Genomic DNA, 144,179 nt, shown 5'->3' with positions numbered 1-144,179 from the left:
CACAAGAACTCAGGTGAGATCAGTTGACACTGGAAGGTCTTGACCTTTTATGGGTTTTCAGTGGAGCTCGTTTGTTCCTGTTCAGTCCTGCTGTTCCTGGATGGGGTGATGCTCCTCCGGGGGAGCTCAGGTCCCCAGGCTCCCTCTTCCACTTGGCTCATCCATCTTCATGTGCCTCCCAAGGTGGCCCTGGGAAAGGTCTCCAATTCCTGAGTCATTTCAGGAGTGCGCCTCTGTGCAGAGAGTAGGCCCTTCTTTGGGCTAAATTTGCCAACTTTTATTTCTTCAAATCTCCTTCTCCAGATTCAGGCTCAGAGCCCCTTCCCAGGCTCTGTCACGTATGACTGGTCCCCAGGACTGCTTCCAAGACTCTCTGGCCGTGTTCTCTTCTGGGTCAGAAAGCCGCCTCTGAGAATCAGGGCAGGGTTCACGGCCCAGTTCTTCCTCGATGAAACGTGACTACCAGCTTCTGTAGTCTCGAACGTGCACTGGGTGTTTCCTGGTGTCAATGACTCGTCCCACTGCTGACAGGAAAAGAAGCCCAGGAAAGGATGTGGTCGGCCCAGCTGGAGAGGAGGTTGCCCAGAAATGCCAGATGCTCCTCTTCCAGGGCCTTCCAGCAGCCAGACCACAGACTCCAGCCAGAGTCCGAGGGGGCCTGGAGCTGCAGCTGCTCGAAGGGGCCTGCAGGGCCCAAGGCCTGTTCCTCACATTGTCATGGGGAACCACCAGCCCATGGCTGGAGTTACTGATGATTTTGCAGACTGGCAAGTTGGACAGGCTGGAAATCTGAATCAGAGTTGAGTTTACAGTCTTGAGTCTGAAATCTATAGAGCAAGCTGGCAGGATTGTAACCTGAACAAGATTTCTAGGTTACAGTCTTTGAACTTCTTTTTCCTATTTTTCATGTGTAATTTTACTTCTGTGTATTGGAGAGGAGGCAGATTTTCTAAAAAAGATCAAGAATACACTCTATCACAAAAAAGTACAGGTAGAGGAAGCTGGGAGAAAAGACCCTCCTTTTCAGGGATTGGCAGAGGCTTACAATGCAGAGGGGCCACCTACAGAGGGACTCAGAAAGATCAAAGGGAGAGATCAGTGCTCTCCTACCGACCCAATGCTGAAAATGTCAGTGAGGGCAGGCCCCAGGGCCTGCACACAGAGTCTCTAGAATGCAGAGCTCTGCCTCCAGAAGCCAGAGAGAATGACTTCCATTTTCAATCTTGAGGGTTCCTGCATGCTGAAGAATAAAGCCGTCTTAAGTTTAATTAGGTCCCATTTGTTTATTTTTGCTTTTATTTCCAATATTCTGGGAGGTGGGTCATAGAGGATCCTGCTGTGATGTATGTATAGAACAGTCTTTTGGACTCTGTGGGAGAGGGAGAGGGTGGGATGATTTGGGAGAATGGCATTGAAATATGTATAATATCATATATGAAACGAGTCGCCAGTCCAGGTTCGATGCACGATACTGGTTGCTTGGGGCTGGTGCACTGGGATGACCCAGAGGGATGGTATGGGGAGGGAGGAGGGAGGAGGGTTCAGGATGGGGAACACATGTATGCCTGTGGCGGATTCATTTCGATATATGGCAGAACCAATACAATATTGTAAAGTTTTTTTTAAAAAAAAGAATAAAGCTGTCTCCCCTGACACGGGGAGCGGCCACTCCGGAGGCAGGCCTGGTTTCAACTCCTTGAACCTGATCACAGGGGCTTCCCAGCCCAGTGGAGCTATGACGCAGGAGCTGTTGACCTGCGTGGCCCCAAGATTCTGCTTCAAGCAGATTTCCTGCGATGAGTTGGGTCAAGGAAAGTTTTTCACTGATGCTTGATTTATTTTTAATTTATTTTATACGACCACGTTGCCTTCTTCCTTCTTTGGGTGTGCCCATAACAAAATACTCCACTCACTGGCCTGAATGATGCTCAGGGCCCAACATGAGAATGTCCTCAAGTTTTTTGTGCAGCCCTGGCTCATCTGTTAAGGAGGTTTTGTTATTTCAGCAACCTTCAAACAGGTAATAAATAAATTTCCACTGGGTTGGCACTTCCTCTCATTTCCTGAAGGAGGGGCAGATTGTTCAAAGAGCTCCCCAGGGATACTCCAGGCCCTCTTATAATGACTGAATGACCACTGCGTCATTGCCTTACGGCACTGTCACGTAGAAAACCCAGGGAAGGCCACTTATAATATCAGCGTCAGAGCTGGGAGTGTCTGTATTGGAATTGCTCTGAAGATAAAGAAACCACCAAATCAAGTTACTACAGAAAATGGTCAAAGAGGCTTAAAACCTGTTCAAATGCTCTTTTGGAAGACATGCCTTGCACAGTGTCATCTGCAGAAGATTAGACCTGGTTACCTCTGAAGAGCATGAGGGTGACGTGATGTCCAGCACAAAGTGCAGAGTCCCGCCTGACACAGGCCGGCAGCTCTTCATCAGCTCTTCATCAAATAAGTCTTGCCAAGATAAGGGAGATTTCTGAAAGCTGATTGCCTCTCTTTGGTGATATGCATTACAATTAGATTCAAGTGCGTATGAAAAACAAATGAGCAAAGATCTAAAAGCTGTCCTGCTGCCCACTCAAAATGATTAAGTGATTATGCAAAGGAAGATTCCTCAGAAGTGTGGAATGTGCAAGACTCAATTGCTTCCAGGCCTGAAAGAAGACAGTCACTTAAATTGATATTGCTTTCAATAACCATGCGCTGCTCATTTTGTAAAAGAACCCCAAATCGTCGGTCCCAGTACTTCACTAAACTTTCCTAACACCCTAATTCCAGTTATTTAATCATATAATTAAAAAGTGATCGCAATAGCACAAGAAAACAATTAAGTATAAAAAATCTTGAGAATTCAGTGGGTCCATCTAAACAGTAGCATTATTGGAATTATTAATATGAATTTATAAAACACTTATTTTCATAAGTAAAGAGAGGAACAGCAAAAGAAAGGGCTGGGGGGAAAAAGTTTTCTTCCTATTCCTTTCCTGTTCAAAATTTGAGCTGATTTAGATATTAAAGATTGACCGTTTGGTAAATGCCATATTTCCCCTCTTTTCACTCCAAACCAATTGCTATTTTACTCCTTTTCCATTACCAAATCATTCAAGAATATTCTAGATTTTCTAGAAAATATAGATAAATTAGAAAATGAAAAATCCTGAAGTTTCAACTCAATACCATCACACTGTAAATTTATCATGAAAATACACTCTAGTTCAATTGTTTTAAATTCTACTTATATTCACTACATGTAGCAGTGGCATAGCCTTAGCTATTAAGTGTATCTGATATGAGATTATTAGTGATAATTTACATATATAATTTATTCTGGATGCAGGCTTGAGAGTTAGACTCCCTGGGTCAAACTATTGGTTTTGTCAATCACAGCTGTGTAAGCTTTGGCGAATTATTTTTCCATCTGATGAAATGTGAGTAGTAGTACACATACTTCATGAGGCTGTTGTAATCATTATGTGACTTAAAAACTGAAAGCACTTAGAATAGTGCGCTGGGCTTCCCTGGTAGCTCAGTTGGTGAAGAACCCACCTACAATGTAGGGACCCCAGTTTGATTCCTGGGTCAGGAAGATCTGCTGGAAAGGGATAGGCTACCCACTCCAGTATTCTTGGGCTTCCCTGATGGCTCAGCTGGTAAAGAATCTGCCTGCAATATGGGATACCTGAGTTCAATCGCTGGGCTGGGAAGCTCCCCTGGGGAAGGAAATGGCTACCCACTCCAGTATTCTGGCCTGGAGAATTCCATGGATTGTATAGTCCATGGGGTGGCAAAGAGTCAGACACGACTGAGTGACTTTCACTGTCAGAATAGTGCACATTTATTCAATACATTTAACCATATTGATAGTGATGATAATAGTAATGTGCAAGAAGATAAATAACTTGGTTAAATAACTCAGTGTGTATAGAAAGTTGAATAGGATCTAATTCTTGCCTTCAGTGAGTATACAGTGAATAGGACAAGCAGATAAATGACAAGAATGTAAAGATATGAAATTAGGAAATTCCAAAGAGCTTGATATTACATGAGATTTAAGGAATCATTCATTCAGCTTGGCATTCATGTATTCATTTCAATTTGATAAAGTATTATAATACAGTTTTTAAACGAATATATGCTAGTTAATTGCAATGAAATTTAATACTTAAAATTAATTAGTGAGCCAGCATATTCCTCAGATGATGATGTTTAATATAGATAACTGTTAGCTTTTTAAGGATGAGGTTTTATAATCTGCTCCCATCAATTTATCGTCTTTGCTTTCATGATAATTTAGTTTTATGCCCAATTTTATATAAATCAAAGTGCTTCTCTTCCTTACAGTCCTTTTCAATATATCCATCAACTGATGACATTTGTTGAAAGTTTCCTATATATTTACCATTATACTTGCTCCTCAAAAGAAGTAGATATATTTTTATGTATAACAAGATGAATGAGTTATATATGTAATAAAAACAATTTCTAATTGCAAAAAAATTAACAAAGCCATTGGTGAAAATGTCCTCAATGTGTAACAGTGAAAAAGCTAAAACCCTAATTATAGTTTTAAAAGCCTTTCAAATCAATAGCAAAAAATATGCACAGTGGAAAAGGGAGTAGAACATGAGAAGACGGTTACAATTTTAGAAAAAGTCAAGTATATGAGACATGTTTAATTTGATTAGCAAAAAAAATTCCAGTGTAACCAAAATTTAAATGCATCCTTCAGTTGTTATATTTGCAAATATTTATAATACATGCTGTTGGTGAAAGTGCAAGGAAAGGGGACTCCTGGCTGATGGAAGCATAAATTAACACAGCCCATTAGAAGACCATATTTCTTAGCAATTTTCTTGTAAAATAAATATCAATGTATACAAATATCTATCTACAAGAAGATTCTCTAGGCAATCTTAATAAAGAAAGTAGGTTTATTTAGTAAATGATGTACTTTAGAAATAGGTGAAATGAATATTTATTGGTACAGACGGGTGCTCACAGTGTTCAGCATCTCACTTTGAGGACCAGTCCCCAGGTGTTTCAGTAATGTTTTTGGCCATTCATGGCTCACATCTGGGTTCCTCCAGGAATTGACTCCCTGAGGTCCACACCCTTCTGGGGGGCTGACTCATTAATGCAGGTGTACAAAGACACAGCTCCCTGTTTCAATTCTGAGTCACTCTGCTGGGGAATCCCAACTGGAGCTCTTCATGAGATTGTCTGGGACCTTTTACAAGACTGCATTATATTTTCGCTTCTCCTCTGGTCTATGTTGTTTCCTTCATTTCCTTACAGGTATTGTTCTTAGTAGCCCAATACACTTCCTGCAGACAAATCTCCATCTCAAAATCTGTTATCCAGGAACCCAGCCTAAGACAGATGGTGCCAGAAGGGGACTGGAGAGGAAACCAGTGGTGTGTTGGTTACTGTTAGAGCACTTGGTCTCTGGGAAGAAATATATCTTGATTTATGGCTCTTGCCAATTTCCTTGGTATAAATTCGTCCATCTTGGGAGATCTTACCAAATGCAGAGTTGGGAAAAGGTGTGTACAGTTGCTTCTTGTGCTGTAGTGTGGCTAGCTTAGCCCTCTAGTAGAAAGTCTCTCACATGCAATTTGGAACTTGATTACTCACCACTAACTGGTTGCAGGCAATGTGTCCTCCATCCAGTTAGTAGGTGGAGGGGTAATTGCCTGTTGCACCTCTGCAGTTGTTAAGACTTCATTCCTGGTGAACTGTGATGGAATGTGGATAGAAAGCAATGCTGTAGTACACAGAGTAGTCCCATACCACAGGGATTTGGAAGAGTGGGACAAGTCGTGATATAAGAACAGTGGCATCGGATGAGTACCATGATGAACTAGGGAAAGAAAATAAAAAATGAAAGGGTATGAATCACCAATTGAAACAGAAGTTTGATAATCAGAGAGGCTCTTTGGCTGCAAATAAAGAGACCTTCACCTCCTGCATCCACAGGGCAGTAAAAACAAGACAGTTGTAAGCCCAAGGATTTAATTATGTTATGGCTATTTCTTGGTGACTTTTGGGTCTCTCATGCCAGAGAGAAACAAAAAGGAGAGAAGGAGTCACCATCCAGGCTTTGGCAGCTGACTCTGTTTATTAGGTGGAGTTAGGGCTGCTGTTAAACTAGGTGGGCTGAAAGACTATCTCTGAAACCTCATCTATGAGGGCATCTTTGATAGTCATTCCCTTGCTCACTCTTGTTTATGAATGGAAACGTGCTGCAGCCACAACCTGAGAAAAGAACTTGATCTAAGTCCTGAGTTAGGAAAACATACCAAATTTTCTGGGATCAGAAAAAGAGCTCTCAGGTTTCCTCTGGACTCAGCCACTGCGGCTGGAAATGAGTGGATGAACTGGTTGTTGCGATGTAGGGTGCACAGGTGGGGTTCGACATAAAGTTGCATCATCATTAACTGAACCTCCAGGGTCATGTGTGGAATCAAGGTAACTTAACATAGACCATGATGGCTTCTCCATCTTGTCATGATTGACTTTTTTTGCTGAGTAGCTTTCTATTGTTGGGGCTTTTCTGTGAGTTGTAGAATATTTAGCAGCATCTCTAACCACTTGTTTCTAGGAGCACTCACTCGCTTGTGATAACTGATGATGTCTCTACATATTGTCGGGTGTTCTTTGGGGGACAAAATCACCTCCATTTGAGAACCACTTATGTAGATTTATGTAAGAAGTCAGGAGAGCACAGTGGATGAAAGAGTGAACTTTATTTGAACATGTCAGGAATGGCTCCAGACAGTAGGTAATGGTTGATACTATTAAGAACTCTACACAGTCAACATTTTGGGGGGAGAATCCACAGTGAACTGCTATTAAAAGAAACTCAGCAATGCCATTTATTAAGCTAATCAAGTTATTAGGGACAGTTTCTAAGTGAGTTAGTATATACTGAGGACCTGTATGTTTGCTTAGATTGGTAGGATGTCAACATCAGCCAAAGACCCATCATGTCTTCCTCTTTGTGTCTTGATTAAATTACTCATTTTTTGACCCTGAAATGTCAGTCTGCTGCAAAAAAGGGCACAAATAAATTAATATAAAGATGTCATAAGAGTGGAATTTTTCTCACAATTGGATTTGTGACCGCAAACAGATGGTGCGAAAAGCATGAGAACACCCCTGTTCATAGTTGAAACCAAAGCACATTGAGTCCTTTTCAGACTTATTTCGAAAAATAAGTTCATATTTTTAGAAAACACTTGAGCTCTTTGAATATCATCCCTTCCCCTCACCAGTCCCTAGTTTCCTCTTTTGTATGCATTTTTATTTACACTGTGTTACATACCAAAAAATTAATGCTAAATTCAAGATTATGTTTCTATATAGTCAAAATCACAATAATTAGAAACAACCACATGATTGATTGTACAATTATTTTTCTTTCAGAACCTTAGACTCTAGTAAATATAACACAAAAAGATACTTTGAGATAGATTATGACTTTTCAGACTTACACTAAATACCAGAGCCTCTACAATGAAGTGCTGACCTTCAGAACATTTGTATTCTTGTGGCCATTTCTCATTGAGTTTTCTGCATCTATTGCTTTTATGATGTGGTAACTGCCTAAGTGAAAAATAACACGGATTAAAATGATTTTCTCCTCTGGGATTCAAGTTGTTCTTTATGAACCTCAGTGCTCTGCTTAGCATCTTTATTCCCTGAAGGTAGTTTTCTAGATGACTTTCACCTTGATGACTGAGTTGATGAAGTCAGATGATAATGATATTCACAAGCTGAACAAACTGTGGGAAAAGTCACTTAGTTCCGGTCAATGATACAAAGGCATTTCTCATGTTATATGGGTTTCCTCTTTCCCATCAAAAAGATAAGAGAGAATTATCATTTTGGAGTATTCTGCCAACAATGTTCTGTTCTTCAAGTAAATGTTAGGTAATTGGAAATACACTGACATATGAGATTACTATATATGTTAGTATGCCTTTAATCATAAGAATACTCTTTAATAGTATTTTCTATACATAGGTTTCCAATAGTAAGTCCTCATGAAGAGTCACCAATAGTAGTTTAAATTTGGGGCTAATGGTGTTTCATAAATGTGAAATTTTCCACTCATGCCTTTGAGAGAGCACCATTAAAAAATCATACCAAAAGACTTTGCTTCTAGGAAGAAGGAGTAAGAAAACTTTTCCCTATTTTCCCCTCTAAGGACAACTAAAAAGCACAACTATTACATACAAAACAAACTCTAAAAGTAAAGAGAAGAAGAGGACTAGCTAGGAACCTTGGGACCCAAGGATTAAAACAGGGATGCAGCACCCCCACCCCCACCCACCCACTGGCTTTCTTTCAGTCTCATAAATCCTGGACTTGGAGATGAAGAAGTAGGTACAAAGATCCAGACCCACCAACAGGTGCAGACAAAAAGAGCCCCAGTGAAAGCCTACTCTCTCTAGTCAAAGGACAGGAGGAAGGCAGCTTAGCAAGAAAACTTTTAGGCAATGACCACTGTACTCCAGCCGAAAACCACAGAGGCAATGGTGGCCCCAGTACCACTCATGCCAGTAAAGGGGAGTGGGTAGGGCAGACCTCCACTCTCATTGGACTGTAATGAGTGAGCCCACCCACCTGCCAAGGTGATGTCAGAGAAGGTCAGGTTAGGAGCTAGAACTTTCATCTCTGCCAGGCAGATGTGACGCACCCCTTCCCCTCTCAGTGTAGATGAAGAAATTTGAGGATCCAGGAATTCCAGTCCCGTCAGTCAGTAATGAGGCATTCTCCCACTTTCTGCTGAGGTGAAGTCAGTGGATTTTCAGCCCAGCCCGGGGCAATGAGACCAATTTCCTGGTGTCAGTGGAGGTCAAAGGGGGAGCAGTAAAGAGGATTTCCTGCTTCCTTGGTGGCTCAGTAGTAAAGAATCCATCTGCAATGCAGTAGATGCAGGAGAAGTGGGTTTGATTCCTGGGTTTGGAAGATCCCCTACAAGCATGGCAACCCACTTCAGTATTCTTGCCTGGAGAATCCCATGGATAGGGGAGCTTGGTGGGCTACAGTCCACGGGGTCACAAAGAGTCAGACATAACTGAAGCCACTAAGCACGCATGCACAAAGAGGAATTCCTATCCTCCCCCATCCAGAGTGGTATCAGTGGAGACCCAAAGGGAAGATACACCCGCCACCTATGTGGACCCTCACCCCTCCCATCTCCCTGTCGCCCCTGTCACCATCAAAAGCCAAGAAGATTTCTACCCCACCTGGCTACAAGTCACAAGGCAGAAATCCTCACTTCCCCAAAACAGCTAACAGAGGTTTAAATAAGATCCAGAGACTCATAACTTAATACAAATTGTTCAGGTTTTAATAAAAAATCACATATCATACCAAGATCTAGGAAAACTATGATTTGAATTAAAAAACAATAGATTCTACCACCACGACAGCAGATGTATTAGAATACTCTGACATATTTTAACCCAGCCACAATAAAAATGCCTCACTAAACTATAAACATATTCAAAATAAATGAAAAAGAAAGCCTTGCCATGAATACAAAGTATCAACAAATAGAAGATATAAAGAACCAAATATAAATTTTGGAACTGAATAATATTAAAAGTGGAATAAAAAGGCCAGTATATAGGATTGAGAGCAGAGTAGAGAATACAGACGAAAAATCAGTGAACTGGAAAATAGAACAAGAGAAATTAGCCAATCTGAAAATCAGAGAGAAAATAGATGTGACAAAAAAATGAATACCACTTAAACGATTCTTGAGACTATCTCAAAATGTCTTACACTGGTGTCATAGAAGTCTTGGGGAGACAGGAAAAAGAAGGGTGGGGCTGAAAAGAACTTGAACAGATAATAGCTTAAAACATTTAATACAGCAAAGCATGCAAATAATAAGTTGGACTACACTGCCCATACTATAATATGTAGTTATAACATATAACTATAACATACTATAACTATGTAGTTATAGTAATCAAAACCATGCTGTATCACTGGGACAGAATAGCAATTCCAGAAACAGATCCAAACAAATAAGCCCAAGAGACTTCTGATGAAGTTATAATGCAAGAGCAAGTCAATAGAGCAAGGTTAGACTTCCCAACAAATGGTGCTAGAGCCAATGGAGGGGGAGAAAGAAAAAGAAGCCTCTGTCCAAACCTCACACAGTGTACAAAATTAACTCAGAATGAAACAAAGGACTTGAGTGTAACAGATAAAACTGTATAACTTTTAGAAAAAAAACAGAGAAAGTCTTTGAAATCTAGACTAAGCAAAGAAATCTTAGATTTGATACTCAAAGCATAGTCTCAATGGTCACACCACATAACCACATATACATATGCCATAGTTACACATAAATGAACTCCAAGAGTATCTCTATTTTTTCCTCCAAAAAAAAAAAAAAAAAAAAAAAAGGTAAAAGAAAAAAAAAATTAAGTAAAAGCCACTCCATTCTGAAGGAGATCAGCCCTGGCATTTCTTTGGAAGGAATGATGCTAAAGCTGAAACTCCAGTACTTTGGCCATCTCATGTGAAGAATTGACTCATTGGAAAAGACTCTGCTGCTGGAAGGGATTGGGGGCAGGAGGAGAAGGGGACGACAGAGGATGAGATGGCTGGATGGCATCACTGACTCGATGGACTTGAGTCTGAGTGAACTCCGGGAGTTGGTGATGGACAGGGAGGCCTGGTGTGCTGCAATTCATGGGGTTGCAAAGAGTCGGACACGACTGAGTGACTGAACTGAACTGAACTTGAAAAGCCACTCATGATGAAACAGAAAAAATGGCTTCTCACTTGTTTGGCCACATTTGCTGGGTTTAACAAAACACATTTCCTCCTGATTCATTAGCGTGCTTCCAAAGTTTATTTGAAGCCTTTTCTTTTAAGGGCACCATGTATAAAACTTAATGTTGTGGCTTCTCAAGCTGTTATAGAACATCTTAACACGTTATGATATATTATTTGCTCAAGATTCAAGACAAGATTTTCTCATGATGTTGACAAAAGTAGCAATTTCAAAAAGTCTTTTAGTATTCAACAATTTAAATGTAACCACAGAGAAAATGGTTATTTTACATGTGTGTTTCTATGGAGCTCTCTTATTAATCAGTAATTAGCTATATTAAATATATTATAGAAGAAAATATTTAATATTTAATTTCTTAAATAAGCCCTCCACCACCACTACCTCTATCTCTCTCCTTTTCACCATATAAGTCATTCCAGTAACAGTGAGATGGGAAGGAAAGGAAAAGAGATGAGTTGAGTGGTATTTTTTTTAGACAAAAGTACATCATTAAATTAATTTTCCATTGTTCTCACCACTGACATTTTTCATCCCTCTTTATGAAAATGAATTGTACAAGTGTATCCCATATATTGACAAAATTTCTGGGAAGTTGGGAATGTGAAGTTTTTGCCATCTATTTTGCCCAAGTTGAATCAAATATTCCTTTATGCTCTACAAAAAACAGCGTAAGTCTGTGTAAAACTACTTATTATCCTTACTTAGTGTATTTTTTCTTGATGCTTTGTAAATAATATGACGAAAGGATATATTTTAAGGATATATTTTAAGGCTCTAACAAAAATGTCTAAAGTTTGCCCTCACAATTTTGTCTAGCAAAAATATTATTGTAGTGTTTCTTTAATTACTTGATTCCTCATCCTTAAAGTTGACTTTGAGGTGAAGGAACACACTTTTTTTTTTTTAATATTCATGCACTTAACAAACCTATACTCTTTTCAAGCCCTATTTTCTTAAACTTATGGAGTTATGTATATACATAATGTGTACAAAAGATTCCCAAAGCATTACTCTTCAGCCCACTGAAACACTGAGTTCAAATTCTTGAGCCTTCATGGAATGTACATGTTCTGTTCGTAGAGAAATCCACTTTAAAAAATTGAAATAGTATTAGGGAAAGGATTACAACTTGCAAAATATCTCAAAAACTATATTTTGATCTTAGACTTGTTAAATTTTTACTTAAAAGAAGACAGCTTTATGAACTGCTGCCTTGGCACATAAGAAGAACAAGTTTATTTAGCATATCTTACTTTTAACCAACTCCCTGAGGCCACACAGCATCCTGAAAAGAAAACAGAGAAGGCTCAGGGAAGTTCTTTTAGCCTCTCCCACTTGCCTGAGAATGGCAGGTGTTAAGTAGACCTTTGTGTTTCAGTTTCTTTATCGTGTAGACCTGATAACGTGTGCTTTGCTCATCTGCAGATATGAAATATGTCAGTGCTTGTATAGTTGGTACTGTTCTGAGCACTTTACATGTGTGGTAGAATGAAATTTGAAAGATTTAGCTGAAGCTCCAATACTTTGGTCACCTGATATTGAAGAGTCGACTCATTGGAAAAGACCCTGATAATGGGAAAGATTGAAGGCAAAGGAGAAGGGGGCACAGAGGATGAGAAAATTAGATAGCATCACTGAGACTCAATGGACATGAATTTAAGCAAACTCTAGGAGATAACGGAGGGCAGAGGAGAATGGCATGCTGTAGTCCATGGGGTTGCAAAGAGGTAGACACAACTTAGTGACTAAACAGCAACAAAATGTGTTTTTCAGTTCTGGCATGTCTAGTATCTCCACCCTTCCTCCACCTCCTTCTCAAATTCAGGGAGCAGTGGGGAAATGGTGATTTATCTCACTGCCCTTGGGTAGAAATTCTTATAGTAGTGATACAAGCAATCTGATTAACTTTTCTGTCTTTTTTTCTTTTAAATAGACTTTGGAACCTCAAGGCAGAGTACGTGTCCTTGAGAAAAGGCTTTTTTTTTTTTTTTTTAGTTTTAATCTGTATTAATTTGGGCTTCCCAATGCAGGAGAACCAGGTTCAATCCCTAGGTTGGGAAGATCTCCTGGAGAAGGAAATGGCAACCCACTCCAGTATTCTTGCCTGAAGGACCCCATGGACATAGAAGCCTGGTGGGCTACAGTCCATGGGGTCGCAGAGTCGGACATGACTGAGCAACTTCACTTCTCAGTCTGTATCCATTGAATAGCAAGAGCCAAGATTCCCTATCTAGACAACAGCAAAGAATATGCAATAAGAGCTGGGGATTTTCCCCCAAAATATGATTTTTTGATCATATTTAAGATTCCATGTGCTGGAAAAAGGAAGAAAAATTGGAGAGAGAAGAGGAGCCCAGGACTTTCTCCAGAGTAGCCTTTGGTGGTTTAGCCTTAGGTTGAGAAACTGAGCTTTGAATAAAAATTTTAATTAAAAAAAATAAATCTATGCAGAATTAATTAAAGTGAAGAATTCTGAGTAAAACTAAAGTGAATATATCAATGTCTTAGTGAGCTTAATGTTAAACTAACTAGAATAGATTAAAGATAAGAATAGATTTTCCTGATTTGTTAAGAACCATTTCATAACTTCCATAGTGAGAAAACTGTATAAACATTTAACTCAGTCTCAGAATTAAAATGTATTATTATACCATAACATTGGGAATAATTTCATTATCTTATATTTTGTTGTTTAGTTGCTAAGTCATGTCCAACTTTTTTGCAACCCTATGGATTGTAGCCTGCCAGGCTCCTCTGTCCATGGGATTCTCCAGGCTCCCATGTTCATGTATTTCTGAGTGTTTTAGAATGCAGTTATAGTCTTGTTATAATCTGGTTTGATGTGAAAATAGTTTTTGAGAAGTTGTGGTGTTGCTAGGAAAGATAGTGACGTCCCTCGGTCGTGTCCGACTCTTTGTGACCCCATGGACTGTAGCCTACCAGGCTCCTTAGTCCATGGGATTTTCCAGGCAAGAATACTGGACTGGGCTGCCCTTAAAGATAAGCTATCACTAAGGTAAGCAAGAATCCCCAAACAGGAATGTGTAACGGTGGGAAAAGTGAAGGACACTGAGGAGAGTTGAGGTCCAGTTCAAACTTATCAAAATCTGGAAAGTAGTGGAAAAATGCTCTGGGGATTTTTGTGGAGCACTCCGAATGCTAAAGAAATGATTCTGCTTCTGATCTGGTAGGCAACATTGTAAATGCTTAGCAGGTAATATATTAAGAGTAGGGTTTTAGGAATATCAGTCCTAAAACATGGTATGAAATACAGTGAAAAATGTGGGAGAGGAGACTGGATCAAATGATGCTAAGTTATTTGTTCTTTTCTTATAAGGAGAAAAGATATTTAATTATGTGCAAAAACTAATTTGAGAGTCAGATCAGTTTTACAGAGGGTTTTGTTGTGTTCAGTTGCTTTGTCGTTTCTGACTATTTGTGACCCCATGGACTGCAGCACACCAGGCTTCCATGTCCTTCACCATCTCCCAGAGTTTGCTCAAACTCATGTCCTTTGAGTCAGTGATGCCATCCAACCATCTTATCTGCTGAAGTCTCCTTCTCCTCCTGCCTTCACTCTTTCCCAGCATCAGGGTCTTTACTGATGAGTCAGCTATTTGCATCAGGTGGCCAAAGTATTGGAGCTTCAGGATCAGTCCTTCCAATGAATATTCAGGACTGATTTCCTTTAGATTGACTGGTTTGACTCCTTGCAGTCCAAGGGACTCTTAAGGGTCTTCTACAACACCACAGCTCAAAAGCATCAATTCTTCAGTGTTCAGCCTTCTTTATAGTCCAAATCTTACATCCATACATGACTACTGGAAAAACCATAGTTTTAACTATATGGACCTTTGTTGGCAAAGTAATGTCTCTGCTTTTTAATATGCTGTCTAGCTCTGTCATAGCTTTCCTTCCAAAGAGCATGCACATTTTCATTTTGTGGCTGCAGTCACCATCTGCAGTGATTTTGGAGCCCAAGAAAATAAAGTCTCTCACTGTTTCCACTGTTTCCCCATCTATTTGCCATGAAGTGATAGAACTGGATGCCATCATCTTCTTTTTTTGAATGTTGAGTTTTAAGTCAGCTTTTTCACTCTCCTCTTTTACCTTCATCAAGAGGCTCTTTAGTTCCTCATCTCTTTCTGCCATAAGGGTGGTGTCATCTGCATATCTGAGGTTATTGATATTTCTCCCAGCAATCTTGATTCTGGCTTGTGGTTCAGCCATCCTGGCACTTCACATGATGTACTCTGCATAGAAGTTAAACAAGCAGGGTGACAATATATAGCCTTGATGTACTCCTTTTCCTATTTGGAACCAGTCTGTTGTTCCATGTCCAATTAACTGTTGCTTCTTGACCTGCATATAGGTTTCTCAGGAGGCAGGTAAGGTGGTCTGGTATTCCCATCTCTTTAAGAATTTTCCACAGTTTGTTCTGATTCACATAGCCAAAGGCTTTAGTGTAGTCAATGAAGCAGAAGTAAGGAGGGTAAGGAAGACAAATAATATAACATGTAACATCTAATTATACTATATTCTTCCTGAATTAGAGACTTGCCTGTTTCTCTGTATGCACGTGTGTGCTCAGTCATGTCTGACTCTTTGAGACCCCATAGACTGTAGCCTGCCAGCCTTCTCTGTTCACGGAATCATCCCAACAAGAATACTGGAGTGGGTTGCTTCCAGGGTACCTGCCTGACCCAGGGATCGGACCCCTGTCTCTGTGGCTCCTGCACGGGCAGGCGGGTTCTTTACCACTGAGCCACCTGGGAAACCCATGCCTGTTTTTCTGTAGACCCTAGGAAGACCACCTTACTTACATAGGAGTTAGTTTCTACACTCTCAGTTTTCCTTAATAAAGGCTTTGTCAGGTAGAACTAGTTATAAAAAACTAGTAAAACTTCCGTCTTAACTTCTTAATTGACAAAGCATTTGTGACAGTTACTTTGGATTACTAGTGACTTGGAAATTGAAATACAGCTGTCAGACCAGCAGGTCTTATGTAGCTTGAGTTCTTTTACTGGAAATAAACTGGCCAATGAAAAGGAATGAGCAAAGAATCAAAGAGAATTTAGACAAAACATCTAAATAGGAAAATAATTTGCATTTATCTCTTAAAAGCTGATTTTAAATTTTATCTTAACATGTGTGAATCCTCAATCATTTATTTATTCATAATCATAACTCTAATTTTTTAATTCACCTATGTTTCCAAAAGTTAGAAAATTTCCAAAAATTAAAAAAAAACTTTAATTGGGAAATCAAATTTTAGTTTTCCTCAGTAATCTACTTCCAAATCCTTTCAGCTTCTTTTTTTTTTTTCCTTTCCAAACTCCAATGACAGAAACTAGCTCTGTGCTTCCAAATTTCTGGAATAGTTGCAGATGAGTCGCTATAAATGCCAAATTTCTGGTCTGGTCTAGTATGATAATTTTGGTGGTAGTTTTTCATAGCTGGTGTTTTTGAATCCATTTACAGGAGAAATGTAGCTTTTTTTTTCTTGGAGAAAATTGCACTTAAGCAAGGCATGTTTTTCTAAGCTTTTTTTTTTTTTTCAGTATCTGTGGAAAAAAACCCCAAAAAACCCAAATCTAGAAACATCTGTTTTCCTTCAAATCTCTGTGACTTTCCATATCCATTCCTTAGTTATTACCAACAACTGAGTGTAAAGTGGGTGATTTCTCTAGGATGCTCTGTACAGAAAAACAGGAAAAAATAAACAGGAAGATAATATTTCTGAACCCATAAGATATGCACTTTGGATTGGCAAGCAGCTCTCAGTTCTTAAACCAAATTGTGATCTAGGTTAACTTGCTATTTGAATTTGTTTGGTTCCTATCTCATTTCAACAAAATCTCCATGCATTTTAGGGTAGAAAATTTTGGAAGAGGTGAGACTGACCCTGAAGGTAGCATTATGGCTCATGGATTTGTGTATGCCTTGGGGCTTGCTCTACAATAGGAGATGACTCTTCTGAAATTTTTCAGATCCTGCCATCAACTTATTTAGTAATCCTGGAGAAGCTACTTAAATCATTCTCTTAATTTCATCAACAAAATGCGAGTAATTAGACTTATGTACATCATTGAAATTTTCTGAACTACGAAAAATACAGGAATTAGTAACTTACTTGGTGGCTCAGATGGTAAAGACTCTGCCTGCCAAGCAGGAGACCTGGGTTTTATCCCTAGGTCAGGAAGATACCTGGTGAAGGAATGGCTACCCACTCCAGTATTCTTGCCTGAAGAATCCCATGGACAGAGGAGCCTGGTGGGCTCCACTCCATGGGATTGCAAAAAGTCAGACACAACTGAGCAAAACACTTTGTGATTAAAACCAGAGTCTACTTTCCAAAAAATAAGATTGTTCTATAAGTATAGTCATAGCTCACGTGTAGTTTTATAGAAGAAGGGCAGACAGAGCTTGGGGATTTCTTTTGAGTGCTTGTTAGGGAAAAAGCATAGGATGAGATCCATTTTACACTTATCAGCTCACTTAATTCTCACACAAACCCTATGGAATATGTAGTATTTCCTCCTTTCCCCCCCAAATGGAGTGTGATAAATGGATACATCTGCCACTGCAGAGTTGGTCAGAGACAGGAGTGGAACTCAAAGTATGCTTTGACTCTGAAACTCAGAGCCTGTTGACAGGTCACAGTGCCTAAGAGCTGATATTGATCGTCGTACAGGGAGGGCTGAAAGTCAGTTTGAGACCTCTTCCTTTTTTCAGCAATGTGGTTCCACTGATGTTAGGATGACTAATCAGTTCACCTGGAGATAGGGAGATGGTGAAGGTGGCTGAATAGTCACATAAGCTTTCTAAACCTTCTTCAACTGGTTGTAAAAGAGAAAGTCACAGTGATTCTAAATGTGAAAGGGATGCTGTGTGAGGGGAGTTCACCACCCCTGAGAGGAGAGTCCTCTAGAAGGAAGCAAATGCTGCTAGCAACATGAACAGGCTAAGAAGCAGATTCTTCCCCAGAAGCCCCGATGGAGTCCAGCCCAGCCAGCCTTGGGCATCCAACCTGTGGGACCCTGGGCAGGGGACTCAGCCCCTCTGGACTTCTGGCCTTTGGAGTGTAAGTTAATAAGTGGATGTTGTTTGAAGCTGCTTGCATTCTGGTAATTTGTCTTTAAGTAACAGAGACCCAGTGTGCATTTGGTGACATGCTAGTGTTCCTCTCAATACAATTCCTTATTATGAACCTGGCTGCCTCCTTGGATAATTGCATCCATTTGTTATTATTCCTTAGGATAAGGAGGCTTGCTCACCTGGAAATCTTGTTCCCCTTAATTTGAGCAGGTACACGTGTGTCAAATCAGAATAATACACTGATTCTGTCACCTTTTAAAATGCTGTTTATAAAGAGGATATAGTTTGGTCTAAGACCTTGTATTTCTTATGCACAAAGAGTGCACCAAGTTTGCAGCAAGAGATGCGAAGACCTAGCCAGTAGTAGCACACTGTCTGCAAAGGGCATCCATGTGTTTGTGAAGGAAACATATTATCACAGGAAAAGCATCTTGTGTGCTGTTAGGAATTTAAAATGCTGTGAGTCCACTGGAATATCTGGCAACTTTGCTATGGAGTCTTGTTTTCATTAAAATGGTTTGGGCTGAACCTTTCTTTGATAGTTTAAGATTCCTTTCCATTCTCCCCTCTCCCCGCCTCCAACCCCCTCTCTTAAAAATCACTGGTATTTTGGCAAATCAGGCAGACTTAAAAACAAACTTGCTTAACATTTTGCCAAGCATCTCTCTAATAATGACACAGAAACATTGGAGGGCATGCTTCCTCCATGCCGCTGTTGTGCATGTGTTTGGTTTTCGCATGTTAATCATGAACTGTGTATATTGCATGGAGCACTAATGGCCTCATTTATCCATTTCCAGGGCTTTTATATGTCACGAAAGCCCACTTGCTGATGTTGTTGAGGCATGTAAACAAACTCAGTTGTAGTATTAATATTTGTTTACCTCTCCAGCATTTCTTTAGTCACTTCTTCCTTGATTTTGTCCTCTTTGATCTATTCTTGTTTTGGTTACTGTGTAATAAAATATATGTATTTATTACTGTAAAACTACAATACTTGTATTAAGGTCACTGATTCTACCGGTCAGGAATTCAGATGGCGCAGAGCAGGGATGGCTTGTGACTGCCACATAACGTCTGGGGCCTCCGCTGAGGGAGTTTCAAATATCTGAGGGCCAGAGTCATCTGGAGGGTTCCTCACTCAGATGTCTGGTGTCTGGCCTGGGGTGACTCAAAGGCTGGACTCAGCTGGGACTCTTGATGAGGGGCATCCACCCGCTCCCCCTCCATGTGGGGTGGGAGACACACGGCACAGTGGGGAGGTTCTGGAGGAGGACACCGTGGAGGCAGAATCCAGAGAATGAGTCTCGAATGACCTGGACCACAAGAGAAGCCGGATGAATGAGCCAGCCTTAAGGTCAGGTGGCCTCACCTGTGCTGTACTTGATGGACTGAAACCAGCACAGGCCCATCTAGACCGAAGGAAGAAGAACAGATTGCACTTCTGTTTTCTTTTTCTTTATTGACTTGGCTTAGTTATGGCACGTGGACTCTCTTGTTGTGGCATGGGAACTCTTAGTTGTGGCGTGTGGTGTCTAGGACCCCAACAAGGGATGGAACCTGGGTGCCCTGCGTTGGGAGTTTGGAGTCTTAGCCACTGGACCATGAGGGATGTACTTAGACTGCATTTCTTGATGGGAGTGTCACAAAGCACATTTCAGAAACACATTCTGTGTGGGATACATTTGGTGCCCAATAGAATATGCTAAATTCACCATCGGGCTACAAGAGTTCAAATCTCACAGTCTGCAAAATACAGTCACTCTCTTCTGAGACTCCAAAGCCTCACTCTATTTTGGCTTCTAGCTCGGGCTCAAGCTCCAGATTCTTGTCGTCTAAATCAGGTGACATGTAGATAAGACACCTTGGATGCAATTCCTCAAGTGTGGTTTCTCTCAATCTGATCTGAGAGCGAAAGAGTCAGGTTATCTGACTCCAGAGAGCAAACATGTGATGGTCAAACAGATTTAGGATAACACTAATAGGCTGTCCTATTCAAAAACAGAATCTCCTGTCCCTAGCAATTCTGAAATCCAGCAGGGCCATGTTACTGGTTCCTTGATGAAGGCTCAGACCCACAACCTAAGAGATGCTCTCTGTGGCTTTTGGATTCCTCCTGGGCCCTTCATTCCTCTCCCAGGACATTCTTCTTTTTCATAAGCAGTAGCCCACATTTATAGCTGAGCAGATGTTTGTTTATTTTGCTTTCATCCTGTATTTTGTCTGTAGAAGCTTGGGGAGTCAAAGACTCTTCATTTTGTGCTATCTCTGTTGCTTTCAGTTTCAGTGAACACATTTCCTTAAAACCCTGTGGGTTTGCTATATGTCAACTTACGAACCTAACCCTTTAGAGGAAAATCTATATCCACACATCTCTTCTAAATAAGCCTATTTCTGCACTGGGCCACTTGTGCAACTTCTGTGGAATCCTTAAGACTTAAAAAAAAATCCTACTTTTCCCCTTAACGGAGGCAGACCCTGAAGAGCGTTAGGAAGCTGCCCATCTGAATGTGTCCGCAGATTATGAACGTAAATCTTTTTGAGACCTTCATGAAGACTTCCCAGTCATACATAAAATTTAATCTTGACAACTTGACTCTGTGACAGTGTTTTTCTGTTAGCACTCTGTGTTTGATATTTGAACCGAAGATCCTTTCTTATTTAAGGTTTTTCTGTTGTGAACTGCTTTCCTACGGTCTCTACAGTTGCTCTTGAAAACCGAATATAGTTAGTTTTTCAGGTCATCACTCTGCTGTCACCTTCTACCACAAGCTGCGAGAGAAGCCACAGGCACCAGCTCCTCTTCCAAAGCCTCGTTACCCGGCTCGCTGAGTTCATCAGTGTGTTCCTGATTTCCCCCAGGACTGTTTCCTTTCCTCTAGCTTCCAACAGCAATCTCCCCAGGCCTTCATGGATTGTCTGAGGGCCACCTGCATTCCGATGACTGGGCTAACAAAATACCACAAGCTGAGTATTTAAAACAACAGAGGTCCATTCTTTCACGGTTCTGGAGAACCAATCTAAAACTGGGTTTTACTGGCAAAACCAAGGTGTCAGTGGGGCTCAGTTCCCTCTGAAATCTCTTGTGGAGAATCTTCTCTTTGCCTCTCTCTCTTCTGTGGCCCTGCCTGCCTCACTCGCATCTCTGCTCGGGTTGCACATGGCCTCCTCTCTCTGTATCCAGCCTTCCTCCTTCTCCCTCTAATAGGACACTGTGACAGGCCTGGATAAGCTGTAAATGACTGGTCACAAGATCTTTCATCTTTTCTTCTGCAAGATTACACAAGGTTATATTGACAGGTGTCTCCTCAGGAATGGGGATGTGGGTGTCTCTTGGTGCTCATTTTTTAGTTTACCGCAGGCTTTTCAGAGTTCTTGGAGAAGGAAATGGCAATCCACTCCAGTACTCTTGCCTGGAAAATCCCATGGACGGAGGAGCCTGGCGGGCTGCAGCCCATGGGGTTGCAAAGAGTCGGACAGGACAGAGAGACTTCACTTTCACTTTAGGGTTGGTTTTTGACAGTGTTTCATTTCATGACATCCAGTTCTATTTAAATTACTATTATTGCCTAAACGCAGCACCTAAGACTTTGCACCCCCCCCCCCAAAAAAAATTCCCAGTAGACGCCTAATTTCTACTCGGTGGTATCGGGGGCCCCTGCTGGGGCTGGACCGAAGGACCGCCGTTTGGAATCAGGCATGTGTCCGCCGCTGGGCTGGGCGCAGTGAAGGCGGGCTCAGCGGGAAAGCGGACGGATCACACGTGCGAGGCTTCCCCGTGTCGCTCAGGTTTCCCGCAGCGTGAGAGCCCTGGGGTGCTGTTCAGCTCACTGTGCTTCACTGATTCAACACAGTCACAGCCCAACCAGGCAGAAGCGGGTGGGACCCTCAACGGGGGCGATCGCACAGCACGGTATGGAGCACGCGGGGGAAGAGAGATTCCCGCGGCCGTCTGTGAAAAATGCACACAGGACAAAATAAGAAATAGCAAGTACTGAATACACAGGTTATGTTATTAACTCAATTTTAAACTTATCTACTCCATGGCTAAGAGGACGCACATCCACATCCACAGACACACACACACAGTATGTGAAACCTTGAATCACTGTCTCATCAATTCCTTATGAAACAAAGATCTGAGGAACAGCTTGGTGCTGCCAGGTAGAAATGTGTGAGGGCTGAGCATTCATAAGAGGGTGACTTGAAAAGCCACTGAGGAACAAAAAGGAAATATTTTAAAAATACCTGAGTCAGAAGTATTTTTTATTTTTTTGTCTCAATAATTCTCTGGAAGCTAGACTGTTTGGGAGGCAGAAACAACTCCCCAAGATGCCTGGAAGAATTCCTTCCACTTCGTTTATTCCTCAGGGTTAACTCTTTAATGACTTTGATGAGTAGAATTATTTCAACCTGGTGTTTTTCAATTGCAACTTTTAGAGAGGGTTTGGATAGCGTCCTCTGTCTTTATTTCCCCTGTGAGTAGTTGCTGGCCGAGAGAAGAGGGGCTTCTTCCGTCACTTGGCATATTGTTTCTCTTTGCAAATAGGAAGGAATACTCTTGTCATGGAAGCAAACTAGAACAAGGCTTCCAACCACTCTAAAAATAGAGTGAAAATTATGATACTGTGAAAACTATTATATTAATGGAATTGAAGAAAAAAGTGCAGAGGGGGAAATATTGGGAAGAGCCATTTTCAGAATTTCCAAATGCAAGGCTTTACACTTTCTGAAGACTTAGATTAAATTTTTCATTTCATAGGAAGCTGGCCTCAAGCTTTGGCACTTGTCACATCTCTATTTCATCTGGCATCGCTCTCCCTGTGGGTCACTTGTTTGTTTCACCTGTGTGCTTTCTTCATGCAGCCAGACTCTCTTAGCATCTTGGTTTGTTTCCTTCCATTGACATGTCTGAGTATCCTGATAGCCCTAGTTCTGCTGGGTGGTATGTGACTCTCAAAATGCTATTCGTGTACTTTGCGGCCAAAATGCCATGGAGCTGAAACGGAACATTGTTTTTCATGATTTATAACAACATGGGAGGAAGATTAGATATCTCACATAATTATTTTGGATTTGGCAGGTTCTTGAACTGGGTTTTAAATGATTAGAAGAAAAAAAAGCCCCCTTTGAGCAAAATACTGTTTTGTCATCTTGATTTTAGAGTGTTCTTGCACTCAAAGCAGTGAAATGTGTGAATATGTAAAAAGGAATACATATTTCTGAGCTTTAAGAAATTGCCTCATTTTTTTTTTTTTTTTTCATTTCTATGGCACATTATTGGTAGGTAGGAAGTTGTCTGTTTCTGTAAAAACACCTGGAGGAATTCTACCTTCCCTGGACTCAAGGAAGATTCAGCTTTTCTTTTTTTCAGTTTGGGTCAGATCAGTAATACAGGACTCGGGCAGACTGCCCCACAGGCCTCCATAGAGCCCAGAAATCCAGGCTATTCTCAACACACTCTGTTTTTCAGTATTTGTCTCCAAAGTAGGATGCTACTCTCCAATTTCATGAGTAGTTAAGTGAGAACCCCACCTCTCTACCATTTCTCTCTGCCAGAACCTCCAGAGAGCCAAAGCCTTAATTCCATTCTATTTCATGTAGATCACTGTTTTCAGTTCAGTAGAGGCAAAGAACTTTGAGTTGGAAACAGAGAAGAGTGATTTTAGATCATCAATTTTGCAGCTAGATGTTAGAGAAAAAAAAAATATCTGACCCTTCAATCTTGGAAAAAGAAAGTTATAAAATATGCAAAATATTGCTCAGCAAAAGGCACTAACCTATTGGTATCACAGCATCTCCACATAAAGGATAGCAGTCTAATTCCTGCTGAAAGCAATTCTGAATTAAAGAGATTAAAACTGGAATTTTGTTGGCTTTTCAAAGCCTAACATGTAAGGGGCAAGTCAATTATTTCATGTAAATTCCATGATATGGAAAATACTCAATCCGGAGACCTTTTCATCTCAATAAAGTTTTTAATAGCTTTTTAAAAAATGAGGCACCTGTTACATCCTAGGCATTACACTAGGTATTTTACAAAATTAAAAAAATAATTTCTCCCAATTCCTAACATTTAGGTTATAATTGTTCCCATTTCAAGATTTCCCAATTAAACAATTCAGTGCATAAAACTGCAAGAGAGGAAAACCACCTTTGAAGCTTGAATTCTTTGATTGGAAGATCAAGTGCAAAAATATTTCAAGACCCAGAAGAAAGAAAATATTAAAAAGTTGAAAATCAGGATAGAAAGGATAAGGACTTGAAAGGATAAACTTATGGAGCCAAACATGTGACTAATAGGAACTGTAAAGAAGAAAATGTAAAATGGTGAAAATACAATAAGTAACAATATTGTGTTAAATTATCTATAATTCCTAAACTAACTTGTCACTCCAGTGATAAAAGATGCTACACATCAATGCAAGATATTCACACCTCCCAAATAAGAATGGTATCCACTCTCTTTTTCCAGTAGTTGAACTTTCTTATATTCTTTTCTGTGGCTTGAGCTGATATTCAGTTGTGAGAATTTCATTTCTAGCTAAATCAGAATCTGTTACATGCAATAGCTCTATCAAGCAATGTACTGGAAATGTGAAACATTTCAATGAAATCCATCCTTTAGTCAAACAGCTGAGATTTTCATTTTAGATATTATCTCAAAAGTTAACTTATTGAGTTTTCTTGGCTATGGAGAAAACATTACAGAGAATATGCAGTTACATGGACATGTCCGGTTTAATATAAATATAAATAGACCTTTGTGGCAACAAAGCTCATGAGACCATGGGGGCCGAAAGTTATTCTAGAAAAGCAGGCTTGGTCAGACTGCACACAGGAAAGAACAAAGTCAGCCAGGAAAATGTGAGGATTGACAGTCCGGAAATATCCTTGCCGGGCCTGACAGGACACAAGATGGAAAAGGTGCTGTCTGAAATACTGAAATGGCATTTCATCTGCAATAAACTTACAGACAGAATGAATAATCACATTCCTTTGGTGTAAAGGAAAAATTGGCAAAATGTACTAAATATTTTTTAATTGAATAGATAAAATTAACCTTTGGATATTTCAGTTTACAGGACAAACACAAAAATAAAATAATGATTAGAGATTTATTAAAAATTGTATCTGAAATCAAGCTTGTCTTTGAAATCAAGTTTAAGACTACTTTAAGCAATGGCGCCCCAGCAAATGGACGCACTCTGAGGTGGCTGCTTCTGAAGTTTTCTCAGAAGGTGAAAATGAAAAAAGAGGAAGACAGGCGGGCAAGAGAGAAAATCAAAATTTGAGATGATTTGTGCTAAGTTTCTTCCTTTCAAATATGGCCATTGTTTATAACATTATGTGAAGAAAAACACATGTCAGTCTACCATGTATAAGGTTTTACATTTACTCTGTTACTTACAACTTATTTGACCTCTGTTTGGAAAAGGTATATTCATTGTTACTGGAAAAACCATTTCCTGGTTCAGAGAGGTCAGAGGTTACATTCCTGTTCCTTTATTATTTTTTATCCTGGGTAGCATTAGCTTTTAACAGCCATCACTCAGCTTTTAAGCAGGCACTTTATTTTGAAGTCTCCTAGGTTTGATAAGCTTAGAGCTGCCACTTAGGAGTTGAGGTGAGAGAGTAGGGGTGCATGACATAAAAGACTTGGGAACTAGAGGTTTCAGAGAAAGTAAACATGTTAATCCAGGGCATGCTCCGGGCACTAGCAAGTCACCAGAAAGATGTAAAATGAGAAAATACGGAAAGACCACTAGCACTTTCAAATTTAAAATGTTACTTTTATGTTCTCTGCTAACAGGTGCTTGACTTGATGTTTTTGTTTGTATTTCCTTAGGGGCAATCTTTTTGAAGACTGAAAGAGTAATTATTTGAAGCTTCACAGTCCATAGTTCGAAATCTTTTAATCACACAAGTGTCTATTTTAGTTATAAAGGGAATGGCTTTTCTCAAGTTTATGGAATTATATGATCTAAACTTGGTCATCTCCTTATGGTGAATTACTCCATGAAATGAATGAATAAGTTTATTCAGTGTTTCCAATTAAAAACCATAATATAGGGAAAAATTGTTATGAATTATTAAACAAAAAACTGAATGCTTTGGAAAGGCTCATCCAAGGAGAGTCAGTAAAAAAACAATGTGTCCATTTAGGTCTGGGAATGCCAACAAAGTCAATGTTTAGGGCAAATGTAACAGAAGAAATTTTTTTTTCAGATTGCTTTGCAATTGACTTTCTCAATTCCTTTTAATGAAATAAAAACTGCCAAACATACAAAGCATTTAAGGATTTGTATATAAAACTGATATCCAACTCCAAAGACAAGCTCTTGTTTTTACACCAAAAGCCTAGTGAATCCATGTACATGCATATAAAAAAATGAAATTATATTTAAGGCATGATTATATTATACTTAATTATCCTCATTTTAATTTTGTAGGTTAGCCAACCACCAACTGTGAGTTATGATTAACTGTGGTCAAATCCTTCCTTCCAATAGATTTCAACCTTGAGGCACAAATTACACCACAGGCAGAATCTAAAAAACTTCCTATTTAATGTCTTTAATTTGTATAATAAAAATTAAGCACCTCATGAATTCCATACCTATTGCTAAAGTTAATGCCAGGGAGGGTGTATAATTTGACAAAAAAGTCTCCATTGAGATTCTGTTAACATTTTCATCCAGTGAAGTGAAATTTGCTCAGTCGTGTCTGATTCTTTGTGACCCCATAGGGTCAGTGCTTGAATTCTCCATGGAGTGGGTAGCCTTTCCCTTCTACAGGGGATCTTCTCAATGCAGGGATTGAACCCAGGTCTCCTGAATTGCAGAAGGATTGTTTACCAGCTGAGCCACCAGGGAAGCCCAATTCATCCAGAGGGTGCCATTTTTCTCACTCTAATTCTCCTCCCACCCAAATTGTTTTTTGCTTTAGCATAAAGATTTTATATATTTATCTAAAGATCGATAACCCAAAATGCCATTAGAGAGGAAGAAGTAATCTTACACATTTCTTAGGAGAAAATGTGTTCACAAGGATTCCTTGACTATTACCTGATTGGTGATGACAAGTGCTGATACTGGTCCTGCAACCATCTCTGAGTGTCCCTCCCATTCAGAAGTTGTAAGGCCATCTCCAAATTCAAGTGTGCTCATCCTCAGCATGACAAGAAGACAGATTGTAAGATGTGACTTTCTCCAATAATCGTGTTCCGTAAACATGGTCTGAAGAGGCAGCGGGACTTGGGGTTTAAATGTCACCTGTCCTCTCAGAGTCCATCACTCTTCTCAACTTTGTAATCAAGTTCCTATGAAGACCACTAATGAACGACACATGATAGGCAGTGTCTGGGAAGAAGTTACCCCAACTAGAGGGTTGAATAGTTAGATTTTTTTAAAAAGCTGGTGATGGGCCCAGTCTTTCACCTTCTGAGATAACACAGGCAGGTGGACCTAAATAAAACAGAAAGTCATGCTGTAATTCCTCCATAGAGTGACAGTTGGTTTGAGAGGTTGCCAAGGCACCAGGTAACTCTCCTCTTCCATCTTGATGCTAATTTTGAAGTGACTAGGCCAATATTCTCCCCTTGCTCCACCTTCATACATCCTTCTGAGATTATAATTTCCAGGAAATGCCAGTCAGGGAGGTTGTGGGATGACTGATAGTATGTCTTAGGAGACAGAATCCCTGTGGTTTTCAGGAGCTAAGAAAATTAGGCAAAAGAAGAGAAAGAAGGAACATTGTTGTACCTGCTTCTGCTGCTGCTGCTAAGTCGCTTTAGTCGTGTCTGACTCTGTGCGACCCCAGAGATGGCAGCCCACCAGGCTCCCCTGTCCCTGGGATTCTCCAGGCAAGAACACTGGAGTGGGTTGCCATTTCCTTCTCCAATGCATGAAAGTGAAAAGTGAAAGGGAAGTCGCTCAGTCCTGTCCGACTCTTAGTGACCCCATGGACTGCAGCCTGCCAGGCTCCTCCGTCTGTGGGATTTTCCAGTCAGGAGTACTGGAGTGGGGTGCCACTGCCTTCTCCAATTGTTGTACCTAACAGAGATTAAAAATGTTTCAGGCTAAAATTTCACAGCACTGATGAAAGAATCAAAAATAAGTGGGTAAAAAAGTAGACAGCCTTGGAAGCAACCAACAGTACATAAGAAAATAATACAAGGACTTACCCGGCAATCCAGTGGTTAGGACACTGTGCTTCCAATGCAGGCGGTTGGGTTCCATCCCTGGTCGGGGAACTAGGATCCCACATGCTGCATGCCGCCCCCCCCCCCCCCCCGCCAAAAAAAAAACATAATTGATACATAGAATAAGAACACATACACACACACTCATTCATTCCACCTGAGGAAATAATTATTCAAAAATATTGGTACATGGCAAGACATACTTAAAATGATGAAAGAAAATAACCTACAGCCCAGATTATTGTACCCAGCAAGGATCTCATTCAACTATGAAGGAGAAATCAAAAGCTTTTCAGACAAGCAAAAGCTGAGAGAATTCTGCACCACCAAACCAGCTCTCCAAAAAATACTAAAGGATATTCTCTAGACAGGATACACAAAAACGGTGTATAAATTCGAACCCAAAACAATAAAGTAAATGGCAACGGGATCATACTTATCAGTAATTACCTTAAACGTAAATGTTTTGAATGCCCCAACCAAAAGACAAAGACTGGCTGAATGGATACAAAAACAAGACCCCTACATATGTTGTCTACAAGGGACCCACCTCAAAACAGGGGACACATACAGACTGAAAGTGAAGGGCTGGAAAAAGATTTTCCATGCAAATAGGGACCAAAAGAAAGCAGGAGTAGCAATACTCATATCAGATAAAATAGACTTTAAAACAAAGGCTGTGAAAAGAGACAAAGAAGGTCACTACATAATGATCAAAGGATTAATCCAAGAAGAAGATATAACAATTATAAATATATATGCACCCAACACGGGAGCACCGCAGTATGTAAGACAAATGCTAACAAGTATGAAAGGAGAAATTAACAATAACACAATAATAGTGGGAGACTTTAATACCCCACTCACACCTATGGATAGATCAACTAAACAGAAAATTAACAAGGAAACACAAGCTTTAAACGATACAATAAACCAGTTAGACCTAATTGATATCTATAGGACATTTCATCCCAAAACAATGAATTTCACCTTTTTCTCAAGCGCACATGGAACCTTCTCCAGGATAGATCACATCCTGGGCCATAAAGCTAGCCTTGGTAAATTCAAAAAAATAGAAATCATTCCAAGCATCTTTTCTGACCACAATGCAGTAAGATTAGATCTCAATTATAGGAGAAAAACTATTAAAAATCCCATCAAATAGAGGCTGAACAACACGCTGCTGAATAACCAACAAATCACAGAAGAAATCAAAAAAGAAATCAAAATATGCATAGAAACGAATGAAAATGAAAACACAACAACCCAAAACCTGTGGGACACGGTAAAAGCAGTCCTAAGGGGAAAGTTCATAGCAATAAAGGCACACCTCAAGAAACAAGAAAAAAGTCAAATAAATAACCTAACTTTACACCTAAAGCAACTAGAAAAGGAAGAAATGAAGAACCCCAGGGTTAGTAGAAGGAAAGAAATCTTAAAACTTAGAGCAGAAATAAATGCAAAGGAAACAAAAGAGATCATAGCAAAAATCAACAAAACCAAAAGCTGGTTTTTTGAAAGGATAAATAAAATTGACAAACCATTAGCCAGACTCATCAAGAAACAAAGGGAGAAAAATCAAATCAATAAAATTAGAAATGAAAATGGAGAGATTACAACAGACAACACAGAAATACAAAGGATCATAAGAGACTACTATCAACAATTATATGCTGATAAAATGGACAACGTGGAAGAAATGGACAAATTCTTAGAAAAGTACAATTTTCCAAAACTGGACCAGGAAGAAATAGAAAATCTTAACAGACCCATCACAAGCACGGAAATTGAAACTGTAATCAAAAATCTTCCAGCAAACAAAAGCCCAGGTCCAGACGGCTTCACAGCTGAATTCTACCAAAAAGTTAGAGAAGAGCTAACACCTATCCTGCTCAAACTCTTCCAGAAAATTGCAGAGGATGGTAAACTTCCAAACTCATTCTATGAGGCCACCATCACCCTAATACCAAAACCTGACAAAGATCTCACAAAAAAAAGAAAACTACAGGCCAATATCACTGATGAACATAGATGCAAAAATCCTTAACAAAATTCTAGCAATCAGAATCCAACAACACATTAAAAAGATCATACACCATGACCAAGTGGGCTTTATCCCAGGGATGCAAGGATTCTTCAATATCCGCAAATCAATCAATGTAATACACCACATTAACAAATTGAAAAATAAAAACCATATGATTATCTCAATAGATGCAGAGAAAGCCTTTGACAAAATTCAACATCCATTTATGATAAAAACTCTCCAGAAAGCAGGAATAGAAGGAACATACCTCAACATAATAAAAGCTATATATGACAAACCCACAGCAAACATTATCCTCAATGGTGAAAAATTGAAAGCATTTCCTCTAAAGTCAGGAACAAGACAAGGGTGCCCACTTTCACCATTGCTATTCAACATAGTTTTGGAAGTTTTGGCCACAGCAATCAGAGCAGAAAAAGAAATAAAAGGAATCCAAATTGGAAAAGAAGAAGTAAAGCTCTCACTATTTGCAGATGACATGATCCTCTACATAGAAAACCCTAAAGACTCCACCAGAAAATTACTAGAACTAATCAATGACTATAGTAAAGTTGCAGGATATAAAGTCAACACACAGAAATCCCTTGCATTCCTATACACTAATAATGAGAAAACAGAAAGAGAAATTAAGGAAACAATTCCATTCACCATTGCAACGGAAAGAATAAAATACTTAGGAATATATCTACCTAAAGAAACTAAAGACCTATATATAGAAAACTATAAAACACTGGTGAAAGAAATCAAAGAGGACACTAACAGATGGAGAAATAGACCATGTTCATGGATTGGAAGAATCAATATAGTGAAAATGAGTATACTACCCAAAGCAATCTATAGATTCAATGCAATCCCTATCAAGCTACCAGCAGTATTCTTCACAGAGCTAGAACAAATAACTTCACAATTTGTATGGAAATACAAAAAACCTCGACTAGCCAAAGCGATCTTGAGAAAGAAGAATGGAACTGGAGGAATCAACCTACCTGAATTCAGGCTCTACTACAAAGCCACAGTTATCAAGACAGTATGGTACTGGCACAAAGACAGAAATATAGATAATGGAACAAAATAGAATGCCCAGAGATAAATCCATGCACATATGGACACCTTATCTTTGACCAAGGAGGCAAGAATATACAATGGATTAAAGACAATCTCTTTAACAAGTGGTGCTGGGGAATCTGGTCAACCACTTGTAAAAGAATGAAACTAGAACACTTTCTAACACCATACACAAAAATAAACTCAAAATGGATTAAAGATCTAAAGGTAAGACCAGAAACTATAAAACTCCTAGAGGAGAACATAGGCAAAACACTCTCTGACATACATCACAGCAGGATCCTCTATGACCCACCTCCCAGAATATTGGAAATAAAAGCAAAAATAAACAAATGGGACCTAATTAACCTTAAAAGCTTCTGCACATCAAAGGAAACTATTAGCAAGGTGAAAAGACAGCCTTCAGAATGGGAGAAGATAATAGCAAATGAAGGAACTGATAAACAACTAATCTCGAGAATATACAAGCAACTCCTACAGCTCAACTCCAGAAAAATAAATGACCCAATCAAAAAATGGGCCAAATAACTAAATAGACATTTCTCCAAAGAAGACATACAGATGGCTAACAAACACATGAAAAGATGCTCAACATCACTCATTATCAGAGAAATGCAAATCAAAACCACTATGAGGTACCATTTCACGCCAGTCAGAATGGCTGCGATCCAAAAGTCTACACGTAATAAATGCTGGAGAGGGTGTGGAGAAAAGGGAACCCTCTTACACTGTTGGTGGGAATGCAAACTAGTACAGCCACTATGGAGAACAGTGTGGAGATTCCTTAAAAAACTGGAAATAGAACTGCCTTATGATCCAGCAATCCCACTGCTGGGCATACACACTGAGGAAACCAGAAGGGAAAGATACACGTGTACCCCAATGCTCATTGCAGCACTGTTTATAATAGCCAGGACATGGAAGCAACCTAGATGTCCATCAGCAGATGAATGGATAAGAAGGCAGTAGTACATATACACAATGGAGTATTACTCAGCCATTAAAAAGAATACATTTGACTCAGTTCTAATGAGGTGGATGAAACTGGAGCCTATTATACAGAGTGAAGTAAGCCAGAAAGAAAAACACCAATACAGTATACTAACGCATATATATGGAATTTAGAAAGATGGTAACAATAACCCTGTGTACGAGACAGCAAAAGAGACACTGATGTATAGAACAGTCTTATGGACTCTGTGGGAGAGGGAGAGGGTGGGAAGATTTGGGAGAATGGCATTGAAACATGTAAAATATCATGTATGAAACAAGTTGCCAGTCCAGGTTCGATGTGCGATACTGGATGCTTGGGGCTGGTGCACTGGGATGACCCAGAGGGATGGTATGGGGAGGGAGGAGGGAGGAGGGTTCAGGATGGGGAACACATGTATACCTGTGGCGGATTCATTTTGATATTTGGCAAAACTAATACAATTATGTAAAGTTTAAAAATAAAATAAAATTAAAAAAATATATACATCTCATACTTTCAAAAAAACAAAAACAAAAACAAAAACAAAAATATCAGTACAGCAATTGACTAAAAGAAAAAAAAAAAGAAAAAAGAAAAAAAAAAAAAGCCAAACAGTAAAATAAGTTTTTGATGACTTAAAAAGTTAAATTTTGCAAATTCTACCATTAAGGAACCATTTAGTTTTTTATAGGACATTCTTTTTTCTAACATGAAATAATTAACATTTTATGTCACATATTCTCTGGCAAATTTATTTGTAAGTTGTTTTTCTCCTTTGAATGGTTTTATTTCCTTATACAGATATTCTAGAACTCTAGGGATTTTATATCTTAGGAACAAAGGAGGTTCAATGAAATTATCATTGGGATTACAATTCAAAGAAGCATCTGATTGCTTGACCAGAGCAGTCAAATGCCTTCCTTGTAAAACCATGGAAGGAAAAGAGACTTGAAGTTAGACTTACCTGTAGCAAGTTTCCCCTCTCTGAGAAGTAATGACCTAGTTCATGTCCCAGGTTCATTGTTGTAGATGTTCCTTAGTGATACCATTTTCTCCATCATCTTCATAATCCTGAAAAATCTTCTGACTACTGTAAAGGGAAGGAGGCTTAACATAAATGAAATGAAAAGAGCAGATAGAAAAAATGGTTTGACTCCATAATATTTTTGGACAGAGAGACAACATAAACTCCATGACCAGTCCAACAGCAAACAAGGAGAGATATACGTGAACAAGTAGAAACATCAAAATTTAAATAACTCTTTAAAAGTTCATACAATTTGATAAGTAGAGGAACCTGATAAAAATTGATGAAGACTGAAGAGGATTGTCACAGAGAAATTATTTGTTAACATAGGAAAGTATATCCCACCTCACCATTACCCAGCCACCTTCAAACTGAAATATTATCTGCAAGTTTTTGTGGTTGTCTAATCAAAAATTTTTAGATGAGTGTTTTATTTCAAGTCCAGCTTAGTTCCCTGATGTGTGCAGACTAGAACAGTTTTATATGGCTACAGTAAAATAAAAGTATCATCCAAAAGTTGAATCTTATTGATAACATTTAGGTTTTCTGAAGATTTGCAGTATTGAATACATGGAGGATGATCTATATTTTTATTAATATTATAGTAGGAGAAGGCAATGGCACCCCACTACAGTACTCTTGCCTGGAAAATCCCATGGACAGAAGGGCCTGGTAGGCTGCAGTCCCTGGAGTCTCTAGGAGTCAGACACGACTGAGCGACTTCACTTTATTTTTTCACTTTCATACATTGGAGAAGGAAATGGCAACCCACTCCAGTGTTCTTGCCTGGAGAATCCCAGGGATGGGGGAGCCTGGTGGGCTGCCGTCTATGGGGTCGCACAGAGTCGGACATGACTGAAGCGATGCAACAGCAGCAGCAGCAGAGTCCTATTTTACCTTTTATCACCAGAAAAGGAAATGGCAACCCACTCCAGTATTCTTGCCTGGAGAATCCCATGGACAGAGCTGCCTGGAGGGCCATGGTCCATGGGGTCGCAGAGAGTCAGACAGGACTGAAGTGACTGAGCACATTTTTACCTTTTAATTTGTCTATTAGTATTTTTTTTTTTAATCTTAACTTTTTTTTTTATTATTTTTTTTACTTTACAATATTGTATTGGTTTTGCCATACATCAACATGCATCCGCCACGGGTGTACACGTATTACCCATCCTGAACCCCCCTCCCACCTCCCTCCCCATACCATCCCTCTGGTAAAATTATATATCACACACTCTTTTTGGTCTGGTGATTTTTATAGTTTTATTTTAAAATTATTACCTCCCTTCCTCCAAACTCTCATAATTCTACACTTTAACCTTTCACCCTTTTCAGCAAACTATGCTTTCAACAACCTTGTTTGAGATTTCTGTTGTTCATCTTTTAGAAGAGGTACTTGGGATTTCCATAGATCTCTATAAATTTATTTTCTTTTAAGGAAGGAAAAAGTAAAAAAAAAATTCCAATCTGCTAGAAATGGATGAGAACTCCCAATATAGTTGTTTCTGAGTTATGGTATTTTTTTCTCCAACAACTGTTTAATAGCTACATTCAATCTTATAAGCAAGTTATATATTAAGGACACAGTTTTGCCTCCTTTGTTCAGTTTAAAGGACAGGAATATTATGCATTTCTCAGTGACATTTTCCAGAGCATGTTCCCTTTAACAATGCAGTAAGAATTCTCTAGTTAATGTTTGAGAAGTGCTGATTTAAACTGAGTTTCTAAGGTTTATGACTAAGGTTGTTGTTGTTCAGTCACCATGTCATGTCTAACTATTGTGGGAGAAGGCAATGGCACCCCACTCCCGTACTCTTGCCTGGAAAATCCCCTGGATGGAGGAGCCTGGTAGGCTGCAGTCCATGAGGTTGCTAAGAGTCAGACACGACTGAGTGACTTCACTTTATTTTTTCACTTTCATGCATTGGAGAAAGAAATGGCAACCCACTCCAATGTTCTTGCCTGGAGAATCCCAGGGACAGAGGAGCCTGGTAGGAGGCCGTCTATGGGGTCACACAGAGTTGGACACGACTGAAGCGACTTAGCAGCAGCAGCAGCAGCAACTGTTTGTGACCCCCTGAACTGCAGCACTCCAGGTTCCTCTGCCCCCCACTATCGCCCAGAGTTTGCTCAGTTTCATGACCGTTGAATTGATGATGCCATCCAACCACCTCATCCTCTGCTTCCCCCTTCTCCTTTCGCCTTCAATCTGTCCCAGCATCAGGGTCTTTTACAGTGAGTCAACTCTTTGCATCAGGTAGCCAAAGAATTGGAGCTTAAGCTTTAGCCCTTCAGAGTTGATTTCCTTTAGGATTGGCTGGTTTGATCTCTTTGTAGTCCAAGGGACTCTCAAGAGCCTTCTCCAGCACTACAATTTGAAAGCATCTGATTCTTTGGTGCTCAGCCTTCTTTATGGTCCAATTCTCATATCTGTACATGACTAACAAGGAAACCATAGCTTTGACTATATGGACCTTTGTTGGCAAAGTGATGTCTCTGCTTTTTAACATGCTGTCTAGGTTTGTCATAGCTTTTCTTCCAAGGAGCAGACAACTTTTAATTTCATGTCTGCAGTCATGGTCTGCAGTGACTTTGGAGCCCAAGAAAATAAAATCTCTGTAACTGCTTTCACTTTTCCCCTTCTATTTGCTATGAAGTGATATGACTGGATGTCATGATCTTAGCTTTTTAATGTTGAGTTTCAAGCCAGTTTTTTCATTCTCCTTCCACGAAAGTGCATTTTATTAAAAATGAAGGAAATTCCTGTCTCAATGATACAGAAAATGCTTAATCAAGTAGACATTTGAGTATAAAATGTATTTCCAATGTAATGTCATTAATATTCAGATGACTTTGAATTATTTCTTCTCATTTGTTTCCTTTTTCTTTCTATCTGTATGTTTTACAAAAACTCCCACATTTTTAAATTAAAAATGACCATTTCTCAGAACATTTATCTTGATCTCTCAAAGCTAGCCTCCAGTAAACTCTTTCACCTATTAAAGAGTGAAGGGTTGGAATTGATATATTTAAAGTACAAAGTTTAATAACCTAATTTGACAAAACGTATGACTGAATTCCGTATTACAACATTCTTTTGTCACAGTTACAAGTCGTGATAAATTCAGATCCCCAAAGTTTATGCTTGGCTGAATCCTGACATTCTCTCAAGTGTTTACTGTTTCAGAACTTTGCTGCGATTTTAAAATAAGGTTGAAGTCTTGGATATTTTAATACTGGTTAAAAAGAGACTTTGACATTGAAAACTACCGAAGACTATATAAATTACTTATTGAGGGCTTACTGTGCTATTCTAAACATAAACATAGCTGATGATTTTGCCATCAGCTGGAACCAAGGAATGAAGGCATTTCCCCTTGAAATCATGATCATCAGTTTGTGTCTTGTTTGGAAACACCTTTTCTGGATTTGTCACCGTTACCTCCAGATTTCATCTGACAAATTAAGAATGCATGATGATTCCTGAAAGCAGCACACAGTTGTTCAGAACAAACCCATTACAGTACAAGGTATCTTGATGTTATCAACTCCAGAGGCAGGTCAATTTAAGACCCAAGTTGGGAGCAAAATCCAGCTGATTTCATTTTTTTTACTTACACCTCAGTTAGGTAGGCTATTTTTCACAAACTCTCTCAGGTTGAGTTTTAGGTGTAGCTTGAGGGTTCTTGAATTAGTTATTTTCTCTGCCGATCTCCTTTGCTCTCACACCAGCTCCCAACACCATTAAGGCACTCTATCTGCCTTGAAATAAATTTCTTTGGTGTCAAAATGTTTGATTCACATCCAACTTTTTCTTGCCAATTAAAATTTGCAAGAGAGGCTGCTATGGACTGCACTGTGTCCCCTCCAAATTCCTATGTCAAAATCCTAAGCCCCAATGTGATTACATCAGAAAATAGGGCTGTTAGGGAGGAAATCGGGGTTAAATGAGATCCTAAGGCTGGAGTGCTGATCTGCTTGGTTTGGTGTCCTTATATGAAGAGACCAGGGAGTTCATTCCTTTCACAGGTGCCCGGAGGAAAGACCACATAGGAATACAGTGACGACTCATGTGGCAGTGAGGAGCTAGGGAGAGAGATTGCACCAGAACCAACTCTGCTGGCCCCTTGATCTCGGACTTCTAGCCTCCAGAATGGTGAGAAATAACTTTCTGTCATTTAAGCCACCCAGCCTGTGGTATTCTGTTATGGCAGCTGACCAGATTAAGAGAGGGCAAAGTGTAAAAAATGAGCTGAGTTCATACCAACCTTCTGACAAAAATTGAGCATGTCAGATGAGGGATGCTCCATATTTTTGTTTACAGATTCAAAGTCATTGGTACAACAACTCTTCATAAGGTAAGAGAGAATCAAGCATGTGGACCTGGGCAAAGAATAATGCCTCACAGCTGAAGGTGTGTGCGTGGAGGGGGGCATTGATTATAAATCCAACCCGGGGATGCTCCAGCCTACCTTTGGTCAAAGGCTGTCCAATAGGTGTAATTATTTTAAAAGCCTGAATGAAAGCCTACCCAGTTTTTCTCATAAATTCTCTCTTGTAAGCTTTATTCAAGCTGGGGCACTTTGCATGGAGGTTGCGAACCCTTTTCCTCTCCTGATAAGAGCACAGTGACCTTGCTTGGTGTCAGCAATCTGTTGGTTGAAGAGGGTTTTCAGAGCTACAGGGTTTTGACCAAAACTTTGGCCACAGCTGCTCCTCTGGAAGGTGATGTCTTTTGCAGAGAGCAAGAAGTTGTTAAAGTAATTCAATAAGGTAAATGTCATATTTCAGAGCAGTAATTTGAAGAAAGAATTTGCAAGGACTTTTATAAAAATTAAAATTCCCAAATGTCTTGACATAAAACAGATAGAAGCAGAGCTGCTCTGTGCAGTGGGGCCTGGGGGTCTGGTGTCCAGCCTACAAAGTCGTAGTTGTGGAGCACACACTGATTGCCACCATAGAAGTGAGAAAACTGGTACACTAATGGTCATTTGCCCTGTGCTTTCACATGGACTCAAGAGAACTCTGCAACCTCCAGGACCTCCTCAGCTCCTTGAAGCTCTGGGTACCCCCAGCACAGGTGATGTGGGTCCTTACCACGCGGTACGGATGAAGTAAAATTCTCTTTCCCGCCAGCCCTGTCACTGCCTACTCTCATGAGCCAGGGGTCACAGAGCTTGTCATTTCCTCACACAGCACACACCTGTCATGTAACTTGTTATGAAACAATCGCGATGGAATTCTCAGGTGATAGGACATTACGTGCAAAACCATCTGCTTTAAATCCAGAGATGAAGAGATTCTGTTTCTTCACTGTCTTCTTGAAAGCAAATTCGTCACGATATGATCGCTGGTGAATGATGTGACTTTCAGCATCCATGCCCATAAACAGAGATGGAAGTTATTTCCAGCCAAATGTATTTTTTTTTTAAATTAAAAAACTTCAGGGAAGCCCCATTCCTCTGATTAGTGACCTCATTAAGAGTAACTATTAATCTTTAATAAAATCACAACAAAATTCTCATGTGATTGTTTGAAATGTTTCATGTCAGAAATTGTAAATGAAAATCTGTCTTTTATACTATAATTCTAATTCTTAAATTACAACTACTTTAGACAACTTAAAGCGCCACATTTCCTGATTTCTTCATATCAAAGGGGATCACACATGGAGACTCTGGAAATTTTCTTTCAACTTTTGGAAAAGTAAATATCTCAAACAAAACAAAACAAAACAAAACCCAAAACAAAACCAAGCAACTTTCACAAGAAAGCAAAAATTGAGATTTCCTGTGCACTGCTTCCAAACCTCAGTCAGAGGCACACATACTGTATTTCATCCAGGCAAGGCTGTTGAAGCGAAACTGACTTCTGACAGTGTTTCCATCTGGGATTCTGATGATAGGATTTGATTAGGAACTGGGCCTGTAGTGTCAGGATCTGGCATCTACATGTTCGTAAGTCCAGAAGTCAAAACATTTGGTGCTGCCCATGGACTGTCTACAGAGGCAACTGTCAATGTTTTGAATTGATAGAAATGGTTGTCTCACTAATCACAGGTGTGGTGCTTCCCTGAAGTTCTTAAAAGTTGTTCTTTTTACCTCCCCTCTGAAGATAGCTTAGTACAGTGTCTGTAACCCTAGAGTTGGACATAATGCACAATTTCATTCAACTTAACTACTTTCACAGATTAAGAAACTGAGACTCAGATTTTGGTGATTTGCTCAAGGACAAAGCAGAAAATCAGGATTAAAAACCTGGCTCACAATTCCCAGTCCAGTCCTCTTTGTGTTATACTATGACATTTTTTTTTTTTTTTTTAAGCAATGGGTTGTTGGCTATAGAATGAAGAAAAAAGGGCATGTGAAACTTTTTTTTTTGTTTCAAACAATCAAACTCCACTTATTAGTACATGTCTATAAGTTAACAGATAGCTATTCTCTGCCTACAAAATAGCCAATATCTTAAAAATTCAAACACAAACAGATAAAGCAGTACTTACTTTATAACATATGTGCCATGGACTTCCCTAAGCAGTTCTCTGGGTGGACTCTATGCTTCTTTAGGATACAAACATTGCATTTATTCACAACTTTCTACAGTTCATCTAAAAAATCAGACACATCAACACACTCTTCTACTGCAGTGAAGGGAAATACTATTTTTATGTTATACTCTGTTCTAAAGGTAAAATTGCTAAAAACCATCCTTTGAAAAGCCTGCTATTGGGAGCTGAGACCTTGGGGGATGGCATAGAATTGTAGATGAAGTGGAGTCAAGGGAGCTTGGTTCAGTGCTTTGCCCCAGCATTTCCTGGGAAGGCGAATATAGAAATTTGATTACTTAAGGAGATGTGTCAACCTTAACAAAATACCAAAACAAGTGCAGCGATAGGACCTCTCTCACCTGTTGAATCTGCTTCTTCTCTCTCCTTCACCGAGTAAAATTCCTGCTGAGCAGGGTGGCCCTGGAGGAAGCCTGGACTGTGTGGTCAGTGAGTGATTTCTCCCTTCTCTGAAAGAAGTGCACACAGGGCTCACCACTAATGCTCACTTCTGCTTTGAGCAGTGCGGAAGTGGAGGGCAGAGTTGATTTTTAGAAATCCTAATAATGGAATCTGTTTCCCCCAAGAAGTTAGCAAATGTCAAAAGGTCAAAACCTCCTTCTAAAAAAAAAAAATATGTGGAAGCTAAATCTTATAACTGCTCACCAAAATACTTTGTTCCTTGAGTCTTTTAAACAGAGCATATACAGTGTTACAGAGAAGCTGACAGCACCCCACCCCAGTACTCTTGCCTGGAAAACCCCACGGACGGAGGAGCCTGGTGGGCTGCAGTCCACGGGGTCATGAAGAGTCAGACACGACTGAGCGACTTCACTTTCACTTTTCACTTTCACGCATTGGAGAAGGACATGGCAACCCACTCCAGTGTTCTTGCCTGGGAGAATCCCAGGGACGGGGGAGCCTGGTGGGCTGCCGTCTATGGGGTCGCATAGACTCGGACATGACTGAAGCGACTTAGCAGCAGCAGCAGCAGCAGCAGCATACAGTGTAGGTTTCTAGACATGAAGTTCTGTTTATAAACTTTCCAAGATTTGGATATAGTATTTGTTGCTTTAAGCTTCCAGTGTTCACTCATCTTTATTCTTAAGAGTTGACTGATTGGTAGTTGGAGACTCTTGTAGAATTTATGAACATCTTCACTGTATATTTTAGCTTCTTACTGAATCCTGTTTGCTAATATTAATATTTTAAATGACTGTTTAGCTTGATCTCTAGTCCACTTAACCATCACCACAAAATCTCAATTATTACAATGTAATGAAGTGAGATTTTTATGGTCTACATAAAATTGTTTGCAAGAATCTCTGGCTAAGTATTGTTTTGTTGATGTTGTTTTTGCTTTTCATCAAAATTATTACATCTCCAGGGACAAATTAAATGTTATTTTTTCTGGCATGCCTTATGCTTTATATTTTGGTCTAGTGATTTTTTTTTTTTTGACATACTCATATATTCTGAGGAACTAATTGTCAACACATAGTTTAGATTTTTTTAAACTGATAACTTGTAAGGGTCATTGTATCAGATTCTAAGATTCTCTCCATGGCTTCAAGGGATTCATTGGAAACTTAGGTTTTTTGTTTTTTTAATTAGCTAAATAAATTAACATATTTAAATATATCAGGACTAAAAATGATGAATACCACATCAACATAACAGATTATATCATGTTTGTTTGCTTATATTCTTGGCTGAAATGTGATGAAAAATTATTGAAACTGAATCTCGGCTGAATTGTATAGACAGTGACCATCTTATGCACCAAGGAGTGTGACTCCCTTTCAGGTGGAAGATGTTATTTATTGTGATTCCACATTTCCTTTTGGTAATGACCCCTGAATTTGTTCTCTTGGGGAAGTTTTGATAAAACTATAACTGTTGTCAAATTTACTTATATTTTACTTCTGTTTTACTATTATTATTAGTTTGGTTGCTGTTCTCAACTTTGAAAATTACCTACATCTTAGCTGCTTCATAGACGTACAGAGCACGTATTTTCTGTCTACAGGCTTCAGATCCATCTTTACTTAAAAAATATAAAGATGATCCATAAGTATATCATAAGAGAATTTCACAAGACTGCCTTTTCTTCCCAATAGATAAAAAAAAGACTTGACTTTATGAACGAGATGTTAGAGTTGTCCAGAATATGTACATGTAATTCAATAAATTTTGGATATAATAGTGTTTTAAAAGTCAGTATTGAAAATAGTGTTTCAATATATTTAGGACATCATTTTAATAAAGTATTATAAAAAATAAATTATTTTGTAGCAAAACATATAGATACTAATGTTTTTATTGTATTGAGTAGTCACCTATACCTTTTCATTGTATTATATTTGCAAGTTTTAAAAGACTTATTTTTATGTTTACATAACTCTATAGATTCTTTTTTCTCCTTTCAGGACTACTTATTTTTATGTATTTGCTAGTAGTTATGTGGTTTTTTATTTTTGCTAGGAACCATGTCATACAAGCAAATAATCAATTCTCTATCAACAAGCAAACCACTTATGTGGTTGTATTTATGTAGGCAAATATTTGTTCTCAGAAAAAAATATCTTAGTATGTTGCCTTTAAAAAAAATGAAATAAGTACTGTGTGTGACTGTTGCTTTTTAACATATGAGCATTTAAATGTCACTTCCAACTTATATGTGTTGGGTAGAAGCACTTCAGCTTATAAAAAGTATTTAGTCACAAGAAATTGAATATTTGGAAAAGATTATTTTTGAGTAAAATATTTTAAAGCCATTTTAATATTAATACGTACTGATAGCTATTATACCAGGTTAAGTCTGAATGCTCCTGGGGCACTGAATACCTTTCAGTGATATAACCATGCTAAGCAGACTATCTAATAAGATATGTTTTCTGTTGATTCATTTGGCTATAAATTCAAAAGTACCATGTGCTAGAAACATTTATACTCATTAAATATATTGAGATTAAAAATAAAATGTAATAGCAACTGCTATCCATCTTAAACTTTCTTTTACAGGAGCATACTTTTTCTCAGCAATCATAATCTGATACCCAGAGACAAAAAAAAACGAGGACAGGGGGAGATGACTTTTCACAATATCAGGTTTTGCTGATAGCATAAGATGGTAACAGATTCAACTTACCAGCTTATAATACAGTTTTCATTTTATTTTAAACATATTTTGCATGATATAAAAATATTGATCACAGTGAGCTTTACCAGTTGTTATTGCTATAAAAATGAATGCAGAAACAATATTTTTAGTGGAAATAAATTATATAGTCATTATTCTTTTTAAAAAACAATCACAAGAGAAAAACCTCAGCTGTTTGGTCATTGGCAGAAAACCAGTCTTTTAAAGAGGTCTTTTGCAGATGAGCTCCAGTCCATTTCTGTAACATTCTCCACGTGGTTCAGGAAACTGACTTTTGTCTTTGTTACCCGGTCCACAAAGTCTCTGTGTTCATAGTTCTAACATGGCAGCATGGTTTCCCATGAAAGAACAATGACGAACTAGAAAAGATACAATCTTAGTTCACATGTGGTCTTTTCCAATATGAAGGGACACAGCGACATACTTCTTCACTAAATGAAAGTCCCTGTTCACAATGCTTGACTCGATTTGTACATGGTCGTCTGTAACAACTAGAGGAACAAAGAAGGACAGACTTCTGTTAAAGACCAAGAGATGAATATGTTATGCTACAAACGCACTTTCGTGTTTTTCTAAGTTTCAGACTGGAACAAAGTTACTCATTTTATCATAAAACGGTTGTCCAGTTTATAAATTGCTAAAGTTTGTACCTGGAATTTCCAAATTTAAGAGGGATGGAAAAAGCCTAAAAAAAAAAAGTCTTGCTTGCAGAAATAACAAATGGAAGAATGGGGTGTTGTTAGCACTCATTCTTTTGAAGTGTCTGTGCTTTGTAGTTGAAAGTAACATAAAACAGAAATTTTGAAAGTGAATATTTACGGTCTGCCGATTTAGCATGATCACATAAGCATGGCATAATTCTCAAGAATCTGGGACTTGATTGGAACCCAGACTTCAGGGAGATTAAACCCAGCCATTCTGGCAGGGCTGTGGTCCACAGGAGGGCCCCACCCTTACTCTTAACTTGGGCTGGCAGCTGGCTGCTGCACAAGGGTGGCCAGCCTCCCTCGTCCACCTGGATGCCATGCAAAAGCAGTGCGGGCCGGGGGAAGGGGCGGGGAGGGACAGTATTCACTCCCCCACCCTCAATGTCCAGTTTCTAGCGGTGGTGACAGGACAGATGGCTCAGCAGTCAAGAACACCCACAGCCCTGTTGCTCCAGGGAACGGAGCATCTTTGAAGGACTTTCTGAGGGATGAGTATACATAATGTACCATGGAGAAAAATGCAGGGGCACCTGGAAATCAGAAATGTATCACAGAAAAACTACAATGAGGGTTTTGAAATATCATTTCTTTTGCTCCTGAAAGCATATCTAGTTAAAATTTTATTTATTTACTTTTATTTCTAAATACAAATGCATTAGTATAGGGATACTGGTAATCCTTTACTAAAAAGATATGATTTTCAGTAATCAATGAAAGTTGCTGACTAAGGTAATGAATCACAGAATAGGTAGGCTGCCCACTACACTTTTGGAATAAATATGATAAGAAAGTGAGGAGTATGTATTTTTTCAAAATATCAAACTATCTTTTTTTTGTTTCATTATATGCATAAAATCCGGAATTACATGCTTAGAAAAATGAACATAGAAAGAAATTCAGTAAATAGAAAGCCATTAAGAAACAATGTATTCTGTGAGGAGAAATACAATGATAGGGACGTTTTTTCTAAGTTAATATAAGAACTGTGTAGAAAAATATAGTAACTGGTTAGTTTTATGTAAACAAAAATTTCAGGCTTTTCACTGTAAACTGGGTTCACTTGGATTCAATGTGCAAAATGGTTTAATGATCTTTAAAAAGATTTAGTATCTATATTTTTCTATAGTTTTGGTATATCCTTTTGGTAATTAGACTAGGATATGCAAGTAAAATTGGAATATCATTGCTAAAAAATACTCTAAAGAGGAAACAAGGATTCCTATAAGGTTTTCTGAAATAGTAATGGAAGAAGAGACACCTAGGTTCATGGAAGTCTCCTCATGCAGTAGCTAACATGTTAGTGTGGCTGGATCATCAGAAAGATAAACTGAAACGGTAACAAAAGCTCTTGAGAATCAAAAGAAGGACACTGTTTACTGAAGACAAAAGTAACAATTAACATTCATATAAACACTATATTGTAAATAATGGAAGGTAAGTGTTAAGTCCTGTGGGGGTTTTCACCGTCTGTAAAAAGTTGGTGGAAGAAGAGAACCCAGTGATGGTGACGGAGAACAGGTGGAGAGAAGACTAAAAGGACCATCAGGAAAGCACAGCGTTCTCTCGGCCCAAACAGAAAGCCCAAAGAGAAACTGCAGTAAGACCGCGCAGATGGCAGCCTACCAGGCTCTCCTGCCCCTGGGATTCTCCAGGCAAGAACACTGGAGTGGGTTGCCATTTCCTTCTCCAATGCATGAAAGTGAAAAAGTGAAAGTGAAGTCGCTCAGTTGTGTCCGACTCCTAGCGACCCCATGGACTGCAGCCTACCAGGCTCCTCCATCCATGGGATTTTCCAGGCAAGGGTACTGGAGTGGGGTGCCATTGCCTCCTAGAGCTGGCTTATTCTTGGATCAGAGGAAGAAGGTCAGGGATGAACATTGAAAGGGGCTGAGTCCAGGAGACTCTTTTTTTTTTTTCTGTGATGAAGGAAGCCAAATCAGGGTTAAGGAATGCCTTGAGTAACCTTTAACAATGTGTTAATATATTTCTCTAATTCTCATTAAATACTTAGCTTCACTATTTTCATTTCTAGATACAATTCCACAGTAAATGGTATTATCCTGCCCTTTGTGAACTTTGCACATTTTCTGCACTTAGAACAGCTGTCCAAAATTACATGTGACTGCACTGTCATTTTTGGTGGGGGCAGGTGTGTGCTGCCTGGGTGTATGTTGAAGATGCTCCAGAAATGACTGTCCTATGCATCTGTCATCTAACTCCTGTTGCGAGCTGCTCTCTTAGCCTCTGGGACAAGGACTTAGTGCAGTCTGAGCTTGGATCTTGTTTTGGTTTCCAGGGATCTCATCTTGCTTTTTCAGGAGCAAACAGTCTCCCCCAAATTCAGCATTGTTTACAAAATATCATAATTCATCTTACATAACTTAAATGGCCCCATTCTAACAAACCAGTATTTTGGCTGAGAAAATTGCTTTGAATTGAGAAAACTATCTCCAATATAAGATAAATTAATACTCTTTATGAAGGTTTCTTACCTGCATGTTTGATGCTGAAACTTCTTTCCTTTTAAGAAGCATTTCTGTGGATTTTCTGTACATTCACAGGCACATTTTCCAGGGTTTAAGGGCTGATTTCTTGGGCAGGTTTTTTTACATATGCACTGGCATGTGTTTTCATCAAATTCTCTGTTGGCCCCACATGAGTTGGGGAAAAGTTTGTTTTTACAGACACACTGGCATGAGTCTCTGTCTAGTTCTTTGTGGGGTCCACAGCTGGAAGCCCGAAGCCCCCCTTTGCAGACGCATTGACAGGTCTCTTCATCCAGCTCCTTGTTGGGCCCACAGATGTCATGGAATCCGTCTGCAGAGTCTAGACAAACACAATCAGGACAGCTTTACTATCCCTTACTCGGTTCTGGGTGTGGAGTGAAACAATGAAGAGCACTTAGAAGTGTCTTCCTTTCCACAGGTAGCTTCCTTTACAGAGAAGTTCAAAACAATACCAGAAGCAGAAGGTGAAGCAGAAAGTGTCCTATTTTGTAGTGACTTATTTCAAAGCTTGAGGATGAATATTGTACATGTGATTTTAATATTAGGTATTTGTTAATCAACAGAGAGACCCTTGGCATTTAGTCTTAAAGCATCATTTGGCTTACCATCTCCAGCACTGGGGGAAAAAATAAAATCCTGCTGAGCCAGGCATCTGCAGACGTGGTTATTCCAAATGTAATCTGCAGGGCAAGTCTTGTTTGCAGCCTGGCACCTGTGGAGAGAAAGGTTAACAATAAGTGGTACATGGAAGGGATCATCTCTTTTCTTACCTGTGTATTACAGAATCAGTGATGCTTATGAAAAAGCATTAAGATGATATAAGAATACATAAAATAAAATGCAAACATTCCCTCTCAAACTACTCCCACCCACAGGTGCTGTCCAATCCTAATGGTTTTATATAATTTCAGATTCTTTTTTTTAAGGCAAATACATTTGTATGATCACATACAGTTTTAGTTGATGAGAAAATGGGATAAAGCCTTTCAGACCATTCTGAAATTTCCTTTTTCCATCAAACAATCTATTATGGACATCTTTATATGTCACTTCATAAAATTTGCTCCATTATCTTTATTAGTCCACAAGTGGGTATACTATTACTTATTAATCTCCTGTTGGTAGCCATTGGGGTTTCTTCCAGATTTTGGGTTTCTAAACAATTCTACAGGAAACGTCCTTATACATGCACTTTACTGACTTATTTCTGAAGCACAGATGCCCATAACTGTAAAGGGTCCATTAACACAGAGTTCCCACTCCACACTCCCCAGAAAGGAATCAAAGATCATGGTTTTTACTGTTACCTGTAAACAGGTATTCCCTTTTTGAATATCATCCATGCAGTTTCATCCTCAACTTTGTCATCCCCCACACAGTCCCCAAGTCACACGCTTTCTTATATTTCTTAAAATATCTTTCAACACCCATTTCTACTGTCTTGGTTCCCACTCATGGTTTCTCTCTTGGATTTTTTCAGAAGCTTCCTCTCCACTTTTTCCAACTCCTGTTTTGCTTCTCTGATCCACCTACTATATTGCCACGAGGCCGTTCTTTCTTTCTATCTCCATAGCCTAGCACTACAGTGGTACCTAGAAGGCACACAGTAACTTTTCATTAAATGACTGAATGAAGGAGAGCATAGTATATTATATGCTTCTTATACTAGATATATATGTCTTTATTTCCACTCTGGTACATGAGTTGCTTTAGTTGAGAAATTATATAATCTATTAAAAATATCCTACATTTCCTAGCACAATGCTATGCACATAGAAGACTCAACATAAATATTCATAAATGAATAAACACTGAGTAGAAAAATCTAGGGTATCACTTTTTAATCATAAATGGCTCCTCCATTAAAAGACAGTGTCTATCATTAAAGGGACCCTAGAAATTCATGGAATTCAACCTGAAGGAAAATATAAGAGGAAATAATTGGAAAAAAGAGAATATGAAAACATCAATATAAATATTGATATTTAACCATTTCTGTTAGAGATAATCTCTTCTACCTGTGGAATTTATGATATTTTTTGGTGCTGCTGATATTGAGACTTGAAATCTTTTTGTAAATGCTAGAAATGATGCACACTATTGAGGAAAGCATAGAGGTAAGAAAAAGAGACACTTGGCTTTTTATCTCTCTCTGGCACTTTTTTTAAAGCTGTTTAGCTTTGTATATGCGAATTAACATTTCCCAGACTCGATTTTTCCACTTGTAAAATGTTAGTAAAAATAGAAGCCAGTGTTTATCGAATGCTTACTGTATGTCAGGAATTGGGCCAATATTTAATGCAAATACTGATTATAAACATCACCACACATCTATGAGGTAGATCTGTCATCATTATCATCATTGTTATTTTAGTATGCTATGCTATTATAGTCTTAGATTAACATGCAATATAGTATCATGTTGTTGAATAGATTGTGAGGATTTGATCATAAATGTTATGCTATATGAACATTTCAATTTAATTTTAAAAGTGAGGAAAATCTGTCACAAAAGTTTACAGAACTTAGCAAAACTCAGAGAGCTAGTGAGCAGAGAATGAATTTTCAAACCAGGAAGCCACCTGCAGGAAACACCCTCTTCTTTGGTGTCTGCCATCGTGGCAGCCGCCTGGCGTCAGGAGTTACGAGCATGGGCCATGGGTGGCAGATACATGGTGCATGGTAACATTTAGTAAAATTAAAAAAATATCACTGTAACATGCATTGTCCTTTGACTCTGAATGCTCAGAGGTTAGAGGCAGTCAAGCTCATCTTTGTCCTTCTCTCCCAGTACCCAGAAGAAACATTCTTTGTCCATTCCAGAGACTCCATAATTATGTTATGAATGACTCATTTTGCAAAAGATTCTTTTAATTAGTTATACTTGTTCATAAATAATGTAAAAAAAATGATCTGCTACTTAGTTAACATCATAATAACGTAAATGTAACACCAAACATTTAGGAAAGACAAGACTTGTTATCTTGCTGGCCAGTGGTGGGTGGGACCCAGGGTGGAGCAGAAACAGGACATTGTTGCATCTGAGCGAAATTTCAGTCTCTACAGAGAGTCTTCTACAGAAAGGAGTGCTGGGAAGCCCTGCCTGGAAGGAATCATATAATCTTGACTTAAAGTGTCACCAGAAAGGTTTGAAGACATCTACCACTAATTTCAAAATTATAGTTAATGAAAGGGTCTTTTTCACTTGGCATTAGAAAGAATCAATTTTACTGAGGAATAATTTGCCCACAATAAAATGCCTACATGCTGCTACTGCTGCCAAGTCACGTCAGTTGTGTCCGACTCTGTGTGACCCCATAGACGGCAGCCCACCAGGCTCCCCCGTCCCTGGGATTCTCCAGGCAAGAATACTGGAGTGGGCTGCCACCTCATTCTCCAATGCATGAAAGTGAAAAGTGAAAGTGAAGTCGCTCAGTTGCGTCCGACTCCTAGCGACCCCATGGACTGCAGCCCACCAGGCTCCTCTGTCCATGGGAGTTTCCAGGCAAGAGTACTGGAGTGGGGTGCCATTGCCTTCTCCGATAGTTCCTATTTTAAATTCATTGCCTTTTCCCAAATTTATACACCTGTGTAACTCTCACTAGGGTTTCCCAGTGGTAAAGAATCTGCCTGCTAATGCAGGAGACATAGGAGACGTGGGTTTGATCCCTAGAAAGATCCTCTGGAGAAAGAAATGGCAACCTGCTCCAGTATTCTTGCCTGGGAAATCCCATGGACAGAGGAGCCTGGTAGGCTGCAGTCCATGGAGTTGCAAAGAGTTGGACATGACTTAGTGACTAAACAACGATATTCCTTCCTCTGAGTCTAGATTATATTCGTTTTTTCTAGGGTTTCATGTAAAATGAATCCTACAGTATGCATTCTTTTTAGCCTAGCTTCTTTCACCCAGTTGAATGTTTTTGAGATCCGTTTATGTTATGTGCATCCACAGGTCATTCTTTTTAGACTGCTCAGTAATATTCTACTGTATGGATATAATGCAATTTGTTTGTTCATTCACCTTTGATTGATGTTGGTTTGTTCCCGGTTATTGGTTACAGAGCTTATATGAACATTTGTCTACAAGTTATGATATGGAAATATGTTTATATTTCTCTTGGGTAAATACCTAGAAGGGGAAGTTATCAATCACACTGTGTGTGTATTTAAGCTCATAAGCATCAGCCAATATATTTTACAAAGCAGTTGCACAATTTACATTCTCATCGGTGATTCCCATTGTACTACATCAACTCAAACACTTGGTTTTCTCTGCCTTTTTATTTTAGCCATTGTGGTGGTGGTTCCTCTTAACTCTTATTAACAAAGGCAATGATTTCAAAACGTAGTTATGTATTCATCATATATCCATGATCATTGTGGTAGTTTTCCAATTAAATTGTGGGTCACAACTCATAAGAGGTTGAGACTAACATTTAAAAAAGAGAACAATAGGAAAAAAGTATGTAAATGCACCACACGTAGTAAGACATGCATTCATAATCAGAAAAATATCATCTGTAAGAGGGTAAAAATTAGGTATTGAGGAGGAGGAATCTTGAATCTGACAACGGTTTCTGGCTCTCCAAAACCAACAAAGTCTCATTCCTTATTATTTAATTTCTATTAGGTTTTATTGGCTACCACACAAGCCTTGGCATGGGTAATACATAAAGTGTATACAAAATAAGGCTACAAAAGTACGTGAGTAAATGGCTGTAATTGAAAGAATTCCTCTTGACCTTATCCCAAAGTCATACCCTGAGTGGTACCTGTGGGATGCCCTGTGGCTTCTGCTTGATCTGTTTTGTGTGAAACCTGAGCTTTGAGAATTAAAGAGTTTACATTTATTAGTTAATTCTACAAAAGTTAATCAAAACATTAGCATGTCAGATGCCAAGAAGAAAAATTGTTGACACCCTCTACATGAGTATCTAGTAGTTATACAGGTTAATTATTGTTTTCTCATAGAAAGCAGAAGTTCAAAAAAGTTAATTTCTCAAAAAATGTTTTAAAACTTACTTAAAAAATATTTTACTTTTGCTGAAAAATGATTATTTTAAATGTTTGAAAATTTTTATTTGTATTATATATTTATATCAGTTGCTACTTTCCATATGTAATTTGATATATTACCATGTATAAGTAAATACATTACTTTATATGTTTCCCAGCATGCAATTATAAAGTTATATTTAGTATTAACAGATTTTACATTGTTATTTAACTTTTCACTATAAAATTTTTATTTTGTCCTTTTTAATCCTATACTGAATAAAAAACAAAGCTTTATATTTCCTCTTTAATGTATAAAGGCCAGACATATTTAAGATATATAAAGAGATGTAAATATTTCTGTGGCATTAAAATTTCATGGGGTAGGTGATTAGGAAAAAATGTCTATAAAAGGATCCTTAAGGGATGATAATGAAAAAAAAAAAAGGTTGAATAATAAAGGAAATAATTTAAAACAAAACTTTGTTTTATTTTTATAGTTTTATATGGCTGCATAACTACAGGTAAAGTAATATAGACATCTACTTTAAAATTTTATATATATTATGAATATCACAAACATATATACATAGCTCAGTTCAGTTCAGTCTCTCAGTCGTGTCTGACTCCTTGCGACCCCATGGACTGCAGCACGCCAGGCCTCCCTGTCTATCACCAACTCCCAGAGCGAACTCATGTCTACCTAGTCGGTGATGCCATATACATAGTTAGATATTGCTATACACACAGTTTTGTGTGTTTTTAGAATATAAAATACAATTCTTAATTTTATGCAGTAAAACTCACTGAAAAACACAGAGACAAGGAAATGAATTCAACACGAATCTTCATGATAATAATAAATCTGCCCTTTAATGACTATCTCTCAGATGATGGACACCATTCTCAGCACAGTAGAAGTATGCCACATTTCCTTCAACCCTTTTTATATCTTTACATTTTATATACAAGCAAACTGAAGTTCAGAGACATGAAATGCCCAATCTTAAAACGCTAATTAGTGGCAGACCTCATTCAGCTCTGGTTTACCCCAAGTCCCAAGATCTTTTTGCTCTTTTTGCCTCTTCTTGACCCCGACCAGCATGCAGTGTGGAAGTAATGATGAAAACATGAGTAAAATACACAAATGCTATGAGATATATACAGATGAGTAAGTTATTTAGTAAGCATTTGTTGATGAGCGTAGTATATGTGTTTCCAGTCCCCAAGTTTGGAGTGTGATTATCTGCTTCATTGGTAACATAAGGCTAATCCTACCACCAGCTTCATAGATGTTTTGGTGAGCATTAAGCGAGACAATGTCTGCTCGGACCTGAAGTAGGCATGGCTCAGTGATTCTTAAGTGTTATGAGCTGGACATTATAGAACACATAAACCTGCCTAAAATAATCTCACAAACCAGTTTCACATGCAACTTTTACAGAGCCCTAGAAATCTGTGCAAGGACAGAGTAAATACAGTCAGTGCTGTGGGTATTCAAGAAGTAAAAGGTACCTGTGATGCTTGGACAAGACAGGGGCAGGAGAAGGACCTCCACCTGAACTCTGAGAAACGGATAGGACTTTGGAAAGGCAGAAAAGAAAGGACATTTATTTTAAGCTAGGCCAGAATAGAAACAAGATACAGAGCAGGAAATGAGCTTGGTCTTCAGGGAATCAGACTTTGTGAAACACAGACTTGGAGAATGGGAAGCAAATCAAGAAAGGAAGGCTGATGCCTGATGACAGAGGTGGAAAATTGGTGTCCAGTTCTTTGGGAAGTTGAAAGTCACCAAAGGATTCTGGTCAGGTGAATGAAATGATGCCTTTTAAAGCTAACTTGTGACGTTACTCAGGAACTTGAGACATATTTGGTACAAGAAAGACAGTACTGAAACCACTTCATTAAATCAGAAATCCATGCAGAATGAAGTAGATGGGATGGCAATGATGGAAATGAAATGGTCAGTTTAGGCTGGAGTGGCTGTCTCCCCTCTCCCCCAAAATAATCCATAGCATTTGGGTATGATACAAGGAAAAGAAGAAATTAGTGACAACTGTGTGATTCCAAGGCCTCAAAGAATGTGAAAGATCATTACTATGAATAATGTAGAGGTAAATAAACAGACATAATAAATCTTTGATTCTGTACCTATTACATCTAATATGATTATAAATAAACACAGTTATATAAAAGGGTGGCACTGGAGAAGGAAATGGAAACCCACTCCAGTATTCTTGCCTGGAGAATCCCAGGGACAGAGGAGCCTAGTGGGCTGCCGTCTATGGGGTTGCACAGAGTCAGACACGACTGAAGCGACTTTGCAGCAGCAGCAGCAGCAGTGGTAAAGAACCTGCCTGCCAGTGCAGGGGATGTATGAGATGTGGGTTCAATCCTTGGATGGGGAAGATCCCCTGAAGAGGAAATGACAACCCACTCTAGTACTCTTGCCTGGAGAATCCCATGGACAGAGGGGCCTGGTGGGCTATAGTCCATGGGGTTGCAGAGTCAGACAGGACTGAAGTGCATGCGTGCATATAAAAGGGACTTTGATAAAATATTAATTATAATTAATATAATCAGCAAAATGCTCAGATCTTGCACTGTAATTCTGGAAACCATTAGCACAGAGATTATGACTGAAGTGCTTAGATTAGATGACTTGCCAAGGGATACAAGTGACTAGAATTCCCAGGACTGTGTGAATGAAGTCTCTCTACTACTTCAGGGAGCCATTGTCTGTACTTGCATCAGCGTGAATTTATTCACAGATGCCTGTAAGATCTTTCCCTTTCTGTCAGTCAAAGTAGGCTACCCAAGAGTTTTACCTAAAGTGTCTCTGGAAAGGTAAGGACTCCCACCTCTCACACTAAGTAAAGCAGCACAAAGAGATGCAGCAGGGGATGCCATTAGCACATCATGTTTATGGTCAAGTCCCCTAAAAGGGAAGGTTCCTAGAAAAGTTTTTGGTGATGCGTATGTTTACTCATCAATTTATTTATACTTTTATTATAAATGTTGGAGTTATACAAGGTTTCTTTACATGCCTGTGCTATATGCCCTGGCCGTCCTAAAGAACAAAGTTCTGGGTTCTCATTTGGGGATAGAAAGTTCCTAGGCCTCAGGTGGCAATGCATAACAATTTGTTATAAACTGTTCACAGAGTCAATCCGTTATGCTCTATCCAGGCTCTTTATAAGATCTAATGAAGCATAAGGTGCCGTATATGCTAAACCATAAAACCAACTAAAAAATAGGATGGGAAATTATGTTGAATAACAAATGTTTCTTTGACAGTGAATATGAAATAATATTAAGAAAAATGTTTTAAAGTATTAATATTTCAATATCCAATCCTTGCTGAAATAAAAAAATACGAATTGGTATGTTGAGAAAAACTAATTGAGATGGAAGAAAGGCAACTGAATGCTATAAAAGATATAAAATAATACATTCATGTTTACTTTTTGTTTTGGGCCAAAAATCTTAAGACTCAAATGTTTTTAGTTTTGACATCCATCTATGAATTTGCACACCTGATTGTATGAGTGTTAAATGTTGGTGGCATGTGTGTCTTTCCACAGACAAATACTTACTTTATATGGTAAGCTATTTTGTCTATTAACATAGGTTTTCCTGTTTCAGTTTAATTTTATGTTCACAGTGGATTTTCAAATTTGTCTTCTGTTTTATTTGATAGAGAAATATAGCACATTTCACAAAAATTCTTTTAATCAACTGTGTTTACTTGGAAGTAATTTTATGTTAGTAGAGGATGCAGAAAAAAGCAGATCAAAGTCATACTCACTGTGGTAGTGCTGCTGGCAGGGAGCGTCTAATAATTGAATGGACTTGTCTGTAAACATCCAGCTTAGACATGCATCGGCAGGAGGTGTGATTGGCAAAACTGATTGTTACTGGTTTGGGGCCTTGAGAGAGAGGCACTGTAATTTCAAACAACTACAAAGAAGGGACAAAAAGAAGAAAAATTATATAGATTCTGTAAAGCATTTCTGTGGTAAATGTTGGAGCCCAAAAAGAGTGAGCTTAACTCTTCATGATTAGGGAGTGCCATGTAATGTATGCAGGATGCTAAACTTTTTTATGATTACAAGTAAAAACTGTTTTGTGTTGAATCAATATCCTTTATCAGAACAGTAAACAGTCCATGTGCTTATCTCATGCCCCTATTATTAAGCATATTAGAATTTTGATAACCAACTAATGATTACAGAGATGTGACAGACCAATGTGTTTAAGGAAGAAAGGATCGTTTCAGTCTTTGATTATTCCAGGGGGTTAAAAAATGGCACAGATATAAATATCTTTGTGGTGTAAGAGCAAAGCTATTGGCCACAAAATCTGGAAATGTTTGGTTAAGTCTTATTTTCTATAACCTGAGTACACACACATAAAATACCTAGATGTAAAATTGATTTTCATTCCAAGTGAAATTTCAACTTCAAAGTAGCTTTATATTTTCTGATATATCTTATGAGTTTATTATGTTTAAAAGAAAGATACATTCATTAACAGATAAAGCATCATTTCTGCTGTTTTACAAAAGTATTATGAAAATATAAGCATAGAATAGGGTAGGACATAATACATGAGGGTGGATTAGAGTCTCAAATTTGGTTTAAAATCTTATTCTGAATGCCTTATTAATGGAGAAGTTCAGTTTTTCTCTTCCTTCCACAAAAACAATGTTTTAAGTTGAATATACAAGTAAATTAGTGATTAATTAAAACTGAGGATTTAAATCCCAAAGTTTCTTAAAATCTAAATTATGATCAGTAATAATACAGACTGGTTCCAAATAGGAAAAGAAGTACGTCAAGGCTGTCTATTGTCACCCTGCTTATTTAACTTCTAGGCAGAGTACATCATGAGAAACGCTGGGCTGGAAGAAGCACCAGCTGGAATCAAGATTGCTGGGAGAAATATCAATAACCTCAGATATGCAGATGACACCACCCTTATGGCAGAAAGTGAAGAGGAACTAAAGAGCCTCTTGATGAAAGTGAAAGAGGAGAGTGAAAAAGTTGGCTTAAAGCTCAACATTCAGAAAACGAAGATCGTGGCATCTGGTCCCATCACTATATGGGAAATAGATGGGGAAACAGTGGCAACAGTGTCAGACTTTATTTTTTTGGGCTCCAAAAGCACTGCAGATGGTGACTGCAGCCATGAAATTAAGAGACACTTACTCCTTGGAAGAAAAGTTATGACCAACCTAGACAGCATATTGAAAAGCAGAGACATTACTTTGCCAACAAAGGTCTGTCTAGTCAAGGCTATGGTTTTTCCAGTGGTCATGTATGGATGCGAGAGTTGGACTGTGAAGAAAGCTGAGCACAGAAGGATTGATGCTTTTGAACTGTGGAGTTGGAGAAGACTCTTGAGAGTCCCTTGGACTGCAAGGAGATCCAACCAGTCCATTCCGAAGGAGATCAGTCATGGGTGTTCTTTGGAAGGAATGATGCCAATGCTGAAACTCCAGTACTTTGGCCACCTCATGTGAAGAGTTGACTCATTGGAAAAGACTCTGATGCTGGGAGGGATTGGGGGCAGGAGGAGAAAGGGACGACAGAGGATGAGATGGCTGAATGGCATCACCGAGTCAATGGACATGAGTTTGGGTGAACTCTGGGAGTTGGTGATGGACAGGGAGGCCTGGTGTGCTGCAATTCATGGGGTTGCAAAGAGTTGGACACAACTGAGCGACTGAACTGAACTGAATAATGGTAAAAGCGAAATCCTGGCCATTACCTGCTTGAAACTATCAGTTTATAGTAATTTAAGTACAGTTACTCCATGTGTTACTTGGTATCTTTATGGATGTTTGAGTAGTGCTAAAAAAGACAACACTCTAGAGCCTTGTGAACCCATCTTCTGCTGTAATTTCATGGCAACCATTAAAGATCATGGCAAATATTTAGGGAATAGAATTAGTTGTCCATTTTGTTCATGCCTAGAGGGAGATTTATTGAAATGAAGTTTGAAGAATGAAATGCGGAAATACCTAAATAATAAGTGTACATTTTCTTCACTTGAAATGTACTTATTATATATTCATGTAGAACTTCAGCTACTTTCTAGCGTCAGTGCCTTGGGAGGAGTTTAACAGGCTCACATACAGAGAAGGCACTTTATCAGGAGCCACACTTGTAAGTTGTATGATCTTGGAAAAGTCATTTAAGCTTCTCGAAGCTGAATATTTCTTTTAAAATCTGTCAATTCAGGACATGTCACCCATTAATTCATGGGACTGTTTTAAAAATTATATAGGCTCATGTACATGACTGTGATATGTATTTTGATTGCTCTGTAGATGTGAGTTATTTCCATACATTCTCAAAAATTTAGATATTTTCCAGAGTACTTTCTATTCTGCATAGAAATCTCAACATACGATCTCAACATATCCTAGTATTATAATTTTGACCAGTTTCTTCTCTAAAAAGACATTTGTTTATATAGTTTGGAGGAAACCGCTTTTTTTTTTTTTGGTAAAATACCACATTGGCAGAAATCTTTTGCACTATGCCTAATTATTTTAAGAGAATATAATTCTGTACTATCTATATATACTATGGTTTTTCTACTTCTTATAACTTCTCTGGATCCTACATTAGGAACCAGTATTATAGAAAAAATATAAAGTGGTTTAGAAAATAAGCATTTTCTAAACTCATTTAATTTTATTTAATTTTTATATTTACAAATTAATTAAACCCTGTCATAGTGGAAATGATAGGAAGATGCATAGGCCAGCTCACAAAAACCTAAGAATTTATGTCTAATTCTTCTGTACCCAGATATATGTACCCAGAGCTTAGGAGAGCCACTTAAAGGCCATTGGTATTAAGACTGGAATTAAAGTCTTGGACACTGATGACATTATTTGGTGAGATTATTCTGAATGAAAACAGAACATGTCTAATAATAGAAACCTGGGCAACAGGGAACATGTAAAAGATGAAAAAAGATACATGAACTAGTAAACATGCCTGGGAAGAATAATGACCTGACGTGGAGAACCAGGATAGGGTACTGTTGAGTGGAAGGAAGTAAAAGAAAGAGAGGGAACCCTGTGTGGCCACAGGGTCAAACGTCCTCAAGTGTGATAAGGACTGAGTGGAGATAACTGGGTACCAAGGCAGCTCTGTGGGCTGTAGCAGGCAGGGGTCAAAGGGCAGGAGCAGGTGGGGATGGAGAAACAATAAAGGTTGCCTCATATGATTAGGGAGGAAGGGATCAGACATTTCAGATCACAAGGGCATTTCTGCTTAGAAAATGCATATAAAAAACACTGCAAGATCTGGCATTATCTCAAGTGACACAAGGCAGAACAAGGCCTGATACTGAAGGATAAGGCACCCTTTGAGATAACAGCTATTGGGGAAGAGTGAATGATGGTTTCCCACCCCCAGACCTCAGCCGCATCCTTTCTCCATTCAATGATTGTTGCAAAACCAGGTTCCACCCTGGCATGACCTCCAAAGGGGAGAGAGCACAGTAAAGGAGCATTATCAGTGATCACGTACAGACTTCAGCCATTCCTGGGTGGATAATGTCCACAATCAGGACCCACCCCAAAGCACCAGGTGTGTACCAGGGAACAGAAGACTGTTCTGGTGACACAGAGATAAGTGAAATGCACATTGAGAGGCATCTTCCCAGTGAAGTAAGCCTGGCCCTATACTTTCAAAGGGTGGAAGGGATTCTGGTGGGTGAATAGACTAGCTATAAGGATAAAAGGACAGGTGAAGGGGCACTAAAAAAAAAAAAAAAAGTCACTACAGAGAACTGTGTATTTCCTGTAAATTAAAAATTTTCATAAGCATTAGAACTGTGGAGGAGTTTAGGAGAAGAAATTATTTATAATTAAGGAAAATAAAAATTTAATTATTGATGTTATAGGAATGTTTCTTGTTTGAGTCTACGTAGGTAATTGGCCAGTTGAATTAAGTTAATTTGATCAAAAGGAAGAAATAGGCTGAAAATTAAAGTAAAACACCTTTTCTTCTCTTGAAACACATTTTCCACCTCCAAATTTTGACCTGAGAGTTTTCAGGTGGTTTCTTTAATTCTCTACTTGACTGTGCCAGTGTGGAAAAAATTTAAGGGCCCGGAGAAAGATGGCTCTGACCAATACTAAATGGAGAAAGATTTTTGATAATTAGTTTTAATCATCCATCAACTTTAGAAAAATTAGAAACATTCACTGAGATGTGCTGTAGGTGTGGGCATTAATGAGTAATTGTACCTATGCCAGCTGAAGACAACAGTTTCATCAATCAATGACTGAAAACCATAGTTAAGCAAAACTAACAATAAGAGCGAATTTCGAAAATAAATCTCTGTATGTGTATAATGAGATTAGGTTAGAATTATGAACATACCAAATAATTTACCACAACTGCTGCTGGTAAACAAGAACCTTCAGTTTAATCCCTTTATGGAATCTTTGCCTGCTATTTATATAAGGGCTGAAACCAACACAGTGACTATAATTTTCTTTCAAAAGAGTTAAGGTGTAGCCAAACACACTAGTGTTTGAAACAATAGATTCTTTATACTTTAATACAATAAAAATCTTTGTACTATTGTCAGATTGTTTTGTGCTTTAATGTGTGCACAGCAGTACTTTCTACTTTAAATTTAAACTCATAGAGTGCAAAGTTTATGCACTGTGTTCAGTTTTAGCTAATAATTCTATGAATATACATATGCCTAGTAAATACTAATTGATGATGATAATTATAATTTGATATTTTGGAGTTTCCCAAAATAGTTTGATGTCATACAGTGAATTGTTCTTGAACAATGGATGTTTAGCTTGTATATAATTTGGCATCTAAATAATAATAAAACTCACCATGGGGATTGATGCTATACTATCAGTATATGCCTTTCATTAAGAGTCACGGGTTTGAGAAGATGAAAAGAATTTACATAAAGATGGCATTTAAACATGGATGGAAATTTAAAAAACTTTTTTGATTGTGTATTCAGTAAAACTGTAATAAGAGGAAATGACAAACATTTCCAACTGAGAGGTCCTCGTTTGCTATCAACTGGAATTCTTTAATAAGAATATTTAATGGTCCATTCCCACCAACAAGAATGGACTTCAAATAAAGCTTGAAACAATAGGTTGTTTACCCCAGCGTAGCAACAGTTGTAAAGCAACAATTCCTTTTTCTACTTCTCTTGCAGGCTATGTAAGATAAAGGTATGCTGCTGCTGCTAAGTCGCTTCAGTTGTGTCCAACTCTGTGTGACCCCATAGATGGCAGCCTACTAGGCTCCCCCGTCCCTGGCAAGAACACTGGATTCTCCAGGCAAGAACACTGGAGTGGGTTGCCATTTCCTTCTCCAATGCATGAAAGTGAAAAGTGAAAGGGAAGTCGCTCAGTCGTGTCTGACTCTTAGCGACCCCATGGACTGCAGCCTACCAGGCTCCTCCGTCCATGGGATTTTCCAGGCAAGAGTACTGGAGTGGGGTGCCATTGTATAGGATTTCCTTTTTTGAGAAGATCCTGGATTACAGGTTAGTACCAAATTCTAAAGAATGTTTGAATATTTGGCTACAAATATGACATACACACAAAATGCCTTCCTTTACAACATCCTTTTATCTCAAAATATGACCAGTTTCTCTTCAGAGACTAGTATCTCACTACCAGATTTAATTTAAATATTCCAACTTTGAGCCTGTTAATTAAACGTAGACACAATGTGTAGCCCCAGAAAGCATGGCTAATAACTGCAGAGAAAGTGAAATGAAGTTGCTCAGTCACGTCCGACTCTTTGTGACCCATGAACCGTAGCCCACCAGGCTCCTTTGTCCATGGGATTCCCCAGGCAAGAGTACTGGAGTGGGTTGCCATTTCCTTCTCCAGGGAATCTTCCCGACCCAGGGATCAAACCTAGGTCTCCCACATTGTACGCAGATGCTTTACCGCCTGAGCCACCAACACGGCTTAAAGACTAGTAACTGCAAAATCCAATAGAAAAACTACACAACATTTAAACAAATCATCCTCCAAATCGGAAAGAGGAAAATTGAGGGTTTATTTTTAACCTTTCAACTGAGTATATTAACCATATGGCCAGGTATCAAGAGGTTATTGAACTTAAGTTAGGTCTGGGAAGACAGCAGGTCCTTATTAAGACATCTGATATTGAATTCATTTTACATGTTTTTATACATAAAATGTACATACAGTAATACAGTTAAAATAAAAATGCCAATTCAGGAGTTTTAGAATTACTGAATAAAACTTGTGGACATGATCACTACCTTAAGTTGGAAAAAAGTGTTATGTCTAATAGATGCATTAATTTTCTTCTGAAGGCAAATGTTATTCTTAAAGAAACTTCTGATAACTGGTATTGGTCTAGAGTTCTTTTCCCACATCTGGAAAAAACCTGATTTCCAACAACTGTTCTTGCCAAATACTACTTAGCTAAAGATTCAAAACAAATTGTGTTCCACTTGTTAAATGCATATGAATGTAATAAATGAATCCTTCAGACTGCTAGTGTTCTGTTTAATTAATGGAAGAACTATCCCTGTCAGCAGTGCAAAATAATCCTAAGTTTCACTCCACTGCTGCAGTTTACTTAGGATTAAGTGCCTTTTGCAGTGAAAGACAATTTTAGGAAACATTTACTTGAACTCCAATATATCTGTGGCAGTTTTGCTAATCTGTATGCTTAATTTCCTTATAAAATAACAAAAAAATAGAATGGCTGTTTCTTTTTAAGATGGCAATACGGAATTTTAAATAATGTGGTTCTTGTACACGAGAATGAGGAAAGGAAGTTTAGCACCCAGACTGAGCCGCTTTTTCTGTCGGCACGAATGAACACGCACTGTTTCTTTGGTTCTAACTCCAAGATGTCCACGGGAAACCCATGGATTTAGCAATTCTTTTTTCATTCCCATCTTCAGTGAAGCTGCTTAATGGCAATACCAACATTTAAATAACTTTTTATTCAAATGTTGGCTCGAAAGCAGATGCCTTCTGCTTCTGCCATCAACTAATTTACATTTCTCAAAACCTGCTTTCTGCTTTTTGGTTATCTGTCTTAAACATACAACTTCTCATGAGAAAATACACTTGAAGCATATGTTTAGGAACGAGGTCAGGAGGACATCCGATCTGTGTAACTTTTCAAAGTTGCTTAGATATTGTTTGGGGAGGACTTTGAAGCAGTTGTTGTCGATTAGCTCACTCTGGAATGCTTAGTGCATGTGGTTTTACTTTGCAGCTCACGGTTGGCTTCCTCACACATGCTGATAACCTGCCCCCTTCATGAAGCACCATAAAAATGCTCTGTAAGTTTCTACTAAAAACTTGGGTTGTACATTACTTAAGGTACATTGTCCTTACAGTTTATATGATTCTAGTTGGTGATTTGGTGCCAAAAGATGTCTGGAATTCCTGTAACGAAACAAAACCTTTTTTTTTTTTTTCTTCTTCAGAAGAAAATATCAGTAAGAAACTTCCTTTTATGTTTGAAAACAATCATCACATGCTCCCATTTATACTACTCTGAAAATAAAATAAAACAGATAATTATATTAGGTCACATGTCAAAGACAGAAACAGCGCCTTCAGCAGTTTCATGTCTTGCTCTCCTTGGTTTGTGAACCTTCCTGATAGGCACCGCATAGTAGGTGCTTTACCACACTTGCTTAATTGAATTCAAATTCAAATTGTCCCTTTTCCTATAAAAAAAAATCTGAGTGGATTCTTCAGGTTGGAGAAGGGCACGAAGTTACAAAACCAAAGAAAGAAACAGATGGGACTATCAACAACTGAATGTTGGCCATCCCTCAGCATTGGCTTTCAATCGTCCCTCCTGATATGAGAATTCTCTAAGCAGTAACAACCACATCAAGGCTCCAAAAAACCATTCATCAATGTGAGGTTTCTTCCCAGATCTATAGCTGAAGATCCAATCACTGCTGCAGGATTCTAAAATTATGTGCCCAATATTCCTCTGGTTGGGGAAGGAAATGGCAACCCACTCCAGTGTTCTTGCCTGGAGAATCCCATGGACGGAGAAGCCTGGTAGGCTGCAGTCCATGGGGTCACACAGAGTCGGACACGACTGAAGTGACTTGGCAGCATTCCTCTGGTATCTCCACCTACTTACCACTCAGATGCTTCAAAATCAGCCTATTTAAAACTCTACCTTTGACCTCAAATCTGTTCCTTTTTATCTAAGGATTCATTCTATTTAGTGCCCAGTGTTTACTGTGTACCAACCACTGCACTGTTATGCCCCATAGTGATAACCAAACACAGTCTTTGCTTTCTTGGGGTTTAGAGCATGGGAAGTAAAATGATCTGACTGGTAAGGTGATGATGCTATGCTGGATGAGCAATAAAGGCTGCTACTGAAGCATAGGACAGGATGCTGTGAAGATGACATTTATGTCCAGGCTTGAGGACGAGTAGAAATTAGCTAGACAAGTGGGGATATGGAGTGGTGTGTAAGGAGATGTTTCAAACACAAAGACCAGTTTACCCAGACATTTGCTGTATGCTGGCTCAGTGTCAATAGGCAATGTTACTGGAGAGTTTTGAGCAGTGTCAGATTTATCATTTAGAAAGAAGAAACACTGCTATAATGTGGCAAAGGGATTGAAGGGAAGAAGGAAGGGTGCTCTGACATCAGTTTGCAGCTGGTCCATGCATAATGGTCCTGGTAATGGATGGATGTGGTCCAGACCAGGGTGAGGTCAGCAGATTAAAGCCACTGACGGATCCCAGAGATGTTGGAAAGGTATTGGGCTTTTAGTGAAAGGAAGAAAAATCAGATCAATGGACTAATAAAAGAATGGCATAATTTACTAAGACTGAGAATACTGAAAAAATAAAAAGATTTATTGACTTATTTGTGAGGATGTGATTGGGGGCAGGGATAGGATGGGATCTGGTGTGTGAGGGATGGGATCTGGTGTGACACAGACTGACTCTGACTGTCTGGGGGAAGCCCAGTCACGAGATTGAGTAGGTTGTGGGGAAACCACGAGAGAAGTCTGAGGTGGAGATGAAGACTTGGGGGAGGGATCCCCAGAAGAGCAGAGAGAGAAGTTGAGGAAGGAGAGCATGTGCAATCAGAGGAGGGTACCTGGGGCAGGGCCCAGAAGACTAAGTGCCTCCTTCCCAACTGACTTTAAATTTTTAATTGCAAACTCCTGAAAATCTTTTAAAAATTCAAGTACTAAAATGAAAACTACCCTACTATTTATAGTTACACAGTTAAAAACTGCTGCTTTCAGATCAGAATTTATAAGAATTGTGAAAAGTGATTATTGTAAGTATCAAGTCTATTGAAAAAGATCCAAACAAAATGGGAAAACAACATAAACCAACAACAATAAACCAGACAGACTTCAAAAATGGTGCAGCAAATTCCGATTGTTTTTCTTGTGAGCAGATAATAGGGAGGAAGCAGGTAAAACGAATAGTAGCAACATCATAAATGTATTATAAAATAATCCTAAATTCTGTGGTCTTGTGGTGAAAGAAGGTGAAATACAGCCAGAACTATTTCCATATGATATAAGGTAGACTTAATTTTCTTACAGGAAAAAGATACCACGTTTGATGTTTAAGTACTGAGGCTACTGGATCAAATTCTGTTTTACTTAAACACAGCACTTAAACTGGAGAAGGCAATGGCACCCCACTCCAGTGTTCTTGCCTGGAAAATCCCATGGACAGAGGAGCCTGGTGGGCTGCCATCTATGGGGTCGCACAGAGTCAGACACGACTGAAGTGACTTAGCAGCAGCAGCACTTAAACTTAGCACTAAATGCTCTTAGCCCTGGAGACTTAGAATTTCTGAAGCCTAAACCCCTTTAGCAATGGCACCACACTCCAGTACTCTTGCCTGGAAAACCCCATGGATGGAGGAGCCTGGTGGGCTGCAGTCCATGGGGTCGCGAAGAGTTAGACACGACTGAGCGACTTCACTTTCACTTTTCACTTTCATGCATTGGACAAGGAAATGGCAACCCACTCCAGTGTTCTTGCCTGGAGAATCCCAGGGAGGGAGGAGCCTGGTGGGCTGCCGTCTACGGGATCGCACAGAGTCAGACACGACTGAAGTGACTTAGCAGCAAACCCCTTTAAGGCCCCCAGTGTGGCAGAGCAGTTTGTATGCTGTGTTAATACTTGTCTGTACATAAAAATCTTCATTCTGATACCAATTAGGTGAATATGTGACCCAATTGGACCAGTGACCTAATTAGAGAATAAATATGCAGTGGTCACAGAAAACTACTAATGGTTTGTTGAAGACTAAATATATTTGTTTTGCTTACTAACAAAGAACTGATTTTCTGTTTCTCAAATTCAGACTTTTACCTAAGGGACTCCAACTTAGCACACATGTAAACACATATTTAGTAAGCTGATAGTAAGAGAAATAGAATGTTGACTTTTGCTTGTATTAAATATAAATGGGAAAAAAAGGAAAAAATTCTTTTCAATTTGTTAAAGAAATAGACCTTTTTAAAAGATGGAGCTGCGGGGAAAATAAAAAGATGGAGCTGAAATTTATAGTATACACTTTCGGTTGGTAAAAGAATCACTTAAAAATTACACAAGTGAGTTAATCAACTGTTTTAATATTATTAAACATTAAGAATTGTTTTAAAGTCTGATTGAACACTTAAGGATTAAGGGTCAGAGAACCAACTCCCTAAAACTGTAGGGCAAATGCTGTGGGTGTGTCTGTATTTTCATTTCTTTTCTGGTGAGAGGGTCCATGGTTTTTTGGGGCTCCTATAAGGGGATGTGCATTCCTTCTGTGGTGGGCACCTGGATGATCAGTGCTGTGGATGTGTCTATATCTTCATCTTTTTTCTGGTGAGAGGGTCCACGGTTTTGACTGTGTGGATCACAATCAACTGTGGAAAATTCTGAAAGAGATGGGAATACCAGACCACCTGATCTGCCTCTTGAGAAATATGTATGCAGGTCAGGAAGCAACAGCTAGAACTGGACATGGAACAACAGACTGGTTCCAAATAGGAAAAGGAGTTCGTCAAGGCTGTGTATTGTCACCCTGTTTATTTAACTTATATGCAGAGTACATCATGAGAAACGCTGGACTGGAAGAAACACAAGCTGGGATCAAGACTGCCTGGAGAAATACCAATAACCTCAGATATGCAGATGACACCACCCTTATGGCAGAAAGTGAAGAGGAACTAAAAAGCCTCTTGATGAAAGTGAAAGTGGAGAGTGAAAAAGTTGGCTTAAAGCTCAACATTCAGAAAACGAAGATCATGGCATCTGGTCCCACCACTTCATGGGTAATAGATGGGGAAACAGTGTCAGATTTTATTTTTCCGGGCTCCAAAATCACTACAGATGGTGACTGCAGTCATGAAATTAAAAGACGCTTACTCCTTGGAAGGAAAGTTATGACCAACCTAGATAGCATATTCAAAAGCAGAGACATTACTTTGCCAACAAAGGTTCGTCTAGTCAAGGCCATGGTTTTTCCTGTGGTCATGTATGGATGTGAGTGTTGGACTGTGAAGAAGGCTGAGCGCCGAAGAATTGATGCTTTTGAACTGTGGTGTTGGAGAAGACTCTTGAGAGTCCCTTGGACTGCAAGGAGATCCAACCAGTCCATTCTGAAGGAGATCAGCCCTGGGATTTCTTTGGAAGGAATGATGCTAAAGCTGAAACTCCACTACTTTGGCCACCTCATGCGAAGAGTTGACTCATTGGAAAAGAGTCTGATGCTGGGAGGGATTGGGGGCAGGAGGAGAAGGGGACGACAGAGGATGAGATGGCTGGATGGCATCACTGACTCGATGGACGTGAGTCTGAGTGATCTCCGGGAGTTGGTGATGGACAGGGAGGCCTGGCGTGCTGCGATTCATGGGGTCGCAAAGAGTCGGACATGACTGAGCGACTGATCTGATCTGATCTGATAAGGGGGTATGCACTCCCTTTGTGGTGGGCACCCAGATGATCAGTGCATGAAACAGACCTGTTCTTCCCTTTGTGGAGGTGATAGACATTAATCAAATAATAATGACCCTATATTATGAACTCAATTATTATAAGGTATAGTTGTTGCTTTGAAAGAAAAGTATTAGAAACCACAAAGAATTTTCAAGAATACTGAGTGTAAACCAGTCATAAAAATCTCCCCCAGGACTTCCTGGAACCACGCCATACTTGAGTTGAGGTCTGAGGAGCTGGATCTTAGCGGGAGGAGACTAGAAGGCCAGGACGGCTCAGAGGTGTGTGCAAAGGTCTGGGGCGGAGGGGGAACTGAAGGAAGCTGAGAACACAGGGACTAGAAAGAGGGAGGTCAAGGGAGATACGTGTTAAGAGGATGCGGTGGAGGAAGGCAGAGGCAGTGATAGAGAATTTGGTCTCATTCTAGGAGCAACTGGGAATCGCTGAAGCCCTCTTACTCTGGAAACTGATAGCATCAGTCTTATGTGTTTGAAAATATCCTCGGGGGCGGTGTAGAGGATGGTTATGAAGCAGGGACGGGGAAGCTGGGAGAGCAAGGGGGATGGTGTTTCCTAAGTCGGAAAGTGCATCAGAAGTGTTTTGGATGACAGACATGGTGCTGGACATGGGGATTCGAGACACTTACGGGATAAAATTAACAAATTAACATCTGATTTGGTGACAGTCCCGTCAGAGACGATTTCCTTCTTTCTGACTAGAGATGACGTCATGCAGTGAGAGGGAAAACTAGAAGGTGCTTTTTATGGCACTGTTGTTGTTTGGGGTTTGTTTGATGTCTCAGAGAAAAAGCCTGACTGAGGAACTTTACACAAAATGTTGGGCATCGGTATCTAAAAGATATATTTTGAATTACTTAATGTAAATATTAAAGTAATCATTAATGTTACTCTATAAAGCTTGAGACATTGTAAAACCAGATTCATTTAAAACACTCTCTAATTAACACACAGTAGAAGAATTTGTGGGGAATTAGTAATGAAACAATAATATGGAACAACAGACTGGTTCCAAATGGGGAAAGGAGTATGTCAAGATTGTATATTGTCACCCTGCTTATTTAGCTTATATATGTGGAGTACATCATGAGAAATGCTGGGCTGGATGAAACACAAGCTGGAATCAAGATTGCTGGGAGAAATAGCAATAACCTCAGATATGCAGATGACATCACCCTTATGCCAGAAAGTGAAGAGGAACTAAAGAGACTCTCGATGAAACTGAAAGAGGAAAGTCAAAAAGTTGGCTTAAAACTCAACATTCAGAAAACTAAGATAATGGCATCCAGTCCCATCACTTCCTGGCAAATAGATGAGGAAACAATGGAAACAGTGAGAGGTTTTATTTTCTTGGGCTCCAAAGTCACTGCAGATGGAGACTGCAGCCATGAAATTAAAAGACACTTACTCCTTGGAAGAAAAGCTATGACCAACCTAGACAGCATATTAAAAAGCAGAGACATTTCTTTGCCAACAAAGGTCCGTCTAGTCAAAGCTATATGGTTTTTCCAGTAGTCATGTATGGATGTGAGAGTTGGACTATAAAGAAAGCTGAGTGCCAAAGTATTGATGCTTTTGAACTGTTGTGTTGGAGAAGACTCTTGAGAGTCCCTTGGACTGCAAGGAGATCCAACCAATCCATCCTAAAGGAAATCAGTCCTGAATATTCATTGGAAGGACTGATGCTGAAGCTGAAACTCCAATACTTTGGCCACCTGATGCAAAGAACTGACTCATTTGAAAAGACCCTGATGCTGGGAAAGATTGAAGGTGGGAGGAGAAGGGGATGACAGAGGCTGAGATGGTTAGATGGCATCACCGACTCAATGGACATGAGTTTGAGTAAGCTCCGGGAGTTGGTGATGGACAGGGAGGCCTGGCATGCTGTAGTCCACGGGGTTGCAAAGAGTCGGACACGACTGAGTGACTGAACTGAACTGAGTAATGAAAAATATCTTTGGATGTTGTCAACTGTTAACTTAATATCGCCAAGTAAATAAGTGAACTATTGAAAAAAACAGGAATTTCCAGAAATGAACACTAAAATTCCAATACTACAACAGCTGTCATTCAAATCTATATGATATAAGCACTTAAAAAATAAAATTTCATCAACTAAATCCAATAAGGCAGTTCTAAAATGATAAATTATGAGCTCTTAATAGATACATTTTGTTTTATTTGGTAAAATAATTTTTCAAAAACCTATCATTTGAGTGTATTGCATATCACCCTAATTTTAAAAGAGACATAGCCCTTTATTCTTTGGAAAACTCAACTGGTATATCTATGCCTTTAAAAAAAAATCAATGCAAGTTGATATTTCATTTAAACGAAGTACCACAGTAATAAACAATATTGTCTAGGATGCATATCATACCACTTGACTGAAATATTTTAAAATATACACAACTAAAGATATTAAAAAAATGTATTTTACAATAATTCCTAAATTCCTCGTTTATTTTCTGTAACTTTAAAAAAAGTCAACATGTTTTTTTCATCAGACTCAGAAGACCAAAATTCCTTTTAAATAAGAGTTTAACTTGAATATAAAAACAGGCTTATTTTTAATCTTAAGTATCTTTTAAAAATCAATACTACCTTTTGGAGAATATGATACTGTCATTAAGTTTTTCCATTTGATTTTTAAAACGTGGTTTTGATGCCACTATATAAACAGAGTTCACAAAGTATCAGTTCCTTTTTGGTGATAGTCTCTCATAAAAAACACAACTATTGAAAAATTAACTTCATTCTTCACAGACAATAGAGGCAGCTCTGAATTTAGCTAATTTATTAAAAAAATTTTTTTCTTTTGATGTGGACCATTTTTAAAGTCTTAATTGAGTTTGTAACAATATTGCTTTTTTTTTATGTTTTAGTTCTTTGGCTGCAAGGCATGTAGGGTCTTAGGTCTTCGACCAGGGACAGAACCCGCGCACCCAGTATTGGAAGGTGGAGAGTTGCAACCACTGGACTTCCGGGAAGTCCCTGAACCAGGCTCCTTGAAGGGGAGCAGAGGTGAAGCCGGGCCGGGGAGCGCCCTGCCGGAGCCGCACACCTACCGTCTTGCTGAGGTAACTTGTGCTGGTGTTCATGCACTGTTGCCCCTCGCTGTTGCAGCAGCCCCCACATCTGTAGACGGACACACATGGAGGTTTAAAGAAGGTGTTTGTTGCTGCTCCAAACTCCTTCCCCACATCTATACACACCTCCCGTGGCATGCATTGAGTCTTTCTCCACTCATTATCAATACCTGTCGGGTCACAGGGAAGGCCGTAAGTTACACAGATGCCAAAGTGGAAAAACCCACAGCAGTTGGAAGTCACTCACAATGGATTGCAGAGTTATTAGTGTTATGCTTCCTTACAATTAGAATAGATTCTACCGTACAAATATAGTAGATTCAACAAGACAATTAGAATAGATTCTACAGTACTTTACTTGTCCATGTGTGCTCAGTCATGTCCGACTCTTTGTGAATCCATGGACTTAGCCTCCAGGCTCCTCTGTCCATGGGTTTTTTTCCCAGGCAAGAATACTGGAGTGGGTTGCTATTTCCTCCTCCAGGGATCCTCCCAACTCAGGGATTGAACCCTTGTCTCTTGGCTCCTGCACTGGCAGGTGGATTCTTTACCACTGAGTCACCTGGGAGATCCCTGAAAATTTAACATGTAGATGCTTATAAAACCCATGGAGATAGAATCATGCTCATTTGTTATTATATCTAGTATTTTTAATGTTGCAAAACAAATATAAACAACATGTTTAATTTCTCTTTTTAAACTGAGTTGTGAATGAGATGATGGCTTTGGTTTGGAAACTCATTTTTAGGCTGGTGACCATGTCTTGGTGATAGCTACTTGAAATGAGAAGGTATTTTCTAGCAACTGGGACATGTATCCTGAACAAAGTTTTTTTTCAGGAAAGTCAAAACTTCCTATTCCTTTCATGCTTTTTCTCTTGGAATTCTGTTTCCAGTGAGTTGGTGTTTTACCTACGGCACTGTTGACTCTTTAAAGACCTCATTATAGATGATGTACTTCTTACATGTTCTAGTTTATTTTTCTCCTATTTCCCCTAAAATAAAGTTTCTAGGAAAAAAAGATATAAACTGTGGGTTATTCAGTCATGAAGCCATTTTGTTTGTTTGCTTTTGTTCTCAAAATAATTTGCAATCTCAAACCGTTATATCAGTTAATATCTAACAACTGAAAGGAGTTATTTTTTAAGTAGTCCAACAATAGATCACCAGGGGGTCTATGCCACTTTGTGCAACACCATAATTTTTTGTGACTGCTGCTTAGAGATCTCTCACTAACTTTACCAAAGTCTAGCTCTCAAGTTAAGTTCCATCCAAAGCAACAAGAAGCAAATAGCAGTTGACAAGATGATTTTGGATGATGTAGAAAGTAAACATTTCTATATCCAAAGCAAAAGAAAAGTTATGTGCAATTATTTTTTTGTGATATAGAATGTTTAAGTGATTGAAGTGTTACAGTGTATAAAATTTGTTTGTATGTTTTAAAATTTTTCTGATGGGGTATCATCTCAATTAAAAAAAACATCACAGTGTGCTGATATGCATGCACCTGTCTTTATTTTTCAAGAAACCACTTTAACCACTCACAGTGAAATCTTAAAGTTCTGTATTTGGAAAATAATTCTTTATTTTCTGTTTTACTTTTGGCCTTAAAGGTATTCAATAGTATTACAAATGCTGAAATTAAAGGATCAGAATGGCAATTTGCGCCGGGTTGACATATGAAGCTTATTATATATTTTCTTTTCCCATACTTACTTCTTAAGATCTCTGTATTATAATGTGCTGCAGCAAATTTTAGAGTCTCTCCTGTCCTTATGTTGGTGTTAGCCTGTTCTGTACTATGTTGCCAGCCTTCTTTCCTTAACTGACACTTGTACATTTTCCAATATTCGGGGTAGAGCACAGTCATGAGTTCATCCACACTGGACACTGACCGCAGCTGCTCCTCCATTTCTTTGCCTGCATAAGCCTGTGGAAGAAGAATGCAACATAGTACTTCTCAGATTAAGGAAACAGATGCACTAGAAAACCTTCAGGCTTGTTTGATATAAATATGTATATGAGCATATATATATATATATATAAAATACATGATAGATTTCTATTAAAATATTATTTATTTTCCCCAAATTGCTTAACTTTTCTTGGTAGAATTATATTCATCTTTTAATTTGAATCAATAACACAAGTTAAATTAAATTAAATATCACAATTAAAATATAAAATACACATTTGGTCATTAGGATAGAAAATTTTGAGACACAATTTTTAAAATAATTTCTAAAGTAGCCTATTTTATTTCTCATTGTTTTACAAAGTTGATGAATGTGTAAGTTTAAAAGTTATCTAAGCTTCTATTACCCTCCAACATAAATAAGATTAGATAAGAATTCAGTCTATGATAATTCTTTGTTTCACTTTTAGTAATTAACATCAATAAAATATAATTAAGCAGGATGCTTGAAATTAGGAATTTTAGTTTATGAAAACTATTTTAGAACAAAAGATCCCATAGATTTTAATAACAGAATCACAATAAGGTTTACATTTTGGTGGAACCTTCCAGTATTTCCAAAAAGTCTGATCATCAAGATTTATTCTGCCAGTAAAAAGACATGCTGCAATAGCTCAGAGAACATGAATTCTGCTAATTAGTTAACGGTCTATATTGGTGTATTCAATTAAGTAGAACATTCCAAGTTATATTGAAGTAGTTACCATATCTAAAAAAAAATAATTTTTTTTCTAAATTATACCTCGAAACTATGGAAAATGGGACATTGTTTAACTTTATATACAAAGTGAAATACATCATCAAATGTTTATTTTTATATTGCCATGATTATCCCATCTTAAGTCTAACTATATAATTAAATACTTAGGACATTAAGTCTCAAAGAGGTGTTAAAAATGTAGCTACTTGCCTCCCACCTCCCCTGCCAGGTATCTTGTATGACATCAGGAATCTACATTCCAACAATTTACAGATTTCCCTTTCTAATTTCTGAAGTACAAAATTAATTTATTTGCTTTAAAAATCAAAATACAGTTAAACTGAAAGTCTTTCCACCACACTCCAAGTCATTCTGATGTAGGTGATTTTTGTACTACATTTTGAGAAACATAATCTAAGATAGTTTTCTTACATTATCACAGAGCCTCCTAGGCAGTAGCTTATGAAATGGGTTCCTTCCTATTAGATAATAAAACTGGCTGTGCAGTTCAGCATTTTCCTCTTCCTCACTGTTGTGTGAATTGAGCATATGGATTCATCACTTCAAGCCTGGTATTGATAGTAATCCATGGCTTTCTTTTTTTTTTTTATCCATGGCTTTCTTAAAGATTACAGGATGATACACCAGTCAGTTATACAAAATACTACTCTACTGAATACATCAAGAGTCAGGTGGACAGGAGACCTTAGCTTACACAAAAGTGATAAAATATCCTCTCACAGTCTTCCAATTAAATGTGTATGAAATATCTTTCTCAGGAAAATGGCACATGAGACACAAGATTCAAGAATCATCAACATCTCAGAATCTGAAAGGATTACTACTGAAGAGAAAGATGGCAAAATGCATGGGTATATCAATGTCACTGCCACCTAGAGGAACATGTCATGGGTGGGGTTCTGTTTGCCTGTTTGCATGACTAGCCCTTGAACACCCAGAGTAATGTTCTCACATTACATTACCAATTACATTACCAATTACTGTGTAATTGGTGGGTCTCTGGGCCCCGGGGTACTTTCCCCCATGACTCAGCTGGAATCAAAGCCAGGTTGTGACCTAACCTGATCACATGAGTCTCACAAGAAACAGGCAGGAATGTTCTCTTTACCAAAAGGAGCTGCAATACAACACCAACATTGTGTGACACGGTGAAAGGTACACACCAAACTATTGCTTGAGAAGGCTGTTGGTGAAGAGGGCTTTCAGCTAAGTATTATGTGAAGTTTCATGGCAAATTAGTTTTGTACTTTAAAATTTAAAAAGGAAAATAACTCTAACAATAATTACATCTCTAAGAGAAAACAATTGATTACCCAATAGAGAAACAGAAGAAAAACATAAGCATATAAACTCACAACAGAGAAAATGCAGTATAAAAAATGAAAAAGATACTAGAAAATAAAAGTTACCCTATTTACCCTATTTATACTCTTAGATTGAAAAAAGGCCTTTCTAGAAGTGAACAGGAAAACAAAATGTAAACTATTTTTATGGTAGAAAACACTGTAAACAAAAGACAGACAATAAAGTAGAAAAATCATTGGCAATACACATGACAGAGAGAAAAGGGCTAATATTCTTAAAATATTATATGAACATACTAAGAAAATATAAGCAGACACTTCAATAGAAAAATGGACAAAGTACTTGAACTGCATATTCACAGAGAGTAAATACAATTCATGTGTACTTGGTGACAGCAGAAATGAAGGAAACTAGCGTCCCTTTCAGTCCTGGTGAGAGTATAAATTTGTATAGTTATTCAAGGAAAAAGTGCTATTTCAACTTAAAAGGCCTTAGAATGAAGCTCCATTTTAGACAGCGAATGCACTTTGGAATTAAATTCCCTATCTAACAGGAGTGATAATATAATTATGCCAGAAATATGTACATATTTATCATGAGGCTGTCTATGATAGCGAATATAAAAAACAGCTTTACATTCAATAATTAGGAATTGACTGAATAACGTACAATACAAACAGAAACTAGCGCAGAGAGTAATGTCACTATAAAGTGATATGAATATGTAATCTAGATGTGAACAGAGGCTCATAATACAGTCTATGAAAATGGAGAAAACACAGCTTATATATAATACACCCCTATACACACTGTTCATATATGTACAATTTTTATTTCAGAAAACAATATATCTAGACAGATTGCATGCATGTATGTATGTGTTCTCAAGAGTAAAATATATGTGGCAAAAAAGTTATCATCTTCAAGTTGTAAGATTAAGCTAATTATTATGTTCTTTATATATTTCTATGGCTTCCCAGGTGGCTCGGTGGTAAAGAATACACCTGCAATGCAAGAGACATGAGTTCAATCCGTGGGTCGGGAAGATCCCCTGAAGTAGAAAACGGCAATCCACTCCAGTATTCTTGCCTGGGAAATCTCATGGTCAGAGGAGTCTGGGGGCTAGAGTCTGTGGGGTCACAAAGAGTCAGACATGATTTAGGGACTAAACAACAACAAAAATATTTCTATATCTTAAAATTTAAATTTTAAATGTAAAGCCTTATTACCTGAATAAAAATGTAACAGTAATCATTTCTAAGCATGTTGGAAGGCTATAGTATTTGCTCTCATTTCAGCCTTTCATTTACTTCACTTTTCTTATATCTGCACAGACCATGCCTTTGATATACTATTTGACTTAAAACAAATCCAATTTTGGGACTAGAGCCCCTCAATAAATAATATAACTTTATAAGACCAAAAAACCATTGGCAAAAGCAGAAGCTATCACAGGCAAATGTTATAAAAAAGCTTGATACTGAGTAATTTACTTACTTATTCCCACTAGATTTTAGTTACCATATTTGCATGGAAGAAAAATAAGCTGTAGTATCAAAAGATCCAGATATTCATGTTGGCTACAGACCTTTTAATTGTAAGTTTTTAAAAAAAAATAATATATATATATATATATATATATATATATATAGTTAATTGACTGATGACTGCTTTACAATGTTGGTTTGCTTTCTGTCATACATAACATAAATTAACCATAGGTGTACATATGTCCCCTCCTTCTTGAATCTCCCTCCCACCTCCTGCCCTTTCCCACCTCTCTGGGCTATTACAGAGCCCCAGTTTGAGTTCCCTGAGTCATACAGTAAATTTCCATTGACTACCTCTTTACATATGTTAGTGTATATGCTTCCATGCTGCTTTATCCATTCAGCTTACCCTCTCCCTCCGCTCCCCTACCACTGTCCATCAGTCAGTTCCCTATGTCTGCATCTCCACTGCTGTTCTGCAAATAGGTTCATCAGTACCATCTTTGTAGATTTCATATATATCCATTAATACATGGTATTTGTTTTTCTCTTTCTGACTTACTTCATTCTGTATAATAGGTTCTAGGTTCATCCACCTCATTAGAACTGCCTCAAATGTGTCCCTTTTTTTGGCTGAGTAGTATTTCATTGTGTATATGTAACACAGCTTCTTTATCCAGTCATCTGTCAATGGACATCTAGGTTGCTTCCATGTCCTAGCTATTATAAATAGTGCTGCAATGAACACTGGGGTACATGTGTCTTTTTCAATTTTGGTTTCTTCAGGGTATATGCCTAGAAGTGGTATTGCTGGGTCATATGGTGGTTTTATTCCTAGTTTCTTTCTTTTTTTTTAAGAATCTCCATACTGTTTTCCATAGTGACTATATCAATTTACATTCCCACCAACAGTGCAAGAGCGTTCCCTTTTCTCCACACCCTCTCCAGAATTTATTGTTTGTGGAATTTTTGATGATGGCCATTCTAACCAGTGTAAAGTGATATCTCATTGTAGTTTTGATTTGCATTTCTCTAATGAGTGATGTTGATCACCTCTCCATGTGTTTATTAGCCATCCATCTGTTTTCTTTGGAGAAATGTCTGTTTAGGTCTTCTTCCCACTTTTTGATTGGGTTGCTTGTTTTTCACTATTTAGTTATATGAGCTGCTTGTATATTTTGGAAATTACTTCTTTGTCAGTTGTTTCATTTACTATTCTTTTCTCCCATTCTGAGGGTAGTCTTTTCACCTTGTTTATATTTTCCTTTGTTTTGCAAAAGCTTTTAAGTTTAATTAGGTCCCACTTACTTTTGTTTTTATTTACATTATTCTAGGAGGTGGGTCACAAAGGATCTTGCTATGATTTATGTCATACAGTGTTCTGCCTATGTTTTCTTCTAAAAGAGTTTTATATTTTCTGGTCTTACATTTAGGTCTTTAGTCCATTTTGGGTTTATCTTTGTGCATGGTGTTAGGAAGTGTTCTAATTTCATTCTTTTACATGTGGTTGTCCAGTTCTTCCAGCACCACTCATTGAAGACACTATCTTTTACCCACTGTATATTCTTGCCTTTTTTGTCACAGATAAGATGCCCATAGGTGTGTGTGTTTATCTCTAGGCTTTCTATTTTTTCCATTGGTCTATACTTCTGTTTTTGTTCCAGTACCATATTGTCTTGATGATTGTAGCTTTGTAGTATAGTCAATAGACTTTAATTGAGTAACATCAGATTTAATTCCTCTGAACCTCATTTGACCCCGTAAATGCCAATAATGGTATCTTCCTCATGGAGTTTTTGTGATGATTCAAATATACCTTTAATATGAATGTATATTATACATTTCATAGTTGGGAGTGGGATTACTTGTCATTTTACCATCTTTGGGGAGCAGAAGCACAGTACAGAGACTATGGTTTTAGATAAACTGAGTCTCAAACTGTAACTCTGAGTATTGTGCCAGCTCTTCTTTAGATCTGCCTTCTGCAATTTTGTTCTAAATGAGCAGCGACCTAGATACTGAGTTGTTAAGCATTATAGTGCATTCTGTAAATCCAGGAAGAACAAAATCTTGAGAATAGGTATTACCTGCTAACCATGGCACATTCACATTGATAGTTTATTTTCAATAAGTAAAAGAGGCCGCAGCAACCTAGAATGAGTTCTGAACCAAGGAAACACTAAATTCCTTCAAGAAGAAGTTCTATCCATATGAAAAGCTGGTCCTTTGTCAATGCTTTCTTGAGTCTTTATTTCACCAGTGTTTTCCAGAATGCTGAGGTCATTTTCTTGAATATTAATATATTCCTTTTATTTTCCAAAGGGATTTGGTGTGTCTTAAAATAGTGTCTTACTAATGGATATTCAACTGTAATGGAAAGCCTAACATAATCTAAGAATAAATCCAACTTTGCATTCTGTCTTGGAGGGATCAATTAGGAGAATACTGTAATTACTCCTTTGTATCATCAGCAAGTATACATTTGCAAACTATAATCCATGTGACAGTTTTTGGAAGATTTTGAGATGCTGTGGCAATAAGAGCTGAGAGTGCAGTGTTGAAAGCAGAGCTACAACCAAGCATAAACTCCTTCTTTGGTGATTCCTACAGCCAAAACACACCTCCTTCTTACTCTGCCAAGAGCCAGATGAAGCAAGATCTCTGATTCTAGAAGTTACATAATGAGAAAGAGCTTTGGGATTTTACCTACACTCTACAATTCTCTGTAACATAAGAATCATAACATGAAGTGAACACCTGAGATGATACTGAAAGTAGGCTCTGATCAACTATATACACATAGTTGGTAAAAACTAGTTTTCCTCTTGCTGCTCTGTGATCACTAGGAGTTGTTCAGAGGTAGGAAGAAGACCCAGGTGCATGTAGGTTGCCCTTCCTCCAAGACCTGAGTGATTCCAGAGAGTCAATGAGAGGTGAAAGCCATAGCATTCATCCAGGATTGTTGGCAGTGGTCCTAGATTTGCCAGTGAGTAGAAATTAGCTGTTAATAAAACTACAGTCCCTTTGAACAACAATCTTAAGTTAATTACTATGCTGTATACAAAGTAGGCATTCATTTAATACTTTTATGAAGTTAAAAATTCATGGGGAAATGCACATAATTAAATTATGGAAAATTTCCTTTCACCTAAAAGCATATACTCTTATCAGATATTCACAATCAGAATAAAAAGAATGGCAAGAGTCCATCAAAGAAAGGTTTGACCATACTACAGGATTTTCATGAAGTGACCATAAAAGGATCATAGGTAAATCTGATTAGCTGTTTAATATATCTATATTGGGGAGACAGGGAGAAAAATTCCTTAATGTTCAAACTAGAAAATAAGGAACACTATTTTTTCTTAAACTGTCCATATGTCATTTTAAAAAGTCTGGCTCAAGTAAAATTTCATATTTGAAATAAGTGTATGTTTTCATAGACAGATTCATAAGATAAAAGCAAAGGGAGGATGATATGATTAAATTATCAGTTTAATAAGAAACCAACTAAAAAGTTTGGAAAGGAATTATTTGTCATATTAGTAATCATATAGTCATGTTTGTCCTATGAAACCAAAATAGCAAACTAACATAAAGCAGTTATCAAGATACAGAGCTTTACACTATTATTCGGTTTTCTTCCTTTCTTCTTTGAAAATAGGGTATAATCGAATCAGTTGAATAAGTGCTTGCATGGTGCATGCTAAGTCATTTCAGTCGTGTCTGACTTTTTGGGACCCCATGGACTGTAGCCTGCTAGGCTCCTCTGTCCATGGAATTCTCCAGGCAAGAATACTAGAGGGCGTTGCCATGCCTTCCTCCAGGGAATCTTCCCGACCCAGGGATCAAACTGGAGTCTCTTATGTCTCCTGCAGTGGCAGGTGGGTTCTTTATGACTAGTGCCATCTGGAAAGCTCTAGAATAATCTGTTACTGAAGTTATTTATTCTGCCCCTAAAATAGCAAAGGAACTTGCTTATGCAATCTTTCTTATCTAATTATGGCATTTATTAGGACAGGTGAGCGTGTGGATCATTCTGTTTCCTTCATGTAACCACCCACTGTGGTCAAATTTATAAATTGTAAAAGTATGTTCTAATTATTTAAAGGCTTTAAAAACAAAATTTGGGCTAAGTGGCATCCTGGAGAGGGTTTAAGATTTGAGAAATTGTCCAATACATAGTTATATAAATCACTTTAAAAATCATCCTTTGGTAAAAATCACAAATAATTCTGGAAAATCAAATGGCATCCTTCTAAGGAATAAATGTTTGTAGATGTTTTACATAACCTTAGCAAATCATGTTACCTAATGTCTCAGTGAAGGTGTCAGGGTCGGGATTCTCTCTCCCACGGGTCACCCATCATCCTTGTCTACACCAACCTGATGTGCCACAGATAGGTAACCCTGGAAGCAGGTATTTAAATTTGAGTTTAATACTGGAAGTTGCTAATTGGAAGTTTTAACTTTTGCCTAATCCTCTGACCTTTTTATTTTAAGTGCTGAAAAATAGTGCCATAAAAAGAATGCGTGTGTGTCTGCTCAGTCATGTCCGACTCTTTTGAAACTCCACGGACTGTAGCCTGCCAGGTTCCTCTGTCCATGGAGTTTTCCAGGCAAGAATACTGGAGTGGGTTGCCATTTCCTTCTCCAATAATAAAGAATGGATTCTTTAAAATCCATTACAAGTAGCATAAGCTTTTTTTAAAAATAAAAATTACTTTTCTGGTTTACCAAATATATGAATTAAATAAAAAGTCAAATATTTGTTTCATTAAAATCTAAGTTAGACTCTTAGAAAATATTTTAAACATTCATTTTTAATTACGTTATTTTTGAGACAACTTTCTCATGTTAGTGTAGACTATCTGACATGTCTGCATTATCAGCGCAATGGACATGATACTCTGTACACAGATCCTTGCACTGAACACTGAAAACCTCTTGCTTGTCTTTTGTTCTCAAATTGACTTTTTTCCCCTTAGGATGGTGAAAAGATTGCAAAAATATTAATTCCAACCCTTTTCCAGATATGATTGCAAAAATAGCAACAGGTAGTTCACGTGAAGCCATAAATAGTGAATGCATTTACTGACTACTAAAGAAATGCCAAAAAACTAAAACTTACTATTCAAATAGGGCTTCCCCGGTGGCTCAGAGGTAAAGAATCCACCTGCAATGCAGGAGACACAGGAGACATGAGTTCAATCCCTGGGTTGGGAAGATCCCAAGGAGGAGGTCATGGCAACCCACTCCAGTATTCTTGCCTGGAGAATCCCATGGACAGAGGAGCCTGGCAGGTTCCTGGCCGGTAGGCCAGTGGATCACAAAGAGAGTAGCTTTCAGCCAGGAATGATCTCCCCTACCCCAGCGTTATTTGGCAAAGCCTGAAGATTTCTTCAGGTTTTGGTAAATAGGCCAGTGTTTGTTTATAGTAAGTTTTTAATAAGTGTAGAAAATGATATTAATAATATCCCAAGCCTGTGGTTTCTCATTTATAAATGTAGATAATAAAATGTGTTGTGCAAAGCTTCTCTGTGTTAAGAAGACAGTACTTAGAAAGGTGAAGCACAAAGGAAGAAGGCTGGTATACTAAGCAGTTGCTTGTCCCTAATAAAATATTTTATATAAATAGCAAAGAAGGGAAAATTTTTGATTTTAAAAACTTTTATTGAATGACTCCTATGTGCCAAAGAACTGTTCTAGGCATGCTATTTATAACCAAGATTTCTTCTTTTTTTGAGTCTACATGCTAGAGATTATAATTTTTAAGAGATGAGCATATTAATTGTAAGATTCTCAAATTTGTTTTTGCCCAAAGAATTTGCTAATGTTAAAGCGTACCTATTTTGTATGTTGCAATTAATTCCAGACGAATTTCTTGTTCCTTATGTACTTCTATGTCTAAAAGATTCCAGATTATTTACCAAAGTGTCAGAGAAGGGAATTTGTTGCTATGAAACAATGTTGAGTAAAGTAAAGTTGAATTATTTAACCAGAAGTACTGTGTCTGAAAAACACAAAAATTTCATTTTGCATTTTCACTAACCCTTGAGCTGCTAAATTCTTTATAATTAAAACCTATTCAAGGATTTTTTTTAATAGCAAAAGCATAAATTCTATGCATTCTTTTATTTATAAATTCATTTACTCAAATACTTATCTCCTTTGGTACTGATTTTGGATCACAATTGAATTCTGGCTCTGGAAGGGGGTACATGTATGTGTGTGTGGTGGGTGTAAGAGTATGCAAAGGATATACACTCAGTAAATAACCAAGCTAGAGAAATGATGACAGTCTGTTGCCAAGTCTAATGCAATAGTAGGATCTGGAACGTTTTTCTGAAGGCAGTATCTCTGAGCTTTGGGGAAACCACAGCCACTTCTTATCAAGACTTACAGATCCCTCACTGCTTAGTTCAGGAACAACTTGGCTTGACCCTGATCAAGTCCTGAAGAATAATCTTCCTTCCTATGCATTTTAACAAGTGTGAGAATAATTTTTTCTTTATCAATGCTCACCACCGGTCCATTTATCACATGCCAATTTATTTCCATGCTAATTTCAAACCGTTTTCTCAATCTCGCATCCAGTGGACAAACAGCAATTTATATACAAAATGAATAAAGCGCTTCTCCTCATCCTCTGCAAAGCCAGTAACTCTGCAGGGCCTTGGGTTCATCTTTGTCTAGGAACGCGTCTCCTCATGTTAAGTCTTCCTCTGTCTCTCTCTCCTGTAGTGTTCCTATTAGCTTAGGCAACTGTATACAAAGAAAACTATCAAAAGTAGAAGAAAATGCTTTTTAGGCCCACATCCCTGCCTAGCTGCTGTCATTTTTCTGCCCTCCCTCACAGCTTCCACGTTGGAGAGTGCTCTCTATATCTGTGCTATTCTTCGTCTCACCTGTCAGTTCAGTTCAGTTCAGTTGCTCAGTCGTGTCTGATTCTTTGCCACCCCATGGACCACAGCACGCCAGGCCTCCTTGTCCATCATCAGCTCCCAGAGTTTACCCAAACTCATGTCCATGGAGTCAGTGATGCCATCCATCCAATCATCTCATCCTCTGTCGTCCCCTTCTCCTCCCACCTTCAATCTTTCCCAACATCAGGGTCTTTTCAAATGAGTCAGCTCTTCGCATCAAGTGGCCAAAGTGTTGGAGTTTCAGATTCAGCATCAGTCCTTCCAATGAACACCCAGGACTGGTCTCCTTTAGGAGGGACTGGTTGGATCTCCTTGCAGTCCAAGGGACTCTCAAGAGTCTTCTCCAAAACCAGAGTTCAAAAGCATCAATTCTTCGGTGCTCAGCTTTCTTTATGGTTCAACTCTCATATCCATACATGACTACTGGAGAAAACCATAGCCTTGACTAGATGGACCTTTGTTGGCAAAGTAATGTCTCTGCTTTTTAATATGCTGTCTAGGTTGGTCAAAAATTTCCTTCCGAGGAGTAAGCATCTTTTAATTTCATGGCTGCAGTCACCATCTGCAATGATTTTGGAGCCCCCCAAAATAAAGTCAGCCACTATTTCCACTGTTTCCCCATCTATTTGCCATGAAGAGATGGGACCGGATGCCATGATCTTAGTTTTCTGAATGTTGAGTTTTAAGCCAACTTTTCCACTCCCCTCTTTCACTTTCATCAAGAGGCTTTTTAGTTCCTCTTCACTTTCTGCCATAAGAGTGGTGTCATCTGCATATTTGAGGTAATTGATATTTCTCCCAGCAATCTTGATTCCACCTTGTGCTTCATCCAGCCCAGTGTTTCTCAACTGTCAAGGCCTTCACAGTCACTACACTGGAACTGAGTCCCCACAACTTCTGTGTGAGCCCTTGTGACCTGTCACACTTCACTTCTGTCCTGGGGATCACCTGCTCTTATTCCATCAAATGTGTTCTTCTCCTCCCTGAGCCATGCTCTTCTCCTATCCTTCTCCCTTACTGGCAGTTATTATCAGTGACCTTTGCTGACTTATCTTGTACATCATCCTGAATGTCTGAATTCTCAGGGCTCAGAAATAGTTTTCCTGACATTCTCCTTATACTTCTTTCCAAGTATCCTCATCTCTCCCCAGCCCTGAAAAACATGATCAGATTTCTCAAGGTCTCATTCTTAACATAAGTAAAATGGAACTGGGCTTCCCTGGTGGCTCAGTAATAAAGAATCTGCCTGCAAAGGCAGGAGGCGTGGGTTTGATCCCTGAATTGGGAAGATCCCCTGGAGGAGGAAATGGCAACCCACTCCAGTATTCTTGCTGGGAAAATCCAATGGACAGAGCATCCTGGCAGGCTACAGTCCATGGAGTCACAAAGAGTTGGACAGGACTGAATGACTGAGCACACATGCAAAACGGAACTGATGAATTTCCTCTCCAAATGCATTTCCTCTTGGGCTTTTCCCAGTTCATTAAAACTTACTAACCTGTTGCTTAGTTAGGAGTCTGGGAATTAACCCTTATTTTCATTCCTTCCCTTACTTAGATCATATTAAATATGGTCTATCAACAAGTACTAATAATCTCTCCTCTAAAATACAGTAGTTTTTCTCCATGTTCACTGCTGACCTCCAAATTTAAGCTGCCAATATCTCTCACCTGATTTATTGCATTACCTTCATAACTGATCTGTTCAGCTCCTCTGTTTACCCCTCCAATTGACTCTTCACCCACAAATCACAAGAATCCTCGATAAACACCTATTGATTGAATGATCCCATTCACCTGTGTTTCAGTGGCTTAGACTTCAAATAAAATCCAACTCTCTAATACAATTGTGTAAAGTTTAAAAAAAAAAAAATCCAACTCTCCTTCAGATAAAATCCAGTCTAAGGCGATGAATGATATGACTCCCATCAATGCTCCAATCTTATACCCTTACCACCTTAAGTCATAGAACATTGATATCTTCACAATGTCATGATGTGTTCAAGTTTAAAACCTTAGACAATTTTATTCCATTCCTAGAATTGTATGTCTCGGCACTATACACAGCTGGTGCTTTCTCTTCATTAAGGCATCAGCTGAAAGGTCACATAATCACTGCAGCTTTCTATCCATTGTAGTTAAATAACCTAATTGACATATGCTTTTTCAGCACCTTTTTGTTTCCTTCATATTTATTTCAGACATTGTAAACACTAGCATATTTATTCTTATTTACTCCCTATCATGCCTATTTTATTGCTTACCTTTTGCAGATAATCTGGTATATGGTATTTAGTCAAAGAATAAATGAAAGAGGAGGATGGAATAAAAGCAGTTTCCTATCATTTTTCATGTCATGGAAGAACTCTACAAATAAGGCTTTCCTAAAACCAAAGAGAAACATTAGAAAAATATTTAAAGGTAATTCAATTCAAATCTTATTAAAATAGTCCCAATGTAATTATTGACAATGATATATTTTTTTTCTTAAGTGACTAAGGTATCATTTAGGAAAATGTTCCTGTTTAGTCTAAATCAAGGAATAAGAAAAAAACACAATTTTCTTTTCTTTTTTTTTTTTAAATTTTATTTTATTTTTAAACTTTACAATATTGTATTAGTTTTGCCAAATATCGAAATGAATCCGCCACAGGTATATCTGTGTTCCCCATCCTGAACCCTCCTCCCTCCTCCCGTGGGGAGAATTGGGAGAATGGCATTGAACCATGTATAATATCATGTATGAAACGAGTCGCCAGTCCAGGTTCGATGCATGATACTGGATGCTTGGGGCTGGTGCGCTGGGACGACCCAGAGGGACAATTTTCTTTTTAAAAGTAATATTGAAAAACAGTACATTTTAACTATTTAAACATGCTGACAAGGTTAAGTCAATGGTAGACAGTAAATATAAGAAATCCATATCCTTTTAATCTGAATTATTTCCCTCTATTTTATTTTCACATTCAAAAATCAAATACAGACAATCAGTGCTTAGGGAAAAATGTAAAAATCCCAAAATAAAAAAGAAAGAAAGAAAGAAAAAAGAAAGTCTGATTCACACAGATCTCATTAAAAGTTACAAAAGAAGTGATTATTCATTCAAAGATTAATAAGTGAAAATTGGATTAATGAAGATCCCATTCATTTTATATTTTAAGTGGAAAGTTTTTTAGCACTTGATTGCATTTCTCCCTTGAGGTGATGTAAGGTGAATTAAACCACATAGCCTCAAAAATACTGAAGTCAGTAGCTTGGGGCATGAATAGGAAAGACAGAATTATGTTGCAACTGAAATATTACACCTTTAGCTCCTATTTCCCCCCACATTATCAGTTCAGTCGCTCAGTAGTGTCTGACTCTTTGCAACCCCATGAATTGCAGCACGCCAGGCCTCCCTGTCCATCACCAACTCCCGGAGTTCATTCAAACTCACATCCATCGAGTCGGTGATGCCATCCAGCCATCTCATCCTCTGTTGTCCCCCTCTCCTCCTGCCCCCAATCCCTCCCAGCATCAGAGTCTTTTCCGATGAGTCAACTCTTCGCATGAGGTGGCCAAAGTACTGCAGTTTCAGCTTTAGCATCATTCCTTCCAAAGAACACCCAGGACCAATCTCCTTTAGAATGGACTGGTTGGATCTCCTTGCAGTCCAAGGGACTCTCAAGAGTATTCTCCAACACCACAGTTCAAAAGCATCAATTCTTCAGCGCTCAACTTTCTTTACAGTCCAACTCTCACATCCATACATGACCACAGGAAAAACCATAGCCTGACTAGACAGACCTTTGTTGGCAAAGTAATGTCTCTGCTTTTGAATATGCTATCTAGGTTGGTCATAACTTTTCTTCCAAGGAGTAAGCGTCTTTTAATTTCATGGCTGCAATCACCATCTGCAGTGATTTTCAAGCCCCAAAAAATAAAGTCTGACACTGTTTCCGCTGTTTCCCCATCTATTACCCATGAATGATGGGACCAGATGCCATGATCTTCGTTTTCTGAATGTTGAGCTTTAAGCCAACTTTTTCACTCTCCTCTTTCACTTTCATCAAAAGGCTCTTTAGTTCTTCTTCACTTTCTGCCATAAGGGTGGTGTCATCTGCATATCTGAGGTTATTGAGATTTCTCCCGGCAATCTTGACTCCAGCTTGTGCTTCCTCCAGCCCAGCGTTTCTCATGATGTATTCTGCATATAAGTTAAATAAGCAGGGTGACAATATACAGCCTTGATGTACCCCTTTTCCTATTTGGAACCAGTCTGTTGTTCCATGTCCAGTTCTAACTGTTGCTTCCCACATCATAAAGGTTATCAAATGCAGACTCTGTAAGACTACCATTGATTGATTGCATTTTCCTGAAACTCAGGAATTAAAAGTCCAGGATCTTGGAGAATCATCTCCTTTCCCTGCCTCGATGTCTCTAGTACACAGAGCCTGACTGGACTGTCACGTTTCCTGTCTGGCCCCAACCTCTTATTAGCTAGAAAAAGTAACTATCCCCATTTCATCAGAATGGAAGTCTTGCCACACCACAAAATAAAGGTGAAAAGGACATAAACATAGAGGTGGCTACAAAAAACTCAAAGCAAAAGGGTACCAAAAGAGAAAGCAAAATCAACAACCACAGGGTTCACAGAAAATTTGGGGGTAACAATCATGAGTTCAATATCAGTGAGAATTAAAAATTTAATTTATCATCCTTCCCCTTGTGATGATACATCATGATGGATATAACATTTCTAGTGTGTCAATTTTTAGATCAGTTGATGAGCAAAAGCAATCATGGGTCATGACAAATGTATGCTGCTGCTGCTGCTGCTGCTAAGTCGCTTCAGTCGTGTCCGATTCCGTGTGACCCCATAGACGGCAGCCCACCAGGGTCCTCCATCCCTGGGATTCTCTAGGCAAGAATACTGGAGTGGGTTTCCATTTCCTTCTCCAGTGCATGCATGCATGCTAAGTCACCTCAGTTGTGTCTGACTCTGTGCAACCCTATGGACAGCAGCCCACCAGGCTCCTCCATCCACAGGATTCCCCAGGCAAGAATGCTGGAGTGGGCCACCATTTCCTTCTCCAAATGTATCAGATACTAACAATATAAAAATCAGGTGTCTAGTTGCTTTTACTTTTTCCTATAGAACAGATGCTTCTACATGCATTTTTTCAGTTTATTAACAATATTCATTGGAAACAGAGCTACAACCAAGTCAGTCATGAATGAAAAATTAATCTTTCAACTTCAGTTAAATTTGGCAAATTTAAATCAAGTGTATAGCTCTGCTTCCTCCCAGAACTTCGCTAAAATAGGGGTAATGTATCATTGCCACAGAGGTAAAAAGAACAGGATAGGAGAGAATAAGAGATGAAAGAAAGATACTGTTTTTTTTTTTTTTTTTTTTTAAGAAATACATAGAGGTGTTATCAGAGGAGACAGAGCTGAAAACCATGCTGGGAATAGCTGGGGATGGCTAGAAGAAGCAAGTCATTTTATGCCTCAGATCCTCACATAGAGCTACTCACGGGTACTCTGCAAAATGGAGGCAAAGAAACAGATAAAATGGACAGACGGGGTTTAAACATAAAGACCAAATTTAACCCTCAGATTCTCCATTTACCAAGTGTATCCAGTCAAGCAACTAACCTTTGAAACCCTAGCCTGATCCAGAGGCTCATTCCAGGGTCACCAAGTACAGCAAAGAGCAGGACAAGACTTATGATAGCATAAGGGGACGAAGAAAAAGCCTGCACTGATAAAAGTAAATTTTCACATTTCTTACTTTGCTTGGTACCATGCTAACTGGGACCTCAACGGCCCTCCACCACTACTCACGCACACCTACTTCCCTCCCCGAGTCATAGAATGCTTTTTCTCTGTAGAGTCTTTGTGGCCACAGGGAAAAGATATATATTATATATATATACAGAGATGTCTCCTCCGGTGGGAAATTAAAAAAAAAAAAAAAACAAAAAAACAAAACCAGATCTCTGTCCACTCGCTCTGTATTAAATCCTATCTATTGACTAGTTCTACAACCCAGAATGAACTTCTATTGATTGATTCAACCTTAAGTATAAACAAAAACAACAACAAAGGATGATAAGAAATTTGAGGAAAATCTCTGAAAGAGAGAGAAATCAAACAAACAGAATCTAACAAAAACAGGAAATATGGGAAATAAAACTCTTATTAGAGAAAAACCCTACAATATTATTAGAAATTGTTAGAGAAGAATTACACTTATGAAACATTAACATCAGAAGAAATAATACCAAACATACACAAGCACTTTGAAGAAATAGTGTTAATTTTTAAAAAATATAGTATGAAAAATACATGACCTACTTTATTCAATGAGACCATTATTACTGATACCAAAGTGAGATTAAACACATACAAGCAATTTCTTAGAGGCATTTTTGTTTTCTTTAGCTATTTAAGCAATATTTTTAAGTTCATCACTTGGCTCTTGCTTATTCACTTTTAACAAGGGATCAAATTGTAGTCATCATCGTTCAACAAGTACTTAATGTCGCCTTGTGTGTGACAGACTGTTCTGTGTGTGGACGTGGAGTCTGGTAAACTGAGGCAAACCTCAAAAAAGTTTGAGGGCTACTGGGTACTAAGACCTAGAGTATTTGGTTTATATTTGCACAGTGAGAAAGAGGGGAAAATGTCCCTGTGAATACCAGTTTCTGGTGTGCGTGACACAGGATGACTAGAGAACACTATGGGGGGATGCGTTTTGACTAGGGGAAAATGATTTATTTTAGACATGTGAGTTGGGGGCATTTAAGGCATCCATGTGGAAGTGAGGAAGCAGGATATGTGGTTCTACTGATCAGGAAAAACCTACTTGACAGTTGTCTGTGTGTCTGGTTGGAAAATGAAGCCACGTGTGCAGTTAAGAAGGCACAGTGTGAGCAGAGGGCAGCACAGAACCTAGGCTGGGGAACTATAAAACCTGACACTCAGAGTCCAGGGAGTGAACCAGCGACACAGCCAAGCGAGAGGCAGAAACAGGCATTGTCATGAAATCTGCAGGTAACAGAGTGTTTCTGAAAGGAAGGAGTGGTTTGAAGTCTAGTTCTTCTGCACACCCTGAAAAATGAAAGTGGAAAGTCTGGTCACTGGGCACCTGAGCAAGAGCGGTGACTGACCCAGGAGGGGCAGTGCAGGTAACAGAAAGGTGGTGACTCACCGACGGCGACTTACCCGGGAGATGAGGGTTTTCCTAACCGGTTCTTGCTAATTTGCCGAAAGAATGAACTTGGGTTTGGGGGTTTCAAAGACATAGGTTTGAGGAATCCTGACTAGAAAGAGACTACTAAAAACACAGCAGCAGGAGGTTTTCAAGGGAGCGAATGACTAATAACAATCACAAAATCCAAGATCTGAGACTCTCCAGTTATTGAGAATAGATTTCAAAACCATCTGGCCTTTTAGCGGAATCCATGAAAGTGGATGAAAAAGGCATGAACAGCTAACTTAAAACATATCTGATAAAACTTGCTTCCAAAATATAAAGGAACCTTGGTAAAATAGGTGATTGCATGTTTTATGTTAACAATTTAAATTTCAACATTATAGAATAACTTACATTATTCAGAACAGTGTAAATCTGTCCAGATTTGGGGGATAAAAAGAGAATTCTGACTCACAGGTATTCGACCCAGTTCTATTTTTTACATATTATAATACAGAAAGGAAAAGAAAAAGAAAAAAGATATTCGTTGATATATATATAAGACCTAAATCAAATCCCTTATGATTATACAGTGGAAGTGACAAATAGATTCAAGGGACTAGATCTGATTCAGTCCTGAAGAACTGTAGACTTAGGTTCATGACATTGTACAGGAGGCAGTGATCAAGACTACCCCCAAGAAAAAGAAATGCAGAAAGGCACAATGATCGTCTGAGGAGGCCTTACAAATAGCTGAAAAAAGAGGAGAAGCTAAAACCAAAGGAGAAAAGGAAAATTATACCCATTTGAATGCAGAGTACCAAAGAATAGCACAGAGAGATAAGAAAGCCTTCCTCAGTGATCAGTGCAAAGAAATAGAGGAAAACAATAGAATGAGAAAGACTAGAGATCTCTTCAAGAAAATTAGAGATACCAAGAGAACATTTCATGCAAAGATGGGCTCAATAAAGGACAGAAATGGTATGGACCTAACAGAAGCAGAAGATATTAAGAGGAGGTGACAAGAATACACAGAAGAACTATACAAAAAAGATCTTCGTGACCCATATAACCACTATGGTGTGATCACTCACCTAGAGCCAGACATCCTGGAGGCTGAAGTTAAGTGGGCCTTTAGGAAGCATTGCTATGAATAATGCTAGTGGAGGTGATGGAATTCCAGTTGAGCTATTTCAAATCCTAAAAGATGATGCTGTAAAGTGCTGTACTCAATATGCCAGCAAATTTGGAAAATTCAGTAGTGGCCCCAGGACTGGAAAAGCTTAGTTTTCATTCCAATCCCAAAGAAAGGCAATGCTAAAGAATGCTCAAACTAATGCACAACTGCACTCATCTCACACGCTAGTCAAGTAATGCTCAAAATTCCCCAAGTTAGGCTTCAACAGTATGTGAACCAAGAATTTCCAGATGTTCAAGCTGGATTCAGAAAAGGCAGAGGAACGAGAGATCAACATTCCTTGGATCATAGAAAAAAAGCAAGAGAGTTCTAGAAAAACATCTACTTTTGCTTCATTGACTACTCTAAAGCCTTTGAATATGTGGATCACAACAAACTGTGGAAAATTCTTCAAGAGATGGGATTACCAGACCACCTGACCTGCCTCCTGAGAAATCTGTATGCAAATCAAGAAGCAACAGTTAGAACCAGACATGGAACAATGAACTGATTCCAAATTGAGAAAGGAGTACATTGAGGCTGTATATTGTCACCCCACTTATTTAACGTATATGGAGAGTACATCATGTGAAATGCCAGACTGGATGAAGCACAAGCTGGAATCATGGTTGCTGGGAGAAATATGAATAATCTCAGATATGCAGATGACACCACCCTTATGGCAGAGGTGAAGGGGAACTAAAAAGCCTGTTGATGAAAGTGAAAGAGGAGAGTGAAAAAGCTGGCTTAAAACTCAACATTCAAAAAACTTAAGATCATGGCATCCGGTCCCATCACTTCATGGCAAATAGATGAGAAAACAATGGAAACACTGACATACTTTAATTTTTTGGGCTCCAAAATCACTGCAGATGGTGTGTGCAGCCATGAAATTAAAAGACACTTGCTCCTTGGAAGAAAAGCTATGACCAACCTAGACAACATATTAAAAAGCAGAGACATTACTTTGCTGACAAAGTTTCATCTAGTCAACGCTATATGGTTTTTCAGTAGTCATGTATGGATGTAAGAGTTGGACCATAAAGAAAGCTGAGCGCCAAAGAATGATGTTTCTCAGCTGTGGTGTTGGAGAAGACTCTTTAGAGTGCCTTGGACTGCAAGGAGACCAACCAATCCATCCTAAAGGAGACCAGTCCTGAATATTAATTGGAAGGACTGATGCTGAAGCTGAAGCTCCAATACTTTGGCCACCTGATGCAAGGAACTGACTCATTGGAAAAGACCCTGATGCTGGGAAAGATTGAAGGCGGGAGGAAAAGGGGACAACAGAGCATGAGATAGCTGGCTTCACTGACTCAATGGACATGAGTGTGAGCAAGCTGTGGGCACTGGTGAGGGACAGGGAGGCCTGGCATGCTGCATCCATGGGGTTGCAAAGAGCTGGACATGACTAAGCGACTGAACTGAACTGAACCACCACCACCTTTTCTTTTTGTCAGCACTGGTTGCATTGGACAGAGGCGCTTAGAGGAAATCTTCCAAGAAACTAAATTCTTATCTTTGCCTATTCAGTGCATAGGAACTCAATGGAGCAAGAGATTGTGAAACATATAAGAGCTTGTAAATGCTTTCTTACAACTGCTGATGGTTTGAATAGAATACTGCAAGGTTTAATCTTGGAGGACCTAATACTGACCTGAAAGTGTGAAGGGACCTTGGATCAACTAGCATCACAGGTACTCTTCAGGAGCTGCTTGCCATTTGGCTCAGTTCCAAAATTATTTGAAAGGACTATAAAATTGTTTCTGTGAGGTATGTAAAACTCTTTCTCATAATCTTTTGAAATCTATCTTATATAAACTGGCACATTTAAATAGCTTTCTGTAATATCTAAAATAGCAAAAGCTTTGGAAACTAATTGGCCTTATTTGAAAAAGGTGTACTTGTTTATTCAAAAATGAATTTGCTTTACTTATTTTCTGCTAGAGAAGAGGCACTAGCTCTACCCCAAGCAGTATCTCCCCAAAGAAGATTTATGCCTTTATTTTTGTAAGCAGAGAATTTTCTAAGGGGTCCAACGCTGAAAATCATTTCTTGAATAAGAAGAAAACTATTGGAATAATTTGCACCTAAATTGCTAATACAAAAATAAAAGGTTGCATGCTTTTGGACAATGGATAGCTTTTATTATTTGTTAACGTTCACCCATATCTCAAGCAAACTTTTCAAATAAAGTGACTATATTTTGTTTAATGAGCCAATAGTTAGATTTTCTGGTGTTTTTCTTGAATTATAACTGCCAATAACCATTAGTCTATCTATTCACTCAATATATAAAAGCCTAGAGTTTTAGATCTAGCCTCAAAAATTAAAAACTTAGTTGCATCTACATTATTTAGTCTTTCTGTGCCTCAAAGTAGTTTGAAATTGCGTCAGCATTTTTCATATTCCTAAATAGGGTAATGTTCACCAAGTTAAAAACAATTCTTAGCTAAACACATAGAGATAGAAGAAAACTATAGACTAAATATTTATCAATGAACTACATAGTGAAGCATAACTCATTTTATTTTTAAAGATGCATTTTAAAATGATTCTTCTAGCTCAACAAATGATAATTGTTTCTTAAAAAAACTTTTTAAAAAATATCTAATGTATCAGTATACAAATTCTAGTTACACAAAACATGCACTATTTGCAAATGTAATAGTATTAATTAAAAGACCACCCACTTTGTCCTATTAACTAGTAAACACCCTTACATAAAATGTAATTAACATAGAAAAACAAATATAAATGAACCTAAAAAAAGCACTAAGAAGTTGGGAATTATTATAAAAGAAATGTGTTTGAAAATACTCTGTGATTGTTAGTGTAACACAAAAATGTTAAATTTCAAATGTTTTTCAGATCACTAACATATAGATTAATTCAGGATTTATTCGAATTAAAAAATCTTTTAGTATTCATGTAATGCTAATAATTAAAAAATATTTGAAAAGGAGTAATGTCTTTTTTTACCTCATAAAAAAAGACCACAAGTAGCAATATAAATTAGTGTTCTAAACAGAATAATCATAAAGATAGTTTGGTTATAAAACTTTTGCAGGATAACTTCACTTTTTTTCCCCAATAAAACACACTCTAGAAAATCATACCAAATCCTCATAATTTATTTTTTCACATTTTATTTCTTAGTGACTATATAAAAATAATCCATATTTCTCATGATATGAAATTAGAGCCTTTTACCAAATTTAGTTCAAAATACATTTCTGTATCTTTATGAGCTGCAGATGCATAAAGCAAAAAATGAGCAGAATGTTTTGCAAACTTTGAATCTGTTCCATATTCTGTCGTTGCTGAGTAAGTTTCTTGGTTATGAGGATGATAACAAATTGAACAAAAGTCTCTCTAATGTCCACTTGCACTTGACAGAATAAGATGCTAGTTTCACAGGAGTTTTCATCAGTTCAGTTCAGTTCAGTAGCTCAGTTGTGTCCAACTCTTTGCAACCCCATGAATCGCAGCACGCCAGGCCTCCCTGTCCATCGCCAACTCCTGGAGTTCACTGAGACTCATGTCCATGGAGTCAGTGATGCCATCTGGCCATCTCATTCTCTGTCGTCCCCTTCTCCTCCTGCCCCCAATCCCTCCCAGCATCAGAGTCTTTTCCAATAGCACAATTAACTACATGATGACTTGGTAGTTTCCACACCGATTTATAACACTATCCATTTGTTTATAGCTTGATGATGATGAATCAGGTCCTCAAATAAATTAACCCCACGGTCCCTTAATCTTGTGCAAGAAAATGTAAGAAAGCTTTAGGCTAGGAATAGTGTTCCTCCACAAGAAAATTAGAGATACCAAGGGAACATTTCATGCAAAGATGGGCTCAATAAAGGACAGAAATAGTATGGACCTAACAGAAGCAGAAGATATTAAGAGGAGGTGACAAGAATACGCAGAAGAACTATACAAAAATGATCTTCATGACCCATTTAACCATGATGGTGTGATCACTCACCTAGAGCCAGACATCCTGGAGGCCGAAGTTAAGTGGGCCTTAAGAAGCCATTGCTAAGAACAAAGCTAGTGGAGGTGATGGAACTCCAGCTGAGCTATTTCAAATCCCAAAAGATGATACTTGAAAGTGCTGCACTCAATATGCCAACAAATTTGGAAAACTCAGCAGTGGCCCCAGGACTGGAAAAGGTCAGTTTTCATTCCCATCCCAAAGAAAGGCAATGCCAAAAAATGTTCAAACTACTGCACAATTGCACTCATCTCACATGCTAGTAAAGTAATGTTCAAAATCCTCCAAGTTTGGCTTCAACAGTACGTGAACCAAGAATTTCCAGATGTCCAAGCTGGATTCAGAAAAGGCAGAGGAATGAGAGATCAAATTGCCAACATCCACTGGATTATAGAAAAAGCAAGAGAGTTCTAGAAAAACATCTACTTTTGCTTCGTTGACTACTCTAAAGCCTTTGACTGTGTGGATCACAACAAACTGTGGAAAATTCTTCAAGAGATGGGAATACCAGATCACCTGACCTGCCTCTTGAGAAATCTGTATGAAAGTCAAGGAGCAACAGTTAGAACTGGACATGGAACAATGGACTGGTTCCAAATTCAGAAAGGAGTACGTCAAGGGTGTATATTGTCACCTTGCTTATTTAACTTATATGCAGAGTACATCATGCGAAATACTGGGCTGGATGAAGCATAAGCTGGAATCAAGATTGCTGGGAGAAATCTCAATAGCCTCAGATATGCAGATGACACCACCCTTATGGCAGAAAGTGAAGAGGAACTAAAGAGCCTATTGATGAAAGTGAAAGAGAGTGAAAAAGCTGTCTTAAAACTCAACATTCAAAAATTAAGATCATGGCATCCACTCCCATCATTTCATGGCAAATAGATGAGCAAACAATGGAAACAGTGATGTACTTTAATTTCTGGGGCTCCAAAATCACTGCAGATGGTGCCTACAGTCATGAAATTAAAGACGCTCGCTGGAAGAAAAGCTATGACCAAGCTAGACAACATATTAAAAAGCAGAGATGTTACTTTGCTGACAAAGTTTCATCTAGTCAATGCTATATTGTTTTTCAGTTGCCATGTATGGATGTGAGAGTTGGACCATAAAGAAAGCTGAGCACCATAGAATGATGTTTCTCAGCTATGGTGTTGGGAAGAGGCTTGAGAGTCCCTTGAACTGCAAGGAGATCCAACCAATCCATCCTAAATGAGATCAGTCCTGAATATTCATTGGAAGGACTGATGCTGAAGCTGAAGCTCCAATACTTTGGCCACCTGATGCAAAGAACTGGCTCATTGGAAAAGACCCTGATGCTGGGAAAGATTGAAGGCTGGAGGAAAAGGGGACACAGGGCATGAAATAGTTTGTTGGCTTCATCAACTCGATGTACCTGAGTGTGAGGAAGCTATGGGAGTTGCTGATGGACAGGAAAGTCTGGCATGCTGCAGTCCACAGGGTTGCAAAGAGTCAGACACAATGAGCGACTGAACTGAACTGAGTGTTCCTGCTCTTATAATTTGTCTGGGGGATTTCCCTCAGAGTCTGAAAAGGCCTAGGAACAAGCGACAACCATCGATGTGAAAATGTTTTCAGAACGCAAATGAAAAAATTATCTCATCATTTTATAGTTACAGAGGTACTTTGATCAAACCAGTAGTAATTGGCATACCCACAGTATTTAACACCCTTGGCTCCAAATAACCTGGCAGTTATTGTATATGGCATCATTTAGATTACTGAAAAGAAATAAACTGCTATAGGTATTGGAGACATTTTCAAAAGCAAATGTTCCAAAAATGCCTTAAGAAAAACAAAACATTTCATTTGTTCCAACTGCAGGCAATTTTTTTTACTGCCCCTTATATAGTTCTTTATATACAGCAGGGTCTCATTTAAGTAGGACTTACTCATTTAAATAACTCAATGACTGATAACTGAACAGCAAGTGCTCAACAAATGTTTGCTGTATCCAGTTATTAATCTATTAATTAATCTCAATCAGAACTCCCTGAATTTGGCAGATAAACCAAAAACATACAAAGAGCTAATAAATATTTTGTTTTTCATTCTTAATTTTTCACTGTTACTATCCAATATCTTTCATAATTTGATGTTTTTGACACATGGAAAAGTCTTAAGTATTCATTTTTAGACCAGAATCTTCGTTATGTTGTACTATCTATGTCAAATCATCATCTTACAGTAAATTGGAAAGTTATAGAACATAGGGAAGGATGTATTCATTTGACTTCAATCCTAAATCTGTAGCATGAAAGCATTCGTAATATAAGAAACAGAAAAAATTCTAATACTAAGTCCAGCTGTTTTAATTGTTGGAATAATGACTTAGTTTATGTAAATCACTTTAGTGCCCAGGACTGCACCAGCTGAACAATCAGTGCGGATGAAGATCATACTGGGACCCTCTGCAGGCACAAAAAAATGTGAGAAATCCAGGCTGTCTACTCTGGGGCTTGATTTATCTGGCATGGTTATCTTTAGTATCACAGCAAATTGGGAAACTGCCAAATTGCTACTGAATTATGCTGTGCATGTGATGACTTAGACCTCTAGCTCCTAATTTTAAACTAATAAGAATGTGCACTGTCCCAGACATCTTAAAACACACTATGCTGTGAAGAATAAAAAAGATAAAGTGTAACCTTTACTTGAAAAGTTGTTCAATGTGTATTTTAAACTGAAATGTTTGGTGCAACTGTTACTGATCATACTGTTCATTCAGTTCAGTTCAGTTCAGGCGCTTAGTCGTGTCCGACTCTTTGTGACCCCATGAATCGCAGCACGCCAGGCCTCCCTGTCCATCACCAACTCCTGGAGTTCACTCAAACTCACGTCCATCAAGTCGGTGATGCCATCCAGCCATCTCATCCTCTGTTGTCCCCTTTTCCTCCTGCCCCCAATCCCTCCCAGCATCATTAGAGGACAAAAATTATGGACTGTACCCAAGATCTCCATAATGGGAAAAAAAGGTGAGCCAGAGTGATTATTATGTTTTTCCTTGACATAAAACCACCATATTTAGGAACAAAATCTATACATGATGTAGGATCAAATTGATTCTCTTATTTAGTGAAGTGTTCCTTCTGTTTTCTTCTCTTTCTTCCTTATCTTTAAGTGCATAATTTAGGGGAAGATCATGAGTTTGGGATCAGATATATCTCAGTTCAAATACCAGTTTTCCTACTTACTTTTTGATTTATCTCCAAATCACTATTAATAACCATCCTGAGTCTTACAGTTTTATTATGTCTAAATGTTTCATAATAACTATTGTCTGGGCTGTTCTGAAGATTAAATGCTCAGTGTGTTCCATAACTGCGTGTCATCATCCTCATGCATTTTCTTGGCACTAATTATTGTTGCAAAATTTTAAAAACAACTCTACTCTTAGGAAGTTCTATTCAAATTCTTCCATGATAGGCAGCATGAGTTTTGCCTATAAAGATGTGAAGGGCCAAACATTAAAATTTGTTCCAATAAATATTTATTTGGCAAGAATGGGGCCAGGTGCTAGAAATGGCAGGTGGTGAATGTCTCTTAATTTGAGACAGCAGTGATACCAGCATCAGAGCAATGAAGTCAGCTAACCCATGATCCACCCGTACGTTCACCCTTCTAGGAATTCCAAACTTATAAAGAAAATATGGAGGAGGACAGTCTTTGGAACTGAACAACTGGAATGTAAATATGTCAGAGAAAGACATGACATTCTACTGCTGAGACCGAAAAGCAGGCAGGAACCTTCCAGAATCTTTATCGTGCAGTTTTTACTTGGTTCTCTGCAGTACACCAGTAACAGGTTTTTTAAGGGGGGGAAAAATCCCTTTTAACTAAATTTAAGTTAGTAGTTAGTAAGATTCAGTTTCTGTTACTTGTTGAATGATATCCTTTTGAAAACCTCTCTCTCCTCATCATTCTTATATTTCATTGACTTGTTTTCCCTCTTGGTGCTAATATTTTGGAAAGTTGTGCAAGGTAGAGTATCTGTGTTAAAACTGAAGGCTTCACAGATGCTGTGATTTCCAGCATGAGTAAAGTACCAAGAGAATGCTGATTACAATATCAAAATCCACAACAGCACACCAACACTATGGATCCACTACTGAAATTCTGAGCAATCCCTCAATTATTAAAGGTCACCAGGCATCAGTTATTCATATAAAGTCAGTAAAGTAAGGTAGACACCAGATGCTGACAAGCTCCTGTTTGCTTAATTTATGAACCAGACGCAGACATTTACTCTCTGCTTGAGCGCTTAGCTTCCAGGCAGACATGCACTTTCAGAACATGTAGATGGGGGACACACGGCATCACTTCCCCGTGCAGCACGCTGCACAGCACTGCATGCAGAGTAAGGCATATGCTTCTGCCTTATGGTTCCCGGTTCATAATTCAAGGCTTTGGCATCATGAAAATGTATCATGGGACTGTATCCTGTGAGTGTGTGTGAAATTCGACACCATGGTTGTCTATGCTTTGAAAGTGGAAGCATAGGGACATGTGATGCACTTTTTAAAAACTAATCAAGATGGATTCAAATTGAAGTTTTGAGTTGAATAGGATCTTCATGAGGGCAGTGCACTAAAATAGACTGATTTGAGTGACATACACAGGAATGATGACAACAGTCTTATTTTCAATAATTAATGACAGCAAAAATAAAAGGAGAGATAAATTAGCTAAAAACAAATCCACCATTTTTTAAAGAAATATCATAACCCAGTCTTCCTTCAAAAACTTTCTGCCAGCCTGTTCAGTGAATGGGTTAGTTACATTTATTGATGAAGGGCCGGGACTAAACACATGGAAACAGGTCCAACACAGCTGACTGATACTGACTGCAATGAACTCAAATCCATAAGGAAAATTTTCTACATACCCTGGCCTTCTCTGCCTCTTGCTGCTGCCTCCAGCCGATCCTGCTGAAACACTAAGTGACAGGTGTGAAGCTGTGGGTCACTAAGGGCTGTTTGATGGTCCTGCTGTCTAAAACTCAAACAGCAAGTTGTTTATTATTGTTTTGTTTTGGGCGTGCTTTTGGTAGGGGTGGGAAAAGGCAGGACATGTCAAAGAATAATGATGCGTCGCCTACAGGGTGAGAAAAGCTGAGCACCAATGCTCTCTGTCTAGGACTTAAGAAGCGAGAAGCCAGCAACTGCCCCTCTGCTGTCCGCTGGTGTGTGTGTGTTCCTCACCTCTGGGTCCCTGTCTGTCTGGAGTCTGTGCAAAGCTGCTCAGCAGGCAGCTCTGTTGGTCTGGCAGCGAGGATGACCCTTTCATCAAAGACAGTTTGTTCTTTCTGTGCCCCCAAAGAATCTCTGCTAATATTAGGATAGATGCAAAGGAAGACTCAGAATCTGATTTTGCCAAAGTTTTAGAAAAGCTATGAATCAGAACCCAGTCTTATAACCCCTCCAAAGTAGATGATGCAGAGCTCAGTGTCTGATAGACTGCTGAGATGCTTTTATTCCTACATTAATGACTTGGTCTGAAATGTTTCTAATGAAGGGATAGAAAAAATGCAATTTTAAAATGTATGATAGAAAAATACGTGATTTTTCACTCTCCTTAAATAGCCAATCTTTTAACATAGTCATTGCTTATTCAGTGTAAATATAACAAATACTTGCCATATTTGTTCAGAAACACTAAAATCATGTATCTTAACTTACATCTTTTGTATTTTTGATTTCTGAGATTCTCTTTGGCACTACCATTTGGAGTAAAGACAATTAAGACTGCATGCACTATTTTGTGGTCTAGTACGTACTTTCATGTCAATTGTCTAAAGTGATTCTTACAACAAACTCCTGAGAGACGCAAGAATATTATTGTCACCAGTTTCCAGATGATGAACTTAAAGTGAAGAGATATTAAACATTAACGGAGATCAAATAAGAGAGTAATTAGGCAGAATTCCAAACCAGTTCTGCTTTCTTAAAATCCAAATTCTTTCCAATGTTCAAAACTCAGTATTTACCACCACAGATATATTTGGAAATTGATCTGATTTTTGAAATGCAGGTCAAATTTTCTTTACTCAAGGTGACACAAACAGCCATGTGTTAGATTAGGTAGCACGTGATTTTCCTGTTGCTGCTGGAGTAAATCACTGCTTATTTTAATGCATGTTCTACACTGTTTTCCAGAGTTCCCCAATGGAGTTAAACCCCAGACGCTCATAGCAGTAGCTTCCTTGATAAAGGGCCATTTATTGGACCCTCTCCTATCCTGTCTCTTCTTATCATTTCCCTATCAGTGTGCCCTGGGATGATCTCCCAAATAAACTCCTTGCCCCAAATCCCCATCTCAAAGTCTACTTCTCTGGAAGCCCAAATTAAGACAGTTAGAAATAATGTGATTCCATGGATATACACATATTCATAGTCATGTATCTATGAAAAATCCATAAAAGTGAAAGCTTAATTTCCCTGGACATTGTCTATATTTCATATATCTGAAATTATGTATTCCACGTCTTGGCACTATCACATGCCCATTGCTAGAAGAGACCCTGGGTCTTGCATGCATTAGTCTTGACTGGCATTTTCTGGGTGCTGTCCCAACCTTTGTAAGGTCATCCCACAGCTGTCCAAACCCAGTGATAGGAGAACCAAGATAACTCCTGTTCAAATTCATTGTTACCGAATTGTATTTTAAATTCGCTAGAAGAATTTCCTATTGAAATGATTAAGAGGCTTTCTGAAATGCTAAGGAACTCCCTCTGAAAGGACAGTTTTCAATGTTATGAAAATTATCCACCTTTCTGAAATAGAAAGCCAGTTCACAGTTTACAGCTGAACTGAAAAAATTTATAAACACAGAAAAGCTAAAATAATGTCTCATCAAAGTAAAAACTCAATAACTATAATGTTTTTTGAATTTTAGAACTGTCAGGATAAATATTTCTCAATTTATATTTAGACATTAAATTTAATAGGCTTCTCTTTGGGAAGATTTATTACATCTGGTATTTTGGGGGTTGAGCCAATTCACTTAGTAGAGTAAGGGAATAAAAGATATTGTGGAAAAATCTAACCACTAGGAAATTTTATTTTAAAATGAGTGAAGCGTTTGAAACAGTTCATACACATAGATGTTTTATTTTCACATTATAATCTTATATATGACATATACAGATGTGACTTGAGTATATATTTTTAACTCCATCCCTCTAAGATTCTCACTGTAAATATAGAGAGAAGGAGTTTTAATTGTAGAAAACAAGGGACAGAAGCTGAAAGAATTTAAAACTCTTAACAGCTATGTTCTTGTTTAACAGGGCCTAAAATGTTCTGTTTAACAGGAACTCATATATCCTCTAACAAAAGCCACCTCAACTTACCTTATGGGTTAATTTTCATTCATTTATAGGCTCGAGATTAGAGAAAATGATCAGCTGTGAAATTACAGCTTCAAAAAATTCATTTTGAAAATCAGACTAAATGACTTTTTTATAAAGCTATACAACACAGGAGATTATTTCAAAATATCACACCGTCTCCACAAAAAGGGCCCAAAGTAAGATAATTGTCAAACTGCTTAATTCAAAATCACTAAAGAGGCATTCTGTGGGGGGAAAAAAAATCAGTGAAGTAAAAATAATCCTTGCAAAGTCTTTCAAAATTTAGAGGAAAATGGTGAGATTATAAAAATAAGGAAAAAAATAGAAATATTATAAACAATTCTAGGAGAATTGGGAATTCCATAGAAAAAGAGGAGTTGGAGATGAGGCATCATTTGAAGAACTAATATTAAAGTTAATAATAATATCATAAACAAAACATTTAAGTAGAAATGAGGTAATGCAGTCATTAAAATTCTTATTCTTAAGAAATAGTTCAGGATACGGATAATAGTGAATATTATACTTTAAAAGTGGGCTATGAATTAATACTTTAAGCATGAGTTTATTTTCTCTAAATACAGCCCGAGAATATGTAGGCGCTAATGGTAATGTTACAGGTAGTTATTTTAATATATTTCTGCTTTTAAAAAATTACCTACAAAGACCTTATATATTTTCTATATTTAGGAAAAAATTTAAAGTGAAGGCTATTTTTAATTGAATTGTATGCTGACATTTCAACTAAGTTACTAAGCACTGGGCTTTTCTCCAATAGCTACTTCCAAAGAAAAAATTTCTCCAGACAAAACCATCTTTTAATGCCTGGTAGGATTAATCTGACTAAAACTAGCTAACTGTCTTCTGATGATTATAGGTTACACTGTCTATACATTTTTGATAAACATTTATAAGCCAATGCACTTTTAAAGGGTACTCAGAGTAGTGGGTCAGAAGGAGCTGTAACAAGAATTCCACTCTATAGCAAGTTTTACTGTGTCCTTTTCTTATCCAGCACTTGAAAACAAGTCTACTTTGGAAGTTTTTCCATATAACCTAAAGTTTCTGGATGAATATGGAATGAAAGAAATACTCCTTTCTCTGGACAACATTTTTCCCATGCATGAGATTTCAAAAAATTCTATTTATTACCTAGAAACATGCCATTCATTAATAATCTGCTGATTTCAAAACAAAGAATTGTATTTTATTATATATTTATTTTTAAATAAATTTATTCATTTTAATTGGAGGCTAATTACTTTACAATATTGCAGTGGTTTTGCCATACATTGACATGAATCTGCCATAGGAGTACATGTGTCCCCATCTTGAATCCCCCTCGCACCTCCCTCTCCATCCCATCCCTCTGGGTCATCCCAGTGCACTAGACCCTAGCATCCTGTCCCATGCATCGAACCTGGACTGGCGATCCGTTTCACACATGATAATAATATACGTTTCAATGCTGTTTTCCCAAATCATCACACCCTCACCCTAGAGTTATATTTTACAGCATTGAACAAATGCTACATTGAGGCAGCTGCAAGCAGCATCCATCTTGGTTGAGATGTCATCTAAGCTTAATATTATTCACAGGACCATTACCAGTACCAGTGGTTTGCATTTGACAAAAATCACTCAAGGTCAGTATAAACAAGGTTGGAATTGTGTAAGTCCAGCCCAATGAGCAAGGTCAGGGATCCTAGGAATTTAGAATGATTTGTTCCCTAAAGTGAAAGTATCCTGCTATTGATCTAACAAAAGCAAATGACAATTAAAAACAATAAAGAAAGAAGTGTTATGACTACTGACCTATGGAATTGTCCTATAATTGCTTGCAAATTAATACAATTGATAAGCAAACATATTTACTTCTTGTTATACCTCTTCCCTCAAATATCAGTGGACATTCTAATGTAAATATCTTTAATCTACTGTCAGTGAATATGATGATATCATATAAACTCTTTAGTAACATATGCATATGTTAGTTTTCTGGGAAACAAATACTCAGTTTCTACAGGTGTTAACTAAAAAATGAAAAAGCAACCCCCAAAACTCTCATAGATTTATGAAGATTTCAGGATTTGTAATGTTGAATATTGCATCAAGGACAATAATGAAAATTGCTGTATGTGTGCATGCAGTCTCTGCCTTGGTCAATCAGATCCCCCATGAACATTATATACAGCATATGTATCAGTAAAAAAATAAACATACTTAGCACCAATGTTACTTATATATTACAGGACACAAAAGGAAGAACTTGCAGGATCCTCTTGGACAGATAAGAAGATCGAAGCAGAAGGGCATGGAGTATAAAATAAGATGACTGTGGGTACTAGAATTCAGTCCAAATTGGAAGAAATAATTGGGAAGAAAATCTGGTCAGAGAAAGATAAAGTTGAGAAAGTGATAGGAAGTAGACTCAGCTGTCTCTGACCTGTTTATTAGTTTTATTTAGCATAAATTTATTCACCACAACTAAGCAATCTCCCACATTTCCTGTGCATTTGGGCCAACCAAGCTCAGAGAGGAAGTGATAATCTTCTATTTCACAGTGTCTATGATTAAAGATGCTCAAAGCTGTGCAGTTGGCATCTGCACACTACAGTTGATGTCAGAGGCAGACTCTGGGTCTTAAAGTCAGCAGATCATAGGAACAATCCTAAAATCTCTTGTAAATTGGTTACTTATGTTTCTGACAGATTGGTAGAACAAATTATTTCTGAAAAAGTAGATCCATCCATCTTTCTGTCTTCACATACATACACATATACATATATGTGTATATGTATGTGCCTCCTTAAATAGTAAAGATCTAGTAAGAAACTGAGTGTTTTCAGGAAGCAAAAATTGAAATTAAAGAGGGAAATCAGAGACTACATAAGCACACAAGTCGTACTCACCTTGGACAACAAATTATGTCCATTTTTTCCCAATTTAGTCTCACAAAAATCTTACTAAAAAGGTTGTTTTTTTTAATTACAGATGATAAAACTGAACTTTCAATGGGTAAACATCTCAAACACAGTAAGTAGAATTTAAACCATGAACCTATCAAAAACCTTGTTCCCTTAGTCATTAAGCCATACTAACCTCATGATAATTATTAAGATGGCTTACTGAGTGAATTCCACTTCTAACCATGGTGGAACAGCTTGTGACAAAATGATACTCCTGTTGAAAACTAGAAAATGTGAGATAAAATTTAAAACTACATATACCTACTTGAAGATAAAACTGTGAAGGCACTTGGGCTTTAGTGGCCAAGATCTTCAGGGGGGAAAAATAGCTGAGAGAGGTGAACTGACATTTTAAGGGCTACTTTCTCCCTCAGGTAACATGCGGTCCATGAATGGGAAAAAGTTTGAGAATCCAGGCAAAGAACAAAAACATTATTAAAAAAAAAAAGTGAGACTTGTGGCATTCTGTCTGTCTGGTACACTATCTACTCTGACTAGAGAGACAGAACAGTGACATTTGAGGCTGCAGTCAGGACTTGAGGAGCTCAGATCCTGGAGAGAAGGTGAGATAAGAGACGTAAGTCTGAAACTTATGGTCTTTTCTCTTGAGGCACTGGCTTAATTTTTGAACTGCCTGTGGAAAGAAGCAAAGTAGCCATGTAAAAATCTGAAAAGAATAAGAATGTTTTCATCAGTATCACTGTGCTGAGGAAACCAAAATCAAAGCTTAGGACTTGGCCAGGAAGAGGGAGTGCATAAACCCATGGGCTCTCACATGGTTCTTCTGCATGACAGCTCCCTTGGATGTGGAGAAATGGGAGCAGAATGACCCCTGCAAAGACTAGAGACAAGCCTCCAGCCACATCACACTCTGACTGGAGTCATCTGTCCCTAACCTACCTGATGATCAGTGAAGCCCAGTGAAAGTCTCTCAGTTGAGTCCGACTCTTGGTGACCCCATGGACTGTACAGTCCATGGAATTCTCCAGGCCAGAACACTGGAGTGGGTAGCAGTTCCCTTCTCCAGGGGGTCTTCCCAGCCCAGGGATCGAACCCAGGTCTCCCGCATCGCAGAAGGATTCTTTACCAGCTGAGCCACAAGGGAAGCCAACCTGATGATCAGAGGATGCAGTAAACCCTCTGTGGGATAAAAACACTATTTTATGACAGTTAAAACTTTTCATGGACAATGTGAGATACTTAGTAAAAATTTCAACCATACTATAAACAAGACTAAGAAGAAAGAAACCTAGAAAAAAAAAAAGACAGTACAAATCAAAACACAGATAAGCCAGATATTGAAACAGGTACTGTAAAACATGGTGACTAGAATGCTTAAGAAAACGGATGACAAGATGAAGAATGTTATCAAAAAAAACTGAATTTACTGAAAAAACTGACATTTTAAAACTGTAAGATGTAATAACTGAAAGTAGAGCTCAACAGATTGGATTGATAGTATTAGGGGAAAAGAGAGGATTAGTGAACTGGTATGTAGGTCAGTAGAGAACATCCTGAGAAAACTAGAGAAAAAGTACAACAGACACAGACCACACAGAACAGGGCACAGAGGGGACAGTGGAGAGGACCAATGGACATTCAGTTGGAGGGTAGAGACTGGAGGGCAGAAGAGATATCTGAAGAAATAATGGCATTTCTGTCCCAGTAAAGGCTGCGGTCTCAGCTTTCCCCTCACCCCTGCTTTCTGCCTCTTCACCAGAACCTCCCCAGGACCCCTTCCTACGGGTAGGACAGACTTTGTTTTCCTGTGCCTCTCACGTGACTCCTCTTGTGCCCCACACCTGATGGACCATTGTGTAAACCAACATGGAATGTGGAATTCTGATCACTGTACGCTGGCTTTGGCAATGGGGAGGTCAGTGCTATGTTGAAAAGAACAATGTGTTATTCATATGTAATTAAATATGTATTGAGCTAGCAGATAGTACATTAATAAATGGATATTCAGATGAACTTTATTCCATCTGCAGACATGAGTCACCAAACCTCAGTTGAAGACCCTGAAGTTAAGAGTGGGGATCACACTGATGGATTTAATAATTTTGACAGGCCCCAGATAGAGAACTAATACTTTATCAGTAGCTAATATGAGGCAGTGTTTCATCTGAGTTTACAAAGCTAGATGGTACACACTCTTTCCCCCAGTTTATAGGTGAGAAACTGACTCAGAAGTGTTGGCATCGTACACCTCCTAGTGCTGTGCTAGTTCAAATCCTATACTGACCCCGAAGTCCATGATGGTTCAACTACCCTATGCTCTCTCTAAAGATAAAATAAAGTAGGATAATCAAAGCAGGCATACCATCTGGGAAGAAAATATGGGCCCTACGCTCCCTGGAAATACTGTTTCATGATAACCCTAAAGATTGAAAGTTCCAATATTTGTAGGTGAATCTTATTCCTCTTCTCCCATTAAACTGGAAATGGTTAGAAATGTTAACATGAACAACATCAAATTAACTTCTCTTACAGCTACCAAAGCTACCTAATGATTTTGATCAGTAGTATTGCTTAAAATTAATATGCTATGTTTAAAAAAAACTTTATATTAGTAAAAATCTGTTCTAAACACACTTAGTAGGTACATTTGGCTGCCCACAGAGTCTCTTTTCAGACTTGACAAGTCATTTCCAATGCAAAATGGTAAATCCTAACATGACCAACATTGTTATTGTGCAAACAGTTTAAAGTATTAGTCACTAGATTTTCTAAATATATTTAGCAGTTTTTTGGCTACAAATGAAGTGTCTTTTCAAATCTGACATATTATTTCCAATGACCTGAACAGGCTGTTTCCCTGAGGAAACAGAATGGAATAAAGTCTCAATGTAGGCTTTCCAAAAAGAGGATAAAATAGTATCTAATATATAATCAATGTTAACATTATCTATTTCTATTATCGTGCTTTCTGGCCCATGGCCCCTGAAAAATAACTGAGTTCCTCTTTTAGCAACAGATGCTCCCTGAGTTGGTTTAAAGTGATCATCCTGAACCCCCCTCCCCGTACCATCCCTCTAGGTCGTCCCAGTGCACCAGCCCCAAGAATCCTGTATCATGCATTGAACCTGGACTGGCGATTCATTTCATATATGATATTATACACGTTTCAATGCCATTCTCCCAAATCATCCCACCCTCTCCCTCTCCCACAGAGTCCAAAAGACTTCTATACATCTGTGTCTCTTTTGCTGTCTCACGTAACCCTAATCCTTTCTAAATTCCATATGTATGCGTTAGTATACTGTATTGGTGTTTTTCTTTCTGGCTTACTTCACTCTGTATAATAGGCTCCAGTTTCATCCACCTCATTAGAACTGATTCAAATGTATTCTTCTTAATGGCTGAGTAATACTCCATTGTGTATATGTACCACAGCTTAATACTCCATTGTGTATATGTACCACAGCTTTCTTATCCATTCATCTGCTGATGGACATCTAGGTTGCTTCCATGTCCTGGCTGTTATAAACAGTGCTGCAATGAACATTGGCTTTTTTAAATGATGAGCATCTTCTCCACACCCCTCCTCCACCCTCAGAGTGGCTGAGGGTGATGGGCTTCTGAGGCACCCATGAGAATATCCCTTCCTTCATCCCCTCTGCTCTAGTGCAACACACTTTCATCTTCCATCCAAATGAAAGTGCAAATAACCAAGGAATTTGCAAAACTTACTTCTCTCAAGGAAATTTATTAAAAAAAACCCAAAAAACAAGAATCAGTGCTTGGAATGAAACAATTAAATTCTAATATGGACTACTTTGAAGCATCATCATGTATGATGATTGCCCCTAAGGCAGATTAAGAAGAATAATTCAAAACATTAAGGATAAGTAATCCAGTTGCAGGGGAAAAGTTTAAAATAATACAAACTTGTCCAATCTTATTATCAGATGTGTCAGATGTATCTTATTATCAGTGTATCAGATGATGATTTATGGAAATTAAACAAGGTAAATACTCAAACTTCAAACATTCTTATAATAGTTGTTTTCTTCTCTGTTTGAAATATCTTTTCATGTCAAATTCCCATTACATTTGATACATGGTCTGCTTACGAAAAAAAAAATGTGTTTAACACTTAAAGAATTACAAATTTGAATAACAAAATCAGTGGGGTGAACTATTAAAGCTAAAGAGAAAAAAACAGAGAAATGCACCCAAGGTTTCCATTAGCATCAGAAATGCACTAAATACGTGCTTATGAGCTTATGTTTCCTGTTCTCCTTCTCAGTAAATGTGTAAGACACATGAAGAAGGGCAGGCAGAAACTAGACCACACATGAAGATTCTTGTACCTTGGTCATGACACTGTGGACACTCCACCAGGGAGAAGTGATCCCTGTGTTCCTTTGTGAGGACAACACAGCTGAATCTGTGCCTGGTGTTTTACTGATAATGTGAAGACATTTTAAACTTGCTAATTTTCTCAAGTTTTCCCTTTCTGTTACTACATCTACTTTTGATACAAGAAAATTAGCAAGTTTAAATTCTCATTTCTATAAATGTTTCGTGTAAGAAGTCTTTTTCCAAATTAAACTTTAAATCTTTTGCACCGTCAAAAGGTCTTATATGATAACACTCATATAACTTAAAATTCAATCCTTCAAAAACAGTAATCATTCACATGAGTATGTACAAGGAAGCCACCAAGTTTGCAAGCATGAGAAAAAAAGTGAGATATTATGGGAAAAAGAAATCAAAATTAGAAATTATGCTGATACAATGTTACAAACCAAACAATGCTACTCAAAATCCATTTTCCTTTTCTTCCATAAAATGGGATTTCAATCTTGTTTGAAGTTGCCTATGTTTTACTTCTTGGTTTCTCTTGCAGCTAGGGATGCCCATAAGGCAGTTTTGTCCAATAAGGGTAAGTGCAAATCTTCTAGATTTAAGAAAGCTTCGCTATTAAGGCACCAGACTTCTATCTCCTAGTTCCTCCTTCCTCAAGATCTGACATAATGTGATAGAGAAATCAGTCTTGTTGCAACTTTGGGGGAGAAAATGTGCGAGAGACTGGGATACTGATAACCTAAGAGAGCTGCACGTGGCACCAGCCCTTAACTGCCCACTGGCATGAAAAATAAACTCAAACTTGCTTAAGCACTGAGGTTAGATTCTTGTTTCATACAGTTAAATACCATTTTAAATGATATTCTCTAAGTAGTTGGTGAGATCACCAACGCTGAAATGACATTATTTTATGATGAGGCCATAGCTATAAAAAACAAAAACATTTCTCTAGCATCAAAGGACAAAAGTATAGGAGAAGCCTCGGGGAAAGGGGACAAAAGAGAGAATAAATGCAAATTTGTAAAAAGTGCAAAAGCAATTGCTCATAGCAGAGGTGGTAAACAATGGTGGCAGGAAGAGAAGAGGCAACATGCAATAAATTTTGTTTGATTATAAATTAGTCATTAAGATGAAGTTATGTATAATTTTATCAACACAATAAACTTGACTTACTATACTTATAAATGCTTACTTTCAGGAGTCCAGAAAATTCACTTATGAAGACATAATTTATTTGGACTACTGAATAAATGTCAGTGCCTTTTAAAATAAAATTGATAACACATATTATACACAGGTGATTTAAGACATGCCATTACTTGCAATTCTTGGATAACTTAGCATATAGGTTTGAATAGAATGAAATTGCATATTAAGTAACAATTCTGATATTTTGAATTATCAAACAGCAATAATTGTGAAAAATTAGCTAAATGCATGTTAGATTTTATTTTTAAATTTTATATTCAGGTATAGTTGATTTACAATGTTGTGTTAGTTTCAGATGTACAACAAAGTGGTTCAGTTACACACACACATATATATCCATTATTTTTCAGATTCTTTTCCCATATAGGTTATTACAGAATATTGAATAGAGTTCCCTCTGCTAAACAGTAGGTCCTTGTTTGTTTATCTGTTTTATATCTAGGAGTGTGTGTATGGTAATCCCAAATTCCTAATTTATCCTTCCCCTCTACCACCTTTCCCATTTGGTAACCGTAAGTTTGTTTTCAAAGTCTGTGAGTCTGTTTCTGTTTTGTAAATCAGTTAATTTATATCATCTTTTTAGATTCCACATATAAGTTATATCATGCTATTTGTCTTTCTCTGGCTTACTTCATTTCATAATCTCTAGGTACATCCATGTTGCTGCAAATGGCATTATGTCATTCCTTTTATCTCTGGGTAATATTTCATTGTATATATATATGTGTCTGTGTGTTAGATTTTTAAATATGATAGAAAATTATACATAGGTACTAATAACTTTAGAAGCTGAAGTCAAAGAATTTTTATTTCAGAAGAGTGCTTATGACTTAACTGTATTTGGTTATACCCAGTAGTCTACATGTGAGGAGTTTACGGAACACTTACTTTCATTGCAAAAAAATTATCTTTGCTTATGTAAAATGGCTACAGCATGTAAAACACAATATGAAACAGAAAATTTAAATATCAGAGTCTAAAAATGAAAAAAATATGACCAGTTCTAGAAATCAAAATGATCTCACATAAATGCTGTATATAAAATTATATATACTTCACGGTCCAGATTATGTCTTAAAGGAATACATTAGGACATATTGCTTTACTTAACATTGCTTCTTGCACATGACATGTCTTGATTTGTATTCTCTAGATTGCTCAGTGCCTCAGTACCAAACCATGATTGATCGGGTTTCAAGAACCGATATGGTCAAAGATAACCTCAGCTATGCAGATGACATCACCCTTACAACAGAAAGTGAAGAAGAACTAAAGAGCCTCTTGATGAAAGTTAAAGAGGAGAGTTAAAAAGCTGGCTTAAAACTCAACATTCAGAAAACTAAGCTCAAGGCATCTGGTCCCATCACTTCATAGCAAATAGATGAGGAAACAGTAGAAACAGTGACAGACTTTATTTTTGGGGGTTCCAAAATCCTGTAGATGGTGACTGCAGCCATGAAAGATGCTTGCTCTTTGGAAGAAAAGTTATGACCAACCTAGACAGCATATTAAAAAGCAGAGACATTACTTTGCCAACAAAAGTTCATCTAGTCAAAGCTATGGTTTTTCCAGTGGTCATGTATGGATGTGAGAGTTGAACCATAAAGAAAGCTGAGAGCCAAAGAATTGATGCTTTTGAACTGTGGTGCTCTAGAAGACTCTTGAAAGTCCCTGGGATCTCAAGGAGATCCAACCAGTCCATCCTAAAGATCAGTCCTGGGTGTTCACTTGAAAGACTGATGCTGAATCTGAAACTCCAATACTTTGGCCACCTGATGCAAAGAGCTGACTCACTGGAGAAGACCCTGATGATGGGAAAGATTGAAGGCAGGAGGAAAAGGGGATGACAGAGTATGAGATGGTTTGAAGGCATCACAGACTCAATGGACATGAGTTTGAGTAAACTTCTGGAGTTGGCAATGGACAGGGAGGCCTGGAGCGTTGCAGTCCATGGGGTTGCAAAGAGTTGGACACGACTGAGCGACTGAACTGATTGATTGACTGACTGATGGTCAAAGAGCCTTGGGCAGGAGGAGTGTACTGTAGGAATACTGTTCACCAACAGAGAGTCTAACAATCAACCATATGGAAAATAACGTGGCAGAAGGGAATTTAAGACATTTATCCTGGGGTTGAGCATGATAAATCCACAGCTCTGAGGGAAGCAAGTAACCCTCAGGGAGAAGACTTGTTAAGTATAAAATCTTTAATCATTCCAGATTACTACAGCTCCAAAATCTTGTAGCTGAGGAAAAAAGATATATCTAACTGAAAGAAAACTGTGTTTATAAATAAACTATTAAGATAAGCAACTTAAAATAAGGTTGCTGTTGCTGCTGCTGCTAAGTCACTTTAGTCGTGTACGACTCTGTGCAACCCTATAGAAGGCAGCCCACCAGGCTCCTCTGTCCCTGGGATTCTCCAGGCAAGAACACTGGAGTGGGTTGCCATTTCCTTCTCCAATGCATGAAAGTGAAAAGTGAAAGGGAAGTCGCTCAGTCGTGTCCAACTCGCAGCAACCCCATGGACTGCAGCCCACCAGGCTCCTCCGTCCATGGGATTCTCCAGGCAAGAGTACTGGAGTGGGGTGCCATTGCCTTCTCCTAAAATAAGGTTATATATGCCTTATTTATTATTTGATGGTGAATTTTCCTCCCGAAGGTTAACGTGAAACTCTTCATTAGTATTAAAGGGGCTGCATCAATTAAAGTTTGTGTTGGACAGAGTATTTAAGAACCAGTACTCTGTTAGCCAATCACCTCTACACATTCCACTGAGATTTATAATTGCAGTTAAAATAGCTCATGTGGCATTAGTAAGCACTTGTTGATAGATGAGAAGATTATCATACATACCATGTATGTATTTCCAGCTGTTTTAAATTTAAATTAGCATTCTTTCTTAATTTCCCATCTTGATGCTATGATGACAAATTCAGGCTTGTAAAAGCCTAGAATTAAATACAACTTTTAAATAGTCTAGGTGTTTATTCATTAATCTGAAGACAGGAAAATATATTCTTGGTTGCACATTTTTTTCTGTCAGTTCTGAGACTTCTCATCTATAACTTCCTCTCTCTCTAGATCTTTTGAGAATCCTCTCTTTCCCTGTTTCCTCCGGTTACCACTATCCAAACACTTAGTGTTGGTCTGTGGTCATTCTCAACGTATTACACTTCTAACAGCAAGAAGGGACAAAAGATAAAGCCTTCTTAACAGAACGTTTTTTTATTTGGAATGTGGTTAATAAATATGGCTTCTTAAACTATGTACAAAATATAAGCATAACATTTTAAAAGAATCCATCAGCAAGGCAAAGATTGTTAGATACAAAATACAGATTATTTTGAATCAACAGATTAAGAACACAAGTTGATAACAGCAACTAAACAACAAGAAATTTATAAAGTCCCTCCATAGCCACAAGCTCATATTAATAATTATAAAAATTTCAGTCCACTTGAAAGTGTTCTTTTGATAAATATAAAGTAATTTTTTAATTATAAGGGATTTTCTGATTTCCAGGGGAGAAAATAAAACGGGAAGACAGGCAGTACCTTATTACAAAAGCGAAAGTTTTCCCTTAAATCCGCACTAGCTTCTGTCTTCTGGATTTCATTGGCCAATTGGCTAGGGTGTGCCAGCTGCAAAGAGAGCTGGGGAAAAAAACTTTTTTAAACAGGATACAGGAGACCTCAAACGCAGTTGGGTCGCAACTACATTTAAAATTTCCAATTAAGCATTTGAATGACACGAAGAAAATGAATAAGCAGCAGCAGGGTCTAGGCATAAATGATCAAGTCTGAGAGGAGAAAAAGAGCTGTACTTATGCTCCCTGCCATGTTTCATAGATACTGTGGAGGCCATGTACAGACCAGTCTTCCAAGAGCTGCAGCAAGAGGGAAAGGAAAGAAGCAAGACAGAGAAGATCACACCTGTCTGATCCTGAGCCCCTGAACCAAGCCCTGGCTAAAGGACTGGTAGTAAGTAAAACTTGATGCTATGATCCAGTGATTAGTACTGTCATTAGGTTATTTTTATCTGGGTTTTATCATATTTTGTTTGACTTTGTCTCTTTTTTAATGTATCAAAGTGAACAACTTGGATTTGTTGTTATAAAAGTTTCATAAAGTGTTATTATTTGGAATTATCAGATTATGTACTTTAATTAGTCTCTTTAACTATGGACAGCACAGTATTGTTCATTTCATTAAAAAATATGCCATACTTTGCTACTTATTATTTGGCATTACTGGACAGGAGGTGTTTTAAAATTCACTGAATTTTAAAAGGCACTATATGGGCACTGTAATAGATAACTAGTTGTCAGTTTTCACAGAAGTCTAATTTCTTGTCTATATTTGTCAAAAAACAAGTCACTATTATATACACATAAAACTTGCAATGATATGAAATAGTTTAACTTTGAAATTTTATAGAATTGTTTTCCTTAGACTTTATTTAATACACAGAAAGCAATAACTGCTTGATGAACAAATTAATGAATCTTAGAAAGTGACAGATACAGATATAAAAGCTACTCTTGGTATACACAAAGTATATACATTTTGTAGTCAACATGTGCCCAGAAATCTAGTTCTTTAGCTCATCTTGCTTTAAGTTATAATCATAGTCTACATAAGTCTTTAGATCTAAGAACTTGATGTCTTTTCTATTTGTAATTCAAAATGAAATAGATTTTCACTTTGTCTACAATTATAATCAGCAAAATATTGAACTTTAAACAGAATAATGCATGAATAGGCACCAAATGGTGCCTGGGAAACAGAAGACATTGTGTCTTCACATGTTGATGGTCTGCTGCTGCTGCTGCTGCTGCTAAGTCGCTTTAGTCGTGTCCAACTCTGTGCGACCCCATAGACGGCAGCCCACCAGGCTCCACTGTCCCTGGGATTCTCCAGGCAAGAACACTGGAGTGGGTTGCCATTTCCTTCTCCAATGCAGGAAAGTGAAAAATGAAAGTGAAGTTGCTCAGTCGTGTCTGACTCTTCGCGACCCCATGGACCACAGCCTACCAGGCTCCTCCGTCCATGGGATCTTCCAGGCAAGCGTACTGGAGTGGGGTGCCGCTGATAGTCTATTTGTGCCTAACTCAGTTTTCTCACAATACATGCGTTTGCTGGTGAGCATTGATGACTAAACCAAGCTAGAAGTTACAAAGCATTTCTATTGCAATTTGCTCACAATCATAATTGGAAGCAATAAAGATAATGCCAAAAGTAAAGAAAAAATATATTTAGGAAAAAAATAATAAGACCCTCTTCTGTTATTCTATTATTCAAGAGACAAAAATGCTACTGGAGGGAAAACTGTCCCTTAAGATGGCCTAATAAATGAAAAACTGTATTCTTTCTCCAACAATAAGAACCTGCAATCCCGAATTATTTAGTCCTATGACATTTATTATAATCAAATGTTGATTAAGCAGAAATTACCTCATTAAATAATTTTGATTAAATCATCTGGCTTCAAGAGCAAGTTATTTTGTTGAACATCTAAAGATTTACAAGGGCTATTATAAACTATGTCCATCTTTTAATTATCAGTCTCACTGCAGTCAGGTTTTGATAACTAAACATAACTCAAATGTATTTTAACCATGCTTCAACTCTCTGCTGCAAAATTTTTCTCTGATCCAAAACACCCTCTTCTCTACACACACAGTAACTCACCTTATCAATTCCCCGAGAGTACCTCATTTTCACATATTCTTTCTCCTTATAAACTCTAGATGGATCCCCCACAACGTCCTGATTTCAAATTGTAGCAATGAAATGAGTTAGCTTGACAAAATTATTATACATTTTACATGTTGGCAAAGACTGACTTCCTTCCCTACCACCAGAAATGTAAACAAAAAAACTGATGAGTATGGAAAAAATTCTGGTTCTTCACACTAAATGCCATAGATATACACACACACCACACACATACACACACACTGTGAATTTCTATATTTATGGATGCAATATGTTTATCAAGACATAAGCTAGCAATATTATATTAAAATTGAAACCACCATAATATAAAAGCATAATTTATGCATCAAAATAGTGGGAAGATGTAATGAGGTAAAATGACAACCAAGACTGTAGAATCTGATTTTGAAAAAAAAAATTTAAATCTACTCTAAGAAAATCTGACATCACTGTTCTTTGTAGCATGAAATTTATATACTGTACCAGAAGGTGGATATATCACAGAGGATGGGATGGTTGGATGGCATCACCAATTCAATGGACATGAACTTGGGCAAACTCTGGGAGATGGTGAGGGACAGGGAAGCCTGGCAAGCCGCAGTCCATGGGATGGCAGAGTCGGACACAACTTGGTGACTGAACAACACTATCACCACCACCACAGAGTGGTATAAACGATGAATAACTCCTGACAGTGGTGGGCATTTATTTTTGTAATGAGCAATAGTTGTTTGTAGTGTGTTCAAAAATATTTACGTGCAAAATATCATATGAGTAAAAACATGGAAGAAATGGAAAAAAAAGTGTGTAATTTACATTGAAGGGTATGTAACGCAAGTCTGAAACTTTAGTGTTACCATATCTATCAGCACCCAAGGGCATGTCATCAAACTGGATGCTTTGGAGTGAATACTGATTTCTAGATCAGAAGTCTCTTTGACTTTCAAGATCACGATCGTGGAGTTACTGTACATTTTTTTCTACTGTACATAGGACACAACAGATCACATCCTTGGGAAAGGAAAGCACCTAGATGGTTTTAAAAAATGGATTTAATGAACAAAGTGATAATAGTTTAGTTTTAGCAAAACAGAAACTGTTCTGAAAAAAAGACTGAACCTAAATATGATTAGATTGCAATGTTCCAGTGAACTATGGTAAAAATCATATAGCTTCAGAGATTTATATACCATTAGGTCCCAATGAAACTCATAGTAGCACACACTGAAATCCATATTCATGTCTCGGTGATAATTTATTAAAAACTGAAAAGTTTTAAACATAAGTATATTTAATGGGAACTCTTTTTTTTTTCATAGCATACTTGTTTTTATTAAGACTTTTTAAATTTATTTTTTATTTAATTTAATTTTATTTTTAAACTTTACATAATTGCATTAGTTTTGCCAAATATCAAAATGAATCCCCCACAGGTATACATGTGTTCCCCATCCTGAACCCTCCTCCCTCCTCCCTCCCCATACCATCCCTCTGGGTCGTCCCAGTGCACCAGCCCCAAGCATCCAGTATGGTGCATCGAACCTGGACTGGCAACTCATTTCATACATGATATTTTACATGTTTCAATGCCATTCTCCCAAATCTTCCCACCCTCTCCCTCTCCCACAGAGTCCATAAGACTGATCTATACATCAGTGTCTCTTTTGCTGTCTCGTACACAGGGTTATTGTTACCATCTTTCTAAATTCCATATATATGTGTTAGTATACTGTATTGGTGTTTTTCTTTCTGACTTACTTCACTCTGTATAATAGGCTCCAGTTTCATCCACTTCATTAGAACTGATTCAAATGTATTCTTTTTAATGGCTGAGTAATACTCCATTGTGTATATGTACCAGTGCTTTCCTATCCATTCATCTGCTGATGGACATCTAGGTTGCTTCCATGTCCTGGCTATTATCAACAGTGCTGCGATGAACATTGGGGTACACGTGTCTCTTTCCCTTCTGGTTTCCTCAGTGTGTATGCCCAGCAGTGGGATTGCTGGATCATAAGGCAGGTCTATTTCCAGTTTTTTAAGGAATCTCCACACTGTTCTCCATAGTGGCTGTACTAGTTTGCATTCCCACCAACAGTGGAAGAGGGTTCCCTTTTCTCCACACCCTCTCCAGCATTTATTACTTGTAGACTTTTGGATCGCAGCCATTCTGACTGGTGTGAAATGGTACCTCATAGTGGTTTTGATTTGCATTTCTCTGATAATGAGTGATGTTGAGCATCTTTTCATGTGTTTGTTAGCCATCTGTATGTCTTCTTTGGAGAAATGTCTGTTTAGTTCTTTGGCCCATTTTTTGATTGGGTCATTTATTTTTCTGGAGTTGAGCTGTAGGAGTTGCTTGTATATTCTCGAGATTAGTTGTTTGTCAGTTGCTTCATTTGCTATTATCTTCTCCCATTGAAGGCTGTCTTTTCACCTTGCTAATAGTTTCCTTTGATGTGCAGAAGCTTTTAAGGTTAATTAGGTCCCATTTGTTTATTTTGGCTTTTATTTGATGTGCAGACTAATGGCACCTGACAGGCTGGCAGTTTTCGGAGCTGCCTATTAAAACTCAATTATAACCCATTCACTAAGCACATGCCACACAGCAATGCACATGGTGGAGCATACGCTTCATCTGAGTGTCACAGATTTAATGTTTGATTTACTATCACGTTAGCACATCCCTTGACTTCCCTGACAGTGCAGTTGGTAAAGAATCTGCCTGCAATGCAGGAGACCCATGTTCGATTCTTGGGTTGGGAAGATCTGCTGGAGAAGGGATAGGCTACCCACTCCAGTATTCTTGGGTTTCCCTTGTGGCTCAGATGGTAAAGAATTTGCCTGCAATGAGGGAGGCCTGGGTTCAATTCCTGGGTTGGGAAAATCCCCTGGAGAAAGTAAAGGCTACCCACTCTAGTATTCTGACCTGGTGATTTCCATGGACTGTATAGTCCATGGGGTTGCAAAGAGTCAGACATGACTGAGCCCCTTTCACTTCACTAGCACATCTCTTAGTTTATGAGTTACTATTCCAATGTTGAAGAGAAAATTAAATTTATGCCAGTCTGAGTTTCAGTCCTGGGAGGAGGAAACCCACATCCAGCCCTAAGAGGAGTAGAGCAAATCAGGTACATGAATCTCCTCCCTCTTGTCACTACAGAGGTGTCAGAAAGTGAACATCAACATTAAGGGAAACTGTAGTTTTAAAAAACTGACATATGAAGGCAAAATCAAAATCTCAGGTGTTTTCTGATAGAGGAAGCTTGAGGGTCCCTAGTGTGACTATCCCCATTGATTACAGAAGAGTCTGTACTGTCAAGAAGCATGACACAAAAAGGTAACCCCGATTCCAAATGCCTTTATCCTGAATTCAGTAAGTTACATGCCATGGTATGCCATGTGACAGTAATGTAACTACCCATAGCCGTCCCCTGGTATCCGGGGGCGTGGCTCCAGCTCCCCCACAAACACCAAAATCCACAGGTGCTCAAGTCCTTATTCTTTAAACAGCATAGAACAGTCGGCTCTCCTGTATCCAACCACCTATGGGACTGACTCCTCCAACGGTGATTCAGACGCCGGGGGTCAGATGCAGGGGTCCAACTGTATGCTATGCTCATGGCCCTGTGACCCAAGAGCCTGTTTTCCTAAAGTAACACTGAATAGGTCTCCAACAAGTAGGCCTCACTGCTACCAATGTTTAGGGAGAAAAATCATTTGCACTAATTTATGACATCATTATTTGCTTAATCTGTGTATCTAAAGCAGCTTCCAATTACCCAACTTTTAGTGTAGTGGTTATGACTCATAAATAATCTTGACCTTGATAAAATTCTAATTTGGAATGGATGGACATCCAAATTAAAAGACTTAGGATTCAAAGAGAACAAACAGTGAATCACTATCAGCCCAAAACTAAAATTTTGGCTCTGAGACACAAGAATTAGTTTGTTTTTTAGTGAAGTCATAAATGTCATGACCCATAAGCAAACATGTATCTAAATAAGTGCTCCATTTTTCCAAACATAAACTGGGAAGACGACTTTCAAAAGGATAAAGTAACTAAATACAAACAACAGACACAAACAAAAAAGAAGGAATTAAAAATATTCCATGTGGGCAATGCTATTGTAGTAAAGTAAACCACAGTGGTTTGAAACAGCTTCACATTTGGTATTTGATATTAACGATTTCCAAGGAACTTTGAGTAAGAGGAAATAATCTCTTTTACAGATTATAGGAATTTAATCATAGAATTCATGGCACCTGGGTGGTCATTCCAATTAAAAGAAAATCAAGATCCTTTTCTTTACTATTTTGGTCTAATGTAATTTGCCAATCTCATCCATTTTTGTTCGGACTTGCAGAGGAGATGGTTTGATATTGGGAGGAAGAAAAGACTCCATTTAAACATAAGCAAGGAAGAGAAAAAATGCACTATTTTCTTGAGGAAAGGTTACAGGGCTATAACCAACACTTCTTTTTAAATAAGGTAATTATTTTTGTCATCTCCGAAAAAGGTATTAAACCTCTGAGCGCCAGTTGGCTGAAGAGGTGATAAATGGCCTACTTGTCCTTCTCCCAGTCAGTCCCAGGAGGGAGTAAGCATTGCCCGTCTCCAAGTGGAACCAACTCATATTGGAGAATCTTTCTAAAACACCATGTTGGCGTCTGCTTTTTTTTTTTTTTTAAGAAATTTTTCACCCATTTCAAGTATTTAAGCAGACTGGAAGCAAAAAATTATTAATTTCATGAACACTGCCTCTCCTTATAAAAGAATATCTAAAAAGTAATGTTATTTTAATCTTGTTTCTGACCCCCTAAAATAAGCATAGCCCTTTTACTAGAAAAATAAATTAGAATGAGAATGGAAAACTGCTGCGAAGAAAATTACATTAAAATTTAAAATTGCATCCTATAACTGAAGAAATATATCAGCACTTAAATATAGCTTCATTTTCTATAATTACAGTTTTTCGAGTCCTGAGATAGAAATATGAAAATCACTTTAAAAATAGATCATCTCAGTACCTGCATGTAGATTTGTATGGATAATGTACCTGGATATGTGTAGATGTGTTTAGATAATGTATTCTCTAATTCTTTATTCATGTACATATTGGTTGAGTTATCTATTTAGTGTTAAATCCTTCCTTCCAGATTTAGTCAGCAAAACTTCCTCTGCTTTGAAATATGGTATCTGATCAAAAGTTCCTAAAATATTCCAACTAACATCTGTACTGGAATCCTAAGGAAGTGGATACTTTCAAAATGTTATTAAGTAAAAACATGTTACTATCTCTTGAAGAGCTGGGAGCTGTATCCACCACTTACTCTGAATTTCCTCTTTCCGTCTGCTTACCACTTCCAGTGGCACCCCCATCACCATCAAGTGTTCAGTGCCAAGAAATTCATAGTTTCCTCAGTGTCTGGAACTGGCAGACAGAATCATCAGACAAAATCCACGCTCTTGAGCCAATCAGGGAACTGAGATAACCCAGCCTCACGCTAGGAGAAGGAAGGTATTTACTCCGAGATTCATCTCAGTGACAGCACAGACTGGATGCTTTGTGGTTGTCATTTCAGAAAAGCACTCCCAAAGAGGCAAGGCAATCATACTTTCTGAACAAATTTACACAATTTAACTCTTTTTAATGCTTTTTTATGTATACCATTTTTAAAGTCTTTATTTAATTTGTTGCAATGTTGCTTTTGCGGGGTGTTAGTTTGCTTGTTTTAGCTGTGATGTATGAAGGTTCTTAGCTCCTTGATCAGGGATCAAACTTGCATCCCACACACTGGAAGGTGAAGTCTTAACTACTAGACCACCAGGGAAGCCCCTTAACTCTTGCACACAAGCTTCTACCATTGTCTTTTCATTAATTTGGTGAAAGTATATTTTCATCTTTTAGCTATTCTGGGATGATTTCACTATCATGCAGAATGCATATTTCTACCTTGTGCAAATTAATAACATAAAGATGAGATGTCTGAACATTAAAGGAGCAACAATAGTCTGTTTCTTTAATAAACATCAAAGTATTTGAGCTTTGAAAGTATTCAGGATGAGTTCATGTGATATTATATGGCATTTTACCCAGTGACTTAGGTATGGAGTTTAGGGAACGACCATCATGCCTTGGTGGTCTACGGCTAGATATGTCCCCTCCAGGGACAGACACAAACTTGGCACACAGGGGGAAGTGTATTATAAGCAGGTCTACAATACATAGTCTTCCTACACTGAATGATCAAATATCTTGGATTTCCCCCAACTGTCTCAAAATCAAACATCCATATAACATCCTGTTCCCACACTACAGAAATCAGGACAATTGCTGGTAAGCTTATAAAAAGAAAACATGTAATAAATTAGGTGGGAAAGAGCTGAAGAATCATGCTGAAGAATATCACTGTTTCTTCATATGCCAAGGTATTTTGAGGACCAAGTTTTAAGGTGAAATAAATTACAAAATAAATTGCTAATTACAATCTTTACAAGTATAGAAATGGTAAATTACATCTTCCTGGTTTACTCTAAAATATTCATCTCCTCCCGATCTATCCAAACCAGGACAGTACTGAAGTTGACCTTGCTGAGAAGTCTGACTTTTAAACTCCAAAGCATTGCTATTTACACAAGGGTATGCATCTGAATACCTCTTCTTTCATTACATCCACTTTATAATAACTGACTTTTGGGTTTGAGTAAATTTTCTGCTGCACTAAAAAATTAAAACAGCAAGTACAAAGTAATTGTGTTATTTACGTGATAGTTCATCTCTGCCCCTATTCTGGTCTTACTTTTAATAGGGATACTTGTAAACAGATTGAAATGAAGGAATTGCTAGGACACTTTAGGATTCTCTCTCTCTCTCTCTTTTAATTGCTAGCTTATTTGAGAATAAGTGTATAAACAATGGAAAATCCAATCTTATATAAGTTTTTTATATATTATTTCAACAGACTGTCTAAAAATATTTAACTTGGTAAGAAAGAACATGTAAGCCATTGATGGCAGCTTGAAGAACCATTAAGAGGTGAATGTGTACGTCTGTGTGTGTGTGTGTCTGTGTATCTAAGCATGACCACTGTTTACACTGCTTGTTCTGCTTGGAATCTAAGCCAGAAGAGCCAAGATGACTGTTATTAGTGTATTTTATAAATGCTTCTGAGTAGAACAGTGATGGGTGCTTACATAAGTTAAGTGGTCATCACTATCATCATCAGAAGTCCAGAGCATATAGAGGAACTCAGACAACATGTATGGGTGGTCAACAAATGAGGACAGCAGGTACTTTGAGGAATTCTGAAGTTTCTACAATATTTCTGTTTCTCATGAAGTTCTGGACTCTCCAGCCAAATGGGTCTGCTCCCAGTTGCCCAAACACCCACTGACTGCATTGGCATTACTAGCCTCTGTCCTCTGCTCTCACACTTCAATATCCAAAATATCCCTCCCACTCTCCTTTCTGTAACCAGCATTTAACCATTTTTCATAGCTGACTCAACATCACCCCATCTTTCCCGTGACTGCCAATGCATCCCCCAGAAGCCTAGCCACTGACTTCTGGTAAAGCAAGAGACTCTTACAAAATGTCTCATAATTGTCTACATTTATAGATTAACTCATTTCTGGTATTTTTAATGAGTAAGTTTCTGGTTTCTTAAAAACAATGATATACTTGTTATAGACAGGAATCACTCACTCTACATTTTTTGCATCACTCACTGCATAGTAATTTCCTGTTTATAACTGAAGCTGCCACTAGTGAGGATTAATTAAAACATCCCTGAATTGAAGTAGATTTAAATATGAGACTTTGGAGTAAAAAGTATATAAACCTGGTTCTAATGGGTAAAGTAAGAGGTAGGGGTGTCCATAGGGCCTTCTTCTTGAGTCTTTCAATTTTCCTTCTAGGCTGTTAAGAGGCAACAGGTGACTGAGGAAGAAAGCCCTTTGGAAGAGAATAGTTCTCCATTCCAATCTCTTACCACAAGCCCTGCGGATTACATAAATGCAGATTCCAAAATTTTTCAAGAAACCCAGTACATATGTATTTTAATTCTTCCTCCACACCCAGCACGGTCTGCGGCAGCATCTCATAAATAAATATATTACTGTTTCTTCAATGAAGCTTAGATATATTCAAACTTAGAGGGTAAGTAAAGACTATATGTAGCTTTATGTCAGATCAGGTCAAGGTTATAGAACGAAATAAATGTATGAAAATGAGCTCTGGGGTTTCAGAAACGCAGAAAAGGAATCATCAGGGATCCCTTCTAACACTTGACAGCCACTGGAGTGCAATCAGTACCAGGAAGGGGTGAGAGCCCACCAGCAAAAGGTATTTTAAGGCACCTATTTGATTCTGTGATGGATGCCCAATAAAGCAAATTAAATGAATGCAATTTTTCTCTAACAGTTAAACTACAAATTAAGTAAATCAATTGTGGATAGGAGCCTCCTGAATAATTTGCATTTGAGTAAATTTCAGAAGAAAGGATGACACTGACAAATCTAAAATATTTACAGTAAATTTTAGCAATATAAATCAATCATTATCTCTTATTGTTTAAAGTTCTCTGCTACATTAATACTTCCAATGTGAAAAATCAACGATACCTTAATTCACAACTATTACAAATCTGAGGTGACAAATTGGTGTTCTGCAACAAAAAGCAGACCTTTGAAGTATTTAGAGAATGCAGCAGGAATAATGTAACAGGTAAAAGGGGCTACAATGTAATGTTTAGAAGTTGGAGGAGATATCATTCCTCTGCAACTAAAGTCTGTTCTTTCAAACCCTATTATTCCTGAAAGGTCACATAGGTAAGATCCCTGTATTTCACTGAAGTTATATTAGTGGAACTTAGAAACAGGAATTATTTCTAAGTTGTACAGTTAGTGCAACTTAGAAATAGTATTGTTGTTAGGCCTCTAGCTCTGCAGCCATTCTTGTAACAGTACTATGGATTAGGCCAGTTATGATCCACCTTTAATCAGAGATCATCTTGGGATGAACCCTGGAAGAAAGTCCCAGTTTCTTTCAGATTGTTCCATTGTGGGGAATGTAAGAGGGGATCCTGGCTGCAGAGCAATACTTCCTCTGCCTCCTTGCATACTGGTCCACTTACAAGAGGAAGAGAGTAATAGGCCTTTAGCAACCCTTGAAGGCTCTAACCCATTACCATGCTTTTCTAAACTATATGCTGCAAAAGTTTTGTTTTTGTTTTTTTTTTTTTTAAAGGAAAAAGCTCTATTCTTGCTCCTGGTTAAATCATTTGAGTCTTAGATTCATCATCTTTAATAAAAAATATAACACCCATCTCACGAAGATGTAGTGGAAAACAAAATGAAATAAATGTATAGGTAATCACAACATTGCAGATATAACCTAAACACGTGTTATTTAAACACCTACTCTCAGTGTAGGTATGCATGGTATCCAGGGGGTGATCTGAACTTGTGAAGACCTCTATGGTCACCAAAAAAGACAGCAGTGCTGAGACACAGCAAGTCCTCATTCTCTCACACCTGCATTTATTGAACTCAAAAATATATATAAGGATCTAGGTATTTAAACTCTGTCTAACCCAATAAAATATTTTTTGAAATGAAAGTGGAATTTCATGATATGAAGTAATTCTTCCTTTTGTTAATCATAAATCAATTTTTAAAAACAAACTCAACTTCAACCACAGTGAACTCTTATCTAATCTCATGTTGGCAAATAATTGTAGTTAGTAATCCAGTGCTTTTTTTAGGTTTTGCAGGTTTTTTTTTTTAGTTTGCTCGTAATTTTAAATATTTCCTTATTTTACCCCAACATGTCTAGTTAATTTAAGTTACATAATTAGGTAAAACTACCTGCCTTACTTTTCTGACATTGACTTGCTTGTACTCACATCCTTGGGAAAAACAATTTAGAAGTTTTTAGTAAATCATACAACCATACATGGGCTTCCCTTGTAGCTCAGCTGGTAAAGAATCCACCTGCAGTGCCAGAGACCTGGGTTCGATCCCTGGGTTGGGAAGATCCCCTGGAAAAGGGAAAGGCTACCCACTCCAGTATTCTGGCCTGGAGAATTCCATGTATAGTCCATGGAGTCACAAAGAGTCAGACATGACTGAGAGACTATCACTTCACTCACAACCATAAATAATTAGAAAAGGAACCTAAGTCTAGGAACAAGGAGATCTTGTTTCCATTTGTGATTTTACCTCCCAATTTTTTGTAAAGATCCCCTGGAGAAGGGAAAGGCTACCCACTCCAGTATTCTGGCCTGGAGAACTGCATGGACTATATAGGCCATGGGGTCGCAAAGACTTCGACATGACTGAGTAACTTTCACTTTGGGGCTTTGGGGGTGAGGTGAAGGATGGGATAGTTAAACATGATTCACACCTTGTGAGCTGTCTTCTATTTTAATATTAAAAAAATAATTCTGAAGGGTAAATTAACAAAAATCTGCATTTCTTGGGGATTATGTATATGTAGAGTCTTCTATTAACCTTCTGAATTCTCTTCTTAAGGTTTATGTAGAGCACAGAAAATTAACAGTTAGCTCCTGATTGTTATCAGGGTTTACATCCAAATAAGGCACTTGTTTTGTCCACTAGGGAGAGACATGGAGTCTTTGGACCATGTCTCTTGGCATTTTCATGGCAAGGATACAGCAGCTCCGCTGAAGGCTCTCTCAAGCTTCTACTCAACCGCTGGGGAACACTTCAGTGAGGGAATAATACTCTGCTTTATGGATGGTCAACCATGAAAAGCCAACAAAACTCATAAAGGTTTTCACAGCAAAGGGAAAATTTAATTAAATCACCAGTGAAGACAGTTTTGAAAATTAAGAATAAATTAACTCCAACCAACAGAGAAGTATATAAACACATGCACATGCACACATATGGTCCCCTCCACTCAGGATCCATCCAACAGAGTTAGTGACTCTTACACAGGCTCTTGGCTTATCAGGATAGGCTTCTAACTGGACCTGCTATTTCACAGTTTCTTAACTGTAAACCAAAGTAAGTTATCCTAGGCAGTAGAGAGGAATTCTCTTCCTAAGTCATACTTTTAAGAACTAGTTTAACTCTGAGGAAACAGAAAGTGAATCAATATCATGAAATCCAAGGCATTTAAGCTGCAGGAAGCATTAGTGGGTCTAAGACTACATTTTTTTGTGGCATTTGAGGACAGGAAGACATTCTTATGGCAGTAATTTTACCAATGTAAAGATCTGTGTTGAAAATTATTTTACAAGTCACATAAAACACCCTTTTCTGCACTTTAGTGTATATGTTTTTACTCCATAGTTTTTTTCCTTGACCCCACTGAATGACAAATTCCAACATTTAATATTTTCCCCCAAATTTAAGTACAAAGGTATTTTTTTTAATCAGTCTTCTCAATCTTAAAAGTGTGTTTCAAAATAAAACTGGGGAGGCAATTTAATTTGTACACATTCAATATATGCTAAACAGTAAAGTAAACTCAAGGTTAGCAGTTACACAAGCCCAGCACTACTCCTGCCATCAGATGAAATATATTGCTGCAATGTAGTTCCAGCCACGGAGAAGGCAATGGCACCCCACTCCAGTACTCTCGCCTGGAAAATCCATGGACGAGGAGCCTGGTAGGCTGCAGTCCATGGGGTCGCACCGAGTCGGACACGACTGAAGCGACTTAGCAATAGCAGCAAGCAGCAGTTCCAGCCAGGGGGTACAGCAAAGTGTGTGAAGTGAGACTTCCCATCTTATGTGGAATATGAAACTTTTTCATGAATTCAAGAACTTTATTAAGCATATTCTCCATCCTTCTGTCAGATCTGAGCTTTTAAGGTAAACATACATTTTTTTTAGAAGAGCAGACACAAATAATATATGACATTTGGGAATCAGAATGTCCCCAAAGCATCTTGGCAACATTTTTCAGGCAAAGAGTTAAACATCTCATTGACAAACAAACAAGAAAATCCACCTTACTTTTCACAGTTCTTGACCACATTTCAGAAATGCAGCGTTTACTAAGTCGAAAAGCCATGCCTGATGGTGATTTGAGATCCTGTTGCATCTCAAGTTTGACCAACTTCTCCAGGTGAATCTGAAGTCTGATGCCCTCAAGCCCAATTACTAATCCCACAGAAGAGGAACACTCCAGAAAAAGCAGCCTCGGATTACTGGTCATCCAAGCCCTCGGAGCTGCTGAGGTCCCAACTCACTTGCTAGGGAAGAAAAGAACCCTCCCGGCGGGTTAACCCGGGCTCCAGCACAGCTCGGCTCCCCGGCGGGGACCGCTCTCCAGCCCGTAGGTTATTGGAGCGCGGTCACCAGCCACCTTCCGAGCCCTGCACTCGGCGTCAATTGCTTTCCTATTTAGTAACAACTTTCTGTGGAAAAAAAGGAGAAAACTTTTCTCTCAGAAACTCTACACTCAGCTCAGCAACTTTGGATCCAACGCACACAAGGTGAAACACAAGCCCATCCTTTGCACAGGTTCTGGGTCCTTTGAGACCCGAACCCCACCTCCTCCCCGGGGTCCCCACGGTCCCGGAGGCCTCCACGGTCCCCGCAGAGCGCACCTACCTTGTTCTCGCCCGCGTCCGGCTCCGTGTCCGAGAAGCCCAGTCCCGACTCGAAGGCGGCGGCGGCGGCGGGCGCCCGGCGCGGACCGGGGAGCAGCGCAGCGGCCAGCAGGGAACACGCCAGAGAGCAGAAGCCCAGCAAGTGCATGGTGGCCGGGCCACGGGCGCGGGGGCCGGGCGCCCCGGCGAGGCTGCCTCGCGGCTCGGCCCTGTCCCCGAGGGCCGCCCGGGACCCCGCGGAGCCGGGGCGGCGGCAGCGGGTCCGGGCTCGGTGCTCGCGACGCTGCGAGCCGCTCTACCGCCTGCGCCCGCGAGCCGAGGGGTCAGGGCAGCGCCTCACAGGAAACCGGACATCCGAGCGCCCGCGACCGTGGCCCGCGAGGTGAGGCGAGGGCGCGGGAGGACGGCGCCCCGCTCGGCTGCTCGGGGAGCGAGGGATAGCCGAACCCAGACGCCCCGCGAGGCTCGCGCCCTGCGGCGCCCCCGGGGCCCGCGAGCCCCCGCCTCCCCCTCCCCGCGGCGGGGCGAGCCGGGTGGCCGGGCGGCGAGAGCGGCGGCGGCGCCGGGCGGCGAGGCCGGGGAACGCGGGGCTGCGCGGCGGCGGCGGCGGCGGGCGCAGGGGCAGGGCATGGCTGACGCGCCCTCTGCCTGCGCTTATGTGAGAGAAAGCGGCCGAGGGAGGGCGCGTGCCGAGCCCGGCCGCCCTCCCCGTGCGCCGGCCTTGGCGGTGTCTCCCGGCGCCCGCGCCGCCTCTCCCCCGCCCCCCGCGGCGCGAGCCCCCCGCGGGGTTGGGGGGGGGGCGCGGCCGGCGCGCGGGCTCCGAGGCGCCGGGCTCCGGGGGCGCGGGCGCCCCGGCTCCGGTCCAAGTCCCCCTTAGACTGGCCCCCAGCGTCCCCGCTCGAGGGGCAGGGGAGCCCCAGATTCTAGAAGGTGCGAGAAAGTCGGTCCGGGGCGGAGAGCCCGCCGGGCCCCCTGTCTCCCCTCGGCGGGCGACTCGGGGCTCCCCACCCCCCGCGGCCCCCGGGGGATGGGAATGTGGGCGGAGGCTCTGGAGCGGTTGGAAGCCCGGGCCTGTGGCCGGTGGGGCGCGCCTCAGGAGCAGCGCCTGTGGGGAGTAGGTTTGAAGGAGGAAGCAGGACGCGGGAGACACGTGTGAAGCACGTTGTCGGACGTGAAGTCTGCAGAAGCCAACGGCTTCTCCCGGTCGGAAAAGTCAGCACGGGGCAGAGCGCCCTGCCGGCCGGCGCTCACCTTAGCTCACGTGGCCTGAGTGCAGACGCCCCCGGCGCTCAGGGTTTCCTTAGCTCCCCCAAAGTGGGAAAGCCCCACTTTTACCTGGGGCGACGTTGCAATACACAAATCATAAAATCTCAGGTGATGAGACTTTGAGTCCACCCATAAGTTCTGAAACTCCCCTCAAGTAAATCCCTGATTTACTTGAAGCCTCAACTCTCAGTGACCAGGAGTGACCCACCCCACCACCACCCCGCCCTGCGTGGCCGCCCATCGTCGTTAACATTTTTGATGGTCAACGTCACTGAAAAGTGTTTTCTTCCACCTATTCATTGCTTTGACTTCTGGACTTGGCTCCATAAATCAAGTCTAACTTCCTTCTGTGAGCTCTTCAAACCACTGATAAATGTCTGTCATAGTAACCCCCCACTGCGCGCCTTTTTTTAAAGACCCCTCAAAGTTCCCTCTTCAACCGCAACCTCATTTTGCGTGTTCTTCAGCTAGTATACTCCCCAGAACGTGACTCAGTACTTAAAAGTATTCCAGCAAGCTTGAGAAAATGGCCTTCCTTGCCCAGATATCCTACATGTGTTGATGCCGCCTTGGATGGAGTTTACTTTCTGGCAGTCAAATCAGTGTTGAGTCACGTTACACTGAAAATCAACTAAATTTCTCAAGTTTTTTTTTATTTTTTATTTTTTATCCGTGTACTGCTGTGTAGTCATGTTTCATGGTTCCCTACATTTGTGAAGTCGGTAGACGTTGCCCAAGATTTGAGCTTTGTTGTTTCTCTTATTAGACGCTGTCCTCTCAGAGTTAGTCCATCATTGTAGCTTGTTGAGATATTTGGGAAAGCTGAGCCCACCGGGGTAGTAGTTCTTTCATTATGTTCCCGCTCTTTGCCTTTTTGATTAATTTGCTATGTTTGTCTTCAGATAAAATATCTGAAAGGGAAGAGCTAAGGACAGACCTGGGTGGGATTTAAGTAGATACTGGAGCTTCTTTTTAACCATTCTAGTGATTCTTAACTTTGACTGCACCTGGAATACCAAAAGATTTCAAAACCACACCTGAGTGTGTTTGCACCTGTGTGCACCATCATGAGACTACTTAATTGATCTAGGTTAAGATGTGAGCCTCAGGATCCTGTTAGGCAACCAAGTTGAGAATCTCTGGCATCTCCAACTGGAGCCTGGCTTACCCCTGAGGACTGTGAAATCAACAGAATTGAAATATAGTAAGTATATTATTTGTTTTATTTGAAATAGGGCAATAATCACCGGATTTCCCCGCCCCCCCCCCCCCCCCCCCCCCCCGCCTCGAAAATACTATCTTCCTGCTATGGTTATTAAGTACAGGAAATGCTGGCAAAATGTATACTTGAGAGAAAAAGAAAAAAAAATCCATGATTTCAGAAAACAATCCCACATTAGTCGTTTCAGGGCTTATCTGTTTCCCTGTTTGTATGTTTCGGTTTTGCTTGCTTACCGTATGGAAAATACTTTCTCCCACCAGCCCACTTTGAAGTGTAAGAAGTGCATTTTTCCTGGCTTGTGAGTCCTTTATTAGCTTCAGACAGCACCTGTTTAATAACAGGGCTTCTAAATAATGATTTTTCAAAAAGTGCCCCCCAGGGGGAAGAAATTGAGAAGGGGAGTTAGGGAGCAGTGTTCCTGTTGCCCTCTCCCATACCCCAGCTGGAGCGACACCTCTTGTCTGATTTAAATATTGGGTTTCTGTTTTGTTTGAAGGCATATAATGATTATAGTATCTTCATTCTGTATTCTCCAGTATCCATTCTGACCATCTTTATTTCTAATTTCAGTTTTTCTTCATTTTTGCTTCTTTAATTTTACTTTGCTGATCTATTTCAAACGTCTTTAGCTGAATGCTTAAAGTTTGTCTTTTGTCTATTTTCTGATGAACTTATTTAAAAAACGTTTCCATCTAAATTTTGCTTTACATATATATTTGCCACTTTTGTTGTGCTTTCTTTGTTGAGCAGTTGTAAATTTATCTTAATTTCCCTATGACTCTTTTTCTTTACCTTAAAAATTATTTCATTTTTGTACTTTATAGGCTTATGGAATTTTTGTTATTAATTTTAATTTTATTTAATTGTACTATAAATGATATTGATTTTAGAAACTCACTTAAGCTTTCTTTGTGTCTTTGTACATGGTTGATTACTGGAGCTAATTCTTTGTGTGCTCTCTTTTCTTGGATATCAAGTTTGAGCTTATTAATTTTAGTATTCAAATCTTGGTTGGAAGTGAGTTGTTAAAATCTCATTACAATTATTGACTTTATTTTCTGTTTCTGACTGTAATTCTTTCAGTTATTTCTTTATATAATTTGATGCTGTATTGCTAGTCTGAGATGTTCATGATGACATATTTTTAAATCTAATTTTCCTTTAGTGTATAATGTCCAGTTTTGTAACTTCTAATGATTTTATTTGAAATTCTCCTTTCTCTAATATTAAAATCTTAGTCTTTGAGAATTGAGACCATCTGTGATTATGACTTAGATAAAATGATGGACTTACATCAATGTAATTTAATTGTTCCTTCTAGAAAGCTTTAAAGCTTTAGCCTGGGAAAGATAAGATTGTAAACTAATAATTAAGTCCACTCTTACTTCAGGAAATGCCCACAAATCTATATATTGAAGACAGTAATCTCACACTGCCAAACAGCCTGCTTATCAATAACAGTTTGCCGATCAAGACCCTCACTCCCCTATGTCAGCCAACCCTAAACTACTGCCTCATGAACTTTGCCAGTCCTACTTAGTTCTCCACTTTTGCAGACCTACTTTATCCTACTTGAGTCCCCAAATCCTACAATTATTCTGTTTCTGACTTAACTCTCTTGAGACACCTTTTTAGGCTCTGTCAGATAGTGTTCTTTCCTAGTGCTGTAAGTTCTACTAAATGAAATGTAACTTTTGTTTGTTTAAAGGTTTGCTGATGATATTTTGAGAAGTTCAACAACCTGGATGTCCTACCAAGATCCTGTTGATACTTCTGTGGCTCCTGGGCTTCAGCCCAGGACCTTTAATTCAGAAACAGGGAAAACAACTGAGGCCTTTGGTGATGGGGTAAGTCTCACAGTGAATCTCAGTTCCAATTTCTCTTCATTAGGCTTCCAGATGCTAAGTGTATTGTGTCCCTTAATATCCCTTTTCAGGAATGCTTTGATCAAATTTGAAAGCAGTGTATCCCTGGTGGAAAGCTGCCTGTTACTAACAACATTGCTTTTTGTCACTGCTCTTCATTATTTCCTGTTGTTGGTTGATAGCAGGCAGTTCACGTTCAGACCGTGTGTTCCACCCCAAGGAGGACAAACTGAACACTGTGCTATATCAGCATTGTTGAGAAAATTGCCCTGTATAAGCATCACCTCAAAAGTTCTTGGCGGGAGTCGGGGTTGAGTCGAGTTCAGTCCAGTCCAGTCCAGTTGAGGTGGGTTGAGTTGAGTTGCATAGCCATCATTGCTGCTGTGTCAGCCAGTAGAGAGTAAAGCATGTCTGCCTTGCTGCTGCGAATGACGAATATTTGCGTTCTTAACTGCTCTCCGCATTTTATTCCAGCTTGACTGCTTGTCTGTCTTGGGTTCAGCAAACAGTTTGCACAGTGAAATACAGCTAGACAGTTGGCGTAGTTGGGAATGAACAGCAGGACAGTAGGGTTCTGAGGGTAGCAAAAAGTTGTGTGACTTTGTGTTTCCAACCTGGAGAATTTCAACCTCCCTTTCCATGAACGGAGGCACTCATTGTCCTGGGATAGTTCCTGGAGGACTTTGTGCATCCTTGATGTTTACTCAGAAGTCCTATCGTCCTTGTCAGTTCCAATCCTCATGAAAAGCAGAGAAAGTCAGTGGTATTTTTAAGTTCAAATGAGGACTCACTGACTCTCATCATAAAAGCACGTCACAGGTCTTTGTTTAAGGTTGCGTATTTCTCCCCCAGTTTTGGGGCTCCACCTTGAAGATGTGACAAAACTCTGCAAGGGCTTCCTGCAGTATAACTAGTTTTATCACCATCAGGTATGAGTTGCATTTCCTTCATATTCTTGAAGTAGCTTCTACATGCCCTAAGAAACAGAGACTTTGTCATCTGGAAAAGACACCATGAGAAGAAAAAAAAAGGCCTAGGACCCACAATGGAAGGGAACTGTCAGGTAATTTTGACTGCTACAATAGTAGATAAACTTGAGAAAGTGAAAACCTACATTCGTGTGCCCCAGCTATAAAAGACACAGGGTTTAACTCACTGACAACAGAATTAACATACCTTTAGGACATTTAAAATGAGAAATTCTTAAGAACTTTTTAGAAACAGGTGGTCTCTGGATGGAAAGAACTTCCACCACTGAACTTTGTGTCAGGACGGAGTTTGCAAGATATGACCAGCTTCCACCCAAGCCTATAGAATTAGAATTCGATGACTGTGGCTCTGTTTGCATCTGCATGCTTGGTTTCTTAACCTGTTTTTCCTTAACTATTTTCTTACACGATTGTAGCCTTAAGGTTCTGAGTAGTTAACCAGCCATTGTTATTTCTTAGGGCTTCCCTGGTGGCTCAGATAGTAAAGAATCTGCCTGTAATGTGGATGACCAGTGGAATATCAGAGTCTCTAACTTTAATATTATTTCCTCTCTCTTTAGTTCTTCCTTGCTATGACTCACATACTGGAGAACGTGCATGCATGTTTTGTCCAAAACAACAACAACAAAAATAAAATTCTTTGTTTTTTAAAAAACTTTTCTGGGGGCTCAACAGTAAAGAATCTACCTGTAGTGCAGGAGACCTGAGTTCGATTCCTAGGTCAGGAAGATACCCTGGAGAAGGAAATGGCATCCTGCTCCAGTATTTTTGCCTAGGAAATCCCATGAACAGAGAAACCTGGCAGGCTACAGTCCATGGAGTTGCAAAGAGTTGGACATGACTAAGCGACTAAGCAACAACATAGTTGATTTACAATGCTATGTTAGTTTCTGCTGGACAACAAAGTGAATCAGTTATACATATACTTACTCTTTTGAACTTTCTTTTTCCATTTAGGCCATTACAGAGTACTGAGTAGAGTTCCTGGTGCTATACAATAGGTCCTTATTAGTTACTAAAGCTCTGTGCTTTGCATACATTTCCCTGTGAGGGCCAGCCAGCTAGTGGCAGTCTTTTGTTAGGAAGTATTTGGTTTTATCCATAATTGTACTCAACCACAAATTTGCTTTTTGTGTGAAAGAGAACACTACAGCACAGGTAACCAAAATTAAAAACTCCTTAGAAAGAAAGGTTTCTGCCTCCATTGAAAGCACGCTCAGGGTCCATTTCTCAGAGATAATGTCTATAAACAAACTTTCATGGAAGAAAGACTCAGAAAGGGAATCAGTAACAGATGGTTTATATTTAAGACCTGCCTCACATTTACAGATCTTACACAGAAGGCTTACTGTGGAGGTAACCCTTGACTGCCTGACAGTCTACCCTGAGTGACCCTTGGTGAATCTCTCTTTTCCACATGGGGCTAATATGAATAGTATATTAGTTAATACATATATAAAGAGGGGCTTCCCAGGTGGCACTAATGGTAAGGACTCCACTGAGCAAGGCAGTAGACATGAGAGGAGTCAGACATGACTGAAGCAACTTAGCATGCATGTACACATAAAGAACTTAGTAATAGTTGGCATTTAATAATCCCTCACTAAATTTTGGATGGAGCATGAATAATAGTTACAAATTAATGTATAAATTATTATGTCATGTCTGATATATTTATCTTGATTTCTTTTTATATTTATTATATTTTTTCTGTTCTTCCACTCATGTGTTAAGATGATTGTTAAAATAGATATAAAATTCTAACAAGCACCATTGTTTCTTAAGCAATTTGAAAATGTTCTTCTGTGGTACTCCTCCATCAAATGTTGCTACCAAGAAGTCTGAGAATAATAATTTTTTATAGCTGTAAAATGCCTATTAACATGCCTGACTGTATTTTTATGTGTCTCACATATTTTAGTATATTTAGTACTTCTAATAATCTTATTACATAGAAATTATTATTATGATATTTATATAGATGAGGAAACTGAGCTGTGGAGAAGTTACATATCTTGTCTAATTTTAGAGCTAGAGCTAGTGTTGGCCAGACCCTGGATTCAAAGACCTGTGGCTCTAGCATCTAGAATATCGAGCACTACATCCTACTGCCTCCTAAAGAATGTTGTTCGATGTTTTGACTGGTAACATGATCTGCCATTTATTCTTGTGAAATTTTAAAATGCTTTCTTTGTCTTTGATGTGACTCAGTCCAGTTCAGTTTATCACTCAGTTGTGTCTGACTCTTTGCAAGCCCATGGACTGAGCACACCAGGCCTCCCTGTCCATCATCAACTCCTGGAGCTTGCTCAAACTCATGTCCATCGAGTTGGTGATGCCATTCAACCACCTCATCCTCTGGCATGCCCTTCTCTTCCCGCCTTCAATCTTTCCCAGCATCAGGGTCTTTTGCAATGATTCTAAGTTCTTTGCATCAGGTGGCCAAAGTATTGGAGCTTCAGCTTCAGCATCAGTCCTTCCAATGAATATTCAGGACTGATTTCTTTTGGATGGACTGGTTGGATCTCCTTGCAGTCCAAAGGACTCTCAAGAGTCTTCTCCAGCACCACAGTTCAAAAGCATCATTTCTTCTGTGCTCAGCTTTCTTTATATATAGTCCAACTCTCACATCTATACGTGACTACTGGAAAAACCATAGCTCTGACTAGAGAGACCCTTGTCAGCAAAGTAATGTCTCTGCTTCTTAATATGCTCTCTAGATTGGTCATAGCTTTTGTTCCAAGGGGCAAGCATCTTTTAATTTCATGGCTGCAGGTCACCATCTGCAGTGGTTTTGGAGCCCAAGAAAATACAGTCTGTCACTGTTTCCATTGTTTCCTCATCTGTTTGCCATGAAGTGATGGGACCAGATGCCATGATCTTTGCTTTTTGAATGTTGAGTTTTAAGCCAGCTTTTTCACTCTGCTCTTTAACATTCAACAAGAGGCTCTTTAGTTCCTCTTCACTTTCTGCCATAAGGGTGGTATCATCTGCATATCTGAGGTTATTGATATTTCTCCCAGCAATCCTGATTCTAGCTTGTGCTTCATCCAGTCCAGCATTTCTTATAATGTACTCTGTATATAAGTTAAATAAGCAGGGTGACAGTATATAGCCTTGACATAATCCTTTCCCAATTTGGAACCAGTCTGTTCTGTGTTCAATTCTAACTGTTGCTTCTTGACTTGCATACAGATTTCTGAGGAGGCAGGTCAGGTGGTCTGGTATTCCCATATCTTGAAGAATTTTCCAGTTTGTTGTAATCCACCAAGTCAAAGCCTTTGGCATAGTCAATAAAGCAGAAGTAGATGTTTTTCTGGAACTCAGTTGATTTTACAGTGATCCAGTAGTTGCTGGCAATTTGATCTCTGGTTCCTCTGCCTTTTCTAAATCCAACTTGAACATCTGGAAGTTCTCAGTTCACATACTGTTGAAGCCTGGCTTGGAGAATTTTGAGCTCTACTTTGCTAGTGTGTAAGATGATGGAAATTGTGTTATAGTTTGAACATTCTTTGGCATTGCCTTTCTTTGGGATTGGAATGAAAACTGACCTTTTTCAGTCCTGTGACCACTGCTGAGTTTTCCAAATTTGCTGGCATATTGAGTGCAGCACTTTCACAGCATCATCTTTCAGGATTTGGAATAGCTCAACTGGAATTCCATCACCTCCACTAGCTTTGTTCATAGTGATGCTTCCTAAGGCCCACTTGACTTTCCATTTCAGGATGTCTGGCTCTAGGTGAGTGATCACACCATCGTGATTATCTGGGTCATGAAGCTCTTTTTTTGTACAGTTCTTCTGTGTATTCTTGCCGCCTCTTCTTAATATCTTCTGCTTCTGTTAGGTCCATACCATTTCTGTCCTTTATTGAGCCCATCTTTGCATGAAATGTTCCCTTGGTATCTCTGATTTTCTTGAAGAGATCTCTAGTCTTTCCCATTCAATTGTTTTCTTCTATTTCTTTGCATTGATCACTGAGGAAGGCTTTCTTATCTCCTCTTGCTATTCTTTGGAACTCTGCATTTAGATGCTTATATCTTTCCGTTTCTTCTTTGCCTTTAGCTTCTCTTCTTTTCTCAGCTATTTTTAAGGCGTCCTCAGACAACCATTTTGCCTTTTTGCATTTCTTTTTCTTGGGAATGATCTTGATCACTGCCTCCTGTACAGTGTCACAAAGCTCCATGCATAGTTCTTCAGGCACTCTGTCTATCAGATCTAATCCCTTGAATCTATTTCTCACTTCCACTGTATAGTCATAAGGGATTTAATTTGGTCATACCTGAATGGTCTAATGGTTTTCCCTTCTTTCTTCAATTTAAGTCTGAATTTTGCAAGAAGGAGTTAATGATCTGAGCCACAGTCAGACCCCGGTTTTCTTTTTGCTGACTATATAGAGCTTCTCCATCTTCAGCTGCAAAGAATATAATCCGTCTGATTTCAGTAGTGACCATCTAGTGATGTCCATGTGTAGACCTTGGGCATAGACTTGAATTACTGTGATATTGACTTGTTTGCCTTGGAAACGAACAGAGATCATTCTGTCAGTTTTGGGATTGCACCCAAGTACTGCATTTCAGACTCTTGGTGACTATGAGGCCTACTCCATTTCTTCTAAGGGTTTCTTGCCCGCAGTAGTAGATATAATGGTCATCTGAATTAAATTCACCCATTCAGGTTTTTTTTAGTTCACTGATTCCTAAAATGTGGATGTTCACTCTTGCCATCTCCTGTTTGATTACTTCCAGTTTACCTTGATTAATGGACCTAACATTCCAGGTTCCTATGTAGCATTGTTCTTTACAGCATCGGAGTTTACTTCCATCACCAGTCACATCCACAATAGGTGTTGTTTTTCCTTTGGCTCCGTCTCTTCATTCTTTCTGGAGCTATTTCTCCACTCTTCAGTAGCAGAGTGGGTACTTACTGACCTGGGGAGTTCATCTTTTAGTGTCATATCTTTTTGCCTTTTCATACTGTTTATCGGGTTGATATGACTAGAATTTTGCAATAATATATACATTGTGATTTATTTATCACTTCTTTGCACACTTTGGGATCTTTCAGTCTGAGTTCATGTTTGCTTATGTGTGTTTGTGTGTGATTGTTGATGTTATTCAGTGACTTAGTCGTGTCCAACTCTTTTTGACCTTTTGGACTGTAGCACTCCAGGTTTCCCTGTCCTTCACCATCTCCTGGAGCTTGCTCAAACTCATGTCTGTTGAGTTGGTGATGCCATCCAGCCATCTCATCCTCTGTTGTCCCCTTCTCCTCCTGCCTTCAGTCTTGCCCAGCATCAGGGTCTTCTTCAGTGAGTTGGCTCTTTGCATCCCATGGCCAAAGTATTGTGTGTGATATATCTGTGAAATTATAGGTCACATGTCTTCAAATACCTTATGAAAACTGATACATTGTCTCCTTATATTTTTCTAGAACTTATTGTCTATAGACATTGACATTTTTACCTTTATTTTCATATGTGTTAACTTTTCTTGCATTCATTCCACCTATTCATCCTGGAATCCCTGTCCTTGTGCATTCTAGAACTTTTCATATGATTTGAAACACCTCTCATTGTTTATATCAATGATTCTTCTGTTTCTATGTATATATACATACATAATTTTTCTGCCATAGTATACGTTTTATAATTCACTTTTTTGACATTTTTCTGTGCTTATTAAAGTATTTTGAAATTCTGCCTCTCACCAATTGTGATTGTATACATCCTACTTTCACACTCACTAGCGAATATTGGAAAATCAGTTATTGAATATGATCATTGTTATGATAGAGAACATTTTGATTGACTTTTTAAAAACATAGTTTATAAGCATGAATAATGTAATCATTATAATTAGCACATTATTGGGTTTAATTATTAAATAATTAATTTTATTAATTATTATAATATTATTTAAATAATTACATTATTATTATTAAACCCAATAATTATTAAACCCACAACTGATTAGAACAGTTGTTGGTCATGCTACTGTTTTAAAATATCCATGTTCTTATGTAATTGGTTTCAAACTGCTTCCTGTGGGAAGCAGTTTCTTTCACAATATTATCACCGCCCCACCTTTCAAGCTTTATTTCCAGTTACTTTCCTTTTATGTGTCCTATTTGCCTAGACTGCTTTAAGAATTTTCATTCTCCAATCACAATAGATAAACTATCTCAGATATGGGAATTTTTTTTTAATGCCATTTCCATGGTAGGAACAATTCTTTTGTTAAGGTCATGGTCAAATGTTCCTTTCTAATCCATCAATGAATTCTTTTCTCCTTTTGTCTCTGAGCACTCAAATATAAATTTTAACTTTTGTTTTGTATTTCGTCACCTACATGCATGTTTATCTCTTTGTGTGCTTACTTCTTAGGGGTATTTTCTCACTGATGAGCATATGGCCTGGGCTATTATAAACATTTCATAAATGCTTGAACAATGAGTATGTCTCTTATTTCTCTGATTAACAAAAGCACAGTTGTTTCTTCTCATTGTCTTTCTTCTTTGCTCCTCCTTCCCATCATTATTCTCCACCTTCTTCTCCAAATCACACTCTGATAAAAATTATATTTGCCCCTGTCTTACTTAGTCCTTGTGTTTAACTTTAACCAGTTTAAATGTAGGAACTGAATCTCACTCATCATTTTCTTCCTTGTAGCATTAGTGCAGTGGTGTGTTGAATGTAATTAAAATTAAGCAAGTAATTTTAAACAAAAATTTATCTGTTTAGCTATTGATTGATTCATTTATTATTTTGACAGGTTTTTTGAAATATAAGTAACATACTATAAATGGCACATCTAAACTATGCACGTAATAGAAACCATGCAGTATGTACTCTTTGGGGTCTGATCTCAGCATGGTTATTTTGAGATTCATCCATGTTGTTGAATACATGTAAAGTTCACTCCTTTCATTGCTGATTAGTATTCTGTGGTGTGGACAGAGACACCACTCCTTTGTCCCTTCACCTGCTGATGAACATTTGTGTTCCAGTTTTTGGCTGTTACAAGGTAAGTTTTTACGAACATTCATATTCAGATCTTAGTATGACAAGAGGACAAAGCTCTCATGAGATGATCAATATGGTTTTTCTTTTTTAGCTGCTTAATATGGTGAGTAACACTGATTAGTTTTTAGGTGTTAAACTCACTTTTTGCTGCTGAATAACCCCAAGAGTTTGTATAGAATTGGTTTTTTTTTTTCTTTCTTTAATGTTTGGTAGAATTAACAGTTGAAGCATCTGGACCTTGAGTGTTCTTTGTGGTACGATTTTTAACTATGAATTCAATTTCTTTAGTAGATGTAGGTCTATTCAGATTATTGATTTATTTTTGAATGAGTTTTGGTAGTTTTTATCTTTCAAGGATTTCTTTCATTTCACTTAAGTTGTAACACATTCACTGACATAACATTTTTCATGTTATATTTTTCCTTTTTAAATATGTATCATCTATCATGATGGACTCATTCCTGATATTAATAGCTTACACTTTTCTTTTCTTTTTCCTGATCCAGCTGGCTAGAGGCTAATCAATTTCATTGATTGTTTCAAAGAACCAACATTTTATTGCATTGATTTCTCTCAATTTTTTGTATTCTATTCCATAGATAACTACTCTTCATTATTTTCTTCCATCTAGGTTGGGTTTAATGCATTAAAAAAAATTTCCTAAGGTAACAGATGTCCTTGATTTGAGATTTGTCTTTCATAATATAAAATTTTAGTGCTGTAATTTTCTAAGTACTATGTTAACCATCTACCACAAATTTTAATAGGTAGTGCTTTAACTTTCTTACAATGAAAGTTACTTTCTAATTTGTCTTTTGATTTCTTCTTTGACACATGTTATTTATAATTGTGTTTTATAATTTCCAAATATTTTCAGATGTTCTGGAGTTCCTTCTATTATATCTAACTTACATTATGAACAGAGAACATACTATGACTTGAATCTTTTTAAATTTAATAAGCCTTGTTTCTCTGGCTCAGAATGTGATCTACTCAGGTAAATGCTCCATATGCACTTTAAAGGAATACATATATAATTTTTTGTGGTAGGGTGGAATTGTCTATAAGTGTCAATTCAGTCAAGTTGATTGATGGTGTTCAGTTGTTCTGTATCACTTCTGATTTTTGGTCTACATGTTCTATCAGTTATTGAGAGAGGAGCACTAGTACCTCCAGATGGGTTTGTCCATTTCTCCTTTGCAGTTGCATCAGTTTTTTTCATATATTTTTAATCTCTCTTGTGTATGTTATATTTTATTCAAAAAAAGGATCTTTTTGAGAGTGAAAAGGGGCTCTGATAATAATTACACTGTAACAATAGACATAAATCTCAATTGTCCTGGAAATACTGGTACATTTATTCAATCTACTTAAAAAGTGGCAGAGATCTGTTTTTTCTGATGTAATATGAGTCTGTAGGTGAGAAGTACTGGACTCATGTGGTGGCTGCACTTCCGCCAAGGTCAGAGCTGCTCGGTCTCTCTGCTTTGCTCTCTGTCTCAAGGCTCCTATCTCAAGGTTGTCCTTTTGCTCTTAAGATAAGAGCTTGAATTTCATGCTCAAAGCCCTGGATTTCTCATTCTCACTGGTCATTAAATTACAAAGTTCTGCATATTTTCTTTACCCAAACTAGTGCACTGAACAAGAAAGATTCACAGTGTATAATTAGAAATCCCTATTATTTTTTTTACTAGTATCTGCTTAAACTTATTGCTGGCAGTTGCATGAAAATTAAGCCAGTGTCAACGAGTTTTCTGATCATTGTTAGACAATAGTCTTCTAATTTCTTCTAGACATAGAAACAGTCTGAATTTTGTAATTTATTACTCTAATTCAGTTTCATAATCATATCTGAAAAAGAGTTCCTGTCTTTGTTAAAATTGCAGCCTTCCTCCACTACTGGTCCTGTTGCAGTCTCACTACCAGTGGCAGGAAAGGGGTGGATAGAGTTGCTCTATGTTGCTGCTCCTCAGCCCCTGTCTTGCTAGCTGCAGTTTTTGATACTTTGAAGTCAAGGTAGGGAAAGGGAAAGGAAAAGAAGAGGGGTATGGGGAGCGAAGGAAGAAAATCAGCTCTTGATTTTTACTAGCCTGATAGCCTACCTGCAGTATTCTCTGAGCTTGGCCGATGTGCAGAGCAGATCCCTTGTACCGATGCAGGTGTTACACCTGCAGTTTGCCTGAACTGCATGAATTTATTACCTTTCCAGCTGACAGCTTTAACTTAGTTCTCAGCCAGATCCTGTAGTGCCCCGTAGGAATTCACAGTGATGCAATAACAGCATTATATTTCTGCTTTTAAATCTGTACTACAGTGCTGAAAATGGAATGGAAGAGTTTATGAGCAAATAAGAGTCAGGATACGATAATGAGAGTTCAGTCAAGATAGGCTATAAGTCGAACTGTGATGGTAGAAACAGAAATGGAAATAGCTGGATTCATTCAAAAAAGTTAAAGTTTATAGAACTTTGTATTTTCTTGGACATAAGAATGAGCAACAAGAAAGTTTTAGAGCTAAATCTCAGGTTTGGGCTTTTATGATTGGATTGATGATGGTACATACAGCAAAATATGAAAGCTGA

General features: G+C 38.5%; 1 protein-coding gene across 2 annotated transcripts; it reads right to left on the bottom strand.

Moving 5' to 3' along the window:
• Positions 1-42,941: 42,941 nt before the first annotated feature.
• Positions 42,942-129,389, bottom strand: VEGFC (vascular endothelial growth factor C). Of its 2 annotated transcripts, XM_025280470.3 has the most exons (8): positions 129,236-129,389; positions 114,478-114,576; positions 71,995-72,208; positions 70,259-70,449; positions 54,967-55,118; positions 46,769-46,875; positions 46,149-46,482; positions 42,942-43,440 (listed from the first exon to the last, which is right to left on the bottom strand). In XM_025280470.3, exons 1-8 carry the CDS (start codon positions 129,380-129,382, stop codon positions 43,326-43,328), a joined length of 1,359 nt encoding a protein of 452 aa, XP_025136255.1. In that variant the 5' UTR covers positions 129,383-129,389; the 3' UTR covers positions 42,942-43,325. The 2 variants fall into 2 exon arrangements, with proteins under 2 accessions (XP_025136255.1, XP_006054068.1); XM_006054006.4 differs by lacking the exon at positions 114,478-114,576.
• Between the last annotated feature and the right edge of the window lie 14,790 nt (positions 129,390-144,179).

Source organism: Bubalus bubalis, chromosome 1 (genome assembly GCF_019923935.1).
Source record: "Bubalus bubalis isolate 160015118507 breed Murrah chromosome 1, NDDB_SH_1, whole genome shotgun sequence".
Taxonomy (NCBI): Eukaryota; Metazoa; Chordata; class Mammalia; order Artiodactyla; family Bovidae; genus Bubalus; species Bubalus bubalis.
This window is presented reverse-complemented; position numbering and strand designations above follow the sequence as displayed.

Bases quoted from the DNA above. Each gene is read 5' to 3' on its own strand.
- VEGFC (XM_025280470.3), bottom strand. From the start codon at position 129,382: ATGCACTTGCTGGGCTTCTGCTCTCTGGCGTGTTCCCTGCTGGCCGCT. The intron at 70,450-71,994 runs GTAAGTATGGGA...GTGACCCGACAG, and splicing joins TAATACAGAGATCTTAAGAA to GTATTGATAATGAGTGGAGA. The intron at 55,119-70,258 runs GTAGGTGTGCGG...CCTTCTTTGTAG, and splicing joins CAAGTTACCTCAGCAAGACG to TTGTTTGAAATTACAGTGCC.